General features: G+C 31.3%; 21 protein-coding genes, 1 long non-coding RNA gene and 1 pseudogene across 26 annotated transcripts in view; 11 read left to right on the top strand and 12 right to left on the bottom strand.

Annotated features, from left to right (window-relative positions):
* The window catches only part of LOC115881011, a 16,249-nt gene extending 8,586 nt beyond the window's left edge, over positions 1-7,663 (bottom strand). The window contains exons 1-6 of the mRNA XM_030898362.1: positions 7,347-7,663; positions 6,874-7,214; positions 5,106-5,310; positions 3,542-3,715; positions 2,097-2,344; positions 1-398 (exon numbers count right to left, since the gene is read on the bottom strand). The exon at positions 1-398 is cut by the window's left edge and continues 420 nt beyond it. Of these exons, the coding sequence (XP_030754222.1) occupies positions 1-398; positions 2,097-2,344; positions 3,542-3,715; positions 5,106-5,310; positions 6,874-7,021 (1,173 nt within the window). The 5' untranslated portion in view covers positions 7,022-7,214; positions 7,347-7,663. The remainder of the gene's footprint in view (positions 399-2,096; positions 2,345-3,541; positions 3,716-5,105; positions 5,311-6,873; positions 7,215-7,346) is intronic.
* A 20,514-nt stretch (positions 7,664-28,177) lies between these two features.
* LOC115880988 (tax1-binding protein 1-like) lies at positions 28,178-29,393 on the top strand. Of its 2 annotated transcripts, none has more exons than XM_030898337.1 (3): positions 28,178-28,315; positions 28,387-28,585; positions 28,648-29,393. In XM_030898337.1, the coding sequence occupies exons 1-3, from the start codon at positions 28,280-28,282 to the stop codon at positions 29,199-29,201; spliced, it is 789 nt and encodes a 262-aa protein (XP_030754197.1). In that variant the 5' UTR covers positions 28,178-28,279; the 3' UTR covers positions 29,202-29,393. The 2 variants fall into 2 exon arrangements, with proteins under 2 accessions (XP_030754197.1, XP_030754196.1); XM_030898336.1 differs by having other exon boundaries at positions 28,178-28,321.
* Positions 29,394-33,673: 4,280 nt separating this feature from the next.
* LOC115880987 (deoxynucleoside kinase-like) lies at positions 33,674-58,153 on the top strand. Its single transcript, XM_030898335.1, has 8 exons — positions 33,674-33,683; positions 42,574-42,581; positions 50,862-51,171; positions 51,227-51,396; positions 51,457-51,593; positions 57,109-57,247; positions 57,807-57,898; positions 57,960-58,153. The coding sequence occupies exons 3-8, from the start codon at positions 50,941-50,943 to the stop codon at positions 58,037-58,039; spliced, it is 849 nt and encodes a 282-aa protein (XP_030754195.1). The 5' UTR covers positions 33,674-33,683; positions 42,574-42,581; positions 50,862-50,940; the 3' UTR covers positions 58,040-58,153.
* LOC115880986 (enoyl-CoA hydratase, mitochondrial) lies at positions 34,140-44,918 on the top strand. The gene is made up of 4 exons (XM_030898334.1): positions 34,140-34,395; positions 37,887-38,209; positions 40,800-40,968; positions 44,539-44,918. The coding sequence occupies exons 1-4, from the start codon at positions 34,287-34,289 to the stop codon at positions 44,826-44,828; spliced, it is 891 nt and encodes a 296-aa protein (XP_030754194.1). The 5' UTR covers positions 34,140-34,286; the 3' UTR covers positions 44,829-44,918.
* On the bottom strand, positions 45,432-50,431 carry LOC115880990 (platelet-activating factor acetylhydrolase-like). Its single transcript, XM_030898338.1, is given in 9 exon segments — positions 45,432-45,886; positions 48,993-49,111; positions 49,114-49,165; positions 49,218-49,364; positions 49,402-49,575; positions 49,668-49,831; positions 49,892-50,002; positions 50,141-50,241; positions 50,389-50,431. Coding segments are annotated over 8 exon segments (1,080 nt in total). The 5' UTR covers positions 50,225-50,241; positions 50,389-50,431; the 3' UTR covers positions 45,432-45,657.
* Positions 58,154-58,493: 340 nt separating the features above from the next.
* Positions 58,494-60,087, bottom strand: LOC115881074. Its single transcript, XM_030898438.1, has 2 exons — positions 59,522-60,087; positions 58,494-59,266 (listed from the first exon to the last, which is right to left on the bottom strand). Exons 1-2 carry the CDS (start codon positions 59,975-59,977, stop codon positions 58,895-58,897), a joined length of 828 nt encoding a protein of 275 aa, XP_030754298.1. The 5' UTR covers positions 59,978-60,087; the 3' UTR covers positions 58,494-58,894.
* An 83-nt stretch (positions 60,088-60,170) lies between these two features.
* LOC115881044 (meiotic nuclear division protein 1 homolog) lies at positions 60,171-62,450 on the top strand. The gene is made up of 6 exons (XM_030898405.1): positions 60,171-60,276; positions 61,516-61,618; positions 61,671-61,807; positions 61,873-61,978; positions 62,034-62,180; positions 62,236-62,450. The coding sequence occupies exons 2-6, from the start codon at positions 61,532-61,534 to the stop codon at positions 62,368-62,370; spliced, it is 612 nt and encodes a 203-aa protein (XP_030754265.1). The 5' UTR covers positions 60,171-60,276; positions 61,516-61,531; the 3' UTR covers positions 62,371-62,450.
* On the bottom strand, positions 60,268-62,515 carry LOC115881045 (zinc finger HIT domain-containing protein 1). The gene is made up of 3 exons (XM_030898406.1): positions 62,438-62,515; positions 60,725-61,227; positions 60,268-60,661 (listed from the first exon to the last, which is right to left on the bottom strand). Exons 2-3 carry the CDS (start codon positions 60,957-60,959, stop codon positions 60,408-60,410), a joined length of 489 nt encoding a protein of 162 aa, XP_030754266.1. The 5' UTR covers positions 60,960-61,227; positions 62,438-62,515; the 3' UTR covers positions 60,268-60,407.
* A 114-nt stretch (positions 62,516-62,629) lies between these two features.
* Positions 62,630-63,417, top strand: LOC115881049 (ras-related protein Rab-6A-like). The gene is made up of 2 exons (XM_030898411.1): positions 62,630-63,048; positions 63,103-63,417. Exons 1-2 carry the CDS (start codon positions 62,662-62,664, stop codon positions 63,343-63,345), a joined length of 630 nt encoding a protein of 209 aa, XP_030754271.1. The 5' UTR covers positions 62,630-62,661; the 3' UTR covers positions 63,346-63,417.
* On the bottom strand, positions 63,357-64,452 carry LOC115881048 (NFU1 iron-sulfur cluster scaffold homolog, mitochondrial-like). The gene is made up of 4 exons (XM_030898410.1): positions 64,313-64,452; positions 63,888-64,258; positions 63,746-63,832; positions 63,357-63,682 (listed from the first exon to the last, which is right to left on the bottom strand). Exons 1-4 carry the CDS (start codon positions 64,384-64,386, stop codon positions 63,447-63,449), a joined length of 768 nt encoding a protein of 255 aa, XP_030754270.1. The 5' UTR covers positions 64,387-64,452; the 3' UTR covers positions 63,357-63,446.
* Positions 64,453-64,524: 72 nt separating this feature from the next.
* Positions 64,525-65,542, bottom strand: LOC115881056 (survival of motor neuron-related-splicing factor 30). The gene has a single exon (XM_030898416.1). It carries the CDS (start codon positions 65,386-65,388, stop codon positions 64,648-64,650), a length of 741 nt encoding a protein of 246 aa, XP_030754276.1. The 5' UTR covers positions 65,389-65,542; the 3' UTR covers positions 64,525-64,647.
* A 3,126-nt stretch (positions 65,543-68,668) lies between these two features.
* LOC115881033 (eukaryotic translation initiation factor 4E-binding protein 2) lies at positions 68,669-75,967 on the top strand. The gene is made up of 2 exons (XM_030898390.1): positions 68,669-68,978; positions 75,698-75,967. Exons 1-2 carry the CDS (start codon positions 68,837-68,839, stop codon positions 75,931-75,933), a joined length of 378 nt encoding a protein of 125 aa, XP_030754250.1. The 5' UTR covers positions 68,669-68,836; the 3' UTR covers positions 75,934-75,967.
* Positions 75,968-76,771: 804 nt separating this feature from the next.
* Positions 76,772-79,102, bottom strand: LOC115881021 (glyceraldehyde-3-phosphate dehydrogenase 2-like). The gene is made up of 6 exons (XM_030898376.1): positions 78,966-79,102; positions 78,756-78,906; positions 78,559-78,677; positions 77,971-78,153; positions 77,326-77,558; positions 76,772-77,110 (listed from the first exon to the last, which is right to left on the bottom strand). Exons 1-6 carry the CDS (start codon positions 79,041-79,043, stop codon positions 76,834-76,836), a joined length of 1,041 nt encoding a protein of 346 aa, XP_030754236.1. The 5' UTR covers positions 79,044-79,102; the 3' UTR covers positions 76,772-76,833.
* A 156-nt stretch (positions 79,103-79,258) lies between these two features.
* On the top strand, positions 79,259-80,311 carry LOC115881067. The gene is made up of 3 exons (XM_030898427.1): positions 79,259-79,472; positions 79,662-79,897; positions 79,949-80,311. Exons 1-3 carry the CDS (start codon positions 79,446-79,448, stop codon positions 80,169-80,171), a joined length of 486 nt encoding a protein of 161 aa, XP_030754287.1. The 5' UTR covers positions 79,259-79,445; the 3' UTR covers positions 80,172-80,311.
* Positions 80,312-81,233: 922 nt separating this feature from the next.
* Positions 81,234-83,968, bottom strand: LOC115881065 (zinc finger protein 425-like). The gene is made up of 2 exons (XM_030898424.1): positions 83,765-83,968; positions 81,234-83,708 (listed from the first exon to the last, which is right to left on the bottom strand). The coding sequence occupies exons 1-2, from the start codon at positions 83,885-83,887 to the stop codon at positions 82,629-82,631; spliced, it is 1,203 nt and encodes a 400-aa protein (XP_030754284.1). The 5' UTR covers positions 83,888-83,968; the 3' UTR covers positions 81,234-82,628.
* A 119-nt stretch (positions 83,969-84,087) lies between these two features.
* LOC115881066 (heparan sulfate glucosamine 3-O-sulfotransferase 3A1) lies at positions 84,088-89,745 on the top strand. 2 transcript variants are annotated; one of them, XM_030898426.1, is made up of 5 exons: positions 84,088-84,523; positions 84,629-84,785; positions 84,845-85,013; positions 85,109-85,376; positions 86,861-89,745. In XM_030898426.1, the coding sequence occupies exons 2-5, from the start codon at positions 84,663-84,665 to the stop codon at positions 87,336-87,338; spliced, it is 1,038 nt and encodes a 345-aa protein (XP_030754286.1). In that variant the 5' UTR covers positions 84,088-84,523; positions 84,629-84,662; the 3' UTR covers positions 87,339-89,745. The 2 variants fall into 2 exon arrangements, with proteins under 2 accessions (XP_030754286.1, XP_030754285.1); XM_030898425.1 differs by having other exon boundaries at positions 84,626-84,785.
* A 17-nt stretch (positions 89,746-89,762) lies between these two features.
* On the bottom strand, positions 89,763-94,015 carry LOC115881064. Of its 2 annotated transcripts, XR_004049976.1 has the most exons (6): positions 93,776-94,015; positions 93,257-93,706; positions 90,721-90,882; positions 90,521-90,668; positions 90,019-90,461; positions 89,763-89,892 (listed from the first exon to the last, which is right to left on the bottom strand). XR_004049976.1 is itself a non-coding variant. In XM_030898423.1 (5 exons), exons 1-5 carry the CDS (start codon positions 90,944-90,946, stop codon positions 89,781-89,783), a joined length of 876 nt encoding a protein of 291 aa, XP_030754283.1. In that variant the 5' UTR covers positions 90,947-90,967; the 3' UTR covers positions 89,763-89,780. The 2 variants fall into 2 exon arrangements, 1 of the variants encoding a protein (XP_030754283.1); XM_030898423.1 differs by lacking the exons at positions 93,257-93,706; positions 93,776-94,015 and adding an exon at positions 90,936-90,967.
* Positions 91,158-93,205, top strand: LOC115881063 (ribosomal L1 domain-containing protein 1-like). The gene is made up of 3 exons (XM_030898422.1): positions 91,158-92,352; positions 92,410-92,571; positions 92,841-93,205. Exons 1-3 carry the CDS (start codon positions 91,221-91,223, stop codon positions 93,152-93,154), a joined length of 1,608 nt encoding a protein of 535 aa, XP_030754282.1. The 5' UTR covers positions 91,158-91,220; the 3' UTR covers positions 93,155-93,205.
* A 9,489-nt stretch (positions 94,016-103,504) lies between the features above and the next one.
* Positions 103,505-105,874, top strand: LOC115881052. The gene is made up of 2 exons (XR_004049973.1): positions 103,505-103,902; positions 105,516-105,874. It is a non-coding gene; the product is annotated as an uncharacterized LOC115881052 (long non-coding RNA).
* Positions 105,875-111,484: 5,610 nt separating this feature from the next.
* Positions 111,485-113,016, top strand: LOC115881022 (annotated as a pseudogene).
* Positions 113,017-115,095: 2,079 nt separating this feature from the next.
* LOC115880999 (calcium/calmodulin-dependent protein kinase type 1-like) lies at positions 115,096-122,017 on the bottom strand. The gene is made up of 4 exons (XM_030898347.1): positions 121,609-122,017; positions 120,567-121,039; positions 119,094-119,191; positions 115,096-117,897 (listed from the first exon to the last, which is right to left on the bottom strand). Exons 1-4 carry the CDS (start codon positions 121,967-121,969, stop codon positions 117,711-117,713), a joined length of 1,119 nt encoding a protein of 372 aa, XP_030754207.1. The 5' UTR covers positions 121,970-122,017; the 3' UTR covers positions 115,096-117,710.
* LOC115881000 (ankyrin repeat domain-containing protein 40-like) lies at positions 122,015-124,132 on the bottom strand. Its single transcript, XM_030898349.1, has 3 exons — positions 123,945-124,132; positions 123,541-123,857; positions 122,015-122,351 (listed from the first exon to the last, which is right to left on the bottom strand). Exons 1-3 carry the CDS (start codon positions 124,061-124,063, stop codon positions 122,047-122,049), a joined length of 741 nt encoding a protein of 246 aa, XP_030754209.1. The 5' UTR covers positions 124,064-124,132; the 3' UTR covers positions 122,015-122,046.
* Positions 124,133-124,451: 319 nt separating this feature from the next.
* LOC115881034 (cilia- and flagella-associated protein 57) lies at positions 124,452-139,302 on the bottom strand. 2 transcript variants are annotated; one of them, XM_030898391.1, is made up of 18 exons: positions 138,986-139,302; positions 138,541-138,817; positions 136,524-136,789; positions 134,817-134,953; positions 134,561-134,712; positions 132,601-132,775; positions 131,899-132,221; positions 130,181-130,401; positions 129,906-130,077; positions 128,328-128,645; positions 127,814-127,956; positions 127,469-127,610; positions 127,156-127,336; positions 126,810-127,033; positions 126,344-126,631; positions 125,116-125,244; positions 124,720-124,959; positions 124,452-124,661 (listed from the first exon to the last, which is right to left on the bottom strand). In XM_030898391.1, the coding sequence occupies exons 1-18, from the start codon at positions 139,195-139,197 to the stop codon at positions 124,527-124,529; spliced, it is 3,735 nt and encodes a 1,244-aa protein (XP_030754251.1). In that variant the 5' UTR covers positions 139,198-139,302; the 3' UTR covers positions 124,452-124,526. The 2 variants fall into 2 exon arrangements, with proteins under 2 accessions (XP_030754251.1, XP_030754252.1); XM_030898392.1 differs by having other exon boundaries at positions 139,000-139,115.
* Between the last annotated feature and the right edge of the window lie 464 nt (positions 139,303-139,766).

Here is a 139,766-nt window from a genome sequence, read left to right as displayed (position 1 = left end):
CTGGCCTAATCCCAGCTCGAAGTTACTATCCAGAAACCCGGATCCTCCCGAGGACAAAATAGGATCCTCTTCCAGATTTATAACCGGATTTAACAGTTCTTCATCGTCCGATTTGCTTCTCCAGTCGTTCCGATCTCGGGAGTACACTGTGTACTGGCTGGAACTGGAACTATTAGATGAGTCGGAGCGTTCCAGAGATTCCTTTTTCCTGGCGATGCGCGCGTAGTTTTGTCTCGTGTGAGAGTAGGACGAGGATAGAGAGTTTTTGCGTTCGTTGTATATGGATTTGGAGGTGGTACTGCTCGGTTTGGGTATGGAAAGGTTCTGGATGACCTTGGGCCTGGTGCGGTGTTTGTCCTTGAGCGCGATCTCTTCGCTTTCCGATTGGTTGCCTTCGTCTAAATGGGTTAAAAAGGGATAAAAATAGTTTATTGTTTTAAAAATAAAAAAAAATTGTGTGTGCACTATACTAAGGGCTGGCAAAGGTTAGTCTTGGGTCGAGATTTCCGTATGTAAGAAGAGTACAATGCCTTTATAATGTACTGAACAAAGAGAGAACAGTAAACACGTTGCCAAACGTACGAATTAAACCGAGAAACTGCGCACATTGCTAAGAGACGTGGAAGGGGATATAGCAGATTTGTCGCAGTCCACCGGTCGACCCAATCAGTACCTCTGTCAGTACTTAAAGTTCTAGGGAAAGGTGTACATCATGCGTTCAGCTTCACAATTTAATTACGCCTCGCGATACTTTGTTTGTTTATTTATTAACGAATCGTTGTAACTTTCCCTTTAGTTTGAAAATTTTTAAGTGCAAGTTAGAAACACTTAAAAAAAAATCAGTGGAATGGGCTCTTTCACAAAAAATAAAATACCCAATTCAAGGACAAAATCTGAAATAGAAGACTATCTTCAGTATATTTATCAAAAAAAAGTAGTTCCATGACATTGAATAATTTTTATAGGCCCTCAAAATTGCTTTAATTTGAAAAAATTTTAAAGTGCCAATTGATGACGTATGAAAAATACGCCCAATCACATTGCAGAACCGTGCTCGTGCGCCAGCCAACAACTGGCAACATTGCGATTTGATTTGACCAGCACCACCTCAACTCAAGGCTAATCAACATGATATGGGCAAGGCAAATATGGCGGCGAAGGCAGCGCATTATTAAATTGTTTACCTCTAACCTGAAAAGCCGTTTGATAGAGAGTTATCCCGTGGTCTAAAAGGAATTTTTAAGAATGTCAATTATAAACTTGTGTATAGTGCTAATAATAAATTACAACAATTATTAGGTAATCCAAAGGATAAAACACCTCCACTAGAAAGGTCAGGTATTTATGAAATTTCTTGTAAAGATTGTAATCAGAAATATGTTGGGCAAACTTATTTATTTTTTACTTTTTAGTTAATATTGATCTTCTCAATATTAACTAGATTTAAAGAACATTTAGCTCAGATAAGATATGGTAGACCGGATAAATCTTGCGTTGCCGAACATATTGTTGATAAAGAACATTGTATAGATCTTAATAATTTAAAATTAATTAAACAAGTCTCAAATTACGGGCAATTAGATGCATATGAAACCATCAGAATTAATAAATGTAAAGATAGTATGAACAGAGTCAATGGTCCAATTCCTTCAAGTTCTTTGTTCCTTCTACTCTAGTGGCGGAAATTAACTGTTACGCTCAGTGGGCTCTGACTCGGTTGGCTAGATTTTGCCACGCCCACTCGGTACCTACTGGGCGAGTATATAAACGCTCAACTTGTAGATTGTACTTTAGTTTATAATCATCTGCTGATGATGCTAACATGGTTGGCGAAACGCGCCTCCAGTGTAAAAGTAAAAGTGTTTTGGTGTATTGTGGTGATTTAGTGTAATTTTATTTTGCTGTGTAACACCAAAGGTTCCAACCCTCAACTGTAAAATGAGTTTTTCTATCGACTACTAAGGTGTAGCTACTAAAAAAATGTACCAATCTCTATTTGAAATAGATGAAGTATCTTCAAAAAATAACAAAAAAATTTTAATTTTTTCTAAACATGTAATAAATGAATTTAAAAGATATTGCAAAGATTACCTTACCTGATCTTTCAAATATGGTCAAATCCATATTATCAATGATGCCAGAGGCGCAATCCTCCAGAAACTTGTAGGAAATACACTTCTTCCCTTCTTCCACCATGAAAAACTTGTCAAATGAATCATCTTTGTCGATTTCGGAGGTGCAAGCCTCGTCTTTTCTGGTCCTGCTCTTCCTTTTTTCGTTCAGATCCTCCATCTTTTTACGAATCATCGCCAATTTGGTGCACATCTGAGTGTCCTCCACCAATCTACAATAAATCGAGCTAAAAAATACTAAATAATCGAACGGTTCTGACAAAAATAACGAAAGAAAAACTATTTTTATGTTGTTTTAAAGTTGGTAACAAATGAAAATATATTTTTTATTTCTTCAAAAAAGTCCTATTACGCCAAGTGCACTCGAAGAAAATCTACAAAATAAAATAGTATATTTCTTCCAGTGGTCGGAAGCAAAAAAATGTAAAAAAGATGAACAAAGAGAAAAAAAATCTGTTGATTTTTTATTTGTTACCGTTCTGTTAATTTTAACATAACATCAACGGTATTTATGCAACAAATTGTAAGTTTTGGATTCGTTGAAGGACTATTAGAGCTACAATTTAAAAATATTTTTACAAGATACAGAGTGTCCCAAATAAATAAAAAATATCAAAGTTGTATTTTTTTCAAAACAGATCACCTTGTATATTATTACATTTTTAGTTTCTACGATTAAAATAAAGGTTGATTTGATTAAGGTTTATCGCACTTAAATCTTACCGTTTTTGAAATATTTTCAGTTGTGTGAAATTGCAGTAAAAATTTTAAGGTTTCATTTCTCCAAGGGTATCAAAGTTTTTAATATTAAAAATTTACTGAAGTTTATTTACTGATCAGTTATTGTGTTGCAATAATAAAAATAATACTACCTCATACAGAGTGTCTAAAAATTTATTTTAAATAATTTCTAGCTGTAAACGACAATAACTTGTTTAATTTAAATGGAACATCCTGTATATTTTAGGAGAATCAGATGCACAATTTAATTGTCTATCAAATTGTATTATACCATTTTTATCTATCCTTTCAAGTTTTCTTAGAAAATGCATTTTCTTATAATTTAGACCTCATTTATTAATATACCCATGGAATATTGACATTTTAGATTGTTTTTAAAAACAACAAATGTACAAAATGTACAGGTGCTAAAAACGATAATATTACTAGCCAATTTCTATTGAAAAAGAAAACTATTTAAATCTTTATAAAACCTTGTAGGTTAGATAGTCTGGTAGTATAATTTTTATAATTGCAACACTGGTATTACTGTTGGTCTCTGTAGGATTAACACAGCAGTGTTTACAAAAATTACTATTTTATGTTGTAGATTTTTTTACAGCGGCGAAATACCCAGATGTTTTTCTATTTGAAGATAATCCAAGTGTCTGAAAAGTGTATACTCTTACCTTTGAAAGGTCTCCAAAGTGTCCTTCTTGGAGGACTTTGACGGAGGAGATATGGTACTCTCGCTGTAGGGCGAGTACGATCCGTCTTCGTTTTCTATTACGCGCAGCAGGTTTATTATGTCGCCCTCTTTGAACACCAACACAGACACTTTAGACCCAGAAGTCACTTCATCTCTATAAGATGATAATAATTTAGATTAAACCGTACAGAAATATTCAGTATAGTAATTTAACGTGTTAAAATCAAAGTAGGTCTCACATTGGAGACTCTCCACTGCCACCCCTATTGTGATTAAGTTACTGAAATCAAATTTTATTTCACCCTCATTACCCATTTGCAGAGAAGTTAAGCGTTACATTATAGTTTACATATTTTTACAGACCCTCTACATTCAATTTATAATCTTGTAACCCTACATTTAATATAGTTAAAAGTAATATATATATATATATATATATATATATATATATATATATATATATATATATATATATATATATATCAGATCATATTTCAGATTAAGAACTGTCAGATCAGATTAAGAACTGATATTGTATTAACTGGCTTGTAACTAATACAAGGACAAAAGTAACTTTGAGACAGATATCAGTCAAACTGATATAGCAATATCAGATTAAGAATTGATATTGTATTAACGCTTGTAACTAATACAAGGACAAATGTAACTTTGACACAGATATCAGTCAAACTGATATAGCAATATCAGATTAAGAATTGATATTGTATTAACGCTTGTAACTAATACAAGGACAAATGTAACTTTGAGACAGATATCAGTCAAACTGATATAACAATATCAGATTAAGAACTGATATTGTATTAACTGGCTTGTAACTAATACAAGGACAAACATAACTTTGAGACAGATATCAGTCAAACTGATATAGCAATATCAGATTAAGAACTGATATTGTATTAACTGGCTTGTAACTATACAAGGACAAACATAACTTTGAGACAGATATCAGTCAAACTGATATAGCAATATCAGATTAAGAACTGAGATTGTATTAACTGGCTTGTAACTAATACAAGGACAAACATAACTTTGAGACAGATATCAGTCATACTGATATAGCAATATCAGATATATATCACCTTGTAACTAATATTGCATCTAATAGACACTGACTGGTTTATATCTACCACATGTTCTTTATTTTCAGCCTGTTCTCAGAGTAGCCTGAAGCCAATTAAACTGATATAGCAATTACACTGATTAAAAACTGATATTGTGCGAACTGGCTTGAAACTAATACAAGGACAAATATAACTCTAAGGCACATATCAGTCACACTGAGATAACAATAACAAGTAAAGCACATTATAACTGATATTGCATGAAATAGACACTTTATTTTAGGCCTGTTCTCAGAATAGACATATACCAATTAAACTGATATAGCTATATCAGATATTGCACATGTAACTACTACAAGAAAACATATAATAACAGTAAATTAGACAATCTTATATAGCAATATCAGTTTGCTGACTGATATAGATACTCCATAACAATAATAATTTGTGATCAATACATACGCGCTGTTCTCCAAAAGCTCTCTGAGCTCCTTCAACAGATAGTGATCGCAGGACACCGATAGTCTCCTGGTGGATATGGGGCCCCCTCTCATGGAAGCAACCAAAGTCAAAGTGGATCCATTGATAATACCCGAATCGCATAGTCTGATAGTGTCTTTCAGTTCCGTAGACCGAAAGATGAGGTTCTGCTGATAGATTGGTATCCCTGGGAAAAGAAAAATAGAACAAATATTGTTAACTTTAAATTTTAAGAATTTTGCAAATTCTGATATAAAAACTGCCTGAAAAAAAGACTGATAATATTTTGATAATCTAGTATTGGCTTTATCATTATTATAGACCACAAACAAAAATAAGCATATAACAACAAAAATAATAGTTTCACAAAAACACGATATAAACATTAGTCACAGTGTTTGTGACTAAACAAAACATGTTTAAACAAATTAAAATATATCTGATAACGCACAGAAAAACAAAAATTAAACCTAAAATAGCCTCATACTAAATAATCCAATTAATAAAAATCAATAATTCTGTAATTCACATAGCCAAATTTTTTTTAACTTTTATCAAATTTTTAATTATCTTTGAATTATTTAGAAAACAAAAACTTAACTGGATATCTTCTTATCTTATAATATAAAATAATATCTAGTCTACTAAAATTAATCTTCAAAAGGACACCTAAATATTTTTAAAATAAATTTTCCATTGCTTCAGAATATTCAGAATGAAAAAAAAATACACACATACAAAAATATTTTACTAACATACATTTTAAAGGTGATATGAGTCACAGGGTCATAAACAAATATATAAACATTCTAAATAATTTCTGATAGACATAAAAATTAATAGTTCTACAAGGTTATACATATGAAAAATTCGCGGAAATATTTTTATGAAGCAAAATTTACTGTAAAAAATTATCTTTTCATGGATTTAAATCCTCAAACTATCAAAATGTATTAATTTAATCATGAATACTTACATAAACACATAAATTAATAATTGCATATGAAATTCTCTAAATACCTTATTAAAAAAATGGTTAAAACAACTCGCTGAATCATGTGTTGTTTTGTTCATAAGATATAAATAAAAATTTGCATAGTACTAAAATAGTAACAAATGTATTACTTGGTGGTATCTAATATACCCACACTAAATCATGAAATAGGATCAACAAGAACATATAAAAACACTAGAATATACAACTAAGAATAGATAAAATTGATTTGTTTGTTAAGACTAAAAAATATGCACTTGAGCCTTTATGAGCATAAAATGATCACAGAATCATAACAAATAATTAAGAATCCTGTGTCCTAGTAGTCAAACAAATAAAAACACTAATAGGTATAAAACACACAACAAAAGCTGTAGGTTAGAGCAACTTAGTGAATCATAGATTGTTTTGTTTATGATATAAATAAAAATTGCATAACATTAAAATAGTAACGAATGTATTATTATTACTTGTCCAATCTAATATACCCACTAAATCCTGAAATAGGACCAAAAAGAATGTATAAAAACAAACAATGCTACAATAACAACTAATCTACAGTAACTACTCTAAGAATAGAGGAATTTGTTTTGTTTGTTTAGACTAAAAAATACGCATATACATATTGTGCATATGCATTAAGCACAAGGTAGTCCCTGAAATCATGCCAAATAATTAAAAATCCTCGTTAAACAACAAATAAGACCTCTAAACACTAAAACACTACGAAATCGACTTCTAAGAACGTGCACCTACCTTCAACCCTGTAAATTTTCTTCTTGATGTCGGCCACCGTCTCGTTGGACGACACTTTGATATCGAAGGTAGTGCCCAACAGTGTTTTGATCTGAATTTCCATGTTGGGCTCGTCGAAACACTCGGAAAATCCGTCGTCGTCCGACATTTTTGGGCCTGTTTTGTGTGTCCTTTTTTTTTCCTTCTCTTCTCGCTAAACAATCCTGACAGTTGACATATATCCAATTAAAGGCTGGACTTCTAACAACACCTGGACCTTCTTACACCTGGCGAACGGTGAAAAACCGACGATTTTCCAACATTTAAGGGCGAAAATGTATCGGCTCCAGATCACACGAAATCTAGAAAATAAATTTGACGTTTCAGCTATCAACACGTTGCGTGCTGCGAACGAAAATCTCGAAAGTGACGCGATCAAACCAAACACCCTTTTTTTTCGCAAATAAATCGATTAAGCTCACAAATTTACTTACCATTGGGAAGGAGGAGATTCACCGTGAATACACGATCATGAGAAGGTTTTTCTGTAATCACGCACACGGGCAGAGGAAACTTATGCAAGCGCTTGATGCCAACAGAAAAAAATCGAGGCGAGAATGGTTCGGGCTATTTTTAGCCGAAAGGAAACGGCGCCTCGCGGCGACCAGCACTAAAAGATGACGCAAATTCGGGCAATGTTTTGAAAATACGCGAATCCGGTCAAATCAACCCTCGGCACATCGAAAAAATCACTATTGGTGCGATTCACTTTTCCACAACCCACATCGGATTTGGAAAAGAATCACTTTGAATGACGTTGTTGACGGATGCTTGACAACGTATCCATAGATTATCCAGAAAGAGGGGCGTATGCAAAGGGAGTGTCTATTGGTACGCTAAGGATAAATTAATAAATTAACCGTTTGGTTTAAAAATAACTTTGAAAAATAAGGAATTAAAAAATAATTATAATTAATTAGTGGTTAATTACCAACAATAATAGTTAAATCAATGGTAAAGGCCGTGGTAGAGGTGTGGACCCGGTGAACCTTGGAGCCGGTGGCTGCAGGGGGGTGACAGTGAAATAGGAAAATTGGAAACAGTCATTAGTGTCATTCCTGTCATTCTCCTCACGACAAGTATGGCCGCCTAGACAAGGACAGCATTGTTTTTGTCTAACTATTGTCTAACTTCACAGTTTAGAATGTTTAGAATTGACAGATTTCAGTTTCAGAGACAACTTCAGATTTGTTCTAGAACAAATTCGAAAATATTCGACTTTTAATTCATTCCGTTTAGTTTCGTTTTGGAAGTTCAATTTAATATTTCGGCTGAAATTTATAAATATAATGGTAATAAAGTATATAAAAATATATATTACATGAAGAATCCTAAAAAAACGACGTTTCTGTAGTAGAAGGTATGTCCCATGTATATGAAAAATAGGTAGTAAATAAACACTGTTTTTTTTTTTTAGATGCAAGAAAATGGTGTTTTTCTGAAAATGGAAGCAATTTACAGCAAGGTAAGATCATTTTAACTATAGCCAACATTAGTTATCTCCAGTATGTGCGATTTATTGTCAATAATGAAATTATTGAACTGATAATCTGATTATGTTATCCAACTAAAAGTCTCTTTTTGCTTCTTTTTGATTTATAAGCCAGGCCTCTTTGGGAATAATGGACGCTTTTTTAAACAGTATTTTTATATTTTATACCTATTGATATTTTTACATTGTTAATTTTAGTATAAAAAAAATTGTTTTTCTGTTTTCAGGTTTTTGTATAAGGCTCCCGTTTTCATGTTCGTGTGTCCGTTTTCTGTCCTTGAAGTCTGCGAACACGTGTGTTTATTTACAAATTACTGTAAGTCATGCTTATACCTTAACTAATTTACGTTAAAAGTACATATAATTAACTAATTGGTATTGAAACAATACAATCCTCTATATTTTTATATTTATTTAGCCACGTTGTTCCATATTTCAAATAAATATATGTGAATAAATAATTTTTGGTTTTATTTATGAAAAGTAAAAATACAAAATACATTTGAACTGAAATGAGGACCCGCCATTGAATAACCGGAAACGGAAATGAAAATTAAGCCATCATGTCCTTATCATGTCAACCTGTCAATTGGAAAATTAGTTCTCCAGACGACAACGAAGGCTTTCGGTGGCGTATCGTGTTTCCACGATTTAACACAGAGTTGACACTTCTTTCTAGTTAATTATTTTATGGGTGGCTGCTCTTAAAGGGATTATTTGCTGCAAATAGTGCAAATAGTATGTTGCCAGATTATTTTGGAATTATTTTCAGTTGAAAACAAATTATGTTTTGTTCAATGCTATCAATATAAATATATTATTTACGATATTATATTATTATTTCAATTAAACAGAAATAAAACTTTAGATTGACGCTACGTTTAAACAATGCTTTATTAAAAACTGGGAAAATTAAAGTGTGTCCAAGTTTCTTCTTGTTTTGGAATTTTTAAATGCTGTAGTTCCATATCAGGTTCATACTAAGTTTTATAACATTCTACTAAAATTGTAGAATCAGCAACATTAATATATAGTTACCTTGTTTAATTCTGCTTATACATAGTGCAGTAATTTTCCTTCTACATTAAGATATTTATATCCTTACACCTAATTTATATGATTTTCTTAGCATATCTAAAATATAAAAATATATGATTTATTATGCAATTATTGAGATATCTGAACAGTTATTTTCCACACCACAAAGCATAATATGTAGTATTAAGGCATAAAAATAATATAAAAAAAATATCTTAATAACAATGCAATATGCTCAAAATTCAACTTTCACCATATTGTCAAGATTTTATTTTTGCATTACAGGAAACAAGAAAGTACAGTAAATTAAGAAAAGAATAATCATAAATATACCAATATCATATACGTATATATCAATATACCAAGTACATGATATTAAATACAGGTATTTCTACGACATAAACCACCATCTCCCTTCTAAAGAGTAAAAGATAAAACATAAAGATTTTTTTTTAGATTTTTAACACCCTGAAGATCAGACAAGGAGCACTTTAGACCCTATGTTTATATGAGCTTTTTTTTCTTAAAAATACATGAGCAATTATACTCTGTATTTTTTTTAGACTATATGTGAAAAGCATTCTGTTTACACATAGTGCTCGAAGCTTTCATCGAACAAATTTTGTATCGAAGAGGCAACAAATTCTTATTTACTCTTGTGTTGTTTTGGGGGTTGGAAATTGTTAAAAATCTACAAAAACATAATTAGTAGGGCACAGAATCTTGTTAAATGTGTTTTTTTTATTGATTTCAAGGCTAAATTAGTGAAATAAATGTAAATATCTTGTAGTTATATATTCTTGTTTTGGGACTTGAAAATTGATAAAAACAACTACAAATACATAATTTGTACAGCACAGATTCATGTTAAATAAGGTTTTTTATTGATTTCATAGCAGAATTGGTGAAATAAATGCAAAAAATCTTGGCCATTACATTGACTAAGAAAATGTCTTGTACAAGTTATAAATAGGGGTATTACTGCCTTGTTTTATAATTTATCGATGTAATAAGTATCTATTTAACTAAATATGACATTATTTCGGAAAATATCGAACAACTAAGTTATACTAATTGAAAATTCTGAAGGCTACCGAACCGCCACCATATTTTTGAATTTTATTTCAATTCAGATGGGTTTAATAGGTCTGAAACTGCTTAATTAACTATATTTAATGATAATTTATGATTCCATAACTATTGTAAAGCTTCAAAATCTTTTTTAAGGCAAAAATCTATTTTTTATGATATTAACAATTAGGGACATTGGGGTAATTAAAATGCGATATCTATGTGAATTTTGCTTTATTCGTTTATTGTTTGGTGTCATTTTATTCGGAAAACACGTAGCTGCATTTCCCTAATAGTGGTTTTGTCTCCAATGTAGCATTATATTGTTAAATTTTCATTTAAACTTGAAATTTAGGTCGTAAAATTACATAATTTTTCATCGGTAAAACAAAAGAAAAGGCCGAGTTGGCGCTCCCTCTAGCGTCAAAAATCAGAAACCGAGCGCCAAAACTGAATATTATTGGTCGTTTCGGTTGATCTACGTCATTTCTGGACGGACCGTTGACGGTAAAACATCTATGTCGGTTGCGTCTCCAGAATTTTTAGGAAAAAGTGCCTTTTCCTTGTATATTGTGCTCGGAAATCATGTGTAGTGCATAGGTGGACCCCTAGAGAGGGTAAGTTCGACCATTTTCCTATGAATTTCTCGATATTTTTCGAAAAATCCGACCATCTAAACGCGGCCGGTAGAAGCGCAAGATCAACAAAAAAAAGTCAAAGCCACCTTTATTTTGTTAAACTTTCCGTTTCTTTCTGTTTGCTTTTTTATACTTTCTGTTGCTATAAATAGATCTTTTTTATGGTTGTACCAAGTTGTACTGTATTAAAATAAATCATTTTCAGACTTAAATAGTTTGATGAATATAGTATTTTAGAAATAAAAACCTTATATAAGTGAATAACTTATAGTCAATCAATTTTCTGAAGAATATTTCTAATAGTAGTGCATTTGATATGGTTTTTCTAAAGATATTATATAATAGAAGAATACTTATGTAATAAAATCCTTTATAGAATAATCTAAATAGAATTTAGGAACCTGTAAAACATAGAAAAATTACATCTGCCTGTATTTATATGTATAGTATAGAATAAGATGATCTATTTGAAATTCTGTATATAGAAAATTATATATGAACTATGTACCTAACTAAATGATATTTTGTCTTGTTTCAGATTATGCCAGAAATTATCCAGGGTTGCGGATATCCAAGGACCACGCTGCCAGTAAAGAAGGAGATGACGAACAACACACCAACATAGCAACAGATCTTCAAGTCGCAAAGAAACCAGGCTGCCTTTGGATGGAATGGGCCAAGGATCGGTATGGGTCTGGACACGTCATATAGTTCAGGTCGTACCTGAGCTCGGGCGCTGTATCCAGACGTGCTGCACTCCGGGAGTGAATGTGCGCCTTTACACATTTTGCTCGGTACAATCGCGGGTAGGGCCCAGCTGGACTCGAGAGATGGTAAGTACGACCATTTTCCTATGAATTTCCTGATATTTTTCGACAAATCGGACCCTCTTAAAGCGGCTGGCTTGAAACCAATTCTACTGGCTGAATGTAACGTCATTTCTTTTCCGATTGGTCGAAATTTTATCGGGTAATGTATAAAAGTTTTGCTTTTTTATAATTTCTGCTTGCTATAAAAAGATGTTAATTTGTTGTGGATTGACAGTTTTCTAAATTTGATGTTTTTATGGTTGTACAGGATATCTATGTATTAAAATAAATAATTTTTAGACTTGGATACCTTGATGTATATGGTATTTTAGAAATAAAAGCCTTATATAAGTGAATATATAGTAATCACTCAATTTTCTGAAGAATACTTCTAATAGTAGTGCATTTGATATGGTTTTTCTTAAAGATATTATGTAATAGGGGAATACTTATGTATTACGACATCTTTTATAAAATAATCTAAATAAAGTTTAGAAAGCTGTAAAACACAGAATTGCATCTTCCTGTAGCTGCTTTAATTAGTGAAATATTTAATGAAGAATAACTAGTGAAATTTATATTGATAATCAGCTGATTTTTTTCTTGAAACTGATCTAAACCCTAAAAATTAAAATACTGGTTCCTTGTTTTTTAAGTTTGTGAAATATTTCTCTATAGTCTATGTTATTAATTGTGCATTGATTATTTTTTTCTAAATATATTGGCATTCATTTTATAAAAGCACTTGTTAGATGTTGTTTCTTTTACAAAAGATGCATTTAAATAAAATAACATTTAGAAAATTAATATAGGTAGTTTATTGTTATTTATAGTTTTTCTGAAGCTAGTAAATTTTGCTTGCTAATTCATTGATTTTATTTATTTCTTAGAGACTATATTTGCTTGGGGTTGATAAACTATAATATCTTTTTGTTGCTTCTGGCAAGATTTTCAAATAGTTTACTGATATTTTATTAACTTTTCACCCACTACTAATCTCTACAGAAATATGTATATATTTTTATTTTCTTTTTTTAATATTTGCGAAGAAATTTTTAAGGAATGTTTTTAGCTGTTTTTTTTTAATGATGGAACTTAATTGTAATATTTTATTTATACTCTGTTACACTCTGTCTCTATGATTTTTATCTGTTGTATCTATCTATATTTATTTTTTAAATACTTTTTTTAAATAGCTATTGAAATTTTTTGGTAACAATTTTTTTATTACCTATAGAAATATAGGGTGAACCAAAATTATAATATAATTCACCCACTCTTTCTAAAGCAGACTAAGATTTTCAAATATTTAATGATTATTTTAGTATTTCTTGGCCCATTACTAATTTCTACAGAAATATATTTTATATATTTTTGTTTTCTTTTTTGGACATTTGGTATAGAAATTTTCAAGAAAAACTATTAGCTGTTTTCAGTGATATAATTTCATTAGATTTTCCTAAAATAATGCTACTTTCCATGCTACCTACTTTATTGTAATTTTATTTTTATTATACGATTTCTTAATGACATCTACATAATATATTTTTTTATTAAATGGTTATTTAAATTTCTTGGTAACAATTTTTATTAGCATTCATAGGATCATAGGTATATAGGGTGAACCAAAATCACAATAGATATTATTCACTTCTTTTTTCAAAAACAGATCACAGGAAGATTTTGAAATATTTTACTGGTGTTTTATTAATTTTTTGTATTCACTACTAATCTTTACAGAAATATGTGTATATTTATTGTTTTTTTATACTATTTGTATATACATTTTTAAGAAAAAATATTAGCTGATTTCAATGATATCATTACATAGGATTTTTTTAAAATAGTGCTATATACTTTATTGTAAATTTAAATTTTTTATACTTCGTTCTTTTTAGCTTATATCTATATTTATTTTTGAAATTATTTTTAATTAAATAATTTTTTTAATTTCTTGGTTAAATTTTTTTTGGAACTCAAAAATTACAATATTATTCACCTACTTTTTCAAAAACAGCTCACACTATGAAAAGTTAATTTTTATAGTCAAATCACATTTTTCTGAATTAATAATTTTTTTTTTGGTTGTATACAGTATACAGGGGGTTCACGCAGCCTCTTAACTTATAATATTTTACTATATTTTTTTTACAACCAATTTGTAAATAAATATTTTTCTAATGTATATATCAGTCACTTTGGAAACTTTTTTCTCTATAAACATTTTTTCTCTGTCACATAGAGTAGTTAAAAGTTAATAAGACCTACACTCTTTAACGCCCTGTATAACTGAGGTGTTTTATTGAAGCGCGAATATTCTGTATATTTATTTTACATTTTTAGTTTTACATATATGTATTTTTTATTTTAACTTTCAATAACTCCAGTCGTTGATTATTACTCAAGATTATATATTATTAAAAACCAGAGGGTTGTTTGGGGTCTTTTTGTAAGTTTTTTTCTTTTTTTTCAGATCGCAATCGAATGGGGACACACAATTGTAATTACCAAACTACACTTACTTTACCCATGCAGACGGCTCATGGAATGCTATCACGTGAAAATCCATCAACGCTCCCAGCTAGTAAGCGTGCGGTTTAATGTCTCTACTATCAGGCTCTAAAGACATGACCGCTGAGTTCGTGTTAGATTAATCCGTCGTTTTACTTAGTCTGGGTTCAATGTCACAAGTGTCACTCTTTTTCTCTAACGCAAATAAAACTCTATAAGAAATGTTTATAGACTTTTATCCATGAAAACAGAGATTTTCATCTCTACACTTGAAAGTATAATTATTAAATTAAATTATTGTCACTTTAACAGAATGAAGTGTAATAAATGCCAGTACTTTTTAGTGCTAGTATTTTAATATAATAAACACGAGTACTTTTTAGTGCTCGTATTTTTCTAAAATCGATAGACACCAAAAAGCAGCGTTGCGGGGTGGTTGCGATGCAATCTGTGGGCTGTGGGGACTGTCGCGAGGGGCCAGTCTCGGAGGCCTGGGACTGTTTCGCCCTGATCTGTTCTCATATTATTACAGCCCCGGTAACAGGCCGGGGTTCCCAGGTGCTCGTTGCGTTGTAGTTTGCCAGTGGGTATGTTATTCGACCGCTCCATTACCGGGCGTAAGCTTATATCATGCTATGCAGGCTATCCCATGGGGCCGGGTTGTTGTCCTAAACGTAAAGGGTGTCTGGGGAGTGGGGCTCAGCTCAATTAGAGGACTAGGAGGCTTGTAAAGGGGTGCAGTGGGTTGGGATCATCTGGCACTCTTGGACCGGAAAGGGCAGGAAAACGCTGGTCCTTGAGTGGTGGGAATGTGGCAGAAGACGTTACGTTAAATTGTCCGATCGGAACGTCATAAAACTATGTGGTTATTCTCAGCCTCCGATGTCGTACTAGCGCCTTGCTAGTTAACCACCAATATAAAGCTTTTACTAGTAGAAGTCTTTATATTTTTACTTTTCCTCTCCAAACTGAAAAACGCAGGCATATAAACTTGTTTTCCGGGTTGCCTCGTTACTCGAAAAATACAAACCGTTGTCGAATGGTTTTTCTCGACGACACCGTCAAATTCTTAATCTGATTCTTTTTGAGCTGGGTCGCCCTGTAGCCCGGTGATTTTTGGTCTGGCCAGGGTTCCAAGGAACAAATGTCCTCAGGAATGGAGGATCAAGCTGGTATCGGAGGGTCGAGGCTTGGCCAAGATTCCGTAAAGGTTCGAATTGACTGGAACAACACCCGCCGTGCCTTTGGGTCTCTCCGGTGTTTTGGTCTGTCCATTTAAACGGTTTATGAAGGTTCTATTTGTTGGAGATATGACCGTTAAGACCTATTTTTTCTAAAACTCTAACGGCATATGTGCCAGGAAATCGGATCTTCAATAAACCACTCATTTTGCTAAGTATTATTGTAACAAAAATTCATGTTTTTTATTTTTATCAAGTCTCTGTAGTGCTGAATGGGGTGTGCTAAGGTAAGGGAGGTACACATATCTTTTCTTATTTTTCTGTTTAGTGCTAGTCTGGTCTCTAACGTTGAATCGAGAGTGCTAAGGCAATGGAGATTCCAAGTCTTTCATTGTTCTAGTGTTTTCTTTTTAGCGTTGTTTGGGATTAGGTTCGCTCTAAAAATTCTAAAGAATATAATTTTTTACTTTCTGCAATTTTAAACTAACTTTAATCACCCTATTCTAGTCTCTGTAATGTTGAATCGAGAGTGCTAAGGCAGTGGAGATTCCAAGTCTTTCACTGTTCTAGTGTTTTCTTTTTAGCGTTATTTGGGATTAGATTCTCGCTCATAAAAATTGAGCTCACAGCCTTTCTTATTTTAGCGTTTCCTGCTTAGTGTTATTTGAGACTATATTCTTTCTAAAAATTTAAAACGATGCTATTCTAGTCTCAGTGATGTTGGATGGAGGGTGCTACGACAATAGAGGTTTACAGCCTTTCTTGTTTTAGGTCTTCTTTCTGGCGTCAATGGGATTATAATAGATTCTCTCTCTTAAAAACTAAAATAAAAAGCATAATTTTTGTTTAAAATAATCTTTTTTACATGGTCTCTTGTGAATGGATGATACAATTACGATCGAAGAGTAACAGCCTTCTTGTTTTAGTATTCCCGTTCATGTATAAATTAAGTAAATTCATTCTCTGATTTAAACTGTTTTATTCTCTATATTTTTATATAATTTCAAATCAAACTTATAATAATTGTTATTTAGTTTACTGGTCTTTGAGATGAATGAATTGATAATGCTAAAGTAGTGCCGGTTCCAGTCTGGCGTTATTTTAGGGTTTTCTTTTCACTGTTGTAAGAGATTGGAATAAGGGACCATTTCTTTTTTAAATTTTGCTCTGCCCCATTAAATGTTTCTCTGCTCTATCGCTGTATCTAAACTATTTTGGACAACTCTATCTTTTCTAAACTAATTTTTCCTAATAATCTCCTGTCAAAGCGATAGAGCTTTTTCAAAATATAAAATTTACCCTGCGATGGACAGCCAGCACTGAGGGGGAGGGACATACTTTTTGACGTCTAATCGGAATGGTGGGATGGGCCGTAGTCCAGCATATTCAGCCTAGTGTCAGTGTTAGTGAGGTAAGTCTGAACACACGCCTGTCCAGTTCTTTTCCATAAATCTAATTCAGAAATATTTCTATCTTTCCAGAACTATGATCGTGTACGCAGCGCGTGTTGTTTTGTGAATTTAGTCGGTCTGTGTTAGATGTCCTGCTACCAAAATGTATTTCCAGGTTCTGTCGATCCTGATGACGCGTTAACTGGGACTCCCCCGGGGACCGTCCGTTGTCCCTGAGGGACCAGGGGCGTCCTTCTGCCCCCGCAGTGTGACGACGCTGCTTTTTACGCCATGTGGCAGGAATCGCCAGTAAAAGAATGTGGAATGGAGGTAAGTTGAATTTATTTGGACTTTCTGGACTTGGGCATGTTTACCGATCTTCTTTTTATCGTTGTTTCAGTATGCAGATGAAAAAGAAATATAGAAGAACCATTTCTAAAGCATAGTTATAACGGTCGCGTCGGTTCGTGGTTCTGGAGCTGTTCTAAGGCTTTTCACAGCATTTTAAGGTCACACTTTTTATTTGCGTTCATACTTTCTCTGATTCGAATCATATAATCGTTTTCATTTCTTGTCGTTTGTTAAAATCACAAGAAATAATATCTTTATTTTTTTCGAGGTGTCATTTCTCAAAATAATTTAAATCTAATTTGACTTTTACTCCGTTATGTTTAATTTTCACAAACTTTAATGGAATATGTGCCAGGAAATCGGATCTACAATGATCTCTTTTTTTTCAAGTCTTATTATAATAAAAATTATTGTTTTTTATATTTTTATCTAGTCTCGGTAGTGTTGAATCGAGAGTGCTAAGATAATTAAGGTTTACAGCCTTTCTTATTTTAGTGTTTTCTGTTTAATGTTATTTGGGATTAGATTCTTTCTAAAATTCTAAATGATATAATTTTTATTTTCTGTAATTTTAAACTAAATTTCAAACAATAATCAGTCTATTCCAGTCTCTGTAATAGTTTTTTGTAGGGCACTGCCATAGGATTAAATCTTATTTTTTCTATCGTCATTTTACTATTTTTTTAATTATTCCCTAATTTCATTTACATTTAAAAAAAAAACTTGTGAAGTATCATGTTTCTTAATAAACTTGTACGTTTATACTAAAACCATTCAAAATATTTTTAATTTTGTTCATGTTTAATATAATAAAATTTAAATTTGATAATTTTCAAATAATGTATTTTGCACACCATTAATTGTATTTTCGAGTAAAGTAAATTCTCATTCAAAATAAAATTAACTCATATTTTCCTCATTTATTATTATTCAATCTTTAGAGTTCTCTATACAGATTTATCTCGTTAAAGACACCTTAAATCTTTCTTGTTACCTATAGTAGTAAATCTATAATTTTTGTGGCCTTGAGATGTCCGATGTGCAAGGTCTCAGTCGTAGTACCTTCTTCACTAACTGTTGCCTTAAGGTACTCTTGTCCTTAAGGCTGTTTCGAGGAGGCACGACGATTGGTGCAGGTCTGGAACGAAGATTTTCTGGAAAAGGACAGTAGGATGGAGAGCATGGAACGAGATAAAATCAGGTATGTTATAAGATTTATTTCTTTTTTTATTATTTTCAACTAACGTATTTTTTCTGTTGTTTCAGGTTAGTGAGCGTATATTTGTTGTACAAGGGATGCACATCGTGGGGAGTGCTGTGCAAAAAACGTAAGTTTTTTTTAAATTTTTGCTGGTTTATTTGGTTGTTCGTTTATTTTCCCGGAGATGGCGTGAGCGCGGTCCTGCAGGAGCTAAAGTCACCTGTGGGGCCCCTCACAGAAGCGAAGCAGAGTGTCGAGTCGACCTCTACCGGGGCTAAAGTCCCCTGTATGAGCGTCCTCACAGAAGCACGTTGGGTTGAGCTCCGCAGGGGCTAACGTCCTCTGTGGAGTCTCCTCACAGAAGCAAAGAACATGCTTTCCTCTCGAAAGCAGCAGAGGTCCATTGAGTTGTTTTGTCTATCGGTCTTTTTATTGGGTTGTTATGTCTATCGATTTTTTCTTGAGAATGTATTTGATGTTCTTATAGCTCTGTTCATATTATCTAGGTCAAATTAAAATCTCAAAAATCTATAACAGTTATTTTTATTTTCTTAAATTAAACGTGTAGGTTTAGGTGATTTTCTTTAACTTCTTAATTTTTTTAATTCACTTTTATTTAATTATTACTATTTTAGAGTAAACGCATGTCAATATCTAGCATTTCGATAACTAAATGTTTAATACAAATAGTCTAAATTTTCTAAATTCATTTTTATATTTTCAATTCAAGTTCAGATATAATGCTAGGGCCCAGAAAAGAGGAATCAAGTTTTATAAGTTGTGTAGTAGAGATTTTTATGACTTTCTAGGTCACCATTAGTATTAGTATTTTCTGTAATTTTAAACTAAATTTAATAGAATAATCATCATATTCTAGTCTGTGTAATGTTGAATCGAGGGTGCTAAGATAATAGGGATTCCAAGTCTTTTATTGTTTTAGTGTTTTCTTTTTAACGTTATTTGGGATTAGATTCTCTCTGATTTGAACTATTTAAAAAAAACGTTTATTAACTATAATTAATATCATTATCCATATTATCTTAGTCAAATTGAAATCTAGAGAATGTCTAACAGATATTTTTATTTTCTTAAATTAACGTGTAGGTATAGGTAACTCTCTATAACTTTCTAATTTTTTAACTCATTTTCTTTTACTTATTACTACTTTAGAGTAAACGCATGCCAATATCTAAGCATTTCAATAACTAAATTTTCAGTACATATAGTCTAAATGTTTTAAACTTATTTTTGTATTTTCAAATCAAGTTCAGGTTGATTCTAGGGCCTAGAAAAAAGGAATCGAGTTTTTTAGTAGTGCAGTAGAAATTTTTAGGACTTTCTCTGAGGTCATCATTAGTTCAAGTTTAAATTTTTGAGGTCCAAAACTTAAAAGGATCGTATCTAAGTCTGGTTTATTTTCTCACAAGAGTAGGTCTTGGCGCTCTACAAAGGCTGATAGAGCCTCTATGAGCTTCCAGTTTGAGTCGACATCTTCAGATGATTTTTGTAGGGTTCTTGTGTCTTATAGGTTCGCGCTGGTTGAAGATATACTTTATTTGAAGCTGTATACAACAGGTGAGAGTCATGTCGGAGCCAAATTGAGGTCCACACAATCTCTATGTATATGATAGTCTTTTTTTTGTTACTATTTTTTACAGGTATTGATATGAGCCTTAGAGGGAACCACAGAAGCCAGTTTGAGTCGATGCCTGCAGAATATTTTTCGGGGTTCTTGTGTTTTATAGGTTCACATGGGTTGAAGTTCCACTACGTTTGAAGCAAGAATGGGAATATAATGATCCATAAGTACGAGGTTTCCCCGGAACTACTGCAGCCTACTTGATTCAACGCCTTTAGAAGATTATTGTATGGTTCTTCTTGTATCTTATAGATTTACGTTGATTGAACATCTACTTTGTTTGAAGCTGTAAGCAACAGGTTAGAGAGTCATGTCGAAGCCAAATTGAAGTCTACACAATTTCTATGTATATGATACTCTTTGTTGCTCCTATTTTTTTACGCCAGTAGTTCAAGATGCTCTAGTACTATCAGTCTTTGTATGAGTCTCTAAGAATCTCCAACAGTGTTATTTTGAGTAGATATCGTTAGGGTCATCTGAATGTCTTACAGGTTCACATTGGTTCAGTGTTTCAATAATTTTTTCAGCTCCAAGCTCTTCAGGGACTAACGTTCTCTGTATGAGCTGCATTGTAGGGATTGTGGATTGGTTGTTGCGTATCCTTTTTTTCAGGGCGCTATATGTGGAATTTTTGGGAGGGTAGTGTTGAGTGCTGTGAAGATATCAGACAGATTTTGAGTATGAAAAAAAATTATTGAGTGTAACAAATATACAGGGTGTGTCAAAACAACTGCGAAAAACTTCAGGGGGTGATTCCTTGTTCAAAATAAAGGGTAGTTTGCTTTATAAACGTTGGGTCAAAAGTCAACCATTAGGGAGATATCGCGGTACAAAGATGGCGGAAAAATAATGTTTTTATTTTTTATCTTGAAAACGAAAAGAGATAGACTCATGAAATTTTACGGAAGCATTACTGTTATGAAAACACACTTTCTGGTAATTTTTTCACTTTTTTAAAATGAGTGGAAGGGGTTGAAATAAACTACCCCTATCATTCTTGTTAATTAAATTTAAAGAAAAATCTTATCAAACACATGCAAAAAAAAATAATTTTGATAGTTTAGTTTATTTAGAAACTTTTTTATCTCTTGTGTTTTTTTGATAAAACTCACCGATTTGAAATTAAAAAATAAAATGTAAAGCATTACATGTCAGGACAAAAAACATTTTTAGATAAAGAATCTAGTGGGCAGCTATAATTTTTTTAGGAAAAAATCTAGTCAGCCGCTGTCACTTTTTAGGATGTTCCTAATATTGTTTTATTTGACATTACCCTACTGCAATACGTTATTATCTAGATTATTATTATTATCATTATTATCACTAGATTCTTAATCTAAAAATATTTTCAGTCCTGACATGTAATGCTTTACATTTTATTTTTTAATTTCAAATCGGTGAGTTTTATTAAAAAATACAAGAGATAAAAACGTTTCTAAACAAACTAAACTATCCAAATTAATTTTTTTGCATGTGTTTGATAAGATTTTTCTTTAAATTTCGTTAACAAGAATGATAGGGGTAGTTTATTTCAACCCACTCATTTTAAAAAAGTGAAAAAATTACCAGAAAGTGTGTTTTCATAACAGTAATGCTTCCATAAAATTTCATTAGTCTATCTCTTTTCGTTTTCAAGATAAAAAATAAGAACATTATTTTTCCGCCATCTTTGTACCGCGATATCTCCCTAATGGTTGACTTTTGACCCAACGTTTATGAAGCAAACTACCCTTTATTTTGAACAAGGAATCACCGCCTGAAGTTTTTCGCATTTGTTTTGAAACACCCTGTATAGTGATATATACTACAGGTAAGACAGGGAGACGTGGTATCCCCAAAGCTGTTTACAGCAACACTAGAAGAAATCTTCCGTCAACTGGACTGGACCAAAAAAGGATTAAAAATAGATGGGGAATATCTTAACAATCTAAGATTCGCTGATGACATAGTCCTAATTATTGCCAATAGTCCTGAAGAACTACAAGCCCAAATTAACGAACTAAATACAGCCAGCAGTCAAATAGGTCTCAAAATTAATGTATCTTCTACAAGCAAAAACTAAAGTAATGTACAACGAACTATATAGTGACAGAAAAGGCATTCTAATAAATAGCAAAACACTAGAAATAGTAGAAGATATTTGAGACAACTAATACAGAGCTCGGGATCTCTACCACCAGAAATCAACAGAATTAACTACTACTACTTATGGAAGAAACTCTATCATATTCAAATCCAGAATGCCTCTTTATCTAAAGAAGAAAACATTCGACCAATGTGTGCTACCAGTCATGACCTAGGCATCAGGCGAAACCTGGAAAATTAAAACGGACATTATAAGGAAACTGCAGGCCGCACAACGCTCAATGGAACGAAATATGTTGGGAATAACCAAGAAAGACCGTAAAAGAATAGAGTGGATACAACAAAAGACCCTCAAAAGTCAAATCCCTCAAGTGGCAATAGGCTGGATACCTGGCAAGAAAGACGGACAACAGATGGGCTAGAAAAATTACAGTATGGTACCCACAAGGAATTAAGAGACCAACAAGACCATGATATTAGGAAATTAACAGGGATAACTTGAGCTCGCATAGACAACAATTTGCCCAACTATAAAGAGATTATCTAAATATGTGACACCATAGTGTTTGTCGAACAATCTGTTGATGACATAGATTTAGGAAGAACAGATATCACATTTTGCATTTTAACCCGATCAAACAATCGGAGGTTGACTACGTACTGTAAAAACCAACTGAGATAGAGAAGGTGACATTGCCACTTAGTTTGATTTGCAGAAAAGGTGACTTTAAAACCTTCACCGGATATCAATAAATCTCAATTTCTTAATTAAATTAATAATTTATTTTTAAAGAAGCATACGTAATAATATGTTATTAACCAGAGGATATATGCGTTACTATTAAAGGACATGTTTACTGTTTAATGTGCTGAAACGTCTAGAACTATTGGCAACCTCGCTGCTAGTCTTTCAGAATGAAATGAGCCGTCCGTCCCACCACCCCTCGCGACGGCCCTGGGTCCGTTATAGCGTACTACGTTTAGCTTACGGTGTGTTTGAAGTCGGAATCAAGTCCAAAGTGAACTTTTCAGTGTTTTTCAGTAGTTTTTGCTTTTATTTAACGTACTTTTGAATCTGCGAATTTTCAATATGGTACGACAGTGTCAAATGTGTGGAAAAATAAGCTCAAATTACCCGAATTTGTCTTTTCACAGGTGGGTATTGTTTCCGCCGCCCCGTAATCGCCGTACATAGGCGTCCCACAAGGGAGCCTCTCACAATTAAAATAATTTCTAATTATATTTGTTGAATTTTGAGCTATTATAACAAGAACGTAGTAGCCGGTAATTGAATTATAATTCGTCTCAATTACTACTTAACTGTTGTAGATCATAACAAATTTGAATATAAACGTTGCATTTGAAACTTTATTATAAGCCAGAAAGTGACATTTTTTTTCTTAAAATTGCGTCATATTTTGGTCATTATATACGATATTCTAAAAGAATTTTGCTCAACATATAAACAAAGGTGTTTACCCGCCCTTTTTTACATTTTATTGCATTATTATATCTGCCCCTTCGGCCTCGTTTAAACAATTTTTTACCACCGTACAAATACCTCTTCCTAGAGTTATTTGTACGGTGTGTTTACCTTTTTTTTAGAATCGCGACGAACTGTAAATAATTCTTAGGCTACTAGTTTTATACATACCTATACACAGAGTGACCCAGGCCTCCAAAAAAGCTTTTTACCTATTACGTTTTAGGTTTGCAATTTTTATTTCAATTTTTTACATAAGATGGGGGCCATTGTAACGCACATTTCAAAATATTTTTGTCAACATACAGGGTGATTCTCGGGGTGATTTAAACGGCAATACATATGCTTAATACAGTTCATGAAGGTTGGGACATTTAACTAAAATTTGATTGTCTGATGAAGCTACCTTTAAAAGTAATGGATTTGTAAATAAACGTAATATTCATTATTATGCGACAGAAATCCCATACTGTAGCACACAGATTTGATACTTTTAATGATAAATGCCTTCTATTAAGAGACTAAAAGGTAATTGCCTCGTATCAGAGCCATCATAATACAAGAAGAAGGCCGAAAGTCAAATCTTGTCTTATATTTTCAAAAAAACACAATTTTCTCATTAAATATTGATTTTAGGTATAGGAAGTTATTAATAATACAAGATTAAACAACTATTACATAGTACTTTACAGGAAGCTATCGATTGCGAACTAACTAAATCGTTACTAATTACTAATTTTAAAAAGTTCTTTTTAAGATCAAAAAAGGAAAAACTAAAACCTAAATTATCATTTGAGATTTAAACGGGAAGTTCTAAATAATGTTGCCTATTCTAAACAAGAAAAATTTATTTATAAGTTTTATAACATCTCTAATTAAATTTGGACGAAAATAATATTTCTGTTTGCTGTAGGTAATTTTCTCAGGGAAAATACGTAAATAAAAATGACTTTTTAAGTCAAAAAAAGTCAAAAGGACAAGTTATTCCAAAAAAGGACTGTCCTTTTCAAAAAAGGACAGGTGGCAACCCTAGGTATTTCTGGAATGGAAATTTAATGGCAAATCTACAACTTTAGTTTGAAAATATGTTCCGGCCACCTATGTTTACAAAAATGTCTAAAATGTGCTTTACCATTGCCTGCATATTCTGAAAAAAAAATTGAAAGAAAAGTCACCAACCACAAACCTAATATAGAACTGTTTCGGAAGCCTGAGTCACCCTGTAAATATTCAAAAGTAACTGAAAGTTTATATAGAATTAACTGAAAGTTTAAATTGAAAATTGATGTTGGAGCGATTTTTGAAAACTACCTACTAACGTTTCAACATAAGTATATGTGGGATATTAATTATATTATTATATTAGACCTTATAACAAAACTCATCTGACGAAAAAGTGTTAATGTAGTATATTAATATGGAGTAAACATTTTACTAATTACTTTACTTTTACTTTACTAATGAAATTCGTTCCAAAAAACGATACGCCACTGGCCATTAGAACAATCCAAATGCGCCTAGTTGCCGGGGTCGGAAATTTTAGACTTCTCTATCTCTTCTGTCCTTGTTTGACACATTGGAATGTTTGATACACTACCAACGAGTATTTATGAATGAGATGTTCGGTCTATATTTATAATGTCTTTGGTTGATGATGGCTATAGGTAAGAAAGTATCTTCTTACAGCTTCATAATTTTCTAGATTTTTAAATATGTTTTTTTTTTTATTTTTTAGATAAAATCATCTGCATCCAAACTGAAGTGTACAAATAAAATATATTGGATGTCCAAGTAAGAAATTTGATGAAAAAAAAACGTATAAATATGTGGCAGATATTTTGGTAAACCATAATATTTAGTATTATAAAACAAAATTCTAGTTTATAATTTTATTTGTATTTTTATAGTCATTATATCAATACTAATACTTTTTTCTTTTTTGTATCAAACTTCTAGGGAATATTTATGGGAAATCTGAATCGAATAATATCTTCCTTCACCATAAAGTCAAGAAAATTTTGGAAAATGGAAAAAAGAAATAAAAATGGGCATGGATAGGAGTAGAAGATAAAATTTTAAGATATTAGAAGCAGCTGCCAAATTATTTTGGTTTTTGAAATAGCTACTCGCTACGGTGAGAACAACAATTATTACTTTATATTATTTTTTAACCTCTTTTTGTTACCTTTTCTTAAGATTTTGTATGAGTATATTATTAAACTCTTCGAAAAACTAATGTTTATTTAATATTTCAGGTTAAAACTATGTTGGATGTTCCTTCTTGGCAAGAATTTGAAGATGTGAAGGCAGTTGTGAAGCGATGGACTTACAAAAAATAGGTAAGCATTTCGTTAACTTATCTTGTATCTTCTAAACTCTCTAGTTTCTCTAATATATTATTTATTGATATTGTTCTTTGTATTTTAGATCAATTTTTTTTTGGAAATGTACATTAAAACAGGGAAAAATCAAAGATATAGAGTTGATAATGGACGACACAAAAGTGGCAGACTGTTGTAAAATCTGGTATCACAGGAAATATACAGTAAGTTGCGACTATAAGCACTATAATTATTTTAATAGATCATGTGTGCATAGAGCAATAAATTTATATTTTATGTCGAAATAAAGGAATCATATATTTTCTTTTACCTGTTATTTTTTCAAAGGTTTTAAAAACGCAGTAAAAAAATTTTAATTTAATAAATAAAAAAAAGGATTAATTTTGTAATATAAACGCTAATCCATGCAATACAATTTTTAGTTGATATTAATGATTGATATTATTGTCCAAAAAGACTTAAAATACTTTTTTTACATTTTAAAATTATAACAGAGTATACAGGGTGCTTCAAAAGAGTGTTACGAATATAACACAGGTTTTTTTTTAAATGCCACACTCTATTTTTTATTTTATTTTTAGATTCTGCGTAAAATTCCATAACTTTTTTATATATAATGTTATATACCTAATATTAATAATATGTTTTGTAATAATTAAATTTGTTTAAATAAATATTTGATTGTAGTGTGGTAAAAAATTGTCAGTGATGCCATTGTTTCTGAAGATGGACAACTAAAATTTGGTAGGAGAATTTTATATAGAGATATAGAAAGTACATCGTACATGTATATTATTTCGTATATTTTTCATTTTATTGATTTTATGGAAAGCACTGTTCATTAAAATGTTGTATCCTATATTATAGGGCTTGTTTCTCTCTACAATTTCTTGTTTCACAATGTACGGTTTGTGCCCAGGAAGTGTTTATAGTTTCATAGTTGTCGATTTTCGAAAGAAATCAGTACATGTATATTATTTCGTATATTTTTCATTTTATTGATTTTATGGAAAGCACTGTTCATTAAAAAATGTTGTATCCTATGTTATAGGGCTTGTTTCTCTCTACAATTTCTTGTTTCACAATGTACGGTTTGTGCCCAGGAAGGGTTTATAGTTTCATAGTTGTCGATTTTCGAAAGAAATCAGTACATGTATATTATTTCGTATATTTTTCATTTTATTGATTTTATGGAAAGCACTGTTCATTAAAATGTTGTATCCTATATTATAGGGCTTGTTTCTCTCCACAATTTCTCTCTACAATTTCCTGCCTCACAATGTACTGTTTGTGTCAGGGAAGGGATCATAGTTTCATAGTTTTCGAAAGAAATCCTAAATCCTATATCATAGGGCTTGTTTCTCTCTACAATTTCCTTTTATTTCTATTTAATTTTATTGACTATGATAATACATAATAAATGTTCCCGTGTTGTGCGAAATATTAAAATAATAATATAAATTTTTCTATGTTATTAATAATAGGTATAATGAGCACTGAAAACAAAAACAATGTTTTTTTCTACTGAAAATAATTCCGAAATAACCTGCAATCTGGCAACATGGTCGATGTGCGCATGCGTAGTATCCGTGTCTATATGCAGCAAAAACTCGTTTCAAGGTCAGCCACCGGATCCACATTTTACCTTTAAACAAATATTTTTAATTGAAATTATAATTCTAGTTCCATTGAAATTATAATTTTACTTCCATTGAAATTATAATTTTACTTCCATATCCTATGTATATACAGGGTGTTCTTAAACTTCTTTAAGTTAGGGTGAGAATTAAGCAGAGATAACTAAAGACTCGCATAGACAACAAGAGGCTAATGATAGTGATAATAAATTATTGTTATTAATACGAAATTATTTATCTTGTAATAGTTGTAAAAAAAGTTGTGTTCTATTTTGGTTGAAAATGTTCCTCATGAAAAGTTTTATAAAACCGGACAATTAAGTTATTTTATTCGTCCGTTTAGCGGACAACTAGACACTTCGAAAAATGTTTGACATTTACGACAAATGTCACAAGTCACAAGTTATTTTTCTATGGTCATGGTGTCAGAAGAAAGGAAGATTTTCCAGAAAACATAAATATTTTTAAAAACTTATCAAAAATATAATAGTGGAAATAATGGACGAAGAAAACGCAAACTCTACAATCTATGCAGTATGTGTACGTGCGGAAGCCTTTAAAATTCCTATTACATAATCAGAAGTTTTATAATGAAAGGTTTTTAGGTTGAATTCTTGTCTGTCCTGGATCAATACTCAATCAGCGACGATTTACATTGTGAATTCAAGTTCAACGATTATATTCCCCAAGACGGAGACAGAATTACCCTCTTTAAATTCGGCTGGAATGACGCAAAGGACTATTTACTTTTCGAATGGGTTCCTTTTGGTTTAAAGGAGACACGATATTTTGTTACGTTTCCTAGTAAGATTACGACGTTTTCTGAAACTTTTTTCGAAAATTTTAACGTTTTTAACGTATTTCAGAAGACGTTTTGCCTAAAAACCAGCTACAACTCTATCAAATTTGTTATATAAATGGCGAGAACGAAGTTATGGGTGCTAGTACCCCGTTTCAGTTCAATGCAGAACCTTCGGAGGTAAAACAGGATTCAAAACCAACTAATTTTGATGTAACAGATTCCAAAATAAGTACAAATAAAGACCAGGAGCTTTCATTATTAAAAGAAGAAAATATAATGTTAAAAGACACATTAAAAGCCCTGATTTCGAAGAGATTGATAAAAAATTACGATCAGGAAATAGCAGAGGTCAAAGAATTAACAGAGAGTCTGAAAAAGATGCTGTTAGATCATGAAAAAGAAATAGATAGTCTGAAAAGTAAGATAAGACAAGGTGGTGAAGAATTTAGGAAACTGTATTTGGAGAAAGTTAAAGTCGAGAGAAAGTATGAAAAACTAAGAAATAAAACAATAAAAGAAGAAAGAAATAAAACCATAGAGAGTAATGATAAATTGTCTTTTGATCTTGGCGATTTGCCATCGTTGCCACCGTTTGATATAAAACATGTAATAAGTTGAAAAGAAAGATTTAAAAATTGTTGTGTGTGGATTATTTGTATATATTGATGTTTTTTTGGTTCTATCTCTGTGTGCAATTTTATTTATTGTGTTTAAAAAAAAGATAATATACTAATTATTGTGAATATTTCATTCTAGTTTCCTAATATTATATTTATTTAAGTCAATTCAATAAAGGCGAAATTTAAAGTAGTTTTTAAGTTTTTTTTTCTTTGTAAAAATAGAAAGTACAACCCTACATTTAAATGTCTGATAAGAATAAGTACTATTTTATCATTTTTAAAATAATTATTCTATAAAATATGACTTTGCCAATTATCTATAACTATAATCACACTATAATACTTTTTTAAATAGTTTTTTTACACAATGGATTTAAAACTGTTCATTTTGTTTAGTTTCCTTTACTTTATCCATGTCGAACCTAAACCTAGACGACATATAAATGGTTTATTTAAACACCAAAAACATGATCCAATCAAAAAAAACGATGGTAAGTATTTTAAATTTTCCTAAAAGTAGTCACTGCATATTTTCTTTAATATTTTAGCATTTGCTCCTTTACTAAAACGCTTAGAAGACCTCTCTAAACTTTCATCGGACTTAATAACTGGAGACTATGTAAAAAGTATCGTAGATTGTCTAGATATTGTACTTACATTAAATATAAACGTATTTCTAAGGTTCGTTTTGAAAATTGTTCGGCGTTTTCTACTTTTGATACACCCTGTATTTTTCGTAGTGTTAAAAACATCGAAATATATGATAAAAACAATTTCTAGAGTTTTCTAGGTGTAAATTATGAAGAATTTTATGTAAATATAACTCTGGAATGGCTTATTAAAAATTTTATTATATTCTATAAAAATTCCAAATGATTTTTTTATTTTTGCAACTTTGTAAACTGTATTTCCACACATATGCGTGGTAATAAAACAATTAGTTGTTTTATTATTTAACTAGCGTGTCCCAGCGACTTCGTTCGCGTCGAATTAATCATTTGTAATGGTAATGATAAAGCCAAGCAAGAATTTCCATTAACATACAAACATACAAACTGGATAAAATTTTCTCACATTTATGTATGTCAGCATGAGAAAAAACAATATGGCGATATTATTATATAACTTGGTAATATTTGAGGGGTAGTTTCATCTCGTTGGAATTTGACTTTCGAAAAATCCGTTTGCCAAAAATAAGCTTTTTACGTCAAGCAGTTTCAGCAGAATCGTGGTTAAGAAATTACCCAACTTTTTGGAACACCCTGTATGATTTTCTAAAAAATTTCAAAATATGTAAAAAAAACAAATAAATTATGCTTGTCCAAGCGTTTTCCTGAAAGACTAACCGTTTTTTAAATAACAAATATTGTAATATTTGAGGGGCGTTTTCACCCTCTTGGAATTTGAGATTCGAGAAACCCCTCCTTATCGAACCTCTACACCCCACAGTCAATCCGTTTGACAAAAATCACCTTTAAACGTCAAGCAGTTTAGGCAGAATCGTGATTACTCAATGGTCATATTTTATGAAACACCCTGTATAAATTTATCAAAAATCTTAAAATATGTAAAACAACAAAATAAAATATACGAGTTTTTCCGAAAAACTCACCCGTTTTTAAATAAAAGATATTTTAATATTTGAGGGATAGTTTCACCCCCTTAGAATCCGAGTTTCGAAAAATTCCTTCTTATCGAACCTCTACACCCTAAAGTCAATTTGTTTTCCAAAAATCAGCTTTTTACGTCAAGCGCTTTAAGCAGGATCGTGATTAATCACTGACCAGATTTTTCGAAACACCCTGTATACATTTTTAAAAAATCTTAAAATAAGTAAAAAAAAAACAAAATAAAATAATCGTGTTTAAGCGTTTTTTCGGATACTTGGCCGTTTTTAAATTAAACATATTGTAATATTTGAGGGGTGGTTTCACCCTCTTGGAACTGGAATTTCGAAAAATCCCTTCTTATCGAACCTCTACACCCTAGAATCAACCTGTATGCCAAAATTGAGCTTCTTACGTTGAGTGGTTTGAGCAGGATCGTGATTAATCAGTATATCAGTCACTTAAGGATTTTATACAGGTTGTTAATTTGTTTATTACTCGCGGCAAGAGCTTTATGGTTGAAATATGGCAACCTCGGCCCGCTCGTCGATAGACGACGCGACGGAACGAGTCGGCAGAAAACCCTATAAGTGCATGCGTTCTCAATAGGCAGTGTTGCCATTCTGTTCCCCTATAAGTAACTGTCCAGTTAACAACCTGTATATTAGTATAGATTATGCCAGTAATTTGATAAAAATTGATTAATAAGTTTCCCAGTTTTGAAATGAAACTAAACACAGGGTGACCAAAGAATGTATCATGGTCCACATTCTTGAACTTTTCAACAATAATCACGTAGGCCTGATTTTTCTTTTCCTGCCACTGGTTTTCTTTTGATTTTACATGGATTTTACTCGTCCATAAGCAAAGGAAACTCTCGTATACAGTGAAATCACTGGAAAACTCATGTGAACATTGCCGTAGGTCAGACATTAGGTATTTGTATTTGATTAGCTGACTAAATAAAATAAAACCAGACCACAAACAAGTCGTTTGTCGCCTCCAGATGCTAGTTTTAGCGGTGGTTTGGGAAGTGGGTACCATTGTTTTATGTATTGTGTAAACTACTGAAGAATTAGAACTTTTAGAGAGATACAACCAATAAATTTAGCAAAAACGAACAAATCCACCGATAATTACACCAAAAATTGTAAACCTTTTGCCTTTTGTAAACCAACCGCCAGCTATCGTTACTTGCTAACATTTTTTCCACCAGATGTCTCCCTCATTTTTGAATTTTGAATAGCGTGCGCGTGGACAAAAAATAACTTTAATAGTCTTCTTGCGCTCTGTTTCATTCGTAAATAATTACCACTTTCATAAAATTCAAAATTGTTGAAAAAAGTAACAAAAAACATTCCCAAGTTTATAACTCCAAGCATTTACAGGGTGAATTGCAAGCGTCGCCTCTCCGACCAGACGAATCTTAACAACCCCACCTGTAAACGAAGGTACCTGAGAATGCGGAATTTCGTGGTAGAATTGACCGGCGCCTCGTCATCATTAGACTACCTTGACAGACATCGTACGACTGCAAACAATTCCTAACAACAACTCAAGAGGGCTAAATTATGGGCTGGCCAGTTCCCATAACGTCGCATTCCTCAAGCGCCAGAAAGTTAGGATTAGAGTCTACATCGCACGCCGCGTCTGCGAATCCCAAATGATATTCTTTTGTTTTTTATATAAGTACTTATTTTATGTCGGGATTGAGCGGTGAGATATTAAAGCATGGATCGTTCCAAAGGTGTATTACTGGTTGCCTAAGTTTCAACTAATGATTTTTGCAATTAATTTGCTAAACAAAGGTAAATTATTGCTTCTGTATACTTTAAATAAAAGCTAAAATATATAATAAGATGATTTTAAAATATTTCCTAAGGTATTTTATACGAAATATATTATTTTTTGGAAATTTTAGAAAATTTTATCGAACTGATATGTCAATTACTCATGTGGAAGATGGCGGCCAGTTGGCGGGAAATCGAATATCGTTCCAGAACCAGAAAGAACAAGAAAAGGTATAAAACCGTTTTATTAAATAATATATACCCGTTATAATATTGCAAAATGTTAACTATATATTTCCTTTTCAGTGTGTTCAGCTTCAGATAATACTAAAACATTAACCAAGTACTATAAACAATGTCCATTGCATTACAAAGTTCCAAGTCGAACTTAGAACTATGCAGTGCCAAAATTCAAGATATAATATGTAGAATAATTAAAAGAAAACCATACAAATATTCCTAAAAATGTGGTTAAAAATTGACACTACATGCCTAATTTGTGAGATATCATAAGCTTGTACGACCTGTGCAAAACAAAGGTACGTTCAAACTGATCAGGAATCAAAAAGTAGTTTTACAATCAAGAAACCTATGTAAAATAAATAGGTAGTTCTCATGGCAAATTGTTTTGAATTAATTTTAAAACTCTTTGAACATAATCAAGGTTTTTACGAGAATTACTTGGTATTGCACAAACTCAGAAGGATTCCCTAGTCTTTGAGGAAACGGCACTGATTTCTCCAGCTGGCTTGACCCATTTGACTGTGTTATAGGATAAAATTGTAAGCCCCAGTCTTCACCAGAGAAAATTCACACTCTGAATCTCAACGGAGGCTGACTATCCTTGGACCTAATTTTCTCAAAATAACATTCAAGAAATTCCAAAGGTATAATGTAAGGTAATACATTTGAATAGTATATATTGGGATAAAATTGTAAGCAGTGAATTTTTTTTCAGGGTTCTATTTAGAATTTAATTTAAAATAAATAAAACTATTAATGATTTCAGTAATTATCTTGCGCATTCGCCATTTTCTCGAAATCAAGGAAATCATATTGGAATTAGTTAAATCATTTAAAACAGTTCAAAATAATATATAGCTATAAGGAAACAGTTAACTTTTTAAGTTAAACCACGTATAAGATATCGTGTGTAATTAAATAGTCTAAGAATAAAATAAAAGAGAATCATGGCATTGTATTTATTGTAACAAGAACTAGTTAGTTACACAGCCATTTGTAAAGTTATATTGATATTATGCTTGTAATAATGAAGCAATTATTTGCTTTATTAGTTTATTATGCCAGAAATTTGATAAAAATTGAGTAAAATTTAAATTTCACAATTTTAAACCAAGATTACCCTTAACAAACGAAATCTACAGTCTACCAAAGAAACTTTGTTAATAAAATAATGAAGATTTTCTTTTTGAATAAAAAAAAGTCTATAAATAAGCTTTAGAAGGTAACTAAAAATTAATTTTAAAATTAAAGTAAATTATACCGGCCCAACAAATTCGTAGATCGTAAAAAAACAATAGAGACAAGACGATGAATGAGAAGGACGACTGTACTGATAACTTGCCGAACTTTGAACCGGTTTGTTAATGAAAAATACACATAATAATCGCTTTTCAGTGTTATTTTGATTTAAGACACTAGCTAGACTGAATAGAATAATTTAAAATGGCACTGAGATCATTTGGCAAAGTTTTTGCATCAAAAACATCGTTCAAATTGGTAGAAAATGCATTAAAATTACAGAATGTGAGGTTATTTTCGTCGCCTGCAGGGGGTAAGTTGGTTCTATTTAATTTTTAATCAGTTTTCGAGTGCTTTTAAACTATTTTTGTTGTGAAAGATAATGAATTTCCTTGAATTTATTAAAAGGAAAATAAATTCAAGTGACATTGGATTTTTTTGACCTTAGACTATTAAAGTTTATAGATGCATAGTTAGGTGGGCATGTTGAAGCCAACATTATACGAATAAATAAATATACGTTTTAGAATCATTTTTATAGATAAAATTTGAGTTTTTTCATGACAAGATTATTATAAATATAAGTAGATTAAATTTAAAAATTTTGAATAAATCAATATACAGGGTTGTCCGAACTGTATTCCGGAAACTTCGGCAGCATATTCTGCAGATTAAAATAAGTAAAAAAGTTCGTATAAATGTATGTCCTAAAATGCTGAGTTTCGGAGATAAAAATGCTACAGGGTGGAGAAGTTTCATTTTTATTTCGATTTTCTCCAAATAATTTATGAAGTAACGTCAATATTTGGATGAAAAGTGGTTTCTGGGAGTTTTTTGACATGAGAATTTTGATTTTGATGTCAATATGACTCCTCCTTGTAGAGGGCGCCACCTACATATTTTTTAACTGGTTTGAAGTGTAATAACTTTTCGTCCATACCTGTATAAAACAACTGAGTAAAAAAATATACATTTACGACTTTTTTACATAAAAAAGGTCTCTTGGTAAAAATCGCTACAAGTAAAGGTTCTCGAGATATTTGGAATTGAAATTATCAATACCTATCATCATTTATACAGGGTGTCCCAGAAATAAGTGCAAATATTTTAACTGGTAGTATAGTTCAACCCCAGAAACACGCCTATGAGGTTTTTTTTGCGAAAAAAAAAATGTTGAAAATTTAAAATTTTTCATAACATTTTCCGGGAAATTTGAAAAAACTTTTTAGTGCCACTTGTTTATTCACCTGAGATTTCCCTACGGTGTATCTAAACCTTGCAGTGTTGCAACCTTCTATGTTATCCACATTCTACATAGTTCGGCGGAACATAGTTCTACATTTATAAATTCATAAACAAATTTCTACTCAAAAAATTAGGAATGTTAAATTTAATCTTTTATCAGTGCTCATTATTAATAATTATAGAAAAAAAAACACATTAATTATTTTTAGTACTTTCAATGAAAACTTAACAAAACCCACCGAAAATTAACTAAAACATTACGTTTATGACGTTTACGAAAATCTTCGTTATGCTGCAAAATAACTTTATTTTGGAATAAATTTAATAAAATGATTCATATTATTCACAATCAGGTCACAAAAAGAAATTCCTAAAATGTTTATCGTACTTTAGAATTCAATTCAAGAAATTTAGAAAACAGCCCAACGAATAATTGATTCATTTTTGTTTTGTTTGTTTTCTTTCATGTGTCTCTGTTTTATTTGAACCACTGTTTTACAAAACACCTTGAAAAGCGTACATTACTTTGAATACCTTTCTGAATGAATAAATGTTGAGAATTATTGTCTCTTATCGCCACTTTACGAACTACTTTCAATCTAAGAAAATACATGTTTCACTCAACAATTATTGACAACGTATTTTGTTTTTTCGCTATTTTTTCGATCTATTTCGACAATTCCATCGACCGCCTAACCGGTCGTTCTTCTCTGGCCTAACCGTCAGCCAAGAACCGCCGCGTGTGAACTGGTCCTTTGAGTCGCCGGTCGCCGCGCCGTCGTGGCGGGCTTGCGTCAGACGACGATGTTAAGCAACGTTGCCGTAGTTACAACAATTTCAAATTCAAGACATTCGAAGCAATCAAATTCGTATTAAATTTTAAAAATAAAACAGAGAAACATGAAAGGAAATAAACAAAACAAAAATGAATTGATTATTCGTCGGGCTGTTTTCGATGTATTGAATTCTGAATTACGATAAACATTTTAGAAATTTCTTTTTTGTGCCCTTATCAATAACCAATTCATTTGTGTTTTGTTTGTTTCTGTTTAATATTTTTGTTATATTTCACAACTCCATCCATAGGTTTAGAAGGATACAACTCAGGAAAAACACCGGTTACTTTTACAACGTGTATTTCTTCACAAACATTCTTTTGCGTCATTATTTTTCGCTGTCTTAAATTTGAGGTTAGGTTACATTCTTCTTTTTCGGAAAACATGGGCGCCTTCTGCCGCAGGCAGTTAGCCAACACATTAAACATTAAAAATAACTAAGTCTAGACAGTTTCCTTTCATGTTTTTCTGTTTTATTTTTAAAATTTAATAAGAATTTGATTGCTTCGAGTGTCTTGAATTTGAAATTGTTGAAACTACGGCAACCTCGCATGACGCAAGCTCGACACGGCGGCGCGACAAAGAAGTAGTTACCAGTGATGGCAGTGATGCGCCGCTCTCTTGGCCGGCGGCCGACGCGACAATTGGGCTGTCGATGGAATTGTTGAAATACATAGAAAAAATAGCGAAAAAACAAAATACGTATTTAAAATTGTTGAGTGAAACATGTATTTTCTTAGATTGAAAGTAGTTCGGAAAGTGGCGGTAACGAAAGAGACAATAATTCTCAACATTTATTCATTCAGAAAGGTATTCAAAGTAATGTGTGCTTTTCAAGGTGTTTTGTAAATCAGTGATTCAAATTGTGATGAGGCCTATATGAAAATAATGTGTTAAAAATGGGGACTGTTATTTTAGTAGTTATTATAATAACTACAGCATGTACAAGTAAAGCAGTACAGTGAAGTGTATTTTAGTTAAGTGTATATCGAAAAAGAGAACTGTCACAGTTACATCGATCTGTCATAAGTATCTTTTTTAATGTTGGGTAAGTTTTTTAATTTAACTTTTTTAACACATTTTTTAACACATTATTAAACATTTAACTTTTAATTTATTTTATGTAATAATATCACAATCTTAAAAATGTAATGCATCTCTGCAAACTCCTCAGGTGTCGTGATTTTATTACTTACTTTTAACATATACTTTCTTGTCCCTATGGCAACACAGTGCGTCGAATTAACTGAAATCCGGGTTTGATCCGGGTAATTGGATGTAGTTGGCGATATCTGCCGGCGGTTCTCAAAATGTTGCGATTATTTTTTTAAATTTTCAAAGTTAAATAACTCGGTTATTTTCGATATGTTTATTTTGACCAGATCTACCACCCCTTAAAATATCTGCACTCATTTCTGGGACACCCTGTATAAATTAAACATAAAGACTAAATAGTTATTAGACCGAAATCATAAATTTTAAATATTTTTTTGCCGAAAGTTCAACAGAAACTGTTTAATCGTTATTTTTTCGCAGAAAAATTTATGATTAATTTAAAAAAAATAAAAATTATTTCAGTCAAATAGCTATACTCAACGTGTGCTTAATTTTGTCAATAAAGACATGTATTGACTATTTCCGTTCTAAATATCTTGAGAACTTTTTTGTTTAATTTTTTTAGCCGAATCTGAAACACCCTGTATAAAAGTAATTTTTATTCTAGACAGTTTCGAATTTATCAAAACCAGTACAGCCGGCGCCAAGAACAACGTAGGGATTATACAACTGAACCGCCCCAAAGCACTGAACGCCCTGTGTAACGGTTTGATGCTGGAAGTGGCCAAGGCACTGGACAGCTTCGAAAATGACACAAGCATAGGCGCCATTGTTATAACTGGCAGCGAGAAGGCTTTTGCCGCAGGTGCCGACATCAAGGAGATGCAAAACAACGACTACGCCCAGTGTATACGCAGCAATTTCCTGGAGCACTGGAACAGGGTCAGCAAAACTGCCAAGCCGGTCATCGCAGCTGTCAACGGATACGCCGTAAGATATAAAAGAATACATATATAACGACCACATATACAGGGTGTTTCAAAACAAATGCGAAAAACTTCAGGGGGTGATTCCTTGTTCAAAATAAAGGGTAGTTTGCTTCATAAACGTTGGGTCAAAAATCAACCATTAGGGAGATATCGCGGTACAAAGATGGCGGAAAAATAATGTTCTTTTTTTTTACAGTTGAGGGTTGGAACCTTTGGTGTTAAACAGCAAAATAAAAACACTAAATCACCACAATACACCAAAACACTTTTACTTTTACACTGGACGCGCGTTTCGCTAACCATGTTATTAGTTTATAATCATCTGCTGATGATGCTAACATGGTTAGCGAAACACGCGTCCAGTGTAAAAGTAAAAGTGTTTTGGTGTATTGTGGTGATTTAGTGTTTTTATTTTGCTTATTTTTTATCTTGAAAACCAAACGAGATAGACTAATGAAATTTTATGGAAGCATTACTGTTATGAAAACACACTTTCTGGTAATTTTTTCACTTTTTTAAAACGAGTGGAAGGGGTTGAAATAAACTACCCCTATCATTCTTGTTCACGAAATTTAAAGAAAAATCTTATTAAACACATGCAAAAAAATTAATTTGGATAGTTTAGTTTGTTTAGAAACTTTTTTAGCTCTTGTATTTTTTTTATAAAACTCACCGATTTGAAATTAAAAAATAAAATGTAAAGCATTACATGTCAGGACTAAAAATATTTTTAGATTAAGAATCTAGTGATAATAATGATAATAATAATAATCTAGATAATAACGTATTGCAGTAGGGTAATGGTCAAATAAAACAATATTAGAAACATCCTAAAAGTGACAGCGGCCGACTAGATTTTTCCTAAAAAAATTACAGCTGCCCACTAGATTCTTTATCTAAAAATGTTTTTGTCCTGACATGTAATGCTTTACATTTTATTTTTAATTTCAAATCGGTGAGCTTTATCAAAAAAACACAAGAGATAAAAAAGTTTCTAAATAAACTAAACTATCAAAATTATTTTTTTTGCATGTGTTTGATAAGATTTTTCTTTAAATTTCATTAACAAGAATGATAGGGGTAGTTTATTTCAACCCCTTCCACTCATTTTAAAAAAGTGAAAAAATTACCAGAAAGTGTGTTTTTATAACAGTAATGCTTCCGTAAAATTTCATTAGTCTATCTCTTTTCGTTCTCAAGATAAAAAATAAAAACATTATTTTTCCGCCATCTTTGTACCGCGATATCTCCCTAATGGTTGACTTTTGACCCAACGTTTATAAAGCAAACTACCCTTTATTTTGAACAAGGAATCACCCCCTGAAGTTTTACGCATTTGTTTTGAAACACCCTGTATACTTTAGTCATTGATATACACATATTGGTTATCTTAAATCTGTGGTACTGACTTTTAATGTGTCAGAGATGATAGAGATACCCTAAAGCGTGCCCTTTAGTTCTCTATTACACTATAAAATTTCTATGTCAAAGATCTTTTATAGAAGATACTAGCGTGTACCCGCGACTTCGTTCGCGTCGAATTAATCATTTGTAATGGTGATGATAAAGCAAAGCAAGAATTTCCATTAACATACAAACTGGATAAAATTTTCCCACATTTATGTCAGCATGAGAAAAAACAGTATAGCGATATTATTATATAACTTGGTAATATTTGAGGGGTAGTTTCATCTCGTTGGAATTTGACTTGCGAAAAATCCGTTTGCCAAAAATAAGCTTTTTACGTCAAGCAGTTTAAGCAGAGTCGTGGTTAATCAATTACCCAACTTTTTAGAACACCCTGTATGATTTTTTAAAAAATTTCAAAATATGTAAAGAAAAAAATAAATTATGCGTGTCCAAGCGTTTTCCCGAAAGACTAACCGTTATTTAAATAAAAAATATTCACCCCTTTAGAATTCGTGTTTCGAAAAATCCCTTCTTATTGAACCTCTACACCCTAAAGTCAATCCGTTTTCCAAAAATCAGCTTTTTACGTCAAGCGCTTTAAGCAGGATCGTGATTAATCAATGACCAGATTTTTCGAAACACCCTGTATACATTTTTAAAAAATCTTAAAATATGTAAAAAACGAAATGAAATATACGTGTTTAAGTGTTTTTTCGGAAACTTGACCGTTTTTTACATAAAAAATATTGTAATAATTGAGGGGTGGTTTCACCCCCTTGGAACTGGAATTTCGAAAAATCCCTTCTTATCGAACCTCTACACCCTAGTGTCAACCTGTATGCCAAAATTGAGCTTCTTACGTTGAGTGGTTTGAGCAGGATCGTGATTAATCAGTGAGTCAGTCACTTAAGGATTTTATATATTAGTACAGATTTGATGAAAAATTTGACAGTGTAATATGGGTGATTTCATAAAATATTGTATATTAACAATGTCAAATTCTTTATCAAATATCTTTATAAAAGATCTTTGACAAAGAAATTTGATAGTGTAATACTCGCCTAATATAAAAAAATTAGACATCTGTAAAACCATTGAAAGGTAAAACCAAAACATAAAAATAACCTTTTTTTTTCTCTCAATTTGATAAAGCAATTATAATTTAAGTTTTTGTTTTGTAGTTAGGTGGTGGATGCGAATTAGCCATGATGTGCGACATCATCTACGCGGGCGAAAACGCCAAGTTCGGCCAGCCAGAGATCCTCATTGGTACCATCCCCGGAGCGGGTGGTACTCAGAGACTACCCAGATACGTAGGAAAGTCAAAAGCCATGGAAATAGTGCTTACAGGTCAGGATAACATTAATAAATATCATATTATGATGCTTAACTTTTGAAACAAACATTTTTTAACGCCACTGATCAAAACCGTAAGTCGCGTCATCCATTTTGAAACTCCTTCGCGGTCTCACTAAGTTTCTTCTTGTAGTCTTTTCTTAGTTTTTTTTACAATACTTCATACTAGGGATGGGGTAACTATAGATTTATCGATACCTCGTCACCTATGTATCAATGTATTGATAGCACTGATAGCAGTTCCGTTAGTATCGGTTATTGATAACTATCGATATATTAATACATACAGGGTGGTCCGACCTGTATTCCGGAAACTTCGGCAGTATATTCTGCATAGAAAAATAAGTAAAAAAGTTCGTATAAATGTATGTCCTAAAATGCTTACTTTCTAAGATAGAGGGTGTAGAAATTTTATTTTTATTTCGATTTTTTTCAAATAATTTCTGAAGTAGCGTCCATGTTTGGATGAAAATTGGTATCTGGGAGTTTTTTGGCATGAGAAATTTGATTTTGATGTCAATTTGACTCCTATTTGCAGGGGGCGCCACCTGCATGTGTTTTAGCTGTTTTGAAGGGTAATAACTTTTCGTCCGTACCTGTATAAAACTAATGAGTGAAAATATATACATTTTCGTAATTTTTTACGTAAAAAATATCTCTTGGTAAAAATCGCTACGAATAACCGTTATCAAGATATTTACAATGGAAATAGTTAATACATGTCATTATTGACTAAAAATAAACGTGTTGAGTAGATAGTTATTTGACTGAAATGATAAATATGGAAACTTTTTATTTTTTTTTTATTAATTATAAATTTTTCTTCAAATAAATGATGATAAAACAGTTTCTGTTGAGCTTTTGGAACAAAAACATTTCAAATTTATGATTTCAGTCTAATCACTATTTAGTCAACGTGTTTAATTTATGTCATTGTTAACAGGTATTGAAAATTTTAGTGATGGGTTGTTATTTAACACTCTGTTATTTTATAGCAATTATTTAGAAATAACATAACGGAACCGTTTTTAATTTTTTTTAAATAACAGATATAAAATAACAATACGTAGAGATCGACCGTTCGTGAAACGAAATCGGCGCTCTGCACCGCCTCGAAATTCAGTGTTGCTCGGAGCAATTCCAAAGAACTACTAGTATGGATGGAAAACATATTATTTCGACAACCATCGATACAGGCGGCGAGATACAACGGACAATGGAGTGGGGAATGCGCTACGGCACGGCGAACATAGCTGCATCGGTCGATGGTCGTGTTGGGCTTGCAACAGCTTAAAAATAATAGGATATAAAAGAAGCAGATATTTGGAACAGTTGCGGGCATAACGCCTGGCGGTCGAGATAACAGGAGTGGGAAAGGAACGTTGCTGCATCGGTCGATTGTCGATGGAGGCTCGCAACGGGTTGGAGAACAACGTATAGAAAATAAGCAGTGATTTTAGATACGTTGTTTTTCAACCTGTTACGAGCATAACAGAGCGGCGGTCGTGATAATCGGAGTGGGAAAGTAACGCTGCTGCATCGGTCGATTGTCGATGGAGGTTGGAAACAGGTTGGAGAATAACGCATCAGTTGTTTTAGATACATTGTTTTTCAACCTGTTACGAGCATAACGGGCGGAGGTCGAGATATTATGGCGCGAGTTATTAAGTTTCAATATTTAGGTATTTATTTATTCTGAAAAATTTTCAGAATAAATACCTGGTAGAGTAGAAATTCTCCTTTGCAAATTTAAGTGTAAAATAAATTCGAACTCTAGTGTGTAGTTGGTTTACTTATGAAGAATATACTACACATTTTCTTATATTGCTATTTTTTGACCGCAAACGGTAAAATTACAACTAAGAGCTTCTCGCCCGTCGAATGAGATGCACCCTGTACACTGCTACGCAATTCAGGATCTACGCGGATCGAGGGGCAGGGCGTAGGTAGATCGGAATGTATAGGTATAATAGACGAGTGGCGGCATTTTGGCTTTTTTTATATCGCAATTTGTAAACAGCGCTTATTTGTAAACAACCACCGTTTTTAGAGAGGTATTTTAGATAACAATCGATATTTAGAACTGTTTTGACACCCTGGAAATACTACCACAGAGCACGTCATTGATGCAACTTGCAACTGCGTTAATACTAGTGATGAGTGAAATATCGGTAACTGTGACTTTGTCACTGATATTCTATAATCACAGTCACGGCCTGTGACTGATTTGAAAATAAACGGTGACTTGCTAAAGCGTGACGATTACAGTTAATTGTGATTTCTCTGGCAACGAGAAAATACTTCACAGAGCGGGACGTCGCAGGTCGCGAACGCAGCTGCCGATGGCGCCGGTCGTGACTCAGTTCACAGTCACGAGTCACGACGTACGTCTCATAGGATAGATATCTGACAAAGCGATCTAAAGACAGTGACTGTTAGAAGTGATTTAATTTTTTATGTATTTTATATTTTATTACTATTTTCTATCACTACGAATCGGTTTGGTTCCTTTTTAGTTTAGCAGGTTTTTTTAAAGCCAAACATAAAGTTTTACCTTTATACTGTTTATTTTTTTTAGAAACTTCATTTTTTATATATTTCGTTTATTTTAATACAAAGGAAAATATTTGTTGTTTAATGTATTACTTATCTCGTGTTGTTAAGTTTTCGTTCGTTATGGGTATGAGCATATTGCATATTTTATTCTTTTCCCGTTGGTTTCTTTAAATAAAAAAATTGTTTTATTTTTATTTTTTAATATACCTTTTACCCACTGTTTAGTGTTTTCTATTTCAGCGGCCTTGGATAAAGGACAAATAAAAATTAGTATAACAACAACAGAATCGTATCATTCGTATCGTATCTTATATTTTAGCCGTGATTGTGCTTTCGGATTCATAATCATAAAGTCGCAGTCACAGTTAAGAGTCACAGATAATACAAAGTCGCTGTCACAGGTAAGCCTGTGAACAGAAAATCACGGTTTGGCTCATCACTAGTTAATACGCCTGGCAGTGACCGCCTCATACTCTTTCAGATATTTAGCAATAAAATAAAGAAACCTGTTATTTTGAAGCTGTTATTTTAAGCTGTTTTTTATAAATAACTATAACAGTTTCGACTGTTATCTAAAAATAACAGTTTTGCCCATCACTAGATAATTTTGATTCCAAATATGTCGAGGACCATTATTCGTAGCGATTTTTACCAAGACACCTTTATTACGTAGAAAACGCCGCAAATGTATATATTTTTTAATCACACACAAACCAGTTAAAAAATATGTCGGTGGCGCCCCTACAAGTAGGAGTCATATTGACATTAAAATCAAATTTCTCCGGAAGTTTCCGGAATACAGTTCAGACCACCCTGTATATCGAAATTTATTTTGGTGGGTATAATTTAATATACATTTTTTAAAACCTGAATATTATATACAAATTTCAAAATTATTATAAAAATAATATTTCTATCGTTAGTTATCAATATATCGATAACAATCGATAGGTAAAATCCATTATACCTTTATACCTTATTCTTGCTAACAATAATTAATTTCTTTAGGTTGCCAAGTGCCAGCTGTCGAGGCAGAAAAAATGGGCCTGGTTGCCAAAGTGTTCCCTGTTGAGAAATTGCTGGACGAATCAGTTAAACTGGGAGAGAAAATCGCCAGCAATTCGCAGCTAATAACGAAATTGTGCAAGGAATCGGTAAACACAGCGTTCGAGACAACCTTGGCTGAAGGTTTACATTTTGAAAAACGAACGTTCCATGGAACCTTCGCCACAAAGGACAGATTGGAAGGGATGACAGCCTTTGTGGAAAAGAGACCACCCAATTTTACTAACGAATGATTTTATCTGTTCAAATTTATATACACGTTATTATATACACTTTAAAATAAAATGGATAATTTTTGTAAAAAAATATAAAGTAAAAATATTCATTGTTTTTCTTAAGAACTTTGAAATATCAGGCTCAAAAACCCGGAGTTAATTTATGCAACTAAAATTACACAAAATCCTAATGATTTAATAATTTTTATTGTTGCAACGTTTAGTAAATAAATAGAAAAACTTGTGTACAATATTTAATTTTTTACAAACTTAAATACGCCTAGAGAAATTAACTTAGGAAATTAAGCATTAAAATTATTGTTACTGCATTTTGACAAAATCGTAAATATTTCAAAAAAGGTAAGATTAAAGTGCGGTAAACCGTAATCAAATTAACCTTTATTTTAATCAAAGAAACTTAAAATGTAACAATATAATGGTGTTTTGGTTACTTAAATACCACTTTGATATTTTTTTATTTATTTGGGACACTCTGTACCTTTTGAAAATAATTTTAACTATCCTATCACTCACAATTTCTAAAAATTCAATCATTTTTCTACAGTACTCCGTGTCAAATGAGGTGAACAGTGAATAACCCTGTATATCAAACAAATAAAATTGAAAAACAATAATATATTTATTTGCCATCCCATGCCACTTTTCAGTAAAAAAATACAAAACAAATACAAAAATTATTACAGATAAAAAACCATACAATCGAAAAAAAATCGGTGTCAGAGTTGGCTTGGAAATGAATTTTTATATGTAGAATTATACGGGTTTTTTAACGATTCGTCATTCCGGAGTCAACTTGAAGCTGTTTCTTTTCGGTCATACGGTATATTTAAGCCCAAGGTTTAGTTAATCCTTCTTCAACATTTACTGCTTCTTTTTCTAACAATTGTTCACACTCTGTAACGTCATTAGGAAAATTAATATGTTTATTTAAAAATGTGAATATCAATGAATTGTTGATTCTTAATGCGACCAAAGGATCTAACTTTTTCATAAACCAATTCAACCAATAACCAATCAGAAGCACTGAATCTGTCTGATTTTCGTGCGTCGTATGTCTAAAAAAGAATATTATATACATCACCCTGTATATCTATATTATTGGTATAGTCTATAAAATGAATAACTTTGAATTTTGACCGTTATTTTCACCAACATGGCAAATACAAAATCCCTCTGTCAAAAAAGTTACTGATATTCTTTAAATTGAGTGCCTGAACTAGCCTGAACGAATCAGATAGGTAACTCTTTTTACTTTCGTGAAATAGAAAAGGAAAATAATAAAACAAGTGACAATTCTTCCTCTTCTTGCAAAAATCAACACGAAATGTCATAATTGACAAAAGTAAAATGTCATCAGCTTTTGACATTTCTAAATATTAGCCCAATGCCGTCTCTATTAGAACAGCCACGGAGCGAGATTTATGACGTCACGATAGTTAGATAATACGGATTAATAAATATGTTGGAGAATACATGGAAACATAATTATTCCTCGTATTTTGGTTTGTATTTTAAAAATGATATAGTTTACATGAAACATACATAATATACAGTTAATAAATACAATATAATATATACCTATTTATTGTAATAAATACTTTGTCTAATAAACATGAACCATACAAATGCAGCAAATGTTTTACAATATACAAATAATGAATAGGTGGTACATAAGATAATGGGTAAAATGTAAAATATATTTTAAATTTTGAGGTTCGAAAATCGATCTAATTTAACAAAAAGATTCAATATCTACTAATAGTGATGTATTATTATTTGCATTCATAATAGCTATTTATGTATTATAATGTTTCTACTGCATGTTAATAGGACGAATATAAACTGTTTGCGGATATGGCGTTAGCCGAGTTTTAAATAATTATTCTTCCAAAAAACTATCTACGTTGACTATGAAAACTATCTACATGTCACGCTTTACTTCATGGAGTACGATTTCAGTCATATTTGCAAATTTTCCATATTTGTATGAAATTATAATGTATCTGAAAAAAGTATGGCTTAATATAATTCATATATATATAGTATATATATATATATATATATATATATATATATATATATATATATATATATATATATATATATATATATATATATATATATATATATATATAATAATAAAATAATATTTTCTATGCCTTTAGCTGTGGCATAGTTCTTCACCGATACGGCAAACTTCTTCTATATCAGGCGATGTAGTAAAGTGTCCGGTGACAAATTCATCAACAATTTTAAAATGTTCCAAAAAATCCAGAACATATTTGCTAATAAGGCCAAAGAAATCGTGTTGGATTTACTGTATATGAAGTCTCGATATTTTTACCAGAAAGAATATGATGTTTTTAATGAATGGAAAAATCAAAAATAGCGTAAAAAAATTTGTAAAAAAATGAAGATGTAAAAAAAGAAATTATTTTGCGTCGTAAAGTAAGTACCAAGGTCCTATTTAAACAACCGGTTTAAAATATTCTTATAATTTGAGCAGTCCGACAAACATTCAAACCATCGTTGACGGATTTGGTCGAAATATTCCATGCACCGACACTTTTAATGTCGTAAAGATAGATAGTTATATTGACAAATCGGTGAAACCAGGAATTCGGTTGGTTAAGAGCCTAAAAAGTCCTAAGGTTTTGTCCATAAAAGAGATCAATGATTTTTTGGCCACGGCTAGTGATGAAACTTTTTACTTACTAGGTTCGAGTTTGCGATAATGATTTTAAAATATATAGATAAAGGCAAGAAAATATTCCATTATAATTTACATTTTAGCTGTAAGCTTTTGTTCATTTCCTATGTTTGAGCATGCCAGAAAAACGCTCTGTACCATCTTTGAGTGCAAGAGATCATAGAAATAACAGCTGCCGACACTTTACTACATGCGGATACAAAAGATAATATCAGAAGAGTTGTTTGCCGGTGGTGAGAACCAGGGAACGTTGTCAATCCAGTTGATGTTGTATAGAAAATATGCTTGTCTTAGGCCAAAAATACAAAGCTAAAAAGAAAATTGTTATGCTTATTAATATACACACTAAAGCTGTAACAACCGGTTTTGTTCATTTCATATATTTGAGCGGGCCGAAAACGCTCTTTACCATCTTTTGACGGAGATGCACTAATATCTCACCGACACTTTACTACATCGTCTGCAGATATAGAAGAAGTTTTGCTTGCCGTATCGGTGAGAACCAGCCCCTGGACAGCCCACCTGATGAAGGGTTTAGGCCCAGAAGCCGGTTGTGGGAGTGTAGCTAGGTACCCCTTACGACAAACAAAACAATTTTGATATTTACTTTTTATTTTTTTAATTTTTCTCTACTTTCGATTTTATGTGAAATTAGAAAAATTTACAATAAAGGCAAGAAAATATTATTTATTAATATACACTAAAGCTGTAAGAATTTTGTTCATTTCATATATATTTGAGCGGGCCGAAAAACGAAACTTTACCATCTTTTGACATGGAGATGCACTAATATCTCACCGACACTTTCAATATCTACTAATAGTGATGTATTATTATTTGCATTCATAAAATTTATTTATATATTATAATGTTTACTGCAATTAATAAACTAATATAAACTTGTCAAAATATGACCACATATTTTTTTTAAATTATTATTCTTAACACAAAAACTATCTACATTGACTATGAAAACTATCTACATGACATCGTACTATGGAGTACGATTTCAGTCATATTGTAAAACATTGGCTGCATTTGTATGGTTCACAGTTTATCTGCCAAAGTATTTATTAATATAATCAGGTATATATATATATATATATATATATATATATATATATATATATATATATATATATATATATATATATATATATATATTTATTTATTAACTGTATATTATGTATATTTCATGTAAACTATATCATTATTAAAATACAAACCAACAAATCGAGGAATAACTATGTTTTCCATGTATTCTACAACATAGTTATTAATCTGTAGTATCTAACTAGTGTGACGTCATAAATCTCGTTCCTAGGCTGTTCTATTAGAGACGGCATTGCGTCAGCATGGCCGCAAGTTGCTAACCTAATAAAATTAACACTAGAAAAGCCCGCGGAAACTGTCAAATTCAAAGTTATTCGTTTTACAGACTATATTATTACTTTATGGTGTACATGTTCCTAACACAATCGGAACTAAGTAGTTTGGACATGGCATCAACATTTGCAGCTATATGAAATGTTTGCGTATTAATAAATAACAAGGGTTGCGTTATTTTTCTTCTAAATTTTCGTTCTTTACCGGGAACATCCAGGGATCCAGTAAAACACCAACCCTAAAAGAGAATTATTAAAAAAACGTTTATTTTATTAATAAAAATAATGTACTTGAATTCTGATCTTTTTGATAAAGTATACAAAGCTGTAGCACCACCGAATGAGTGCCCCATCATACACAGTCCTTCCAAATCCACATTTCCCGCCAAATCGTCTAATTTAAACTGGTAATTCTTGTTTTTGCGACGGTGTATGGTCCAGGATATTTTCAGGGAACGATATTGCGCTCGAGGTTTTTTAAAAGTGCAAAACTCGCTCGCATTCGCTGAATCTAGCTTTTATTTGTTCGTACCGAACGTTGTGATGTTCTTTTCCTAGTTTTATGTGCTTGAATTCGATGGTTTTCTTGAAATCGCGCTCTGCGTCTGATTTATTTTCGTAATAATATGTATTTGATGCGGAATTGTCCCTGAAAAAATTATATATAGGCAACCAGACATACATATGGAAATATTTTTAAAAATAACTTATTTAAAATTTAAAAACATCGTTATATTCTACCTATGCTCTAAAGCTACAACCAAAAACCCTCTGGAAGCCAATTCACAACAGATATTCGTATAAAGAAACCTATTTCCACCTAATCCATGAGATAGAACTATACATTTTAATTTTTTTATTTCTAATAATTCTCGCCCCGTATATCGCTGGTATTTTTGTTTTAGCTAAAAGAATAGAAATATTCTTATTAAAAACACTTAATATTATTTGATTTAGTACTATACCTGACCACCAAAAACTAATTTCATAATGAAAGGATACAACATGAGAACTTTAGATATTCCTTTCAGGTAGCTTTCATCCAGTAACCAGTTTTTCCATCGATTTGGGCTTTGCTAAAATTTATTTGAAAGAAATATAGCGATAAAACCGTTTAAATATTCAAATTTGGTAAAATAATTTTTTTCGGCAACCAAACATACAGGAATTCAAATTCAAAAAGAAAATATTAATATTTTTGGGAAAATACGTACTTCTTGATCTGAACTTTCGTCTGAAGGATAATACAATCTAAAAATAGGATTTTCCCTTTCATAGGATGTTAATACATCGATCATACCTGGTACAAAAGGGCCTAAATAAAAAAAAAATATATATATAATAAAATTTATAACAACTTGACTAAGCCCAAATTATGTGCTATACTGTTGAAAATAATTCAAATAATCAATCTAATATCAAAATAATAGGAGAATTAGGCCTAAGTTATTTTAGTTTTTACAATTTTCCAAAGATGCGATTAAAAATTGTTTGCTTTATTTATGGCGGGAAATTATTGTTTACGTCACTGTTATCCTTCTAGAAGAATTTTTTCTTGTTATGATAAATAATCCAAATATCTTCAATAAATTGTTGAATTCAAGAGTCTAGGTTCGGTGGTACTCGGTAGCCATTTCTACAACTTTTATAATATATTTCACAGATATTTCACTTCGGCAACGAAAATATAATTGTCCGTGTCCATTTTAGTTCAATTAAATTAATAATAACAAAATAAATAACGAGTATTATAGTTTTATTTACAACATTCACAGCCCAAACAACAATATAACCTATTAAAAACGGTAATGCGCACGCTTACGATGAAGTTATCGTTACGTCTTACGGCAACTATGAATGGCTTTCCTTGCGTCTTAAGTCTTACGGCTAACGATACGGCTTACGTCTTACGGCTACGGAACTCTGAATCCAGCATAAAACTTAAATGTTTTAAATTAACTTTTGCAGAGTTTTGAGCCAAAAAAATAATTTTAAGTGGACTAAACTAAGTGAAATGGAAGGAGTTATTACAACTATAAGCGGTCTGAAAAGACCTGCGGCTGCTGCAGTATCCTCTCCGAATAAAAGAACGAATTTTGTTGGTATTTCTCCATTGAAAGAACTAACAAATATAAAAACCCCTACAGATAGACCCTTTAGGGTATCGATAGAAGGGAATATAGGGGCAGGAAAGTCGACATTAATTGAGTATTTCAAGAATATGGAGGGAATTGAGACACATCCAGTAAAAAATTTTGAAATTTGTTAGAAAAATTGTGATTTTGTGTTAAAAATTTTAGGAACCGATTGCTTGGTGGCGTAATCTCGAGGGCCACAACTTACTCGAGCTTCTCTACTCAGATATACACGAATGGCTGAAAGTTTTCCAGAGTTACGTACAGTTTACCAGGTTACAAACGCAAACAGCCCCTCCGAAAGACAGCTCTGTGAGGGTGCAGATGTACGAAAGGTATTTTAAGTTACTGTAACCTCAGAATTCGGTGTTTTAAGACGGTTTTTTCTATCGTAGATCGATACAGAACAATAGATTTTGTTTTATGGAACAGGCTTACACTAACGGTTACCTTCATTCGGCCGATTATGAAGTCCTGGACGCTTGGTATAAGTGGATTAGGGCTAACGTGGATATTAGTTTAGATTTGATTGGTAAGTTTCATATACAGGGTGGCCCATTAATGTGAGAAAGTGCAATAATATCTTCCATTACTTATTTACTGAAAATTTAGTTAGAAACAGTATATCCGAAAAGTGGTTTTTAACAGTAAATTCGGCTTTATTAATACTTAGCTATATTTTCTTAAATACCAAAGATAACAGAATAAATCTGCAAAGGAAAAATCACATTATCTTTTACAGGGGGTATTTTTTATGGCTCGCAAATTCGTAATATTTTTAAGAGTGTCATATCTCTATTTTTTTAAATGCAACACCCTGTATATTATTTTTCTTTCAGATGCAGAATTGAAAAATTAAAATTTTATTTGTAATATTTTAGAGAATTTGCGTAAGATATTATGGAAATAAAACAACTAAATTTTTCAAAACCCTGTTTAATACTGCTCATAAACAAATATACAATGTTGTCAGGCTTACTTATATTTACACGTCACATTTACAATTAGCATTTGTTATAATGCTAGAAGATTACATCACACTTTCCTCCTACAAAAAAAAACTAATTATACATTAAACGCTGCACTGGTTTCACTAAACGTTTAGGCCGATTTTCACTGAAATCAGAATTATTTTTTTCAACTTTATTAGGAGATGTTAAGTCCACAATCGAATTTTCTTGGGAAATTCCCTCATTATGACTTACGCCTTGTTCATCAATTAATTCTTTAGAAATAGCTGATTCATTAATAAAAAATTTCTTTATCTGATTTAAATGACGCTTCCAAATAATGTCATTTAATGTAGGAATTTTTACCAAGTACATACATACATTTTCCTATTTTTTTTATTCAAGGTATTTCAACATTTTTAACGGTTTCGCAGATATTCGTGGTATTATACAATACGATCGAAAAAAAAAGGCGTCAGCGATGGCTTCGACATAAAGATCGCTGTCATTTTGTATGTTAAATTATACGGGCGTGGCTAACGTCATATTCAAGGCCTGACTGTCATGACAGTTCTACCCATGGTACAAAGAATACAAGGTATGATCGATAGCGGCTCCAATTTCGTTCAGTTCGCGCATACCACCTGTGACGTCACTAGGAAAATAATTGAATAAATAAAAAATAAAGAAAGTTGACAGGAGATCTGCATTTTTTGGGGTTATGGTTAAGAATTGTTTATTTTTCAGTTCTAAAAATATATTTAAAAATAATTATCTATTAACATGGATTTGGACGATAATAATAGGTAAGAATACTAAATTTATTTCTATATTTGGTATAAAATTGTTTATTAGGTTTTTAGTTTGCGATGTTTATGGTAAATAATTTTCATGTTCATTGCCTCTGAATTCACATGAGGACAGAGATGAGGATATCTATGGAAAAGTAACCACAAGAGGAATTGTTACATCATTTAAAAATGTTGGGAAGTTGAAGTTTCCATCGAAAAGTAGAAAATGTCAATGCAGATGAATGTATTGTAATTGTGATAGAAGTAATTCCAAGGGTGAAGTCTATTATAATTAGTGACCTGTGCTTCTTTTTATATGTAGATGTTTCAGGTTTTGAGAATAAATCAGTTGAACGAAACCCAAAATTTAGAGGAAGTATTTGCATACCCAGAATATACCATCAAGGATTATATAGCTCAAATTTCCTTTAATGGTAGGCAATTATTCAATGCAAATTAACTTTTTAAGTGACTGAAATATTAAATAGTTTACAATATGGTATATCACTAAACATATATTACTTTTAGGTACAATTAGTGCCCGATACATTTCAAAAAGTAGAATATCATGTTATATTAAATGAGGTGTTGTACCAACAATCAATTTATATTAATACCGGAGATTAAAAAATAACAGAATAAATAGTTCTTTTTTTTATACTACAAAAATAAACTAGAATACAACAGTATTTAAAAAATAAATAAAAAGTTATGTCCCGGCCGAGATTCGAACTCCGGTCTCTCGCTCCTAGCCCGACTCCTTACGCACTGCTCCACAGTAACTTGCTTAGCGATAATTCAATGACGGTATATAAACAGATATTCGTGGTATTATACAATACGATCGAAAAAAAGGCGTCAGCGATGGCTTTGACATAAAGATCGCTGTCATTTTGTATGTTAAATTATACGGGCGTGGCTAACGTCATATTCAAAGGCTTTGACTGTCATGAGAGTTCTACCGAAGTGGTCGAGAATTAGTAGTCGTAAACAAACCAATTGTTTTCATTAGTTTCGCAACAAATCTGTGTTTTTTACGCGTTTCTATGCTAATAAAATTATACTAAATAATTTTGAGTGTGCTCTGAGTGAATAGTGAACTATCTAGATCCGATTCATAACATCGTACCCGCGAAAAAAAACATACTTTCGGTAAAAATTATTGAACACCGGCGATGCGGGCTGTGTCCGGGCTAGGAAAAAGTTGGGGAATTTATATAAAAACATAATTAATAGCGTTAGTGTTAGTGTATAGTGTTAAACCAACGTAAGTTACGTGTATTTTTAGGTAAAACAGTTTTCGTTTCTGTATTTTTTCTTTGTGAAATAAAAAATGCCGCGACATTGTTCTGTGCCTGTGCCTTGTAGCAGCAATTATAATAAGTACTCAGGATCTGTCTACATTCTCTTTCCCAACAATATTAACTATAACTAGGTCACGTCCAAAACCTACAGAAGATGCTGTGCCTACAATTTTTCCAAATCAACCCTCTTATATGACTGCATGTTCCCAAACATCCCGATGAACGAAAACAAGATTTGGAAATTCAGGATGAAATAAATATTGAAAATTATTGTTATTATTATGAAATGACAATATATTTTAAAGAAATTAAATGAATTGTACTTTATTTCAGTATTTTATATAAAAAAAATGATATCTTTATCTTTTTATTTAAGATATATGGAGATGGTTACTTGATGAACATTGAACTAACAAATTACTTAATGATAATAGTTAATTCTACCTGATATCCACATTTTTTAGGCAAATTTTTACAATTATTTTTAATTAAACGTTAAAATGTATTCTGCCCTTATCATATACAATACATTTTCTTAACTTGTCGATAAAGTATAGTTTTCATTTTTATTTGGAAACTTTATCACAAGGTATATTATTAGTAGCCGCTAAATACTCGCTAACGCAATTTTAGGACATGCTTTTTATTATCTGGATTTTATTCTGTTCATCTTATGCTGTTGTTTATTTCATATTAATATTCGTGTTTTAGATCTAAATTTTAATGCTATTCAATTACTGTAACGCGATAAAAAGTTAATGTTATTTTTTAATACCTTTGTGTATAATATTTTTCATATTTATATCTGGCAAAACTATCAATAAATACTATTATTTATGCAAAAACTATATGCAGTACCATATGGCACAATACAAAAGCCCGACTATTGCGTGACGTCACAAATCGATGTCTCTGGCCTGTATCTCATGTTGGTTATGATACGGGGAATGTCTATCGTCATTTCCAAGCCAACTGGATGCCGTGAAATTACATATTTATAGATATGGCTCTTTCAAAAGGTAATATACTAGACAAAAATCATTAAGTGGCTTTGATAAAATTTACTCTTAATTTACTGTTAAAAATGTTCATTTTTAATTCTGCATCTAATAAAGAAATAATATACAGGGTGTCCCATTTAAAAAAAAAAAACGAAGAAAAATTATTTTGTATTTTAGAATGTTTAGTGTAGAATTTTGAACACCCTGTATGATTTAAGATTACGATATTTATGGCAAAGTAGGCACAAACCAACTGCAGTAAATACCTAGTGTAGTTTTGATTTCGGGACATTTCTTGTATTTTTAATAATTTCTTTAAAAAGGCCGAATTTTTTTTTTATTTATTACTTTTTGTGTTCGGTATGTTCTTTTTTGTCCATATATTGTTCTATTTGTAATTTTAATGACGTAATTTTTTTTTTGAATTGTATGATGCTTAGTTAGATCTTTTATTATTTGTATATTTTTTGTGCTTTTGTTTGTCTTTTAAATACTTTGTCGATAAAGCTATTTTAGCTTTTTGTACAATAAAGCGTTATTTTTTATTAATATCTCTGAAACTGTCAAAAAATATTTAGTAATATCAAAGAGTAGATAAGACAAGAGACGACAGTTCGCGCGGTACCTTTCATGTTTGAGTGGTGGGGAGAGTGACCTCGTCTCCCTTGTCCCTTTAAATTTTCGTAATTTTTTCGCGGGAAATTTGAAATAGACTATTATTAAAACTTGCCTGTATAGCTTAATTGCTGTATAGGTAAAGAAATAAATAGAAACGAAAAAAAATGAGTTTTCTAAATATTATATAAAATAAATTATAATTAGAAACATATTTGTCGGGGAATAAAGATAATAAAAGCAATATTTTGTATATCGTTGGCAAACAAGATAAACTGACCAAGTCGATTTGTAAGAAACGTTTTATTTACGTGTATTTTTTTACATATGGACTTGAACAAGTGTAAAATCACAATGTGGAGTTTATGTACAAAAAAATAGAGTTGCTCAATTTTTTTGGAAAAATATATTACAAGCTTCTAACCATGTCTTCGATCTGTGGATTACATTTAGTTTATTACATTTAGTTTAATAACATAATTATATAGTATATTTCTATAAAAATACTTTTCAGGATCCTTTGGAAAAGAGTGAAATATTATGTTTGTCGAAGAATAAGACCTATTTTTGCAGTCTTTATAAGCACACACATTGCCACCATCTCGTCTTTTCCTACTACTCGTGTCCTGTTCAGTATTCATATTTAACAATATTTACAAATTAGTACGCAACAAAAACGATACTAAAATTAAACCTTAAAAACTCTCAAAACGATAATATATCGAAAAACTCTGAAAACACACTTTAAAAAAGCGAAAATGCCAGAAAACAACTAATCAAATTTGTTTATGTTTAAGCCTGATTAGCACAGCTGATTAAAGCGATTAGCGTCCTAAAATCATAGGATAGATTAGATAAAATACGCCGTTGTCAGATTTTCAGATTTTATCTGTTTATCTTTGAAATCGATCAACTTTAGTCATTCTGTTTCTTTGATATTATCAGTACATTGCGAAAAAAGAACCTAAACCAACCTAAACTAAAAATTTACATATCCGTATTAACATACGGTACTTATATCCTTCTTATATTATTAATTTATTTTCAGAAAATCGTGTTTATTTTTCAAAGAAATATACTTGACAACAGACAAAATGGGACTTGATGGGACCTTTAAATTTTAATATATCTGCGTCTCTCTCGCGAAATTCGACTTCTTTGTTCACTGTCGTCTCTTGTCTTATCTACTCTTTGGTAATATTTTAGGATTGTGTAAAGTGATCAGAAAGTAGGCCAAAAATATAACATACAGGGTGTTTCATTTAAAAAAAAGCTGAAATATATCCTAGTACATACTTTAAGTTTTTATTGTAGGAGCTCCAGATGCAAAACGCTCTGTTGCAGGACCCTGTATGAAAGGTATAATTTTGTGCTAATTTTTTTTAGTGTACCTTCGAAGTACACCCGAAGTGGTTCATGAAAGAGTTAAATCAAGAGGTAGACCCGAGGAATCAGGGCTGTCTTTGGAATATTTGCAACAGCTGCACGACAGTCATGAGAAATGGTTGATGACAGATGATGAAAGGTTAGTATAGGTTTTCCACAGAGCCATGGAAGATTTCGAAAAAAATGACAGTAAATACAACTTAACAAGTATAGCTAGAGACGTGAGAAATATAAAATAAGAGACGCCCCTCGATGCGCAGTGGACAGCACACAAATTTGCTTTAATCAGATTTTTCGTAGCATAACTGCATCTCTCTTCCGCCGAATGCGTTCTCTCTCTATCGTGTACGCGACCGTGCTATCCCCAAGTACAGTTTGACAAATATAGGAAGAGTCCTATATTTGTCAAACTGTACCTTACAATCGAAAAAAATCGGCATCATGGACGGCTGTGGAATGACAGTCGCTGGTAATTTTCGCGAGGCAGTAAGCACCGAGGCAGTAATCTCTAAGGCAGTAAGCACCATTAGAAAAACAAAGAAGAGTACGGGCTAAGTAAATGACGTCTTAGAGCTTGACCTCGTTAAAATTAACATCGATTGTTGTTTCCCAGCCGTCTTGACGCCGTTTTTTTTTTCGATTGTATGGTATTAACTCAAATCTGTTAATAAATTCTAATATATTTTGGTGTTATTTAGGTTTAACACGATACCAGTTCTTGTATTGGACGCTGATAAAACTTTGAGCGAAATTTACGAACAGTACAAGAAAAATGAAGAAAAAATTCTTGGTTTGTTATCATTTTATATATTTTTTTGAAAATTAAAAATTTATCTCATTTGTCTTTTTAGGATATGACAAAAAAGGTACGAAAGCGCCCGTCGAAAAAGGAGAAAAAGAAAAAATTAAAAAAGTTTTAAATCTATCATAGAATATTGTACTATTGCTAGTTTTTTTTTATACACTACATAGTCAAAGAAGCTTAGCTTTAATTTTTATAAAATTTTAAAACATTTTTTCTAAAAAAATGTGGGTATTTTTTATCTAAGTATTAAATAATTAATTTATATAAAAAAATTGTTTTATTTTTTACCGTGTGATCGAAAAAAAAACAGTGTTAAAGACGGCTGGGAATGGTAATCGATGACCATTTTGGCGAGGTCAAGCCCTAGACGCCATCTACTTGGCCCGTATTCTGCCGGTATTGTCTTGATTATGATTTGTACATCTAGTAAAAATTATTTTTAAATGGTTTAAAATTTTAGAAAAAGATTTACGATTTAATAAAAATATAATTTACGTAAAACACAGGCAACCAGTAAAACAGGTAATAATTTCTTGGAGTTTGGTAACAAAATATTTATTTTTTACATAAAACTAATTTATCGATAATACCACATTTTAATCATAAGACAATATATACATTTTAAGCTTACTTATGGAACACCTTTTATTGTTTGATTTTTTGAAAAAATATATTTATTCTCTATACATAACAACATCAAAAACAATAACTCTATAAATGTCTATATAAAAAGTAAAAAAAAATAATTCAACAACAAAATATATCAGTTTCAGTCAAATATTAATAACTTCGTACTCTAAGATCAAGTAATAAATTCCTTAAATTTAAAAAAAATAGTCAAATTCAGTACATGTTTTATCAAAGAAATCAATAAAATCTCTAGGAAAAAAAATATAAATTTAAATCTAAATACCAACTCAAAATATTCTGGTAACACCCACAAAAAAAACCTCAAAAAATACTGCAAAATTCCCGTTTTGGCTATTTTTTACCCTTTTTTGAAGGTTTGAGATCTTGTACATTTGGCTCGCCGTGTACAATCCTGCTATGAATACTTAATGTTCCCATTTCCGCTGTAAAAAGAACATCCATTATCAGTTTCTCAGCTAAAACCAGTTTATCCTTGGATAAGCCCTTTAATTTGTTTACAATATATTTTCCAGTTATAATCAAGTCTTCGTTGCAGTCTAGTTGTTCAGTCTTTGCGCTCTCTTCTTGTTTATTCTTATTTTTTTCAGTCAAACTTTGTATTGTCTTAGTTTTAACTTCTGTAGAATCAGCTTTTTGGGACAGTCTACTTGAGGAACTTTGTTTTGAAAGGAGTTTCGAAGTAGATAAAACATCACAACTATCCTAAAACAATATTAATATACAGTGTGATACAATATGGAGCTTTTTTAAACAATGGTTCACCTTGTATAGCAAAATAAAACATTAATTCACTGCAACATCAAAATACTTAACTTGTAACAATGTTTCAGTGTTAAAAGTAAGATGCTTTGGTGTGTATTGTGCCGAATTAGTATTTTATTTTGCTGTTGTAACACCAAAGGTTCAAACCTGTAACTATATAATCACCCTGTATAGCTTTTTATGTATTATATTTACCTCTTGAGCCAAATTACAGTCACTATCCTCATTTGATCTATAAGTTTGCTCTTTTTGATCAGAGATAAATGATAGTGGATCATAATGTAATAATTCCGGAGTATAGACATTGCCGGTTGATTCTTGTGGCTTCTTCGGCTTTTTTACATTATCCAGTTCATTCTGTAAAGCTAGGCGAAGATTACTAATCTTTCTTTTTATGATCTCCATTGTGGTATTGGGATCGTCAGTTAAGTACAGTCCTGACAGAGTTTTATAAACAACTTCATTCAATATCTCGTCTGCACAACTTGGATTATTCGTTTGAATCACTAAATTTCGAACTGACGCCAGACTTTCTCTGTAAACTTCGGTAAAATTTTCGCTCAGGCTTTTGAAAAGTTTCTCTTTGTCGTACGGACACAAACAGCAAGTTTCCGGCCTATCTGTTGGGCCCTCTTCGTCCTGATCACACATTAAATCTAGAAAATACCTTTTTCTGTTAATAAAAAGAAAACTTTATAGTTTTTTTTCTAGCTTTTTTTCAGTTTAAATTTGCCGGTTACATCACAGGTGGTTTCTGTTTATAAAATAATATAGCCACAGAACAGCTAAAAATGATATTAGATTAAATTAATTCTCTTCTGTGGTCCTGTGGTCCTTTTTTTTTATCTTCTGTGGATAAAATTCTGTTAAATTTTTGTTTGGAAGTTGAATTTTTCATTAAACATAAAAGGAAAAGATAATTATTAAATTAAAAACAATACTAGAAAAAAGTAAGTTTATTGTTACATACATATTTTAATATAATCAATCACATTTATCAAGATTACCATAATGATATATAAAAGATTGCGCCACCATAAAAATTTATCAAAAATTTGAAAAATTTACGCAAAAAATGTTTTTAACCAGCCCATTTGAGACACCTCGTATCCATATGAGTCTCCATACACCTGATACTGCAATATCTAGTTCCACAAGACAGACAATTGTACTGACCCAGGAATCCACAAACGGCACAAAAATGTCTCGATGGTAACTGAGACTCCCCACATTGAATATCCATGTAGGAAGGCCGTTGTTTTGCTTCTGATTCGGCCCTATCCTCGTCCACTAGCTGTTGGAAATTTTTACGGTACTTAAATTGGTAGTAGTCGACTAAAAACACCAGAAAAAGAAGTTTAGATAGATGAAAGAAATGAACTGGAAAAATGTAATTACCTGATCTTTCTTTTCTTTTGGTTCTGGAACTCCTTTGCTCCAGATTATCCTCGAATTTAGGCACTTTTTTACTCATCACCAAGTCGGCATGGGGATCATCGTGATAGTTATCAGACTCTAGCATTTCCATCACTTTTCTTTGCCTGCGTTTACGCTGACTCTCATCAATAATTCTACGTTTATCATTCTCTTTAATTCTGTTGGAACCCCGTAGGGTTCCTTTAGAAATTGTCATGTTGCCGGGTTTTTTAAAAGAAATCTTGATTTTTTTTGTTACTTTTTTTAAAAGTAACTAACTTGATTGGTGTCTGTTGGTTTAGTTTCCTTTATCAGCCAATGGAAAACTGATCTGGTCCATCAAATCGTCGATTTTCGCTTGTAGAGTGTCCAAAATATCCGCAGAGATGAACAGGTGGTTTTCGTCCAAGTCTTGGATGATAAATTTCCTTCCAAGCTTCAATGTCTCGTCTAAATGCAACAAGAACTGTTTCATAGCATTGTCACTGGAATAAATACAAAAAAAACCGTAAAAAATACAAAAAAAACCGTAAAAAATATTAAAAAAATTGAATATTTTTATTGTGCGGAACCTTAGACCATTTTACACATAGATACGTTTTTTTTTGTTTAGGTTCTGTAACTAACATAACTCTTGTTTATTTAAACGATTTAAACATTGGCAAATCACTTTAAAACTGTTGTAAATCGCTGGTGTTTTACTAGATAACAGTGCCCTGTTGCCAAATCATTTATAATTAAAGCGGACTGAACAAAAACTCGAATATTTTCAGATTAACAGAATAAAAAATGGCGAAAAAAGGCCTCAGCGTCGAAGAGAAAAAAGGTCGAATGTTGGAATTGTTCTATGAAACAGGAGAATGTTACCAAATAAAGGTACAGGTCGTATTTTTTATATAATTCTCTATATTGCTTGATATTTTTTTAGGAGCTTGAAAAGGTTGCCCCTAAACTAAAAGGTATTGTCGTTAATTCTGTAAAAGATATCGTTGAAAAGTTGGTTGACGATGGACTGGTTGATACAGACAAAATTGGAACATCTGTATACTTTTGGGCATTTCCCAGGTACAGTAAAACATCAAAATTAATTTTAGAATGAGAAATCTACACTTTATTTATATATTCTTCAGTAAAGCTACTAAAAACAAAAGTAAGAACCTCAATGATTTGATAAAAGAACAGAAAAAAGTAACAGAGACCCTAGAGGCACTTGAAAAATCTGTCGAGGCGTCCAAAGTATATGAAAAAATGTTATTTATGTCTGAAATATTTGATATATTTCTATTTTCAGAACACAAAAACCGATGAAGATGAACTAGCTAAAATATTAGCAGAGATAAAAGCTATGGAAAAAGAAATAGACACAGCAAAGAAAAAACTAAATGCGTATAAAGAAAATGGTTCGAAAAAAGTAAAAGCCATGGCCAAAAAAACGGCGGTAATCGTTTAAAATCGGGCTTAATTATATGTAATCTTATTTATGATGTTTTTAGGAGCTTAAAGATGCTGCAAATCGCTGGACAGATAATATTTTTGCTATTAAATCATGGTGTAAAAAGAAATTCCCAGTAGAGGACAAAGATATCGACAAACAGTTTGGTATACCTGACGATTTTGATTATATATAAGCATATATCTTGTTTCTAGTTATTACATTTATTATTATACTTTTTTGATAAATAAAAATAAACTTACCATCGGACAAGAACTCCTTTCATAACATTTACCATCTTGATTGTTAAAAAATCGAATTTTTGACGTTTGGAAAAGTTTTCCTTAACCTAACAAATTCTTCTTTTTTTTTTGTTAGGCCTGTAAGCACGCCTTAAATATGCAAAGGGGAGAAAAAGCCCTGGTTAATTTAAGAAGATTTGCGCCAAAAATTTGAATTTTAAAATCTTTGACAAAACGATCAAAAAATGATTAATTTAACTGGAAAAGCGTCAAGTTCGCAAATTAAAAAGTACAAACTAGTGTTTTTGGGAGAACAGAGCGTGGGAAAAACGTCCATGATAACGCGTTTCATGTACGACAGCTTCGATACAAACTATCAGGCGACTATAGGTATAGATTTTCTTTCAAAAACAATTTATTTGCACGATAAGACTGTGAGATTACAATTATGGGACACCGCCGGTCAGGAGAGGTTTAGATCTTTAATACCTTCGTATATTAGAGATTCTCACGTAGCTGTTATAGTATACGACATAACAAATTATAGTTCTTTTGAACAAACTACCAGATGGATTGAAGACGTTAGAAATGAGAGGGGAAATAAGGTTTTAATAATTTTAGTAGGAAATAAGGTATAAAATCGTTTAAAATACAACATATTTAGTAGTAAAAGAATTATTTTTAAGGTGGATTTAGAAAGTTTAAGAAAAGTACCTTCAGATGCAGCCGACAAACTAGCTAAAGAACTGAACCTGGTATTTTTAGAGACCAGTGCTAAATGTGGCTACAATATCAAACAGTTATTTCGTAGAATTTCGGATTCCTTACCCGATTTAGATCCGGAATTAGGAGAAGAAATTCTACAAGAAGTGTCCTTGCAGAAACAGGACACACCTGTTGAGTCTGAGAAAACATATTGTCTTTGTTAAAAAGAATCATACCAAAATATAATTATTGTATTGCTTAATTTTATTCAAATAATAATTATCACAAGGTCTTGCTTATAACGTCTGTCCTTTTAAGTACGTAATTATGTTTTTTCTGATTTTTCTTTCTGTTTTTCTTCGAATTCCTCAAAAACCTTCTCTGTTACCACATCGGACTTGTCCATTACTTGTTCTACGGCCACCACTTCAGGGATATAGAACTGTAACATGTTCTGAACCCCGTTTTTGAGCGTCACAACAGAACTGGGGCAACTGGAACACGAACCTTGCATTTTTAATTTAACTATACCATCCTCGTAACCCATAAAGACTATATCACCTGAACAAACATTAAATAAATGTGTTTAAGAAGGTATATTTTAATTTATGATCAATGACATACCTCCATCTTCTTGAACAGTTGGCCTGATTCTAGTATCAAGAAGTTCTTTAATCATTTGTACAATTTCATCATCATCGTCATTTATCTCTTAAAAAAAAAGCAAAAAAAACGTATTTTCATAATACAGAACATTACAACTTACCTGTATCAGTATTTGGTTTTGCCTCAGTCAAAACAGGCAAGTTGCTAGCAAAGAAATCCATAATTGTAGCAAAAATTTCAGGTTTAATCACTTTCCATTCCACGTCTTCTTCAGCACGGGTGATTGTTATAAAATCGGGCCCCAAAAACACGCTTTTAACGCCATCAATTCGAAACAGAAGCTTTCCTAAAGGTGAGCAATACGCATCTTGTGCTCGAGGAAAGTCTATGGTTTGACCTGGATCCAAAACCTTTACCCCTGGAAGGAATTTGAGACTGTTGGGATTTGGGGTTTCCTGCGTTTGTACAAACATATTTAGGATGCTTGTCGTCGAGATTGAAGGAGCCCCATGGTTAAAACTGTTTGGTAAACTAAAAATTACGTTAGGTAGACTCGAAATATTATTTAATAGAAAAATCAAGTACTTTGGTGTAGAATTAGGTAGAGCTGGACCGGTTTTCGAGAGACTGCCCAGTAATTTTGTAAAACTACGCCACATTTTGGAAAATATAAATATTTTTTAAAAATCAAAACAAAAATCTGAGGTTAGGTTTCAACTAAGGATGGCGGCGAGATATCGATATTTTAAATATATCGATATCTTTTTAATTTAATGAACAAATGGAAACAAAAAGCCTTAAAATATTAATACAAACTTCTTTATTACAATAATATAACTTTTATACACAATATCAAGTTAATTTGATACTTAAATTAATTCTAATCCTTTCAAAATAGTTTTTTTCACATAAATTTAAAGTTATGTTCCTTTTCTCCATTTCTCAGCTGTAGTAAATTCAGTCATAGGCTTTCCACTGATTCCGCAAGTGCCAATTCCAACTCTTCCATTCACTGAGTCCGGAGAGGCAAATATACTTTTATTTGTTAATCCACTCTTCTTAGTTTTGACCGCCTTGTTTGCAAAAGCTAACCATTTCTTTTTTTCTACTTCCCTTTCTTCTTCGAGCTCCTTAAATCTTTGTTGTTTCTTCAGTTTTTTCTTTTTTAAGTATTCTTTGTTTACTTTGCTTTTTTTGAATTTTTCTGCTTCAGTTAATGTCCGTTTTTGCCCAGTGAATTCTTTGAGTTCTGATAAAAGACATATACCTCTGTTTTTGTAAGTTTCGAATGTAACGTTAACTTGACCTGTGGAGTTGATCGCGTCGATTTTAGCCTCATAGTACTGTCCATCTTCGCTCCATTTCGCCATGCACACGTCCCCTATTCTCCATATCTTCTTGTTTTTGTTCTGTGCAACAAACTCTTCGACAGCCAATAGTGACCTGGTTATTTCGTCGTCCTCGTCGACTATTCTTACGGGTGCGGTGTATTCTGGCAGGTTAGCGGCTTCCTCGGCTTTGTTTTTCAGATCCAAACTCAAATCGATCACTTCTTCGAGATCGATTTTGAGTTTTTTCAGTTCTTCGTTCTGCGGATCTGAGACCAAGGCTGCCTCCACTTGCTGCAGCTGGAGCTGGTAGTTTTGTAATTCGTCAGACATTATTTAAGGCGATTTTATCGTAATACGTATAATAGAAATTACCTGATGCCTCGAAATCAATTCAATTTGCTAAATTTACTAGATTTCCAAATAAAGTTGTTCTGCGAATGAAATCGATCAAATTTTTATTTTGATGTTTGACAAAAATGTGACAAATGACAGTTATTCTTCTTCTTTTTTGATATTGTGGCTTCAATATATAGAGAGCTACAGATTAGTGAATTTAAATGTATATTGAGTTGCATATCTATTTTATATACACTGAGAAAAAGTAATTTATATTTATAAAAAACCATTTTGATTTGCGTCGATAAATCCAGAGGCAAAACCGTTAAACCTAGAAGCACGAACTTTTGCAAAAAGTTTGCGCTTCTAGGTTTCAAGGCTATTTTTCGAAAGTAGTGAAATTAGGGCTAAAATTTTGTATACAATTTTGTATTAGGTTCTATCTTAAGTAATCCATTAAAAAATGTGTATTGGAACAAAAAATATTCAAAACATAGAGTAGAAAAGTAAACTAAATTAATTTTTCTTAATTCTGTTGCTTTAAAAACAATTTTTTGCTATTTTTTTGCTTTACCTGAAGGGTATAGTACTTTTCTAGAGAGGTCAATTTCTGTAATACAGAAGTAATAAACAATAAATACGTAATAGGTGTATTGTTGATATTTATATTAATGTTAATGAATGTAATTATCCAGACATGTATATGGAGGCATTTTATGTGACTCATGTACTTATATAGTTGTTGTTACTTTATATATTAGGTATCTAATATAAATTAAAGGTTTATAAACATATTTTAAAGGATTTTTATAATAATTTTCTGAGAATAAATAAATTGCGTTATAAATATACCTAGATACGTATTTATTTTTTATTCGCGACTTTTTAAGTAAAATATTAATTACATTCAAGACGTATAATTGCAAATAGTAAATAATGTTTTTATCTATGAGAGTTGTGGTGTGATTCAAACAAAATAAACGTAAACAATTCAAACACACCTCCAAGGTTTTCGCAATACATAAGTAGGTAAATATTTTTGATTGGTTTTAAAGGTAATAAACAAATATTATTTAATCGCAGTTTTATCGATATAGGCTTAAAATGAGAAATTTTTACAAAAATTTCATCATAAAATTGATAAAAATTTATGATAAAAATCGATTTAGTTTGTAAAAAAATTGAGTGTGCGCTATGTGCGCATATTTGAAGTAAAACTTCCTCATACTTTCATCTGCCTGTCTGTACAGGTGGATGACACTTCTTATGGGAGAACTGGAAATGGTTGAAAACTTGACTACAAGCGATTTTCTAGGAATCTTCCTTACCGATAAATTATTGACAAGAGTGACAGATAAAACCTTGACATTCTTTCAGTATAACTGTTCATCTCTTTTTCTTTCTAAAGTGTGCGTTGAAAGGAGACAAAAACAATTTTTTGCAACCCATAAATTGCTATTCGAACACCACTTTTCTCCTTGTCGGGTCGTTGACGTTGACTTGTCGCCATTTTATTTCTTTCGTTTACCCGCTGCAGTTTGCTTTGTAAATTGAATACATAAATTATTTAGGCAAATATAGGTTTTTGATAAAACTCCTTGGACTAACGTGTAGGTAAGTGTTGATAAATAAGTTTTTTTCATCTTAACATGCTCGTTGTCATTCTCCTGATTTAGGTGACAGAAAAGGATCATCAAATGAAATTGAATTTTATATTTTTTCATCCCAGGACCGATAATAAAATATATATTTTATGGATACCTTCCTAAATATCAATGGTGATCTTTTTTCTTTCCACTTAGGATATTGAAATTATTATATACTGTAGTCGTGTTTGGCATTATGCTCTTAGAAATATAGGTAAACAAAGAAGAACAGATATAAAGCATCCCAGAGGAAAAGAGAGGCAATACCTGTACTCTCTCTCTGATATTTGTGAAAGTTACGGCAAAGTATTGTTGTAAATGTCATCTTTTTAATCGACCTGAAAACTTCGAGCAAAATGATGACACTTTCAACAATACCCTCACAGATATCAGAGACGATACAGGTTTTTCCTCACTTTTCCCCTGGAATACTTTTAATTTATTATTCTTTGTTTATCTAGATTTCTCAGAGCACTATGAACGAACTCAGCTTGTATGTTTGAAATAATCGTCCAGTTGGCCTCAAAATGATGATCGATGACATTTCCTATATAATTTTACTTTCAAAATTATGATATATATCGTCATTTCTAAGCCATCTATGACGCCATTTTTTTCAGTTTTGTTATAATTAATTTTGTCTCTTGATCTACTTGTAACATTATTTTTAATTTTATTAATTTATTGTGGTGAAATTAATTTCTGTTGTATATTTGATATTGATATTGAACATATTTTTAAAAAATGGTGTATTTTTTGTGTTTTTATCTATGTCATAATTAAAAATAAATGTAGAATTAAAATTTTTTATTTTTTTAAACTTTCCGCCATGCGTGACAATCTAGTCCGTAGTTCCTACAAGCGAAATTGGGGGCGCTAGTAGCAGTAGACTTGTCAACAGTGTCAAATTTAAACGTCAATTTCACTTTCCAATATTTAGCAAGGCGCTCGCACTTCTCCTTGTGTATGTGTTTTGTGTGTCTGTATGTCTGGGGACTTCATTCATTTCATCATTGTAAAACAATAAAATAAAATATACGTGTTTAAGAGTTTTTCCGAAAAACTCACCGGTTTTTAAATAAAAAATATTTTAATATATGAGGGATAGTTTCACCCCCTTAGAATTCGAGTTTCGAAAAATCCCTTCTTATCGAACCTCTACACCCTAAAGTCAATCTGTTTTCCAAAAATCAGCTTTTTACGTTAAGCGCTTTAAGCAGGATCGTGATTAATCAATTACCAGATTTTTCGAAACACCCTGTATACATTTTTTAAAAATCTTAAAATATGTAAAAAAACAAAATAAAAAATACGTGTTTAAATAAAAAATATTGTAATATTTGTGGGGTGGTTTCACCCTCTTGGAACTGGAATTTCGAAAAATCCCTTCTTATCGAACCTCTACGCCCTAGAATCAACCTGTATGCCAAAATTGAGCTTCTTACGTTGAGTGGTTTGAGCAGGATCGTGATTAATCAGTATGTCAGTCACTTAAGGATTTTATATATTAGTATAGACTATATATTATTAATATGTCTACTAATTTGAGAAGAAAACGTGTTTTTTTGTAAGAGAAATCCGACAACATCGCGTCTGGAATTGTGCGCGTTATTTTAATTTAAATTCGCGCTCGCCTCCGCGTTTTCTATCAGTACATTTTATGTGTGCTTAGCGTTCCGTTTATACCGGCAAACGATAATAAACAGTACTTCCAATCAGAATTCGAATCACCTGATAACTATTATTAGCCTATAAAGTTATTCTCTTAAAATTTTGTGATAAATAAAAGCAAGATTATGTCGGCTTCGCCTATGGCTAGACAAGTGGCTTCCACCCAAGCCATCCCTATTAGGAGGGTACTGCTAAATGATCCCTCGGAACTACCTAGTCACTATTCCCAAACACCTGGAGGAACACTGTTTTCTACGACACCAGGAGGTAAATTAGATATTAATATTGAACTTAGTCGTTATTTATTACACAGCGTGAGTCTTGAATCAGTGCAAATATTTTTAGTTCTCGTATTAAAGCAGTTATTAACTTATTATACAATTTTATTATTACAATTTTAGAATTGTAATAATAAAATATATATAAAATACATATTTTTTTTATATGATTGTTATTTTACAATTTTAGCGATTTTTAATAGTTTGTGAGTAGTAAACTTAAAAACAGAAACACGTCTATGTTTTTTTTGAAAATTCGGGATTTTTTTTTAATTTAATTAACATATAGGTAGTAAATTAGATTTAAAAGAAAGGAAACCTAGAAAAGATCCAGTGGTTCTCCAAATTTAACCAAAAACTATATTTTTTGAGATTTTTAATGTAAACAAACTCGGTTATTTTGGACTTATTTGAAAAAAAAGGATAAAGAGTTTAAAGTTAATAACTGCTTTAAATAGTATCTATAATTCGATTTTAAATATCTCTAATTTGACATCTGGTTATTTGTCTAGCTTCGCACTAGGTCAACGAATTCGACTATAAACAAGAACTTACGTAATGACAGCATAATGGAAAAATATGAGCGTGTTTACTCATTAACGAGTTATAAAAGTCAACAAAAACATGTTCAAAATTCTCTCGACCTTGTTATGCGATCATCATGATATATAGAGCCATATTTTTGTCGTGTGGATTTGTAGTCAACATAAATCACACTTAAACATAATATCGTTTGGGGAGTGTAAAAAAGTTGAGTTAATTTTTTTTCTGATATAAAGTTGATATAAAGTATTATTTTTAGAGAGTTTTAATTTGAATAATTCTCTCTCTAGCAACATTTAAACTAGAGAAAATCAGCTTTTTAATGTGTTAAATAAAGAAAAACATATATTTGAAAACTATCTAGAATATTAGAGTACAATCACAAATTACCTATAACAGATGCGAAACACGATTATGCGAAAGAACACCGAATTACGCGTTCAGATTTCTGTGACCTTCAGAAAGAGTTCATAGACAATCCGCATCAATGTATAGTTTGGGTGAAAATAATCTGCACCAATATGTTATCGAGGCATACAAAAAGGTCCACAGACTTCGAAACATACGAAAAATCAAGTCCATTTAGCGTGTGTCGCAATTTTCACACCTTAAAAAATTTAGTTTTTTATAGCTATAGCAACTGCAGCGACTATGAAAAAAGCTGTGTGATTTTCATAGAAAATAAGGGCACCTGTAATTCATTTGAGAATGTTATAAATCGCTAAAAGAAGTTTCAAATCTCTTGGATTTCTATTAATATTAAATAAATTTTATTAAAAATTGAACTAAAATTGTTAGTATCATTAAGAACAATTCAAATTCACAAATTGTATGAGTCAAATTCCCTCATTTAAGGTGAATATTAAAGTAAATATAAATACAGCTCATTCTAAGCTCTACTTATCTTTAAGAAAAATTTAAATCATTGTTGCAATTGGGCCTTAATGCCATTTCGAATGAACAATAGTATTAATAATGTACATTATAATAATAATAAATTTTATAATCATAGTGTGTATTAAAACTACTAAAACACTTTTAAATTGGTATTATATTAACAACTTCTGTTTTTAATCCAAAAAAAGTTACCAATTTTCTCAATCAAAATATTTGTGGTCCTGAAAAGGACCTTCGTTTTCCCATGTTCGTCAAGGTAGGTAATGGGTAAACGGTAAAAAAACAGGATAATGAAATTTAAAAATTACAAAATTGTTCAAAACGATCATAAAATCCCAAACTCCGCACATTGGATAACATATCAGGGTGACAGTGTCAAAGGCATTAAATATTTTCTGCCTTAACTGCTCCAAGTTTTGAATTTCTTCATGGCCGTAAATTTTAGATTGTATGTACCCCCATAAAAAGAAATCATTCACCGAGAAGTCAGGTGAAATTAAACGTCAGTCTAAACAAAACTGTCATTTTTGAAAACTTGTCAAAATTTGGACACACGCTAAATGGACTTGATTTTCCTATGTCTCGAAGTCTGTGGACTTTTCTGTATAATCTCACAGTAATTTAATAGATTGCTCATCATATTATATCAGCTCGTAGGAGATTAGGAAAAAAAAGATATTTATAGTATAAAAAATTAAATTATTTAACAAAATTTAATTAAAGATGTGACAAAATAGTTACATTTCTATTGGTTCTATCGGACTTTTTTCGACTATATAAATCTTTATTTTTTGTAAACTTTAATGCATAAAATATTTTCAATCTAATAAATAATTTAATGATGTAAATAAGAGGAAATTTCTCACATGGGTGGTGAAATTCTAGAGTTTTCATTATATCAAACAGCCTCTGAATGTTTTCTTCAGTGCAAAACTCATCAAAATTTAATATAAATAATTTTTTCCGCCTGTAAATAAAATGAACAAATTTTTCCACTTTCATGATCAAAGGCTTTTAAATGGGTAAATAATTTCGAGTTATCCAGAGATTCGGATTCTTTTGCAAATTTTAGACAAATATCACATTGATGTATTTGAAGACCCTTTTTAATGATGTAGTTAAACATAATTAAAGGCATTTTGAGTTGAAAACATTTCTCAGAGGCTGTTTGATATAATGAAAACTATAAAATTTGACATAGGTAATTAATCTGTTATAGGTAATTTGGTGGTACAATATAATTCCTGTAGTCTCTGTAGGTCACTTTTGGTCAACACAAATCAGAGGGTAATTAAGGGTAAAACAGAAGTTTACTGATTATTTTGTTTTTTATTTCTGATATTATACAGGGAGAGTCTTAAATAAATGCAAATATTTTTGGGGTAGTGTATTTCGACCCCAAAAACACCATGAGATTTTTTTCGCGAAATTTATTTTGGAATTTTTTAATGTTCTTTTGGTTTCTAGTTAAAACACACAATTTCTTGATAAGATGGCAACATAGGTGATGCAGTGGTTCTCAAAATTTAAGCAAAAATTTTTTTTTAAATTGTCAAAGTAAAATAACTCGGTTATTTCGGACTTGTTTGAAAAACGGTAAAGAGAAAATATGTTTCTTTTATCGAGATCTACCGGACCTGAAAATATTTGCACTTATTTAAGACCCACCCTGTATATTAACTGATAAAACGGTACCTTCTAGCGACAGTTAACTTCACATCAATCTTAATAATAATCGCGAATCGCTAATAACTTCGCGACAATCAACTTCAGTTAACTACTAATAATTAATTTAGAAACATCTAATTTAGGGAAAATGCTAGATCATAAAGACATCAAGACACGTACTTCCTGTCGATGACTTGAAGTCACCATAAATCAGAGTGTTTGATGAGATATTTTGCTAAGATAAAGAGAAAACTAAAAGTTTTCTTAAGAACTTAAAATTAATTATGATGTTCAAACAAAAATAAAACAGAGACCAACATTTTAATGAAAATTATACAATTTTTTTCTGTGAAATACGGCTAAAATACTCTATAAACGTGTTAAAAATGCTCGCAGGGTGTTATTGACCGTGAAAATGACAATAAAACAGAAGGTTATAAATAATTGTGAGTCGAGACTACTTATTCTATGCGTAATAACCCGAGAGGAAACGAAAAACAAATAACACATTTGAATTAAGATTCCAGACAAGTACTGCGCAATAGTTGTTTTAGATAATGTAATGTATATTATGCACGGTTACATACCCAACAGCAGTATACAGGGTGATATTCTCTAACTAGGAATTATTTCGGCAAATCAAAGATTTTTTTTAGGAATATACTCAGACACGTTGATTAGGATATTTTAAATTGTGCTTTGTTTATGTAAAAAATACACATAAATGTGTCCTGAATATGAGATAGGTATATATGATTATCATATTTTTTATGTCTATTCTTGAAAGGTAAAACGGAATTGGAAATGTTTATGCTTGATATTATTGCCAGGAATTTTAAGAATCACCCTGTATGTCTGTTGTTTTGAGGTAAACGACTGTGGTAATGTGGAAACCTTGAAAAAAATCGCGCTTTGATAAAATTATTTACATTTTTACACGCGCAGCTGTTTTTTGCACGTGGAGAGTTTACTGCTTTCTTAAAATAAAGAAAAATGTACTGGAAATTGAAAATTTGTTAAGAATAAGTTATTCTTTTCTCACTAAAATATATTAAAAACAAATTACTATGTTGGTACAATTTTAATATCGATTTGAATTAAACAAGTAGAGCGGGAAAACCTTAGGATTCTGTGTATTATTAGTTTCATATATTTAGGACATTTTTACTAATCATGTTTATTCATTAAGTATTTATTTTATTCAGACAATTTTTGTAATAACAAAGAGTTATATTTGTACTTATAGCTACCCAAAATACAATAAAAAAGACGTAATAAATTTTGATTATAATTATTAATCAAATTATCTTTATACAGAAAGAATAACAAAATAAATTAATTGATCATTATTATATAGAACAAAAAGTCGATATGAATTAACAGATAATCAATCTAAAAATTCGACCTAATTCTTTTCCTTGTTAACGATTAATTTTTTATTGATTATTCTTATTATAACCTTGACAATTATCAATTTTAATCTTTTTTAGTCACAATAAAATATGCTTCTTTGATTGTAACATTAATTACTTAAGATAAATCTATATCTTTCCGAAGGATTTGTACCAGTTTTGATTAAAAAAATCCGCTTATATCACGTATTAACAAGTAAGCGAAAGATTTTCGAGAAAATATATTATTTTGCTATATTTTGGAACCCACTTGCAACTTGCCAAAAGTAACTTTTGCTATTAATTTTCGAACTGTTTGTTGACCTGAATGTGCGTTTAAATTTAAATCGTAATTCTTTCAGGAATTTAAACAACATCTATACAAAATTGAATAATTTGAAAAAAAAAACAAGCAACAAAAATTTCGCACATTTTAGATATTTTTGCAAAAATACCACGATGTTTTTTTTTAGATTAAATATAGAGGTTTAACTATCTAAAAGGTCGATTATATATCGTTCAAGATCAAATAATTCGCTGGATTTAGCTGTCTATTTTTAAAATTTATGAAAATAAACACGTGTGGTTTGTAGGCATATGCAATATTTATTTACTTTTAATTTTTACATTACAAGGTGAGGAACACTTTTAAAATTTGGCTTTATAAAATTTGGATCAAAAACGTTTTATTATTTTATTAAATTAAAAAAATCGAAATACAGGACAGGGCAAAAAGTTATGAAAAATCCTTAGAACTCAGCGTAATGGCTGAATTATATTATAATTAACGTATTTTGTTTTTATGTAGATTAATAAGGATATTTTAAACAAGTTCAAAATAAAATATGTAAATAAACAAGTTTAATATTGAAAAATACGCATTTTATCTCGAAATTAGTTGTAAACAAAACGATAACAATAATTAATGCACTTTACAATAACCTTCGATTTGCGATATACCGGGTGCTTCTCGAAAAAGGCTCACCCAGATAACTTTTTTATTTTTTCAGATAAAAAAACGAGATTTGGTATTAGTATATGACATAAATTAGGATTGATTGACGTATTCAACTGATTTTAGTCACTTCCTGTTTCACCGGAAATGACTCCAATTTTTGATTTTTAAATGGTATCCTCGGTATATTTCTACTATATTCGATAGAAAATGCGACTCTGAGTATAATGATATATCATATGTCAACTTTAAAAAAACAACGTATTTTAAATTTCAATCTAGAGTGCCAAATATGGATCTATTAAAAACACTAATTTTTAATCAAAGAGCCTTGGATTGTTATTTGATCGTCTAATGTTCTTCGTGTTTTGTCCTGGCCTGTTAAAAAATGATCAAATTGTATTTTTAATCATATCTCAATTTTTTCAAATGGAACAAGGGTGGCTCATTAGCATATTTGGAAAAAGCATTTTTTATGAATAATGGAATAATTTGGTACCACACACTTGGTATTTCGAGTCAAATTGTCGTTATGAACCGCATGTTGCAATTTGAAATAAACCATATGCGAAAATTTCAAAAGTTGACATATGATATCAGGTCATTCTATTCAGAGTGTCATTTTCTATCGAATGAAGTAAAAAAATACCGAGGGTGCCGTTTAAAAATTAAAAGTTATAGTAATTTCCGGTGAAACAGGAAGTGACCAAAAGCAATTGAATACGTCAATAAATCTTAATTTATGTCATATATTAACATACCAAATCTCGTTTTTTATCTGAAAAATAAAGAAGTTATAGGGGTGAGCCACTTTTGAGACGCACCCGGTATAGCAAACAAATGTACTATAATTAAGAATTATTAAAATATGGAACAATAATAATAATAACTAACAATATTTTTTCGATAAGGAGTGACTAATACAATGCACATACATACATACATACATTAGTAATAAACAAAAAAAAATAATGACAATAAAAATACCAATTTTCAATATTTATTTTGCAAAAATTACGTACTTTGTTATTATTTAAAATAAATGTTAACAATATATTTACATTAAGCGATATTGATTAGAATTTAATTGTTGTTTACAAACAAAAACAATATTTACAAGAATTGATACTTTGTAATTAAAATTATAATCTTTTTTTATATTACAATTAAGGTCCAAAATAACGGTTTTTTCGTATAATTTTTTTATTAATTTTTACATTGCAATCAAACTAATTTTTATTTTTGTTGTTACAGGTACTAAGATTGTCTACGAAAGAAACTTCCTGCTCAACTTGAGGAACTCTCCCGTCTCTAGGACACCCCCCAAATGCGAAATTCCCGAAAATCTAGTCAAAGGTTCGGGAAGTCCGCCGAAAAAGTACCAGAGCGCGTCGATCAAGAGAAATAAGTACCCGCAGAGGACCAGGAACGACAGCTTCACTGCCAAGAACAGTTCTATCGATGACGACCAATTTCAAATGGATCTCTGATAAAGATAATAATTAATTTTTGATAAGAATAACTGTTCTAAATTTGAAAATGTTTTATATTGTTGATTTTATAAATAAGTAAATATTAATGCAATTGTTAATGACAAAAAAATGTGACAATTTAAATTAAATTGTATAAAATATATATTATGCTTTGTAAGCACTGTATATGAAAAAAACTTTTAAGTAAACTAATTTTTTAAAACACTTTGGTTTTATTTTTCCACATTTTTTTTAAAATAATTTTAATAAGTTTCTATATTCAAACTTTTAGCAGGAACATTTTTGAGACATAAAAAGAACTCAAAATTCTTATCTGTTTCATTAAAAATGTACCTATACATTTATTATTTAAAAAAATATAGATACCGTATGATCGAAAAAAACGGCGTCCAGTTGGCTTGGAAATGAACATCGTACATGACATACCCCATATAATTTTACATACAAAATGACAGCGATCTTTATTTCATAGCCGTCGCTGACGCCGGTTTTTTTTCGATCATATTGTACTTTTTAGTATGTTCCTGTTGCCTAAAGAAAAAATAAATAAATATGCTGGATAATGATGCATGAAGTTGCAACCATTGTACTGTGTTAAACACATCTAGTACGTATACCTGTGGCTCTAAAAAGTTTTTAAGATAAAAGAAATATTCACAGAGAAATAAGTAAATATAGAGGTTCCCTAAGATCAGTAAATGTCAGATAAAAGTTATATCCTTAAATTTTTTGCTGTTCATGCTCAAAATTTGAATTGTAAATGTAAACATTGACTAAGATTTTACAGTACCTCTATGTTAACTTATTTTTCTGAAGTTTACTAACACAACCCACGTAAAAAAATTGTTTTTATTTCCAAATACAATAAAATACCCGTATATAAACCAAAACTATATCTCACTTCAGACACACCTCCCTAGATATCACGTACTTCAGCAAGTCGTACAACCGATGCGCATACGCGTACTCCGCGTCGTACCACCCGAACAGCTTGACGGCATTCTTGCCCAATCCTAAGCCAGCTTTCGAGTCGAACACGCACGAATGCGGATCTCCGACGATGTCCGAACTAACCAAGTCTTCAACGCTATACCGGATCACACCTTTCATGTAACAATCCGCGGCCTCCTTTATTTTGGCAGCTACCAAATCGTAGCTGGCCGGTTTTCCTAAGCTATACAGCATCGAAAAAAAGAGAAAATAATATTACAGTGTTGCCAAATTGGAATTTTTGTCCTTAAATTTAGGGAAAATATATTTCTTTTTAAAACGAATTACGATTTTGTCCCATTACATTAACAAATAGCGAATTATAAAATTATTACAGTGTTGTCAAGTTGTGAAATTTTCCCTAAATTTAGGGAAAAATCAAATCACGTTTAAACTTACATGGCGGTTAAGTCTACGGCTCCTACACACGGTACGGGTATTTTAACGGCCGTAGATTCGACTTTGTCTTCGAGTTCGGGCATCACTCTGGACACGTAGCGGCCAGGAGCGGCCGATCCGACTGGTAGGAAATTGACGATGGCAGAACGACTTTCTCGACACACGGAACCGCCGTTGTCGTCCAGGATTTTGTCGCTGTTGGTCAGAGGAAGAATCGCAGTTGCCATGGCTTTCTGTATAGAAAAAAAAATGCTCCAATCAGGCGAACATTTGAAATATTTCAGGATAAATCATATTTTTTGTGCAATCTGGCAACATTGTGGGGTTTATTAGCATTGCGTAGTCTTTTTTCAGTCAAATTCAGATAATATTTCTCCCGTTATTATTAGTCATTAAAGTTCAAAATAATAAATCTAAGAAACTGATTAATTTATTAGCTCGATGAATGCCATATTTCAGAAGACTTCTGAATTTTTACACAGACTGGCAACGCTACATATTTTTATCATAATACATGATACAGTTTTATTCAAACCAGTGGTCCTCAAACTTTTTATGTAAAACACTTTGATGAAGGATTAAAAAATATATTTGCATACAGGATATGAGGGATAATGTTGTGTAAATAAAACAAAATGTACCTACTTCTACTTTGAAATTTTCGTGAACCACTCTCAACATGGCTGCTAAACAGTTTAAACTAGGAGATGACACAGATACAGTCTTCATATCCGGTTTGTAACACGTATGATTTACTCCCATAATGAATATTGGAATATCTGCATTTCCTGTTACTATTACTCTTTTAACGGACTCTCGCAGATGTTGCTGAAATTGATAAATGAAGCATTAATTCAAAAGGAAATTAAATCCCATATGATATCAATGAATATACAACCAATAATACATCGAATCCTAATGAAAAAGATATATGTTTTATTTTTTTTTATCAATATATTCTTAATATTAATAAAGATTTGAGTTTATTGTTTTATGTATATTTTGAATTATTTCTTTTAAATAACTGACTTTTGCCACTAAACTCTTATCATTTTTAGCATTTGATTATCTTTGATGTTAAGGCTTAAATTAAACGATATTAAAGAGCCAAAAATGGTAGGACTAGGTGTATTTTTAGTTGCATATCCTCCGTCTTTATTCAAAAATTCAAATAAAACGTTTTAATGCAAATAATAATAAAAATTAAGCAGATAAACAATTGTTTTTACTTACAGATGCAGAAGCACAAGATATATTTCTTCCTGTCGTATCAATTATGTATTCTACAGGGCAACCTTTATTCCAGGGAATTTTCGTTATGTTACTTTCATGTACAGCTTCTATTCTTTGGCCTGGAAGAAAATTCCAATAACAAAATGGATAAATCGTGATTTAATGATTTCTAAACTAATATACAAATACAAAATTACCGTTAAGTAAAATACAGTTATCCATTTCTATAATTTCCCTCTTAAATGATCCATAGAACGAGTCGTTTTTGAATAAATATCCCATGCATTGTGGTGATAAATTGGAATCGTTCACTATAGCGATTACAGGTGAATCAGAACCTGCAGTGCCCTAAAATTATATTCGAATTTTAAACTTAATTGGTTTTAATTAGTATTTTTGTACAGTACTTTGCCACATTGGTCCAAAGCTATTCGAACCAAAAGCCTTCCAATTCTTCCAAATCCATTTATTCCCACGTTTACCATAATTTTAATCTAATCTTTTGTGTTTTAAAACATATCAAATAGTGTCATGTATTGTCAGTGTCACGCAATATTTTATTTCTGTGTATTAAAAATTGTTTACAAAATGATAGATTACCCTGGCCAAGTAAAAAAATACTAAAGCCTGGAAATTTAAAAAGAAGAAGAACTGTCTGTCTTTCTCTATCACACAGCGACGCTCTCTCTTGCTCGTATTTGATCAATCTGTCAAATTTGACAGTAAACCGATTGAAAATCACACGTTTCTGTTTATGTACGAGCATTTTTCTGTTTATTTTGTCCGCACATCGTACGGGATATTTATAAAAGTATGAAAACATAAATAGAAAAACCCCGAGTCCGAGGATCAAAACAAAAACCCACATAAGTATCCGCGTAATTTTGATGGAGATCCAAGAAAATGAAACCGAGGTTTGTTGACATTTTTCTCCTGTTTTTATTACGTTTAAATTAAACCAATAACTTTTTTTTATTCGATCAATATTGTTACGTAAATTTTTATTTTTGAATATTAATTCGGTAAATTTAAAAATAGAAAAGGTTATTTTTAGTTTTTTGTTTATAATCGTGAATACACACTGTTTTGTTTGTGTACTATAGGTGCCTGCAACGAGTCTAAACAGATTAGATTCAGCTTTGAGCGAGTTAGGAATGTTAGCAGCTTCTACAAACTCGAGACAGGAGTATTTAACAGAGATTCGAACAAAGAACTATCTAAATATGCTAACAATAAACACCAGATATGTTAGTAACGTTTCTATAGGCTTCCAAGTACGACCTAGCACACCCCACGTGAGATACAAGCCTTATAACATCAATACAAAAGAGAGACATAGGTATATAAGGATTTTCAGTGTTTTAAAATATCTAAAATTGATTTTTTATAGGACTCGTTCAGAGAATAACGATGCTGAAACATCAAGCTTAGCTCAAAAACTAGTAGAAGACTGTATTACCGACTCGATAGCGGAGATATCTCAATTGAAGAAAGCCAAGTCTCTGGAGAGTGTGATAGCGGAAAGTGGGCAGAGTAAAGACTTATCAAATATCAGTTTCGGTGAACTAGAGCAAGTGTCCGATGGGGTGCAGAAGCTAAAAGTCGTAGAGTAATACACGGTATTTTTATATTATACTTTTGTCTGTTTATAAATGTGATGTTCGAAGAGAAGAAAATAATTGTACTGCAATTTTAGGTATTCTATTTTATTGTTGTAATATTTATATAAATAAAAACGATTTGTCTAGGAGTAGTTAAAATGTTTTGTTCTAAAGAGAAGTCCTAAAAAAAGATTGAAGAAACACCTCAACTATTTTTTTTCCAATAACAATAAATAAACCTTTGCAAAAACAAAATAAATTATAAAAAACCTAGTTTAACATTTGCCTCTTAAATCTATTAATCATACTACAAGATCGGAAAAAAGGTGTCACAGCAGCCTTTGAAATGGAAAAAAGGTTTTAGACACTCCAATCTCTATTGTACTTCTATAGCAAGTTTAAAATTCAATAAAAAAACGCGTCAAGGTAGTCTTTAAATTCTGTACTTGTATCTGGAAACTTCTTGGTTTTTTATTTTGATAAATTCAAGAAATTTTTACCAAAACGACATAAATTATAAAACTACTTCAATATTTTGACTCTTAAATCTATTAATCATACGATACAATCGAAAAAAAAACGCGTCACAGTAGTCTTTGAAAGGGAAAAAGGCTTCCAGACGCTCAAATATATTCTGTACTGGTACGTGGATACTTCTTACTTTTTTTTAGAAATTCTTATGTCAATATTTAATAAACAATCTGTAGGGGTGGTCAGTTTGATAGAAATTATCATCCTTTATCATTTTAAGAGTTACCATGACGGCTTTTTTTTCCGATCACATTGGTATTTCTTAAAAATAATTTATATATTATTTGTGCTTTATCAAGTGTCTTAATCGTACAATACGATAAAAAACGTGTCAAGGTAGTCTTTGACTCGGAAAAACGTTCCTACACACCAAAGAATTTATTCTGTATTGATGTCACAAACTTCTTGTTTTTTTATTTCGAGGTATTCCTATGTTAATATTTAATAAACAATATACAGGTGTTACATTGACAGAATTTATCATACATTCTCATTTTAAAAGCCACTATGACGCCGGTTTTTTTCGATCGCAGAAACTTCTTATTTTTTTAGAAATACGGATCAGTTTGAAATTATCATCAATTCTCATTTTAGAGCTACTACGACGCCGTTTTTTTTTCGATCCCATTCTACACATCACCACATCTACCCCATGCTTTATCAAGTGTCTTTTATCTATTAATAGTAAAATACGACCGAAAAAAAATGAGTCACGGTAGCCTTTGAAATGGAAACAAGTTCCCAGACATTTAAAAAACGACTCTGGGATCTTCTTGCTTTTTTATTTTGTAAAATTCATTATGTCAATATATAATAAACAATATACAGGTGTTACATTGACAGAATTTATCATACATTCTCATTTTAAAAGCCACTATGACGCCGGTTTTTTTCGATCGCAGAAACTTCTTATTTTTTTAGAAATACGGATCAGTTTGAAATGATCATCAATTCTCATTTTAGAGCTACTATGACGCCGTTTTTTTTCGATCACATTGTACACATCACACATCTACCCCATGCTTTATCAAGTATCTTTTATCTATTAATCGTAAAATACGACCGAAAAAAAAATGAGTCACGGTAGCCTTTGAAATGGAAACAGTTCCCAGACATTTAAAAAACGACTCTAGGATCTTCTTGCTTTTTTATTTTGTAAAATTCATTATGTCAATATATTAATAAACAATATACAGGGGCTACATTGACAGAAGTTATACATTTTAATTTTAAAAGCTACTATGACGCCGTTTTTTCGACCACAGAAACTTTTTTTAGAAATTCTTATTTAACAAACAATATATTAGAACTCAGTTTGATAGAAGTTCATCATCTATTTTCATTTTAAGACGCCTTTTTTTCTTAAAAATAAATTATATATTATTTTGAATATCTTCTTACAACCCCATGCTTTATCAAGTGTCTTAAATAAAATAATACGATCGAAAAACTTGTCACGGTAGTCTTTGAAATGGAAAAAAGTTCCCTGACAGTCAAAAATGTATGCTGGAAACTTCTTGCTTTTTTATTTTGAGATCTTTTTATGTCATTATTTAATAGGGGTGTATATACAGGAGTCTCATTGAGAGAAGTTATCATCCATTCTCATTTCGCAAGCCACTATGACACCGTTTTTTTTTTCGATCACATTAGTAGTTCTTCAAAATCATTTTTATTTTTTTGAATATCTACACCTTGCCTTATCAAGTGAAAAAAAAATCGCGCCACAATAACCTTTGAAATGGAAAATGTTCCCATATACTCAAAATATCTATTCTGTACTGTTGTGTAGAAACTTTGCTTTTATATTTTGAGAAATTCCTATGTGAAAACAGGGGCCAAACTATATACAGGGGTGACATTGTCAGAAGTGAACATACATTTCCACTTCAAAAGCAACTATGACGCCTGTTTTTTTTATTTTTTCAAAACTATACACTATGACATATTATTTTGGATATTTACACCGTGCTTAATCAAGTGATTTTTCAAGTTATGCTTATACTTAAACCCTTTTTGACACAACTTACAATGAAACCTACTATCGTCCACGTGAGTTCTTAAATGCGTCCTCAGATTTTTTCTGCTCTTGAACATTTTCATACAAATATCGCAAGAGAACTGTTTATCGTTCAAATGAGTCAACGAGTGATACTTTAAATTGTTATTATCGGCGAAGGACTTGCTGCACTGTGGAAAAGTACAAACAAACGGTTTTTCGTTGGTATGAATTCGAATATGTCTTGATAGTTTGCTGGGAACATCGAAATTCTTGTGACAAACGTGACACTGGAACTTGTTGGAATGGATTTTGTGGTGCTGGGTTAAATGGCACTTAACTGCAAAGGTTTTCGAGCATATTGAACAAGCATAGGGCCTGATTTTAGTGTGGTAAGCTATGTGGGCATTCAAGTTGCTTCTCCTCATGAAAGTTTTCTCACAATGCGGACAAGGGTACAGTTTAGAAGGTTTTAAATTATTTTTAGCCACACTCTGTGGTTTCAGGCTCTTTTTAATATCATCTATTGATAATATATTCTTTTGTTGGGACTGAATACCTTCCAAAAACTGGTTAGATGTTCCATCAGATACTTGAGATTGTTTTTTCTTTGTTACTGCATTATTTTCAGATTTTATAGAAAAACTTGCAAAATCATTATAATTGGGCATGTTTCCGTTAATATTTGTGCCATAATTCATCAAATTATTAGTGGAATAGTGTTGTAAAATCATTATAGAAGAATTTTCAGCAGTACTACTGTAACTTTGAAAATTTTCAAAACCTTGCTTGTTACTATTACTGACTATTACACTTTGCTGTTTCTGGATGAAGTTTTGTGCTGCGTTATTGTCACAAAGTAATCTATCGTTCAAACTTTGATGCCAGGGCTCCGTGTAGTAAATCGCATCAAATTTCATGTTTGTAGCGTAAACCAAGTCCAAAAAATTTGAAATCTCATTTAGCTTAGTACAGCACAAGCTGCAAATTTCTTTGGGTTTGAAATCATCCTTGTTTATCTAAAATATAGTATTTAACTTTAGTAAACTAAATAATAAGCTTTAAATTCTGTTACCTCAATGTTCAAACATTTCTTAATCTTTTGTTGTAAATTGTACGATGATTCTGATCCCAAAATGTTAAAACAGACATCGCCAATTTGGCCGCATAGCCGGCACAAATTTTTCACCCAAGGCATTTCGGAATTTTGTTTAAAAATGTAAAATTTTAATTTATTTTAATGTTTTTGTTTATAGAATTTTTGGGAAATTAACCTATAAAAAAATGACGTTGACATTGACAGTATGTATGTTTAGTTGCCTGACTATTAATACTTTTTTTATATTTACTTAAATATGCAACCAGTTATTCTTAGACATTAGACAACAAAAATAGTTTTTCTCTGAAAATAGAAAGATATTCCGTGAAGTGCTCCAGATAAACCTGAAAAAATGTCTCTTCAAATATTTACATAACTCTTTTCGCAATTAGGTGCGCAATTTATGCTGTAATACTGAAATTTTCGCAACGTCTATTTGAGCTGAGGTTAAAAATGTGCCAAAAATAAAATTCAATGCAAATCGCAGGCAAATCTCTACTTAATTTGTGCTTAATATGCAAACAAGACCGTAAAATGCGGGATTATGTTATTGTTTACAGTTGTCACGTTGTTTTGAAACGAAATATTTAGAAGTTTTTCCTGTGCGGAGTGTTAAATTTAGGATTATATAGCCTTTGAAGTGGAGAGAAAAAAAATAAAAGGAAAATATTCAAACAGTACATACAATGTTTATTTTTCTGCGAAATTAGCACTTTGCTTGAACAATTAGAACCGGTAAGTATCTCGTTTTGAATAAAATATGCAATTATGCCGCTCAACATATATTTAAATAATTAGTGGCAATTAAATTAAATTGGTTTTCGCTGTTTTTTTCAGCAGCACTGTCGAACGGAATGGTTCATCTGATTTGGACATGGAGTTTTCAGTCTCCAGGAAAATCATCGTTGCCCTAATTATTCTGGCAGCGATTTCCATTTACATAACTTTCACATTTAACTCTTGTCTGGTTTCGAACATATCAAATCGTGTCCCAAAGGTAAGCAAAGAATTAAATGTATTATAACATTATATTTCTTTTTATTTTGATACTTTTAGTGGCGGCGTACTTCTGTAGTGAACGAAATACCTCTAATTCATTATACCTCTTCTGTACGAGTTGTTTCACTTTTGGAAGGCAATGAGACAGACCTGTCTCCAAAATATAAGCTTTTCAAAGAGCAAGGTCTTAGACCGGAGAGACAATTACCAGAAGCATTAATAATTGGTAAGTTTTTCTGTCAAAAACAGAACTATAGTTATGTAAACTCTATTTGCGATAAATTAAAAGAATTTTAAAGATTTTTCATTGATTTTTTTTAGGTGTAAAAAAAGGTGGCACTAGAGCCCTTCTGGAATTCATCCGGATACATCCAGATGTGCGTGCCGCGGGCAGCGAAGTGCATTTCTTCGACAAGAACTACCACAAGGGGTTTCAGTGGTACAGGGAGCATATGCCCCCCACTTTGGAGGGGCAGCTGACCATAGAAAAGACGCCTTCGTACTTTATCACCAAGGAGGCCCCAAGGAGGGTTCATATGATGAATCTTTCTACCAAGTTGTTGGTGGTAGTGAGGGATCCAGTGACAAGGTAATATATACCTATATTAATATTTAATTTTATTATTATCCTGGAATTTTTGTATTAAAGTTTGAAGTTAAAATTTTTGGTGATCAAGTAGGCTTAGCATGTTGACAGAAGAAAAATAATTATTTTGTTTTTTGTTTTATTATACTATCTCCATAGCCTTCTGAGTTACAATTTTTTTTATTAAGTTCATCCTGTATAATTATTTTACAGGGTGAATCTCTCTCACTTTTTCTCAAAAAGCTTCATAACATGATTTTTTTATTTGATTTTTTTGTATAAAATTTATTGGCAATTTTATGGCAATTTTAATATTTTATTAGGTATATTAAATATACTGGGCGATTCAAATTTATTTTCAGATTTTTTATCAAGTAGGCTGGATATCACTTGATATGTTGACAGAAGAAACAAATTATGTGATTCCTTGTATTATCTATGGGCTTCTGAGTTATAAAATATTTGGTCTGGTTTATTCTGTATAATTATTATACAGGGTGAACAATTTTTCCCCCAAAGAGCTTCATAACTAGGGATGGGCGATAATGGATTTTACCTATCGATATATTTTAATTATCGATAGTTATCGAAAAATCATTCCATCCCTAATCGTATCTATTATAGTATAAAATGCAGTCTCATGAAATTTTACGGAAAACTTAAAATACTGTATGATCGAGAAAAAAAACGGCGTCAGCGATGGTGCGATGGCTATGAAATGAAGATCGGTGTCATTTTATATGTAAGATTATATGGGGAATGTCATCGATGTTCATTTCCAAGCCAACTGGACGCCGTTTTTTTCGATCATACGGTATAATATATAAACCTTATTTTATATAATAATTTTGAAATGATCAGCTAATATTCAGGTTTTTAAATGGATAAATAAAAATATACCAACTAAAGTAAATTTCGACATATCGATATATCAATATTTCGATAGTTATTCATAACAGATATTTATGGAAATGCTATTAGTACATCGATAGGTGAAGATATATCGATAACTATCGATATATCGAAAAAATGCCATCCCTATCCGTGACATCTACATATATAAAATGCTAATGTTTATCTGTGTCGTCTCTACTGAAGTAACGACTTGCTCTAGAAAGTTGATTTTTTTACTAAAAGATAGCTAATTGGCTCTTCTAAAAACTGTCGTCGCCGGATTTTTTGTTTTTCATTTAATTAAAAAAAAAGTATTTTTTTCCTGATGCGTGGCGGATGCGCCAGGCTTCAACTAGTGTTTTCTATAAAATACTTTAGCAATCAATATTTTTAGGCCAATATACTGGGTGATTTAAAACTTATTTTCGGTGTATAAATTTTTCGTTTTTTGTTTGCTATATCTTTGGAAGTATTCAGAATTTTTTAAATTTTAAAACATCATTTTATTGGACGTAAAAATGTGAAATATGCTGACAACTCACATAATAAAAAAATAGATTAGTGACTGTCTTAAAAAAATTATGTCAATTTAGGGCTATTTCCGACTACACTCAGGCCGTCTCGAAAAAACCCGACATGAAATCCTTCGAAAACCTGGTTTTCATCAACGGAACCGTAGGAAGCATAGTCGACACGTCCTGGGGCCCAATCAAACTAGGGCTGTACTACAAATACTTGACGCGCTGGCTCAAATTCTTCCCCCTCTCCCAACTGCTGTTCATCAGCGGCGAAAGACTTATTCAAGACCCAGCGATCGAGTTAAAAAGGGTTCAGGATTTCTTAGGTCTGAAAAAAGTCGTTACGGAGAAACATTTCTACTTTAATAGTACTAAGGGGTTCCCTTGTTTGTTTAAGAGCGAGGGCCACAGCGCGCCCCATTGTCTGGGCAAAACTAAGGGCCGGAGTCATCCCTACGTAGATCCTTTGGTTTTACAAAGGCTCAGGGATTTCTATAGGCCGTTCAATATGCGGTTCTACCAGATGACCGGTATTAATTTCGGTTGGCCGTGAATTTTGGCCAGTTATTATTTCGTAGGGATGTGTAAAAATATCGATTTTTTTTTGTAAAAAATCGATATTTAGAAAATAATAGTGGCCATATCGACATTTACTTGAAAATGTCGATATATTGAATATCGACATTTCTTCAAAAATATTTTAAATAACTATCGATATACCTACAGCAATATCGATATTTTGCGATTAAATTCCGGTAATTTCTTTGTTATTAAAAAGTTTTTTCTTATAGGATGAACATCTTATAAAGTTTAATATAATTAGAATTACAAATATAGTTCATTTCGGCCATTTATTATTTCGTAGGGATGTGTGAAAATATCGATATTTTTTAATTATCGATATTTTCAAAATTAAGGTAGCAATATCGATATTTACTTGAAAACGTACGAAATATCGCCATTTTTCGATATTACATAATATCGATATTTTAAATAACTGTCGATATAAAGCAATATCGATATTTTTTCGATAAAATCCCGGTAATTTCTTTGTTATTATAAAGTTTTTTTCTTATATAATGAATATATCTTATAAGGTTTAATATGATTAGAATTACAAATAAAGTTTATTTCGGCCCTTTATTATTTCGTAGGGATGTTCAAAATTATCACTTTGTTTCAATAAATATCGGTATTTTCAAAACTGTCATCAACAATTACTCTAAAATGTCGATATATTAAAATATCGATATTTTTTCGATAATATCCTTGTCTTATCCGTATTTCATTGTTTTTGGATAGTTTTTCTTCCAGATTGAGCATCTTTTAAGATTATAATTACAAATAAAATTAATTTTGGCCATTTCTTATTGGGTAGAGACGTTTAAATGTTTCGATATATTAAACTATCGATATGTCCTCCTAAAAACTTCGATAGGTATATTAAAATATCGCTATTTTTTGGCCACTTACTATATGTCATAGGGATATCGCTAAATATCGATATATTGAAACATCGATTCATGGGTCAGGTATTTTTTTAAATATGTCGATATATTGAAATACAAATATACATTTTTCAAAAATAAACTATCGATATATAGAATTACCCAATGACATTAGATCATTGAAAATATCGATATTTTGAATAATTTACTTTATTATTATTATTATTGATTGAATAATTTACTTAATTTATTATGTCAAATAACAGCTAAAAAATGGATATATCATAATATCGATATTCTTCCAAAAAATATATCAAAATATCGATAATTTTGCGCATAATCGGCTATATATCGATGTTTTTTATTACAATGGTCATATTATGTTTTGTAACCGTATTATTTGTATTGTTTTTTTATTGTTCTTTTTAGTATGGTTATCTTTTACTACTTAATAAGTTTAGAGTAACAGTGACGTCACGAGAGTAGAGTTGTAGGTATTTAATCTGAGGGTAAAGAATAAAGAAGACACAAATTATAGTTTGTGTATTGGATATATTCAATGTTATCAGCTTTGTCTTCTTTATTTTTTAGCTTTGTTTAGTTCACTTACAAAAAATAACATGGCAGTACTATAAAAATTAATTCCATACACCATTTTTTCCGATACTTGCCAAAAATAATGTAGAAAGAGTAATAGAAACAAAGAATACGAAGCTTTAATATACCTAAAAGTAGACTATATACTAATAGATATTTGTAGATATTTTCTATACACTGCTGTAAATATTTGTTTGTTTTTTTTTGGAAAATTTTCACTTTTTTTGGTTTGTTAAGTTTAAATTTTAGTCTAAAAAATTTGTGAAGTTTGGTTGTTTTATTTGTTAATTTTTTTGAATACGTGCATATAGTTTATTAGGTATATAATAATAATGTAGTTAGGTCTAAGAATTGCTCAAAAATAATATTATAGCGCATTTAAACATGTCCAAAGAATTCTCAGTGGTCAGTTAAGCTTTTCAACTTTACCAAATATATACAGAATATTTTTTCTTCCAGTACCTTTACCTAGTTTAGAGAGTTGCATAATGCCATATTATGTAGAATCCTCAGAGAGATAAGTAAACCTAGAAACGCTCCAACAGGAATATAAACTGGAATTTATATTCTTGAATATAAAATGAAATAATTTATAACCCCTCTAGATATACTTATTTCTCTGAAACAGATTCTCTATACGTTTTTATTTCTATGTTATTAATACAATTTTGATGCCATGTAGGTATTTATAACGCAGTACAAATTTTACACGAGTACTTAATACTTTTAAAAAGCCATTTTATAGATAAGTTTGTTGTTTTTAATGCTTGTTATTAATATACAGGGTGTCCTAGTCTTTTTCTAGAAGTATTAGGAATGTATACTTGCGTTTTAACATCCCTGTGTGTTACTTTATTAGTATTTTAGACCGTTTTCTTGTATTTTCTGATTTTTATAATTTTTAATAAAAGCAAAAAGCAATAAAAGTTTTTTGTAGTGTTTTATTTTTTTTATATTACAGGCGTTTCAGTGTTGGTAAATTTGTAGAATGATACGTCATCTGAACAAAGGGCGTAAATCTCTGGTTTATTCGAGAGTCCTATGGATTTACTGTCACCGTCCCTTAAAAAATGTATTGACAATTATTTATACCCTTTGATTTAAAAAAATAAGCATATAAAAGTCAATAGTAAAATCAATTGTTTTACTGGTTGCATACTATTAAAGATTCATAGTATTCACACTCACCAAATAATTATGTTAATAATTTCTTCATTTTTATTAGGTATATAGGCACAAAAATCAGGTACAACCTCAATGTTATTAGATATATTCCTCGGTGCTTTTTCTCTCATTTCCTTAAATATTTTCTCTATATATTCTTCTGCTTTAGAAGTTTCCCTAATTTTAGTATCACCCTGTGGGACTTCACCGTCATTAAGCTTCTTGGAACACGTTGCTTCTTCTTGTTCTAAATCTTCACTGTGTGATAGTTTTCTTTTCTTTGTATTCTCTCTATTCTTTTGATTCATTTTCTCTCTGTTTTCATACCTTATCACCTTGTATCCTAGGTTTGCTAGTTTTTTATAAACCCTGTATTTTACTAGATTCAAATTTGGTGTGGCCAGTAATATACCATAGCCATCCTGGATTGATAATGAAGAATTATTTAAAGTTACCTCAGCCCTATTCTACGAAAATAAATAAATTAATATTAACTCTACTGGGTTGTATTATTGTAAGAACTTACGGTTTCTAGTAAAAACAGTACTTCTTCTGGATACAAAAATATACCATCCCTGTTTTGGAAACCAAAGAATTTCAGTAAGTTTTTAACAACCTTATCTACCTTGCCTAGATTCTTTTCCGGGAGCCATATTACTGATGCTCGATTGCATCTACAGTTATAAATATAAAACTTTAGTTTACAAAGGAATTATTGTCTCAAACCTTCTCTCAACCCTTTTGTGGCTTAATACAGCTTTCAACTGATCCTGATATGAATTAATAAACGATTTATCTTCATCTGCTGTGGAAGAATAAAATAACTTTTGTGCTGGCAAGTTTACCTTTACCAAGGGATTCCTGTGATCATGAATGCACTGGGATGCCCTACAATATAAGTAGATTTAAAATAATATACCTTTAATATTGTATCTATTTACAATTCATTCATTATTAAAGAAATAAAATTGATAAAATCAATTAAAAAAATTACAAAAAGTTTGGTTAGTTCACGTTTCTTCTTCTTCTTTTTTTTTTAAATTATTTTAAAGGCCTAAGCTGCTAGGACATCCGGCCTATTAATTGTAATCTTCTTTCGCTTATTCTTGTGGCTATTGTTTGGGTGTCTTACTTATCAAGCCTTATTTATTTTCTAGGAAGAAGAATTAGTAGTTAACCTCACTATTTCAACGTGTACTTTTTAATTTGTTAATGCAAATTAAAAAATGGTTAAATTAACTAAAATTAAAGATAAGGGACTGAATTCATCAAAATTAAAGGATACAGGGCCATCAGATGTGAAGAAAAATTCTAAAGACCGACGTAAATCAATAGGATCTTTGATATCTTTAGATTCAAATGTGAACGTTAGTAAAGCAGATAGAAGAAAAACAATTTCTAGTTTAGATATTTTAACACCCTTAAAGAAGAAAAGGACTTTATCAGAGAGTGAAACTGTTAAAACGCCTTTAGTTTCATCAGGTATTAAGAAAAAGAAGTCTGATGCTGTTAAAATTGAAGCAGAACCAGTAAGCGTTAGTAAAAAAGTTAAGAGGAAGTCGAGTAACGTTGGATTAAAAGAAAAAAGTGAAAATACTGAAAATGTTGATGAAAAACACCCTAATATTAAAGTTTCCGATGTAGAAAATGCTCTAAAAGGTGTTATAAAGCTTGCAAAGAACAACCCAAAAACTCAAAATAACTTATTCAATGAAGACCTACCACTTTTTCTTCAAATCAACTCATTTAAGATTCCTAAAGCTAAAGGTAAAGTCAAGCAAGTGTTTCGAGTACCTCTAAAACATTCCGTTTTACCACCTGAAGCTGATATATGCCTGATAGTTCCCGATGTTAAAGGAATTAAAAACAAGAACCATGAAGAACATTTAGCACACTATGAAGAGTTGCTCAGTGCAAAAAATGTAACTGGAATTAAAAAAATTATGACTTTCCATGAATTTAGAACCGATTATGATACGTTTGAGTTAAAGAATCGACTAGTTGATTTATACGACATGTTTTTGGTGGATGGTAAAATCAGTGGAAAGGTTGTTCATAAAAGCGGAAGTATATTTTATCAAAGAAGGAAACTTCCAGCTGCTATAAAACTAGCTATACCTAAGTTACAGTCACATATTGAAAATGCATTGAAGAAAGTGTTCTTTCATATGAGTTTAAATGGTGATAGTAATTCTATACAAATAGGTCGAAGCCAAATGCCGAGAAATGAGTTAGTAGACAATGTTTACAGTGCTGTCGAGTTTCTAGAAAAGCAATTCCCGGGTGGTTTGGATAATATAAGGAGTTTAAACGTTTATACACATACAGGATCCAATATTCCTATCTATATATCTTTGAGTAAGTATTCTTGGGTATAGTCAATCAGATATTATGTATAAATTATTTATTTTTTAGAAAATCCCAATGATATTAAAATTGTAACGTTATCAAGTAGAAAACCAAAAGAATACAAGTCAGTAAATGATGAGTTAACTACACAATATGAAGCCAGTGTTACTGTTAGACCTGGAGGAAAAGTTATATTGAAGAGGCATAAAAATCAAATCAAAGATACAGGTAAGTTTAGATATACAGTTAATTATTTTTTTTAATATCATAGTCTTAGAGAAATAAGTATACTTATAGGAATTCTGAAATATTTTCCAACAAAACCATTAAGTTTGTAGTGACATTTTCAAATTCGATCATACTAAAATGGGCTGTGACAGTCAAAACTATAGCGACATAGCAGTTGATTATGAAACAACGTTGCTAAATATTTGGTCATTTATATTTACTTATATCTTTGATGTCATATTACTGAAATTTTAAATTCTTTTTTCCAGAAAAAGAAGAAATTGTTGATGATAGCAAAGAGAGTGAGCCTGTTGTTGAGACAGATTCAACACAACCAAAAGAAAAACAGCAAAAAAAGAAAAGAAAACTTCAAGCGCAAGATGATAGTATTAATGAAGAAAATACAGGTGATGTTACTATAAATGAAGGTTTGAAGAAGAAAATCAAGAAGGAAAAGTCACAAAATAAAGAAAAAAAATCTAAAGAAACTGTGTCTGACGAAGTAAAGCTTTCCAAAAACAGTTCTTTTGAGAAGAAAAGTGACAAAAAGAAAAAATTGAAAACAAAAAATAAAGCGCGTTGATTGTTACTGTTTTATATAAATTAATAAATGGTTTCTTATTATATTAGCGTTTCTAATGTCTTTAATTTGTAATTTGTTGTACAAATTTTAAAAGTAGCATACCATCGAAAAAATAGGTGTAGCAGTGGCCTTTGAGGGAAAAAGAAAATAGTTTCCTCATAGTCAACGTAGCGAGTAGCTATTTCAAAACCCAAAATAATTTCTTAAAATTTTATCTTCTACTCCTATCCATACCCATATATTTCTTTTTTCCATTTTCCAAGATTTTCTTGACTTTACGGTGAAGGAAGATATAATTGGATTCAGATTTCCGATAAATATTCCCTAGAAGTTTGATACAAAAAAGAAAAAAGTATTAGTATTGATATAATGACTATAAAAATATAATTATAAACTAGAATTTTGTCTTATAATAATAAACATTATGGTTTACCAAAATAACTCACAAATTTGCCTTTTTATATTTCTACGTTTTTTTTTTCATAAAATTTCTTACTTAGACATCCAATATATTTTATTTGTTCACTTCAGTTTCGATGCAGATGATTTTATCTAAAAAATAAAAAAAAACATATTTAAAAATTTAGAAAATTATGACGCTGTAAGAAGATACTGTCTTACCTGTAGTTATCATCAACAGATTGTTCAACAAACACTATAGTGTAGCCTCCCTCACATATTTAGATAATCTCTTTGTAGTTGGGCCCATTGTTGGCTATGCGAGCTAAAGTTATACTTACTAATTTCCTAATAATATCATGGTCTTCTTGGTCTCTTTATTCCTTGTGGGTACCATGCTGTAATTTTTCTGGTCCATATGTTATCCGTCCTTCTTGCCAGGTATCCTGCCTATTGCCACTTGAGGGATTTGACTTTTGAGGATCTTTTGTCGTATCCACTCTATTCTTTTATGGGCTCTCTTGGTTATTCCCAGTATATTTCGTTCCATTGAGCGTTGTGCGACCTGCAGTTTCCTTATAATGTCCGTTTTAATTTTCCAGGTTTCGCCTGTCTAGGCCATGACTGGTAGTACAGATTGGTCGAATGTTTTCTTCTTTAGATAAAGTGGCATTCTGGATTTGAATATGATTGAGTTTCTTCCATAAGTACTCCATGCTAACTTAATTCTTCTGTTGATTTCTGGTGGTAGAGATTCTCGAGCTCTGTATTAGTTGTCCCAAATATATTTAATCTTCTACTATTATTTAGTGTTGTGTCTATTTATTAGAATGTGTTTTCTATTAGTCTATTAGTTCGTTGTACATTATTTTAGTTTTTGCTTGTAGAAGATACATTAATTTTGAGACCTACTTGACTGCTGGCTGTATTTAGTTCGTTAATTTGGGCTTGTAGTTCTTCAGGGCTATTGGCAATTAGAACTATGTCATCAGCGAATCTTAGATTGTTAAGATATTCCCCATCTATTTTTAATCCTTTATTGATCCAGTCCAGTTGACGGAAGATTTTTTTCTAGTGTTGCTGTAAACAGCTTTGGGGATATCGCGGCACACTGTCTTACCTGTAGTGTATATACGATATATTTTTTACAATCAATATTTCTTATTTCACACTCAAAATCTGTCTGATATCTTCACAGCACTCAACACTACCCTCCCAAAAGTTCCACATATAGCGCCCTGAAAAAAAGGATATGCAACAACCAATCCACAATACCTACAGTGCAGCTCATACAGAGAACGTTAGTCCCTGAAGAGCTTGGAACTGAAAAAATTGAAACACAGCCTTAAGACAGTCAGAAAACCTTAAAGATATCTACTCAAAATAACCCTGCTGGAGATTCTTGGAGACTCATACAAAGATTGATAGTACTAGAGCATTTTGAACTACTGCTGTAAAAAAATAAGAACAACAAAAGAGTATCATATACATAGAAAGTGTGTAGACTTCAATTTGGGTTCGACATGACTCTCTAACCTGTTGCATACAGCTTCAAACAAAGTAGATGTTTCATCAATGTAAATTTATAAGATACAAGAAGAACCATACAGTAATCTTCTAAAGGCGTTGAATCAAGTAGGCTGCAGTAGTTCCTGGGAAGCCTCGTACTTATGGATTATCATATTCCCATTCTTGCTTCAAAAGTAGTAGAATTTCAACCCATGTGAACCTATGAAACACAAGAACCCCACAAAAATATTCTGCAAGCATCGACTCAAACTGGCTGCTGTGGTTCCCTCTAAGACTCATACCAATACCTGTAAAAAATAGTAACAAAAAAAGACTACCATATACATAGAGATTGTGTAGACCTCAATTTGGCTCCGACATGACTCTGGACTGTTGTATAGAGCGTCAAACAAAGTATATCTTCAACCAGCGCGAACCTATAAGACTCAAGAACCCTACAAAAATCATCTGAAAATGTCGACTCAAACTGGAAGTTCATAGTGGCTCTATCAGTCTTTGTAGAGCGCCAAGACCTACTCATGTAAGAAAATAAACCAGACTTAGATATGACCCTGATAAGTTTTGGACCTCCAAAATATAAACTTGAACTAATGATGACCTCAAAAAGTCCTAAAAATTTCTACTGCGCTACTAAAAAACTCGATTCCTTTTTTCTAGGCCCTATAGAATCATACCGGAACTTGAATTGAAAATACAAAAATAAGTTTAAAACATTTAGACTATTTGTATCAAAAATTTAGTTATTGAAATGCTTAGATATTGGCATGCATTTATTCTGAAGTAGTAAAAAGTAAAAGAAAGTGAGTTAAAAAATTAGGAAGTTATAGAGAGTTACCACCTACACCTACACGTTTAATTTAAGAAAATAAAAAAATCTGTTAGACATTCTCTATATTTCAATTTGACTAAGATAATATGAAGAATGATATTAATTATAGTTAATAAAAGTTTTTTTTGAAATAGTTTAAATCAGAGAGAATCTAATCCCAAATAACGTTAAAAAGAAAACACTAAAACAATAAAAGACTTGGAATCCACATTATCTTAGCATCCTCGATTCAACATTACAGAGACTAGAATAGGATGATTATTCTATTAAATTTTGTTTAAAATTACAGAAAATACTAATACTAATAGTGACCTAGTAACTCATAAAAATCTCTACTACACAACTTAAAAAACTTGGTTCCTCTTTTCTGGGACCTAGAATTATATCTGAGCTTGAATTGAAAATAGTTTATTAATTTTAGAAAATTTAGACTATTTTTGTATTAAACATTTAGTTATCGAAATGCTAGATATTGACATGCGTTTACTCTAAAATAGTAATAATTAAATAAAAGTGAGTTAAAAAAATTAAGAAGTAAAGAAAATTACCTACAACTACATGTTTAATTTAAGAAAATAAAAATAACTGTTAGAGATTTTCTAGATTTTAATTTGACTTAGATAATATGAACAGAGCTATAAGAACATCAAATACATTCTCAAGAAAAACCAATAAATATAACAACCCAATAAAAAGACCGATAGACATAACAACCCAATGGACCTCTGCTGCTTTCGAGAGGAAAGCATGTTCTTTGCTTCTGTGAGGAGACTCCGCAGAGGACGTTAGCCCCTGCGGAGCTCAACCCAACGTGCTTCTGTGAGGACGCTCATACAGGGGACTTTAGCCCCGGTAGAGGTCGACTCCACACTCTGCTTCGCTTCTGTGAGGGGCCCCACAGGTGACTTTAGCTCCTGCAGGACCGCGCTCACGCCATCTCCGGGAAAAGAAACGAACAACCAAATAAACCAGCAAAAATTTTAAAAAAAACTTACGTTTTTTGCACAGCACTCCCCACGATGTGCATCCCTTGTACAAAAAATATACGCTCACTAACCTGAAACAACAGAAAAAATACGCTAGTTGAAAATAATAAAAAAAGAAATAAATCTTATAACATACCTAATTTTATCTCGTTCCATGCTCTCCATCCTACTGTCCTTTTCCAGAAAATCTTCGTTCCAGACCTGCACCAATCGTCGTGCCTCCTCAGGAACAGCCTTAAGGACAAGAGTACCTTAAGGCAACAGTTAGTGAAGAAGGTACTACGACTGAGACCTTGCACATCGGACATCTCAAGGCCACAAAAATTATAGATTTACTACTATAGGTAACAAGAAAGATTTAAGGTGTCTTTAACGAGATAAATCTGTATAGAGAACTCTAAAGATTGAATAATAATAAATGAGGAAAATATGAGTTAATTTTATTTTCAACGAGAATTTGCTTTACTCGAAAATACAATTAATGATGTGCAAAATACATTATTTTAAAATTATCAAATTTAGGTTTTATTATATTAAACATGAATAAAATTAAAAATATTTTGAATGGTTTTGGTATAAACGTACAAGTTTATTAAGAAACATGATACCTCACAAGTTATTTTTTAATGTAAATGCAATTAGGAGAATAATTAAAAAAATAGTAAAATGATGATAGAAAAAAAAAGATTTAATCCTATGGAAGTGCCCTACAGAAAACTATTACAGAGACTGGAATAGAGTGATAACTGTTGGAAATTTAGTTTAAAATTACAGGAAATAAAAATTATATCCTTTAGAATTTTAGAAAGAATCTAATCCCAAATAACACTAAACAGAAAACACTAAAATAAGAAAGGCTGTGAACCTCAATTATCTTAGCACTCTCGATTCAACACTACCGAGACTAGATAAAAATATAAAAAACAATAATTCTTATTATAATAATACTTGAAAAAAAGAGATCATTGTAGATCCGATTTCCTGGCACATATTCCATTAAAGTTTGAACAAAAAAAAGTTTTTCGGTAAAAAATTAAATATAACAGAGTAAAAGTCAAATTAGATTTAAATTATTTTAAGAAATAGACACCTCGAAAAAAATAAAGATATTATTTCTTGTGATTTTAACAAACGACAAGAAATGCAAACGATTATATGATTCGAATCAGAGAAAGTATGAACGCAAATAAAAAGTGTGACCTTAAAATGCTGTGAAAAGCCTTAGAACAGCCCCAGAACCACGAACCGACGCGACCGTTATATCTATGCTTTAGAAATGGTTCTTCTACATTTCCTCTTCATCTGCATACTGAAACAACGATAAAAAGAAGATCAGTAAACATGCCAAGTCCAGAGAGTCCAAATAAATTCAACTCACCTCCATTCCACATTCTTTTACTGGCGATTCCTGCCACACGGCGTAAAAAGCAGTGTCGTCACACTGCGGGGGCAGAAGGACGCCCCTGGTCCCTCAGGAACTACGGACGGTCCTTGGGGAATCCCATTTAACGCGTCATCAGGATCGACAGAACCTGAAAATACTTTTTAGTAGCAGGACATCTAACACAGACCGACTAAATTCACAAAATAACACGCGCTGCGTACACGATCATAGTTCTGGAAAGATAGAAATATTTCTGAATTAGATTTATGGAAAAGAACTGGACAGGTGTGTGTTCAGACTTACCTCACAATCACTGACACTAGGCTGAATATGCTGGACTACGGCCCATCCCACCATTCCGATTAGACGTCCAGAAATATATGTCCCTCCCCCTCAGTGCTGGCTGTCCATCGCAGGGTAAATTTTATATTTTGAAAGAGCTCTATCGCTTTGACATGAGATTATTAGGAAAAATTATTTTAGAAAAAATAGAGTTGTCCAAAATAGTTTAGATACAGCGATAGAGCAGAGAAACATTTAATGGGGCAGAGCAAAATTTAAAAAAGAAATGGTCCCTTATTCCAATCTCTTACAACAGTGAAAAGAAAACCCTAAAATAACGCCAGACTGGAACCGGCACTACTTTAGCATTATCAATTCATTCATCTCAAAGACCAGTAAACTAAATAACAATTATTATAAGTTTGATTTGAAATTATATAAAAATATAGAGAATAAAACAGTTTAAATCAGAGAATGAATTTACTTAATTTATACATGAACGGGAATACTAAAACAAGAAGGCTGTTACTCTTCGATCGTAATTGTATCATCCATTCACAAGAGACCATGTAAAAAAGATTATTTTAAACAAAAATTATGTTTTTTATTTTAGTTTTTAAGAGAGAGAATCTATTATAATCCCATTGACGCCAGAAAGAAGACCTAAAACAAGAAAGGCTGTAAACCTCTATTGTCGTAGCACCCTCCATCCAACATCACTGAGACTAGAATAGCATTGTTATAAATTTTTAGAAAGAATATAGTCTCAAATAACACTAAGCAGGAAACGCTAAAATAAGAAAGGCGGTGAGCTCAATTTTTATGAGCGAGAATCTAATCCCAAATAACGCTAAAAAGAAAACACTAGAACAGTGAAAGACTTGGAATCTCCACTGCCTTAGCACTCTCGATTCAACATTACAGAGACTAGAATAGGGCGATTAAAGTTAGTTTAAAATTGCAGAAAGTAAAAAATTATATTCTTTAGAATTTTTAGAGCGAACCTAATCCCAAACAACGCTAAAAAGAAAACACTAGAACAATGAAAGACTTGGAATCTCCATTGCCTTAGCACTCTCGATTCAACGTTAGAGACCAGACTAGCACTAAACAGAAAAATAAGAAAAGATATGTGTACCTCCGTTACATTAGCACTCACCCATTCAGCACTACCGAGACTTGATAAAAATAAAAAACATGAATTTTTGTTACAATAATACTTAGCAAAATGAGTGGTTTATTGAAGATCCGATTTCCTGGCACATATGCCGTTAGAATTTTAGAAAAAATAGGTTTTAACGGTCATATCTCCAACAAATAGAACCTTCATAAACCGTTTAAATGGACAGACCAAAACACCGGAGAGACCCAAAGGCACGGCGGGTGTTGTTCCAGTCAATTCGAACCTTTACGGAATCTTGGCCAAGCCTCGACCCTCCGATACCAGCTTGATCCTCCATTCCTGAGGACATTTGTTCCTTGGAACCCTGGCCAGACCAAAAATCACCGGGCTACAGGGCGACCCAGCTCAAAAAGAATCAGATTAAGAATTTGACGGTGTCGTCGAGAAAAACCATTCGACAACGGTTTGTATTTTTCGAGTAACGAGGCAACCCGGAAAACAAGTTTATATGCCTGCGTTTTTCCAGTTTCGAGAGGAAAAGTAAAAATATAAAGACTTCTACTAGTAAAAGCTTTATATTGGTGGTTAACTAGCAAGGCGCTAGTACGACATCGGAGGCTGAGAATAACCACATAGTTTTATGACGTTCCGATCGGACAATTTAACGTAACGTCTTCTGCCACATTCCCACCACTCAAGGACCAGCGTTTTCCTGCCTTTTCCGGTCCAAGAGTGCCAGATGATCCCAACCCACTGCACCCCTTTACGAGCCTCCTAGTCCTCTAATTGAGCTGAGCCCCACTCCCCAGACACCCTTTACGTTTAGGACAACAACCCGGCCCCATGGGATAGCCTGCATAGCATGTTATAAGCTTACGCCCGGTAATGGAGCGGTCGAATAACATACCCACTGGCAGACTACAACGCAACGAGCACCTGGGAACCCCGGCCTGTTACCGGGGCTGTAATAATATGCGAACGAATCCAGGGCGAAACAATCCCAGGCCTCCGAGACTGGCCCCTCGCGACAGTCCCCACAGCCCACAGATTGCATCGCAACCACCCCGCAACGCTGCTTTTTTTGTGTCTATCGATTTGAAAAAAACGAGCACTAAAAAGTACTCGTATTTATTATAGTAAAATATACTAGCACTAAAAAGTACTGGCATTTATTAGATACTTCATGTGAAAGATTCTTTTAAAGTGACATTAATTTAATTTAATTATACTTTCAAATGTAGAGATGAAAATCTCTGTTTTCATGGAAGTCTATAAACATTTCTTATAGAGTTTTATTTGCGTTAGAGAAAAATAGTGACACTTGTGATATTGAACCCAGACTAGGTAAAACGACGGATTAATCTAACACGAACTCAGCGGTCATGTCTTTAGAGCCTGATAGTAGAGACATTAAACCGCACGCTTACTAGCTGGGAGCGTTGATGGATTTTCACGTGATAGCATTCCATGAGCCGTCTGCATGGGTAAGAGTAAGTGTAGTTTGGTAATTACAATTATGTGTCCCCATTCGATTGCGATCTGAAAAAAAAGAAAAAAACTTACAAAAAGACCCCAAACAACCCTCTGGTTTTTAATAATATATAATCTTGAGTAATAATCAACGATTGGAGTTATTGAAAGTTAAAATAAAAAATACATATATGTAAAACTAAAAATGTAAAATAAATATACAGAATATTCGCGCTTCAATAAAACACCTCAGTTATACAGGGCGTTAAAGAGTGTAGGTCTTATTAACTTTTAACTACTCTATGTGACAGAGAAAAAATGTTTATAGAGAAAAAAGTTTCCAAATTGACTGATATATAGGGTTGTTCTTTACCACATACGACACGTAGTATTGTAGCTAAACGATTAGATTTTTACAAATTGTAAGTTTTGGGTTCGTTGAAGGACTATTAGAGCTACAATTTAAAAATATTTTTACAAGATACAGAGTGTCCCAAATAAATAAAAAATATCAAAGTTGTATTTTTTTAAATGGAACACCCTGTATATTATTACATTTTTAGTTTCTACGATTAAAATAAAGATAAATTTGATTAAGGTTTTTTACACTTAAACCTTACCGTGTTTGAAATATTTTCAATTTTGTGAAATGGCAGTCAAAATTTTAAGGCTTCATTTCTCCAAGGGTATCAAAGTTTTTAATAGTAAATATTTACTGAAGTTTACTTATTGATCAGTTATTGTGTTGCAATAATAAAAATTATACTACCTTATACAGAGTATCTAAAATTTTATTTTAACTAATTACTAGCTTTAAACAGCAATAACTTGTTTAATTTAAATGGAACATCCTGTATATTTTATGAGAATCAGATACACAATTTAATTGTCTATCAAATTGTATTATACCATTTTTTACCTATCTCCGTAAGTTTCCGTAAAAAACGCATTTTCTTGTAATTTAGAACTCATTTATCAATATACCCATGGAATACTGACATTTTAGATTATTTTTAAAGAGTACAGGTTTTAATATTGTCGATATAGTTTGTTGATTTCATTAAAAAATAAAAAAAAAACTGTTTAAATATTTGTTAAAGAGGACCAATTAATATGTTAGATTGACTGTTTGCGTTGATTAATAATAATTGCTCCAAATACTAAAAAACTGAATTTTGTGTGTGTATTAGACAGTGGGGTAAAAACTAACACCTTAAAAATGATATTTCATTTTTTGACAAATGCTTATTTATAACAACAGTAACATTCATTTTCATAACTTATTATATTGACTTCTGACTCAAATCCACATTTATTTAGAATAATTTATTAACGAACATAATTAAGTATGTAATTAATTAGTATTTGGGCGGAAATGATGATGGTATATTTAATTAATGGTATACTCTTTTATAAAGATTTAAATAATTTTCTTTTTGCATACAAATGGGCTAGTAATATTATCATTTTGCTAAAAACGATAATATTACTAGTCTGTACATTTTGTAGATTTGTTGCTTTAAAATCAATCCAAAATGTCAATATTCCATGGGTATATTAATAAATGAGGTCTAAATTATAAGAAAATGCATTTTCTACGAAAACTTGAAGGGATAGATAAAAAGTGGTATAATACAATTTGATAGACAATTAAATTGTGAATCTGATTCTCATAAAATATACAGAGTGTTCCGTTTAAATTAAACAAGTTATTGCCGTTTAAAGCTAGAAATAATTTAAAATAAATTTTTAGACACTCTGTATGAGATAGTATTATTTTTATTGTTGCAACACAATAACTGATCCATAATTAAACTTTGGTAGATATTTGGTATTAAAAACTTTGATACCCTTGGAGAAATGAAGCGTTAAAATTTTTACTGCAATTTCACAAAATTGAAAATATTTCAAAAACGGTAAGGTTTAAGTGTAATAAACCTTAATCAAATTTACCTTTATTTTAATCGTAGAAACTAAAAATGTAATAATATACAGGGTGTTCCGTATAAAAAAATACAACTTTGATATTTTTTATTTATTTGGGACACTCTGTATCTTGTAAAAATATTTTTAAATTGTAGCTCTAATAGTCCTTCAACGAACTCAAAACTTACAATTTGTAAAAATCTAATCATTTAGTTACAATCATAGACTTAGAATAAAATATAGACTACACTATTTACATTTAAGCGCGGTCCAATATTAATTTTTGTAAACATGTTTACTCCTGGGTGCAGCTGACCTCGGCCGTCTGAGTCTTTCGCCTCCAGCCTATGTTGTCACGTCTAAAATATTATTAATATTTTTTTTGTTGTTATACACATATATTAAGATATTAAAACTGTATTTTAATAAAGTAGTGTTTAATAGTAGAAAGATGTATTAAATAGTCCCTATACTACTAAATTATAAGTCGGAGACTATTTAAAAATGACAAATTCTTTACAATTTGGCAACACCCATCAATCGCCGGGTCGCCTGTTCATTCTTTATTCTCTCGTAGTAGAGCCATAGTAGAGTAAAGCACGTGTCGTAAAACCTTGTTGTCACAGTTTCTCCATGGCTATTTTATTGTTTTTATTGGATGTTTTGATTTTGTATTTTTTGGATTCGATTTTCTTAGTGTGTAGTGTCGGTTTAGTGTTTATTTTGATTACTTTTTATTTAAAAACTATAAAACATGGTTCGTCAGTGCCAAATTTGTAAGAAATTGGACTATTTAAGTCCTGGAACAACATTCCACAGGTAAGTCAAATTTACTATTTTGGCGTCAGTGGCGTTGTAGAAAGGCGCTTATTTAGATAATAATTTAGTAAATTATAAACCCTGGAAAATCTGTATTTTTTATATTTATCATTTACGTAAAGGTTCTTACTAACCTCGTTATTAATATAACGAGTAGATACATTATTAAGTACATAAGAAGTAGACACATTATTTTCTTGGGCATTGGTTAATTTAATGCTTTTTTTTATGAAAAATGTGTTTCTTTTTATTCTAAAACCATCCTTAGAATCTAAAATAACATACAGGAATTCCAGAATGATATTCCATTATGAAACAACAATTTTTAAGGCTTATTATAAACTATAAACAATCGAGAAAGTCGAAAAAATTACAAGCTACCAAACATTTTAAAATACCAAACATTCCTTATTTTTTTTCAAGACTAAAATATTTTACAAACATTACTTTTTCCCTATAGTTTCACATCAGGTATAGAAATAACTACGTTTTTATGATAGGGTCACCATTATGATAACAAAAATGACGAACAATGGTCCAGAAATGTAAACAAGTACATATTTTTTGTAAATATTTTTCTTACCGCTTGCATTTTTGTCCATTATTATTTCACAAATTATACAGGGTTATGTAAACCAGGTAGATATTTCGTTTTTTTTATATTAAACAAAGATAAAATAAATATGCCATTTTAAAATTTATCCAGTACTTACCTAGAGTTTTTTCTTTTTTTTTCTCGACTGTTAATCTATTATTAATTTGTAATACCGTATGATCGAAAAAAACGGCGTCCAGTTGGCTTGGAAAAAACCATCGATACATACTCCATATAATTTTACATATAAAATGACAGCGATCTTCATTTCATAGCCATCGCTGACGCCGTTTTTTTTCGATTATAAGGTATAATTTTCATTTTTTCTTTTATAATGTAATATCACTTAAGTAATATCACATATAATCTGAAGATAGTTTTAGAATTAACCAAAACGTAAATCTTTAATAAAACAATCTGTTATTATTTGCCATATATGTATGTATCCAAGAAAATAATTTACATATTATTATTATATGTTTTACTGTTTTTTATCTTTATTTGAAACTCAGAAATGTTGCATTGGCTTTCTAAAAAAATGAACTTGTAAGTTTTTAAAATGCTTCGTTTCGGAGATACAGGGTGTAGAAGTTTCATTTTTATTTCGATTTTTTTCCAAATAATTTCTGAAGTGACGTCAATATTTGGACGAAAATTGGCGTTTGGGAGTTTTTTGACATGAAAAATTAGATTTAGATGTCAATTTGACTTTTACTAATAGGGGGCGCCACCTACATATTTTTTAAGTTATTTGAAGAGTAATACTTTTTGTCTGTATCTATATAAAACTACTGAGAAAAATTTACATTTCCAACGTTTTTTACTTAATAAGGTCTCTTGTTGACACTCGCCACAAGTATAGTTCTCAAGATATTTGGAAACGAATTAATCAATACATTCTTCATAAATTATTTGGAAAAAAGCGAAATAAAAATGAAATTTCTACACTCTGTATCTCTGAAACGAAGCATTTTAGGACATAAATTTATACTATTTTTTTTACTGATTTTATTTGCAGATTATGCTGCCAAAGTTTCCTGAATACAATTCCGACCACTCTGTATATCAAGATATCCCCCATTACGTACTAGTTTTTCTTAATAATTTTCTATACATTTTCCAACGCCAAGATGTACCAAGCGCATACAAATACATCAAGCTTCAAACAAGCTTGCACGTTGACAGTAATACCTACAGTAATATTGTATTATATTAATGTAATATTTTTGAACCAATGTTCAATATTACTGTAGTAATACTGTTTATACTCATGCCTTTTATATTTGTTTGAATTTGGTGCATATTTCCATTGAATAAAGTATAGTCACCATTACCATTATTATACTTACTCTATAATAAAGACAGTAACGAGTTAAATAAATGTAGTTTTCATTTTATTCACTTCCTAAAAGCTTGCTTTAATGGAACAGATTCCTGTTTTTTCTAATTTACATAATAAGACATCACTTTTACCGGAAAAAAAAATTAAACAATTATAAAGTTTTTTCTCTTTCTGTTCTATTATATCTATAGAATAGATCCTGTTTTGATTAATATTAGAGTTGTAAATGTTTGACTAAAATTAATATTTTATTAAATTAATAATTTATCATCAATTTCAAAAATTAAATAATTTCGATTATTAAAATTTCTTCTATAACACGTACTTTATTATTTTTATCGTTTTTAGACTCTAAGACGTATTTTTTTTCTAAGTCCTAAACTTTGCTTTATATTAAACTATTTTCTTTATCCTAAATCTTAATAATATAAAAAAGTTTAAATACGATATATTTTTAATTGAATTATAGCTTCATTAAAATTAAAAAAAAAATTAAAAAAAATACCCGCCTATGATACGGAGAGTGCAGGTGCACTGAAGAAACAAAAGACAGTGTTGCGTTGGGCGGCAGAGCCGTCAGGAAACGACCGTTACGACGGAGACAGCCTATCTATCGCTCGTGTCGCACTCGTTAGAGCCAAAAACAATAACACAACAATAACAAGACGTTGTCTGTCCGCATCTTCCAGCTATTTATGAATGAGATGCTCAGTCTATATTTTATTCTAAGTCTATGGTTACAATACTCCGTATGTGGTAAACAACCTTGTATATATTAGAAAAATATGTATTTACAAATTGGTTGTAAAAAAAATATAGTAAAATATTATAAGTTAAGTAGCTGCGTGAACCCCCTGTATACAACCAAATAATTATTCTCAATTTAGAAAAATGTGATTTGACTATAAAAGAATTAACTTTTCCTAGTGTGAGCTGTTTTTGAAAAAGTGGGTGATTAATATTGTAATTTTGGTTGAGACTATACACCTATGAGTTCGAAAAAAAATTTTGACCATGAAATTAAAAAAATTATTTAATTAAAAATAATTTCAAAAATAAATATAAGTAAGCCAAAAACGTAGTATAAAAAAATTTAAATTACAATAAAGTAGCACTAGTTTAAAAAAATCCTATGAAATTTTCATTGTAATCAGCTAATATTTTTTCTTAAAAATGTATATACAAAAATACAAATATTATAAAAAAAACAATAAATATACACATATTTCTATAGAGATTAGTGAATACGAAAAAATAATAAAACACCAGTAAAATATTTCAAAATCTTCGTGTGATCTGTTTTTGAAAAAGGAAGTGAATAATATATGTATATTGTGATTTTGGCTCACCCTATATACCAATGATCCTATGAATGCTAATAAAAATTGTTACCAAGAAATTTAAATAACTATTTAATAAAAAAATACTTAAAAAATATATTATGTAGATGTCATTAGGAAATTGTATAATAAAAATAAAATTACAATAAAGTAGCCTGGAAAGTAGCATTATTTTAGGAAAATCTAATGAAATTATATCACTGAAAACAGCTAATAGTTTTTCTTAAAAATTTCTATACCAAATGTCCAAAAAAGAAAACAAAAATATATAGGTAAAAAATATTTCTGTAGAAATTAGTAATGGATGAAGAAATACTAAAATATCATTAAATATTTGAAAATCTTAGTGTGTCTGTTTTAGAAAGAGTGGGTGAATAATATTATAATTTTGGTTCACACTATAGGTATATCTATAGGTATAAAAATTTCTTCGCAAATATTAAAAAAAAGAAAATAAAAATATATACATATTTCTGTAGAGATTAGTAGTGGGCGAAAAGTTAATAAAATATTTGAAAATCTTGCCAGAAGCAACAAAAAGATATTATAGTTTATCACCCCAAGCACATAGTCTCCAAGAAATAAATAAAATTAATGAATTACCTTATTACCAAGCAAAATTTACTAGCTTCAGAAAAACTATAAAATAATAATAAACTACCTATATTAATTTTGTAAATGTTATTTTGTTTAAATGCATCTTTTGTAAAAGAAACAACATCTAATCTAATACATCTAACAAGTGCTTTTATAAAATGATTGATGTGCATTGATGATTTTATCAATGCACAATTAATAACATTAGACTATAGAGAAATATTTCACAAACTTAAAAAACAAGGAACCAGTATTTTAATTTTTAGGGTTTAAATCAGTTTCAAGAAAAAAATCAGCTGATTATCAATATAAATTTCACTAGTTATTCTTCATTAAATATTTCACTAATTAAAGCAGCTACAGGCAGATGCAATTCTGTGTTTTACAGCTTTCTAAACTTTATTTAGATTATTTTATAAAAAATGTAATACATAAGTATTCCCCTATTATATAATAAGGATAATATCTTTAAGAAAAACCATATCAAATGTGAGTGATTTTTATATATTCACTTATATAAAGGTTTTTATTTCTAAAATACTATATATACATCAAGGTATCTTAAGTCTAAAAATTATTTATTTTAAAACATAGATATCCTGTACAACGATAAAAAAATAAAATTTAGAAAACTGTCAATCCACAACAAATTACATTTTTTTATAGCAAGCAGAAATTATAAAAAAAGGCAAAACTTTTTACACTGCCCGATAAAATTTCGACCAATCGGAAAAGAAATGACGTTACATTCAGCCAATAGAATTGCTTTCAAGCCAGCCTCTTTAAGAGGGTCCGATTTGTCGAAAAATATCAGGAAATTCATAGGAAAATGGTCGTACTTACCATCACTCGAGTCCAGCTGGGCCCTACCCGCGATTGTACCGAGCAAAATGTGTAAAGGCGCACATTCACTCCCGGAGTGCAGCACGTCTGGATACAGCGCCCGAGCTCAGGTACGACCTGAGCTATATGACGTGTCCAGACCCATACCGATCCTTGGTCCATTCCATCCAAAGGCAGCCTGGTTTCTTTACGACTTGAAGATCTGTTGCTGTGTTGGTGTGTTGTTCGTCATCTCCTTCTTCACTGGCAGCGTAGTCCTTGGATATCCGTAACCCTGGATAATTTCTGGCATAATCTGAAACAAGACAAAATATCATTTAGTTAGGTACATAGTTCATATATAATTTTCTATATACATAATTTCAAATAGATCACCTTATTCTATACTATACATATAAATACAGGCAGATGTAATTTTTCTGTGTTTTACAGGTTCCTAAACTCTATTTAGATTATTCTATAAAGGATTTTATTACATAAGTATTCTTCTATTATATAATATCTTTAGAAAAACCATATCAAATGCACTACTATTACAAATATTCTTCAGAAAATTGAATGCCTATAAGTTATTCACTTATATAAGGTTTTTATTTCTAAAATACTATATTCATCAAACTATTTAAGTCTGAAAATGATTTATTTTAATACAGTACAACTTGGTACAACCATAAAAAAGATCTATTTATAGCAACAGAAAGTATAAAAAAGCAAACAGAAAGAAACGGAAAGTTTAACAAAATAAAGGTGGCTTTGACTTTTTTTGTTGATCTTGCGCTTCTACCGGCCGCGTTTAGATGGTCGGATTTTTCGAAAAATATCGGAAATTCGTAGGAAAATGGTCGAACTTACCCTCTCTAGGAGTCCAGCTATGCACTACACATGATTTCCGAGCACAATATACAAGGAAAAGGCACTTTTTCCTAAAAATTCTGGAGACGCAACCGACATAGATGTTTTATCGTCAACGGTCCGTCCAGAAATGACGTAGATCGACCGAAACGACCAATAATATTCAGTTTTGGCGCTCGGTTTCTGATTTTTGACGCTAGAGGGAGCGCCAACGCGCGATTTTCTTCTGTTTTGCCCATGGAAAATTATGTAATTTTATGACCTAAATTTCAAGTTTAAATGAAAATTTAGCAATATAACGCTACATTGAACACAAAACTACTACCAGGGAAATGTAGCTACGTGTTTTCCGAATAAAATGACACCAAACAATAAACGAATAAAGCAAAATTCACATAGATATCGCATTTTAATTACCCCAATGTCCCTAATTGTTAATATCATAAAAAATAGATTTTTGCATTAAAAAAAGCTTTTGAAGCTTTAAAATACCTAAGGGATTATAGATTATCATTAAATATAGTTAATTAAGCAGTTTCAGACCTAATAAACCCATATAAATTAAAATAAAATTCAAAAATATGGTGTCGGTCCGGTAGCCTTCAGAATCTTCAATTAATATAACTTTGTTGTTCGATATTTTCCGAAATAATGTAATATTTAGTTAAATAGAGACTTATTACATCTATAAATTATAAAACAAGGTAGTAATACCCCTATTTATAACTTCTATAAGACATTTTCTTAGTCAATGTAATGGCCAAGATTTTTTGCTATTATTTCACCAATTTTGCTATGAAATCAATAAAAAACCTCATTTAACATGATTCTGTGCTGTACAAATAATGTATTTGTAGTTTTTATCAATTTCCAAGCCCCAAAACAAGAATATATACTTCTACAAGATATTTACTTTTATTTCACTAATTTTGCCTCGAAATCGATAAAAAACCCATTTAACAAGATTCTGTGGCCTACTAATTATGTTTTTGTAGATTTTTAACAATTTCCAACTCCCAAAACAACACAAGAGTAAACAAGAATTTGTTGCCTCTTTGATACAAAATTTGTTCGATGAAAGCTTCAAGCACTATGTGTAAACAGGATGTTTTCTACATATTATAGTCTAAAAAAATACAGGGTATGATTGCTAATGTATTTTTAAGAAAAAAAAGCTCATATAAACATAGGATCTAAAGTGCTCCCTGTCTGATCTTCAGGGTGTTAAAAATCTAAAAAAAAATATATCTTTATGTTTTATCTTTTATTCTTTAGAAGGGAAATGGTGGTTTATTTCGTAGAAATACCAGTATTTAATATCCTGTACTTGGTATATGGATATATATGTATATGATATTGGTATATTTATGATTATTCTTTTCTTAATTTACTCTAAATTTTAAATTTCTTGTTTCCTGTAAGCCTTGTCTGTAAGTAATGCCACAGACTACCTAGTTTAGTTTGTGACGGTACTTACTATTAAAGAACATCGAGAAGAGCCTTAGGAATGATTTATGAACAAATAATACACAATAAAATCATTTTTTCTAACTAAAATTTGCCGGCTTTTTTTTTGGTTAAAATTGCAAAAAGTGTAAAATTTAAATAATAGATGGGTCTGATTAAAAACTTTTTGGGAGTTCATAAAAGTAGATTTCTACAATTTAATTAATTTTAAAAATTAGGAGTACAACTATTTTCGGATAGATGTCAAAGCAGTCGATTTTTTACAGAACCCTATCCAAATAACAGATTTCTGTAATTTATAAATACGTGGTACTGCCATTCTTCGCTAGATGTCACGACACGCCCTGTTTTTACAGAAATCTTCTTTGTTAGCGACTGATGGCGTCACTTCACAATATAGTTACAAAAACCGCCACCATGATTAATTTAGCGCTACGATCGCCTATTCTTCTTTTACAAATCTTCGTGGCTAATATTTAGGCAGGCAAGGGTAGTGTTTTACTTATAACGCCCTATTCTTTCGGAAGAAGAAGAATTACAAAGTAACCCCACTATTTTAACTTCAATTTTAACGTGTATTTTGATTTTTTCACTAAAAAGATTACAATGATTATATTAAGAGAAAAAAGGCAGACTACTGAAAAAGTTGATGAGAAATACCCTAATATTAAAGTTACTGACATAGAAAATGCTCTAAAAGGTGTTATAAAGCTTGCAAAGAACAACCCAAAGACTGAAAATAACTTATACAATGAAGACCTACCACTTTTTCTTCAAATCAACTCATTTAAGATTCCTAAAGCTAAAGGTAAAGTCAAATAAGTCTTTCGAGTACCTCTAAAGCATTGCATCTTACCACCTGAAGCTGATATCTGCCTCATAGTTCCTGATGTTAAAGGAATGAAAAACAAGGACCACGAAGAACATTTAGCACACTATGAAGAGTTACTCAGAGCAAAAAATGTGACTGGAATTAGAAAAATTATGACTTTTCATGAATTTAGAACCGATTATGATACATTTGAGTTAAAGAATCGTAGTTGATTTATATGACGTTTTTGGTGGATGGTAAAATCAGTGGAAAGGTTGTTCATAAAAGTGGAAGTATATTTTACCAAAGAAGGAAACTTCCAGCTGCTATAAAATTAGTTATACCTAAGTTACAGTCACACATAGAAAGTACTTTGAAGAAAGTCTTCTTTCAAATGGGTTTAAATGGCGATAGTAACTCTATACAAATAGGTCGAAGCCAAATGCCAACAAATGAGTTAATAGAGAATGTTTACAGTGCTGTGGAGTTTTTAGAAAAACATTTCCCAGGTGGTTTAGATAATATTAAGAGTTTAAACGTTTATAAGCACACAGGGTCCAGTATACCTATCTATATATCTTTAAGTAAGTATTGTTTAACATTAATTTATTTAAGTATTATGTATAAATTATTTATTTTTTAGAAAATCCCAATGATATTAAAGTTGTAACGTTATCAAGTAGAAAACTAAAAGAATACAAGTCAGTAAATGATGAGCTAACTACACAATACAATGCCAGTGTTACTGTTAGGCCTGGAGGAAAAGTTATATTGAAACGGCATAAAAACAGCAAACATAAAGATTCAGGTATGTTGATAATCTCACAGAGAATTCAATAAACTTTAGAGAAACTCTAAAATAATTTTCAACAACTCCATCAAGTTGATATTGTGTCTTTTTCAAATATAATCCTGGAATGGACTACAATGCTTGTGAAATGAAGTGTAATTAACTACAAATGTTGATATCCTTGAAGTATTACTGAAACTTTGCTTTTTTTACTTTTTCAGGAAACAAAGATAACAAAGAGACTGAGCTTGTTGAAACGGATTCGACACCACCAAAAGAAATACAACAAAAAAATAAAAGAAAACTTCAAACACCAGCTGATACTAAAGAAGAAAATACAAGTGATGTTACTAATAGCGAAGGTCCCAAAAGGAAAATCAAGAAAGAAAACTCACAGAAAGGAGCGAAAATGTTAAAGTTTCCAAAAAAAGTTTATTTGAGAAGAAAGGTGACAAAAAGAAGAAACTAAAAACAAAAATTAACGTACGCTGATTGTTACTATATTTTATGTAATAAATGGTTTCTTTGAAAATTTTCCTTTTTTTTTTGTTATCTCTTTTGCACAAATTTTACAAAAACCATCGAAAAAAAAAAAATGGCGTAACAGTAGTCTTTGACAATAAAAAAATCTATATTCAATTGAAGAACAAAATAAAATAGTTCCTCGCCCATCAGCCATTTCCACTAGCGTTTTTTTTTAAATTTGTTTTGCACAAATTTAGAAAAACAGATTTTAGATTGAAAAAAAAAGGCGTAACAGTAGCCTTTGACAATAGAAAATTCAATATTCGATTGAAAAACACAGTAAAATAGTATCATCATACGTCAGTCGTTCTCACTCACGTAATAAAATCCATTTTTCTGGTAATGAATAATAAAAAAAATTGAAATAAAAAAGCCACTCTGACGCTGTTTTTTCGATCATACAGTATTACTTTTAACGAAAAAAGGTATAGTCACTCCCATAGAAAAAACACACAGAATCAACTGATTTTAAACTGTGTATATTTCATTTTTTTAAATAGCCTGAACACGACCAAATACAGTTCAAAATTAAAAAATGCACACACCCCTCTTATAGAAAGCGTACATATTTTACACGTATTTCGATTAAATATGAATTTTATTTTTTCCCAATAACGAAAAAAACAACAATAAAATAAGTACACACTAAACACTAAAACCTAAATTAAAAATAGATAGTATTTTGGCTAAAATTTCCGTAAAAAAATAAAAACACTTTCGGAGATTCACTAAAATCACATCGTTATTCCTTTTTAAAAGGAACAACGTCATTCGATAAATATTGATATATACCTTGATATAACGATTAAAAATTAAATTAATAATCATAGTTTAATATATACAGGGTGGTCCAATTTTTAAAATAAATAATTTACTTAAAATTGTAACTATAAGATTAACTAGTAACTTTTTCTATAAACCTTTATCTTGTTATAAAAACTGACCACCCTGTATAAATCGTTTCCAAGTAATTCCACATAAAACATTCAATTTTTTCCATATATGATATATCAAAAATCCCATTTTACGATGTTACAAAATCACGCACGTTAAAATTTAATATATTTTTTTATATCGTTCCTATTATATGTAGGTACCTTGCTTTTTTAAAATAAAATAAACCTAATCAATAATATGTGTATAAACATAAATATAACAATAACAAACGTCAACATATTTTATCAAAAAATAAAAGAAATTCCTGGAATGTGTTTTCGAGTATTTTAAGTTTTTTTAGTACAATTTATTTTTATACTTTTTAAAAATTGCACATTGCCTAAAGGCGTCCATACGCTTCGGTTATTTCGCACGGTTAAAACCGAGCAAAATACCCGAAGTGTATGGGCGCCTTTAATCGTTAATTTTATAGAGAGAGGAATGATAGAAACCAAGAAAATAAGTACAATAAACTTTGCGAAATACTTTTAGAGGAATGCAAAGATCTGAAATAGTCAGTATAGAGAGTTTTTTAAGGAACATATTGTCGAACAATTAAGCCTTATATTATATTAGTTTCATGTTTCTCACTTATCATCTAAGTCGTATTCGATCATAGACCAGTTGAATAACGTGAACAAATTTATAAACAGCAAAAAAATCTACTGGGTGGTCCACTTTTAGTAGTATAACTTTAAACAGTCGATAGAAAAACTTATTTTAAGTAGAACATTCCATATCAAACTGGAATCAAAAATGATTCTTACTCAATCTTTTTAAACATCCTGTATGTATTAAAAATGCTGATAAACTTTTATTTTTAAAATAAGTTTTTTATCGACTTTAAACAGAATAATAGAAGATATGAAAAAAGATAATGTCTTTCAGATGTTGGCGACATGGTTAAATATAAATAAAGGTATCCACGTTATTTTCAAATGATCTAGAAATATTTTTTTGGCCCAGCAAAATTGCCGAACGTAGCGCTGTATAATTATATGTATATGTGTATCATTAGGTTAATTTAATTTTTTACAGTAAACACAACCTTCATATTCATAACAAATAATGTCACGATATGAATAATTTTCTTCGTAATTTTTTTGTAAATCCATCCATACAAAATAATTCAAGCCTTGTTCACATTATGTGGTTGCTTTTATAAGTACATTAACACATATACAGAAGAAATAAGTTGCAGAAGTTATGATATTTTTTGAAAAGAAAATTCCTTAAAATGAAGGAAAAAAGAGAAAAAAAAACGCAGCAAAGTGCTATCTATCTATATTACTAAGCGTTGTTGCCAAATATTAATTCCTAAAATTTCTTTCTAATATTACTGAGACGAGTTCCCATATTATATTAAGAAGCTACAAAAAAAATAAAGTTTCCTATATGTTCTCGCTACTTAAACTATACAGGACGCAATATATTTATTCTATTTTAGTTTGAAACTATATAAGGCACGTAGAAATGTCAGACTGACATGTTTTCCTTCAAACCAAAACTAATATACTTTTAGTTTAAAAATATCTTAATGTTTCACTATATCGTTGCAAAGAAAAGAAATAAGTTGAATATTAACAAGAGTCTGAAAAAATGTAGAGTAATCTAAGAAGGCCTTGAGATGAAATAACGTATGTCTATTCTTATTTCGGTCGGTGAAATAACAAATAACAATCTAAAAAATACATAAAATCTGTTGTATAGCATGGTTAGAAAGACTCCACTGGATATGCAACCAATAATACACTTAATACTAACTATAGCCCCTATGTTTTCTTTAAATAAAGCCTATTTTGGGTCAAAAATAATCAGATTTTTAATGGAAAGAAAATATGACACTTTTATATAAAATAGGGACAAACAAACGTATTGTATCTCATAGCCACCTAGGATTACAATACATTTTAGACATTTATTTAATCATTTGCTGCGTTTTTTCGTTTCTACGGATACTTGTGTGGATTTGTACAAAATCTAAGCTCATATGCAACACCCAAAACTCACACACTTAAGAAAAAACATTCAGATCATTCATCATAATAGAGAAAGCTACCTAAGTGATATTTCTTTAGTTTAGACAAATTATTTTACGAAATAGCGATAGACCATCAATAACAAATAGATATTTTACAAATTACAGACAAGTCTCGATGTTTGTATATTTATATGGCCTATATTTTATTTATTTATCTTCACTTTTTTATGTTAAAGGGAGTACAAGTCCAGGTTAAACATAGGCCCGTAGTCTTGTTTCTAGAATATTTTTTCGTTTTTCAATTTTGTTTTTTTTTCCTGTATTTTTTAGTTCCTATCTAAACTATATTAAATAACATGAAAAATGTTCATGTATAGAACGTTTTTAAACAGATATAAATACAGGGTGGTTCACTTTTTAGTAGCGGGATTTATTTTTTAAAGTTTTATGGTACTGAAACCGCACAACTCCGGCACTGGTTGTCTGTACTGTGATATTATATATAAATTTTTAACTTTCTATCAACTATTAAAATTCTGCAACTAAAAATCGGACCACCCTGTATAAAAAGAACAATACTAGGTCCCAATAAACGTTGTCTCGATTTGTATAAAAAATAAACTAAACGAGCTCAATGGAAAAACCCACTGATTTTCTAATTCTTGTAAAGATTCATATTTATAAGTACTGTGAAATGATACTAACATTTCTAAATAAATAAAAAAACTCTTTGTAACAACATTTTTTGAAATAATAATGCAATAATCCAATAGAATTTTTCGTATCTCCTTTTTATATGTATATGTTTTTTTTTATAGGCCTTAGTAGGAGCAAAGATAAATTTTATGTATATATACAGAAAAAAAAAGTGTATCATAGAAAGTACACCTCTCAAATGGTATTCTCTCGTTGTCAATTTATATAGAAATTCTGGATTGCCGTAGTATTTGAAAATTTCAGAAAACACCAGTAATTTTGTTAGATCTAATAAAAATTTGAGCGACTTGGCAACATGACTCAATAATCTGTCAAAAATATCGGCGGTTCCCAAACCGTACAAAAATTTTTGTCACTTATATGCAACCCACAATACGCTAAACAAATGGTAGATTGGTGTTATTGCATTCTAGACCTTATGCCAACTATACTTATGGTTGACTAAAAAACTAATATGCGCAAGTTTTTAAAAGTATCATTAGGACTTCATGTAATGTTGGTTGCATATTTTGTAACGTTACACTTATCTGAAGTATCAATGATCGACAATAATAATGCAGACATTTTAATAGTTTTAAACATAACCAAAATCTATATAAATCGAACTTTATTAAGAAAAATACCATATGATGCACGCTATTGTGTCATTATAGAACAAACATACGCAAAGCTATTTAATTTATTTATAATTAGTAATATCTAATTTTCTTTGCAAGCTTTTGAACCATCTTCCGAAATAATCTTTCTCTTGAGAGATACCAGAAAAATCAAAAACTAATTTATATAGAATAAAACCCTTAGAATATCATTTACGCTTCAAAAAGAGTAAACAGTCTTCAAACAATGACATTTGACGTACTTTACGTGCTTTAAACGTCAAACAGATGTCACAGTACACTATAACCTAGCACACTGTAATAAAAAATGTTTTTTGATTACAACGTGGTATCTCCAAGCCCGTTCTTTACCTTGTAGCGTTATTTTTTCGTTTCAAGTATGATACAGGTTATGTTCATTGTCTTCCCGAAGAAGATGCGCTGCTACCCCTCGACTGTTCGCCGCTGGTCGCCCCCGAACTGCCCCCCGAGGCCGGCGGTTGAGGCGAGGGGCTTTTTTGGCCCCCTTGACTGCCTCCGCTGCTCAGGGCCATTCGTTGCATCTGCCTGATAACGGCGGTAGCGTGGTACGCTTGGCGCCATCTAGGAAAAACGTTTAAAAAGTCTTTTTTTTACTCTTATATAAGTATAACTATCGTGAAAATAAAGATATGAGACGAATATTTATGACGTCACAAAAGTAGTCATAGTGATATATTGTTTTTATATGAAATGTATTAATGTTAATTGATAACTTTATGTGAACATACGATCGAAAAAAAAACGGCGTCAGAGACGGCTGGGGAATGACAATCGATGGAAATTTTGACGAGGTCAAGCCTTAGACGTCTCTGACGCTGTTTTTTTCAATCATACAATATATATATTTACATTAATTATGTTTAATGTGTGTAATTATGTTTTTTAATGTTTGTTATTAATTTTCTGTGCCATAAAAATTAATAATAAATCAAAACTGATGTACATTGTTTCAATTTAAAAAAGAAAAATAAGACAATTTAAGAAAAAAATTAAACAGTAATTTTTACTTCAATCATTTCATTTCCCGGTGGTTGCGCAAATCTGTTTAAATTCAAGTTTTATGCAAATAAACAGTCAGCAAAAAGAAGAAAAAAAAAATATATTAATGAATTATTATTACCGCAACCTCCGTAAAGTATAGGCCCGATACAATGATTTATTACGTCATAGAAGTAGTCAGAGTTACTGCATAATGGTATATGTTTAGAAATGCTATACTCGTATATGAAAATATAAAATGTTTCTTCTATCTTTACAGGAATGATGATGGTTTTGTATTTTTTGTTTGTGTTTTAAAATTATTATGTCGATTTTCTGTGATGTATACTTTTTTCTATGTATAAGAATTAACTATGTATATTTTTTAATTTGTTAGCTTATAGAACATTTTTTTGTCTTGCTGTAAAATTGCGAAGATATAAAAATTCTTTCTCAAGATATTTTCATCAAATAAAATTTAAACCTAAATTGTTTTCACAATAATTACTTGTATATAAATGTGTATAATGATTAACTTTGTGTAATTTTAAATATAATGTGGTTTATGAAATATTTTATCTTTTTTGTGTGTATTTCATGTTTTATTGTATCTTAATGCTGTCAACACAACTATGCAACTATGGGTGGTTAAATGTAAGAATAACATTTTTTGTTAAATTTCGCCACCCTTGTTGCATGCTGTGTAATATATGTAATGTTACACATCTTTTTCTTCAATAAAGACGATTATTATTATTATTATTATATAACTAACTTACTTGGATTTTGCAAAATTCTTCTTAAGCTGTTCGGAAACGGTTCCGTGGATATTCTTGCTAGAAGCTTCGTTGCCTGATATCCAGGGATGTGCTAACGCCTGAAATAAAATCATTGACATATTATACATGCAACTGAAGCATACTGTCAAGGTGTATGTGGCGCCATCTGTCGGAGAAACGAGCGAGACATTTTTTGTTGAAGCGCCATCTCTTAATCAAGTCGACAAGTAAGCGAATCAGACAACAGAATTTACTGGTAGATGGTAGAAAGTTACCGATAATTTTAGAACGTTCCAGAAACACTCACCACAGCTATATAAAAGCAGGCCGGCAGTTGGGACAGTTTGAAGTTTGATAATACCGCGTTTTAAATTGTGAATTAATTGACGAAGGTGCCAGAACCGTTAGAGTAATAGTAGTTGCATAAATTGTGTTGTAAATAGTATAAGTTGTGTGTACAGAGTGAGAAAAATAAATTCGTTAAGTATTTTATCGTGAGTTTAAATTAGTGGACCCACGGAATCCATAACAATACTAAAAAAAAGTATGTAATAATATCTCCAAGCCAGATCAAAAATATGACACTACAGCAGTTTTGTCCCAAAAACCCTAACGGGTATAGGGTAAAAGGTAAAAAAAGTAGAAGGTAAAAGACCAAAAACTGGTATAGGGTAAAGGGATCAAAAGGTATAGGGTAAAAACTACTGGCTGCCGGTAGACTACTGCGGTTCACTACTGCGCATCACATCTGTACAGTGTATCCCAATTTCGTGTGTTAGTAAACGTTAGTAACGTATGTTACTTCCGATAGACTACTGCGGTTCACTATTGCGCATCACATCTGTACAGGGTATCCCATTTTCATGTGGTTTATAGGATTTCTTTATGAGTAGAGATACAATGATGCGATTTTTACATTACTTTGGCTACTTTTTTATGAAACTAAATATGCTACACATAGGTTTGTCCTAGCCTCCTTAGTTCCTAAAATACAGAACGAATTTGTGATGCGCAGTAGAGAACAGATGTTGAAAACAGATATGATGCGCAGTAGTGAACGTAACGATTACCGGCAGCCAGAGGGTCGGCACTTTGGTCAGGAGAGCATAGCAAAAGATATTAAAGAAACAGCTTTCTTAAAATTCTCTCTCGAAAACGTTGCTAGCTCTGAGACTATAAGTAAAACAGCGAAATCGTTATTGAAATAAAAATATAAAATGACACAAATATATAACAATCACAAGTAAATCGTATATCCGATGAACGGAGGCATGAAAATGTAATAAATTTAAAAACTGCGTAATTTTCTAACCAATCGAAATCTTTAAATTCGACGAATAAAATTAATATCGTATCATCGTATCGTCGGACATCAAGCATAACACGTTGACACAGATCTCAAAAGGACAAGTGATTAGAGAATTTAGTACTAATCTCACAGAAATAAGTAAACATAGAGGAGCTATTACTCACCTGTTTACAACTGTATCTCTTCTCCACATTCACGCAAATCAAATTCATGATAAAATCCTTAGCCGAATCGCTAATTTCGTCCCAATAAGGCGAATCGAACTCAAATTCCCCCTTCAAAATCTGAGCGAACAAGTTAACATCGTTCTCGTCATAGAACGGCGGGTAGCCACAGAGCAGGATATAGGAAATCACCCCTATGCTCCACACATCTATGGCTTTCCCGTAGGGCTTTTGCGCCAGTACTTCCGGGGCCACGTAGCCGGGAGTACCGCACGCAGTGGCCATGATGCCGCCGTCCTCCATCTTGGACAGGCCGAAGTCGCTGATCATGATCTTGCTGTCCTTGTCCGGGCTGTAGTAGAGGAGGTTCTCGGGCTTGAGGTCGCGGTGGACGACGCCTTGCTGGTGCATGTAGTCGACGGCTTCCAGGACTTGCCGGATCAAGTGGGCCGCGTCCTTTTCGGTGTAGGAACCTTTAATATATAATATTTTTCTTGCAATCTTTGTTTGTCTTTGTTTATGATTAAATTATATTTATTTCATTTTTTTTGTATTCATGTTGACGCCGTTTTGTCTTTTTATGATTTAGTTGGCAATAAAGAATATTATTATTATTTCTAATAACATAATACCACAGATTAGGTATACTATATGTATACAGATAAAAATCTTATCCTCAATAAAAACTGCAAAAAAGTCAGTGGCGTACACATTTTTAACCAACAATAATTATTTTGAATAATGTGTCCCTTGGGACGCCACCGGACTTTTATTAAGCCCCTTATGGCCAAAAATAAAATTAATTCCAAGAAAATTCGGCTAGAGTGTTTTTAATTACAATTTTTTTTAAATTAAAACTCTAACATCCTGTATCTTTAAAACCATGCATTTCCGGACCCATGTTTATAGGAACTTTTTTTCATATTTTTTAATGAGGAATAATAAACGACATCTAGGGGTGAATACAAAACAAAAAAATCATCGCTTATCTTTTCGCAAGCTACTATGACACCGTTTTTTTTCGATTTTTAACAGTGCTTACCTTTTTCGACAATTCGATCGAACAACTCCCCTCCTGTCACCAATTCCATTATCAAATAAACTTTATTTTTATCCTCAAAAGTCTCCAACAGTTGGACAATGTTCGAGTGCTTCAGCTTCCTCAAAATCATAATCTCGTTCTCCAGCGAGTCCTCCTTACCTTTCAGCGCTTTTTTATCGATAATTTTCACCGCAAACAACTGCCCCGGCTTCTCCTTGCTCTCAGCTAACCTAACCTCAGAAAAAGCACCCGTTCCCAGCATCTCTTTAAGGTGGTACTTTTCCTCGAGAAGGTTTTTTTCGTTGGTGTCCTTACCACCATTCTTGCTCTTCGATTTCTTGTCCTTACCAAACAACGGCATTTTTAAAGTTTTTTTTAACACTTCATTTAAGTCAATACACACTAATAAGCACGAAAAAATCGTTTATTACATTAAATTTAGTACAAAATGGTTTGGTTTTTGCAACTACTGATGCTCTGATAGCAATTTGTACTTTTTTCAGTACCGACGTCACGCAGTACGACTTCTAGGGCTTGGAAATCGGTTAATCTTCGCACATCATTATCTTTTCTCAGTCTGGTATCGGGTAGTTTTCTGATTCGTTCCACTTGAGCCTCAGAAATGTACAATTCTTCGCAGCAGGTCTTCAGAAGGGTTTCGTAGGTTAGTTTCCACTTGGGAATTTCAATTTCAATAAAATCTGGGTCGGGAGAACCCTGAATTCTCACTTTTAGAACCAATTCTACAAAATAAAACCATTTTTTATCAAAATAAAATATCTTAAATTACCATAAATCTATTTATAGGAGTAAACCAGTGTTTAAGAAAAGCTCTCTATTAGTTTACCTGTTCCAATGAAATACAGGGTGTTTAAATTGAAATAATAGAGAAAAGTATATTATCTAGTTTTTACCCACCCTGTATGTAGAAGGCTAATGTGCTGTAGTATAGTCTCTATATTAAAATAATAAAAAATAATTTTATTCAGGGTTTTTAAAAAAAACATGTGCCATCTTTCGGCCTCCTTGATGAGATAAACGCAATTTTGTAAATCACAATTAATAAAATTAATAAATTACATATTTTACCTAATTTATTATTAAAAAATATTACTATTAGTATTAGTTATTATTACTATTAGTCCATCCTACAGCAATTTCAAATAAAAAAATAATGGTATTTAGGATAATTACAAAAAAACTAATTTTAAAAAGTTTTAACATCCTGTAACTCTAAAACTATGCATTTCAATACCCACGTTTATACAAACTTTTTTTCATATTTTTTGATGAGGAATCAATGAGTGCCTATTTAAAACTTTTGCAAGTTAATAAATTTCAGATAGTTAAACCTGATATAGATGGAGCTTTCTTGAAACACTGGGCCACCCTGTATCATTCTAATTATAATTAATTTTACTGTTAATAAAAATGTGAAATTTACAAATTACATAATACAGTTTTTTTAACCACACATGTATGATTCTAACAATTAGAACTACTCGGAACAAAAATCCACTCACAAATGTAAATATTGGGTTTTCAACAACAAAAGTTTAAGTTGTTAAAAGAGCGGAATATATTTAAAATCGTTACAGTAAACACACTTTAAGGTCAACCCAATTATCTAAAAAAAGTGAAATACTATTTCTAGACACCAACATATGCACAGGTGTATTTTTAATAGGTATGCTAAATTAAATTGTCCAATATTGTTTGTTGTAGCAAAGAAAATGTTGATATAATGATTGAAATTTGTTTTTTTGGTTATTTAATTTAAAAAAATTGAGATACAGAAGTTCTCTTGAATAAAATAAATCTTTAAATGACATTTTCACAGAGACACCTTACAAATTAACCTTTTACATGTAATTTATTTAAACCAAATCTAAATATTAACAGTGAGAACTTAAAAGAAAGTTTGAAACTGACCTTCGTTAGATGCCGTAGGTAAAACCGTCCTTTGCATACCAAAAAACTCGCTCTGTTTAATTTTAACCGGTGCCACATCAACCTGAGCATTCAACGGGGCATTTCTAAGGTAATTCGGTACAAACTTATATGCTGCCGGGTCCCCAATCTTTGGAGTAGTACTTCGACCACCTAGTAGTTCGTTAATGTTCCTATAAGTACAAATATCAGTGCAGGTCTCGTTGTTGAAATTCCTCAGGCTTTTATCGGCCCCATTACGCAGCAACACGTTCACGATTCGTTCGTTGCCCCTTTTGCAGGCCCAGTGCAATGCCGTCCTTTAAAGATATTCAGATAATAATAATATTGTTGGGTAGGAGAGAAAAAGTGAGGTTAGGTGGGTCCTAGTAGTGGGACATATTTACCAGCCGTTCACAGGGTTTTGGGAGTTCACGTCCACGTTTTGGGACAGGAGCGTTTCGACAGCTTCGAGATCACCGACACATGATGCTTCGCGGAGTTTTTCCTCTAAAATATTGGCCATTTTATCTCAAAAAAGCGATGCATATTGCAAGAACAGCGGACATTGCAAATCGCAATTTTTATTTGACAGCTGACAATTCGATTACGAAATGGTAATCATAGAATATTTTAATTAAATAATCATAATTAACTATACTAAATTACCAAGAATTGTTGTTGTAATTCCATTTCTACAGTTCAAAGAAAAAATAATGCAAACTGTTTTTAAATAATGCAAGAATTTCTGTTTTTCATAAATAATGTTTTAAAGTTATGCAACTCAAAATACATATACATTATCAAAATATATACAAGAAAATTTTTAAATAGCGACCTACGTCCATCTACGTCACAAGAACAGCGAGAACAGCAATATGACGTCATCAAAAATTAGTATAAAAGGAATTAAATAGAGTTTTATTATTTATTTGACATTTAAATATAAACTAAACAATAAAATATGTAAAAAATAACTTTGTACAATTTCAGAAGTGTTCTGATTCGTCAACTGGGGGTTCTATTTTTGGACTTGATAAACACTCATTCTCCATGGCTGCTGCTATTTTGTTTGTTAATCTCTCGTTTTCCTCGGTTAGGGCTTCAATACCTTTCTTATTTTGCTACAAGATTATTCGTATTTCAACAAAAACTATACGTTAAAAAATTAATAAAATTTACATTGATTATTTCCTTGTATTTGTTATGGATATCTTCCTTAGTTGATATGGCCAAATTGACTTTCTTTTGTGCCATTTTAGGCGAGATGTACGACATGCCTATGATAGAGTTTAATTTCTTGTTTTGATTTGTTTCAACTTGCAAATTTTTCCTTAATTGATTGGTTTCGACCAGTAAGGTAGCGTTTTCGTCCACCAAACGTATTTTGTCGTAACTCAGTGTACTTGTATTCTTGGTTGCCTACAAAAGTAATTATATGTAAGTAAGTGTGTGTAAGTAATATTATGCAACCAGATATACATATTTATACTGCCATCTATGAATCAATAGCAAAACTAATCGTTAATCTGTTTAAAACAGGTCTCTCAAAAGCGATAAATAGAAAAATTAACGTACTTGAGCGTGCAACGTTGCAACCGTTCTCTCCAAAAAGTCCCTCTGCCTGAGGAATTCGCTCTTGGCCTCCGTGTCCTCGGCCTGGCTCACTTCGAAGTCCTTGTCCGCGTTGTACTTGTGGTACATTTCCTGCAAGAACAATGGGAGAATAAACGGCGCGTTTGGGATAGTTTGCATTGTCGCAAGGAATTGTTTGAAATGTTTTCCGATATTGTCGGTATCGAAACTATTTAGACTATTTTGTCGTCGCGTTGAGAGTTATGGTGTGGAATTTTAGAAAAACAACGTTTATTGTGGGACGATTCTGTGTAAATGTCAATGAAATTTATGTTTTAGATTGTTTTCATATTTTAGCGATACTCTTTTTTTAGTAATATGCTCTTCAATGAGGTATTTTTGTCCAGCTATAAAATATGCGGACAATGGGCGCACTTTTTAAAAATATATTTTATAGGTATACATTGTAGTGTGGCTCAAATATATTTATACACCAAAGTTGTAGTGTTTTAAATATAGTGCTGTATATTTTTTGCTCTGATAAAATATTTTAGGATCGTTCATTTGAAATTATGGAGAAAATCATTAATACAAATTAATATTTATTTTGTTTTAAAAAACTATACAGCTCTGGCGTAAAAATATATTTGAAACACCTTGTATATGTATAAAAAATATTAAAATATGCGCCACAATTTCCTGTATATTTCACAAAAAAAAATCTTGTAATTAAAAAACTCAAATACAAAACCTGAAATGAAGCTTTTTCAACTATAGGTCACCCTGTATATACAGTAATGTTTTAAATTTATAATATACAGGATGTAAATGAATACCGATATAGAAATTTTGCAATTTTTAAACTTTTTACACTTTTGACTCAAAACAATAACAAAGTAGCAAAACCCACTTTTTGAACGTTCGGTAGATCACTGGGACACTTTGGGATCAACTTTGCCATACGGAACACAAATGTCCAAAAGACAAAAATTTCCGTAACATTACTCTTGACTCAGAGTGATAAAAACACATTTACAAAGTCCAAAAATTCACTTTTACCACTTTTTCTATTGCAAGAACGTTCTGTAGATTACTGAGTATATGCCGAAAAACTCTAACATTGCTACACAGAACGCAAATATCGAAAAGATAAATACTTTCATAATTTCCACTATAATACTCTTGACTCAGAGTGATAAAAAATACATTTTCGAAGCCTAAATAAACTCACCTTTACTACTTTTTGCAACGCTGGAACGTTCTGTATAAATCCACTGGCATGGTGGATGTCCATCCTGATGGCCTGCAACGCTTTTTTCATCACCCTGTTCCTCTCCACTTCTTTCCTGACCTCGTTAGCTGAAGCTGCCAGCTTGGCTCTGCCCTCGGACAACTGGGTGTCCAAATTCAAGATCACCTTTTGCAAGTTCTCCAATTCGCGAACCATTTCGGTAATCTGGGTCGATTGTTCCTGAATGGTTCTTTCTCTCGGTTCAATTTGAGATTTCAATTCTTTTATCTAGAAAAAAAAATCGTTAAGTTGGAGAAAATTTTACCGAACTGACAACGCCGCATAAAAACGCGCGAGCATTGAACGATGTAGACGAGTAATGGCCAGGAACATTTATGAAGCTAAGATATATTTCCATTACCAGTGGACCGAGAATTATTATATACAGTGTGATGGCAAAATATACCTTAAAATCCAGTATGAATTTGAACTTCTCCAATTCCTGATTCTTGCCTTTCAACGTGAAAATTCGTTTTTCTTTTTCTTCGATCGTATTGTCTCTTTCGCTGATCTCTTTCTTGATATCGAGAATGTTTTGCTTCAGGGAACTTATGATATTTTTGAATTTGACGTGATCGTTCTCCAGCACGTAGATTTGGTGCTTAAAGTCGTCCGATTCCTTTTGTGTAGCTGTAGAAAAAGATTTTTGTTAAATGGAACAATTTTGAATACAATAAAAAGTAAACAAGATATTCTTATATAGAGGCATCAAAAAGACTACTAGAAAATATACTTTCTAGACTATACTTTACCTAAAAGTTTTTTCTTGAGTCCTGCAGCCTCTCCTCTGAGTCTAACATTCAGATCTTGTTCTTCCTTGATTTCGTTCTCATGGGAAGTCTTCAATTCGTAGATTTCCCTGTCACAGTCATCCTCAATTTGCTGCTTTATCAGTTCATGTTCTTTGATCAATTTGGCAACTTTTTCTTTTAACTATACATCAAAAAATATATTTTAGCAAATATACATGTTGATTCTGTAATAGTTGCTATTGATTATTGAAGTTATTGAAGAGAGAAACTCATTAAGTGGAATTTGAGTGAAACCAAATCACTTTGAACTCACTTCTTCGATCATATCTTCTTTTTGTTTGATAACTTCCAGATACTCGGTGTTAATCTGATCTTCCGATTCTGATTTTTGTTTCTTCAGTGCGTCGTATCGCTGTTCTTCTTCTTTAAGCATGCCGTTCATTTTTTCTTCATATCTTTATACACAAAAAATCAAAAATCAAATCCCATAATTTATTTATTTTCAAATCATACTCAAGATGAAATGCCACAGTACTAACTTTAACAATATGAATACTTATGTGTTTTAACAAAAAAAAAAATATGTATCAAATAAAAATTGTTGATTTTTCATATACAGGATGTTTTATAAAATAAGAGGTAAAATATTCCTAAATACCTCATAAACTTCTTGTACTCTAGAATAAGTTTTTCGTTGTAGCTGGCTTCAAGTTTTTGTACGAACAACTCGTGATCAGATTTCATCTTCATTATTTGGCTGTTGATGTTGTTGATTTCCTGGATATGATCACCCTCCATTTGCTATAAACAAAAAAAAAACAAATTTATTAAGAGTAAACTAATAAATCGATACAACATTGTACGTGCAAAAATTTATATTTTGTCTATTACATTGAGAAATATTACAGGATTAAATATAATTTCATAACTAAATATTAACAAAAAATAGTTATTTTAAAATAAAAACAATACATAGCTAGTCTTAATTTCATATGCTTTTTTGGTTGATCTAAAGTTAGCCTTTAATTTGAACGATGTTATGCTTTCAAGCATTTTTGATTGCACTATATCTTAATAAAAAAAATCAATACTAAAATTTTTTCCATCAGAAACATTGATATATTCAACATATTTTAATTTAAAACACTATTTAACGCAGTATATTGAATTACCTCGTTTTTAATCTTCAATTCTTCGATGGCATGACAATACTCAGAATGAATATCTCTCATCTTGAGAGAATGCAGTGCGTCATTCTGTCTCATCTGATACGAGTGTTCGGTCTCCAATTCTTTCAATCTGAGTTGCAAATTTTTGATTTGCCCCATCTTGTCTTCCAGGATCTCCCTGGATATCAGGATTTCCTGCGACGTGGATATTTCCTTGTCCAGTTTGACGGCCTTGTCTTCCGCGTTCTGCACCTTCCAGAAGCACAAACTGCCATCCGTGGCCCCGCTGATGACGAAACGATCATCGTAGGTCATGCACATCTAGAAGATATGGAGATTAATAAGTCTAATGGCAAAATTTAATTACCTATACTAATTACTAATATATAAAATCCTTAAGTTACTGACTCACTGATTAATCACGATCCTGCTCAAACCACTCAACGTAAGAAGCTCAATTCTGGCATACAGATTGATTCTAGGGTGTAGAGGTTCGATAAGAAGGGATTTTTCGAAATTCCAGTTCCAAGGGGGTGAAACTACCCCTCAAATATTACAATATTTTTTATTTATAAAACGGTCAAGCTTCCGAAAAAACGCTTAAACAAATATATTTTATTTTGTTTTTTACATATTTTAAGATTTTTAAAAATGTATACAGGGTGTTTCGAAAAATCTGGTCATTGATTAATCACGATCCTGCTTAAAGCGCTTGACGTAAAAAGCTGATTTCTGGAAAACGGATTGACTTTAGGGTGGAAAGGTTCGATAAGAAGGGATTTTTCGAAACTCGAATTCTAAGGGGGTGAAATCACCCCTCAAATATTAAAATATTTTTTATTTAAAAACCGGTGAGTTTTTCGGAAATACTCTTAAACACGTATATTTTATTTTGTTGTTTTACATATTTTAAGATTTTTTAAAAAATTATACAGGGTGTTACATAAAATATGACCTGCTTAAACTGCTTGACGTAAAAAGCTTATTTTTGGCAAACGGACTTTTCGAAAGTCAAATTCCAACGAGATGAAATTACCCCTCAAATATTACCAAGTTATATAATAATATCGCTATATTGTTTTTTCTCATGCTGGCATAAGCGTGAGAAAATTTTATCTAGTTTATATGTTAATGGAAATTCTTGCTTTGCTTTATCATCACCATTACAAATGTATGCTATAAGAACATTATTTTATTTTTGAAATTTTCTATAACTTTACTATTTTTATATCTAGTTTAGCTTCACCCTGTATATACCAAGCAATATAGCTCATAATAGCTCCCAGAAAGACCGTAAAAGAATAGAGTGGATACAACAAAAGACCCAGGTAATACATGTCATCCACAGGATCAAATCCCTCAAGTGGCAATGGGTAGGATACCTGGCAAGAAGGACTGACAAACAGATGGATCACAAAAATTGCAACTCTAGTGTTAAAATACAGAGGGTGTATTTTAATAAATCTCCCAAAACCACATGAAAAAAAAACAATCTACTCTTGAATTAAAATGACAGACAAGAGCTGTCAATGCCGAATTCTTTCGCTGGACAAGCTATATCTACACCTACAGGATACTTACCACAGATATTGCAGATTTGTGCATGGCAAATTCCAGGTATTCTGCCTTTTCCAGAAGAGGTATTCTGACGCTAAAAACGGATCCTCCATTTCCACTGACGAAGAGCATGTTGTCCAGCTGGGACAGTACCAAAGCGTTCAGTCCGCTTCCCGGAGGGACCAGTACCACATCTCTAAAAAACATAAAAAAATGGGCGGTTTATTCGCCACCTTAAATATTGACATGTGATTAAGGAACAAAAACTCTTTAAAACAAAGTAAATTTTAATTTTAGACCTGTTTATGTTGGAATTGACCAGTTCCCTGATATGTCCATCGTTCCCGACAGCGTACACCTCTTTTCCCGACTGGGTAATGATCACTCCGGTGAAGGGGTTCGATTTGATGAAATTTTCGGACAGCCTGGTAGATTCTATGACGTCCCAAAGGTAGACTGCGCCCTCGGTACCGCAGGACGTCATGTAACGGTCGTCCAGGCTCCAAGAAATTGCTGTAATCTAAAGATGCAAATAGTTAAAAAATTATAGCATGAATAAAAAGACTAAAAAAGACTGTAATCTAAAAATGGAAATAATACAAAAATATAGTGTTTATTTTCACTCTAAAAGTGATTAAAATTTTTGAATAAAAAGAGAGTCTATTACTATTCTTATATTTATAAACAAAATATGTTATCATGGAGACTGTAATAAAAAAGAAGAATGAAATTATTGGGCAAACCTACGGTAAGATTTAAGTTGTCATATTTTAGTCATGTTTCATGGCTAATCTTACTGTAGGTTTGCCCAATAATTTCATTCTTCTATCTTATATTTATACTTACATTAAAGGAAGAGATGTCATGGTAACCACTAAAATATAATTTGTCAGATTTGTTCAACATTTAACTTAAATTATTTTTTTAAGTTTTTTGAAATTTTAAAATATAATTTAATATCGGCACCTTCACCATTTTGTCCAGACATTTTTGTTATATAAATTTTCATAATAATTTTTCGTAGTTAGTTTGTGGTTCCTGTGTTGTGTTATTTTCATGTTATAGTATAGTAGTAACAATAAGCAGTCATTAATTACGTAATATATGTTACGAGTAATAAATTAAACTGTTTTTAATAAAGCTGTTTTTATTAAATTAATAACTGGTGGTTCGAACTGTATTCTGGAAACTTCCTCAGCATATTCTGTAAATAAAAATAAGTAAAAAAGTTCGTATAAATGTATGTACTAAAATGCTTAGTTTCGGAGATACAGGGTGTAGAACTTCCATTTTTATTTCGATTTTTTCGAAATAATTTATGAAGTAACGTAAATATTTGGATGAAAATTGGTGAATGGGAGTTTTTTGACATGAGAAATTTGTTTTTGTTGTCAATCTGGCTCCTACTTGTAGATGGCGCCACCTACATATTTTTTAACTGTTTAAAAAAGTAATAACTTTTAGTCCGCACCTGTATAAAACCACTGAGTAAAAAAATATCCATTTACGACATTTTTTACGCAAAAAGGTTTCTTGGGAAAAATCGCTACGAATAATGGTTCTCCAGACATTTGGAATCGAAATTATCAATACCTACTAGTCATCATTGATATAAAATTAAACATGTTAACTAAATAGTTATTACACTGAAATCATAAATTTGAAATGTTTTTGTGCCAAAAGTCAACAGAAACTGTTTTATCATCATTTCTTCGCAGAAAAATTTATGATTAATTTAAGATTTCAGTCAAATAACTATCTACTCATGTAGGTGGCGCCCCCTATAAATAAAAAAAAAACTGCCAGACACCTATTTTAATCCAAGTATTGACGTTACTTCAGAAATTATCTGGAAAAAATAGAAATGAAAACGAAACTTCTACACGCTGTATCTCCGAAACTAAGTAAGCATTTTAGAAAATACATTTATACGAACTTTTTTACTTATTTTTATTTGCAGGATATGCTGCCGAAGTTTCCGGAATACAGTCCGGACCACCCTGTATACTAAACTTACCCTGCCGTTGTGTCCTTTCAGCATGTACATAATATTGAACGTGATACTGGAATAAACCTGAATGACGTTTCCATTGGTCGCTGCGAACAGGTGGCCCAAACTGCTAAACTCCGACAGTTTGCAGTTCCTGATGCCGAACTCCTTCGACGTGATCACGTCGTCGATCATGATCGTCATGTAGCGCAGCTTGTCCGAGAACCCCACCACGCAGTACAGTCCTGTCGGATGCAGGGCCACCGAATAAATATCGTCCTCGAAGTTTTGTACTAACTCTAGATCGTCTGTTTCGTAGTTCCATATCTTGAGCGATCGATCTTTTACACCTTGAAGTAGAAAATATAACTTAAACCTACAAAAAATTACTTACACGTTAAATTATTTTTTTTTGCACTAGGAATGTATTATAATATCGATATTTTTAATATCGATATACTTGAAACTATCGATACTTTCAAAAATCATATATTAAATACCATAAAAATTAATTAAAAATGTTTCGTTTAATAAATATCAGTTTATTAAATTGTTATCTGTACTAGGAATGTACTAAAATATCGAGATTTTTAATATCGATATACCTGAAACTATCGATACTTTCGATACGGGTGATTTAAAAACCATAAAAATTATTGATTTTACTTGATAAAATGTTTGGTTTAATAGATAATACTTTAATTTCCTGTTAAGCCTTTATTTGTTTACCTGCAGTGATACAGAGCGGTTTCCATCTGCATATGGACATTCCTCCTATCGCTCCCAAGTGTAAAGGGTGTCCGTACTCCTCCATCAATATTTCGGAAGTTGTGGAACTGTCTTGTTGCAACCACAGTCGTACTTGGTAGATTTGCGCCTCATTGCAAGTTGCAATAAGTCGATCCTAGGATAGGAAAAATCACGTCATTAAAGTAACCGAATGACAGTAGAAAACAGAATCCAAAATAGTACATTATAGTACTTGTACTAACTACAGAAAAATATTACTTAATAGACCATAAGTCGACTTTATAGGATAAAAAGAATCTTTTACTTTGAGAAACATTAGTCTCTGTTGCATTAATATCGATTTTTATTTTGAATCAATACCAAATCAATACTTTCTGAGTCGATATAGAATATCGCTACTATTAGAAATATCGTGTATTCCTAAATTTTATATCGGCTAAATTCCTAAAGAGAAACATGATCTTGACAAAATGGTGAAGGTAAATATATCTTTAAAAAGACGCATTTATGTACTCAAAATAATGGCAGATTTTTTGAACATTTTCTAAAATAACTTAAAGTGTATGTAGTGATATTATTTTTTTAAGTTTTAGTTTGTGTAATGTAAATTGTAAACAACCGTTTAATAATACAGGGTGTCTCAGAAATAAGTGCAAGTATTTTAAGGGCTGATAGATCTAGATAAAAGAAACATATTTTCTCTTTATCGTTTTTCAAATAAGTCCAAAATAACGGAGTTATTTTACTTTGAAAATTTCCAAAAAAATGATTTTTTGCTACAATTTTGAGAAACACTGGATCTTTTCTGGATTTTCTTTCTTGTAAATTTAATCTAATACCTATGTTGCCATATTACCAAGAAATTATGTTTTTTAACTAAAAAGTAAAAGAATTTCCAAATTTTTCAAAAAATTGCGAATTTTCAAAATCTTTATTTCGCGAAAAAAACTCATAGGCGTTTTTTTGGGGTTGAAATATACTACCAGTTAAAATGCCAACTAAGAGAAATTAGTCAAAAACAATAAGAATTGGTTATAACTCAATAATTTTTCGAAAAAAAAAACATATTATAGCTTATATCGCTGAAAAGCTTAAAAAATGGCGCTTTTTATGAAGTCATGGCCAACTATGGTTTCTATTTAAAAAACATATGATTGTGTTATATTATGTCAAAAATGACAGGCTTTAGAAAAAATCGGAGAACACAAACTCATTTTTCACAAACTCACACAGTTTCATTGTTTATCTACCACTTTTATCCGAAAACTTTTTGTTTAAAATAGATTATAATGGAATTAGGGACAATTTTTAAAATAGCCAAAATTTGTTTTTTTCGAAATACCTATCTAGTATGCTATGAACTTTTTAAAAAATCTGTAAGGCGCATATTTATGACCCCAAAAAATTAACCGACTCCAATACTTTTAATATATATATATATATATATAATATATACCGTATGATCGAGAAAAAACGGCGTCAACGATGGCTATGAAATGAAGATCGCTGTCATTTTATATGTAAATTTATATGGGAAATGTCATTGATCGTCATTTCTCAGCCAACTGGACGCCGTTTTTTTTCGATCATACGGTATTAATATATATAATATATTAAAACAGTTTTTATCCCTTTAATGCAAGATTTGCAAACCATATTAAAAATCACTAATCAGTAAATTTTTAAAATTATTTCAATTTAACAAGTAACTGTGTTTCTCATACCAAAAGCACAGTCAAAAGCTTCTTCAAATTATCTGGTAATTATTATTGGCGTGTGTATTTATTTAAATTTTCTTTAAATTTAAAAGTATAAACTTTGGTATAAATTAATATCGCGCATTCACCATTTTGTCCAGATATTTTGGTTCAATAAAATTAATATTTTAATATGTCATAATTTTATTTACTACCTGTTATTTAAAAATTAAAAACAATACCTGTGCCTCGTTAACTTTTATGGAACACACAGTATTTTTAACTTCTCTCGGCCCGGTATCGTATTCCCTATAAACAGTTTTATCCGGAATTTTGAAAACGCATCTTTTTCGAAACTTGTGCGGAGACTCCCTTTCGTACAAGTGAATCTTTCCTACAATAAATTATTTGTAAGTTTCCGGAAAGACTCGGAAAAGCAGTGTCCCAAATAAGTGTCCTTGAAGACACTGTTACACATGATTAAAAAGATATATTAACCGTTCATAAATCCAAATGCAAAGCCTCTGGGAAAATTCACTATTGATCTGATTTCGTAGTTTTCTTCTTCGTCATCGTTGTATCGCATACTATCAGAGGAGTTGGTCTTCATTGTGGTTTCGGAAGAAGGATCAAGCCTAAATAAAGAAAGAATAATATAGAAACCAAAAAAATATGTTTCAAAAAAAATATTTGGGATATACAAGGTCCGGCAATAGTTAAGTGCAATTTTGTTTAAGTATGTACTAGGATGTATTTCAAGAAAATATTTTAACTTGTATAGGGTGACTCAAAAAAGAGCCAGTGGATCGGGATGATTTTTTTAAAAGGAACAACCTGTATATTATTGCATTTTTGGCTTCCTTTTAGATCACTTTACTTAATCCTCAGATATGAGTATATAATTTTATAATTCTTTTTTTTCGATCATTTCAGAGATTTTAATAAATAAATAAAAAAATATATTTTTCGGGCTTTCTTAAAAAAATTATTAAAAATACAAGAACTGTCCTGAAATCAAAACTATATTAGGTATATACTTTAGATGGTCTGTACTTACTTTGCTATAAATAGGGTAATCGTAAATCATACAGAATGTTCAAAATTTTACGCCAAACTTTCTAAAATATAAAATAATTTTTCTTCGTTTTTTTTAAACGGAACACCCTGTATATAATTTTTTTCAATAGATGGAGAATTAAAAAATGATCATTTTATGTATTTAGAGTATTTCAAAATTTTTAACGGTTATAATATACAGGGTGGGCCACCAAAAACTTTCAATGGCTATAATTTTTAAAACAAAAAAGATACCACAAAAATAAAAAATACCGTTTCTATAATATCGAGGGGGAATACATATGACGCATTTTTTGAACCACCTCGACCTACCCCTTTGGCGGCACCCCTACTCACTTGAAAATCTTAAATGGCGACACCCCACTTGTGGCGCCTTTTTGGAAAGCCCATGAAAAATGCTAAACGATGATCATAAAGTTTTTAGGGTGAAATTGAAAAACTACCCCTTACACGAAAAATTAGGTGGACATTAATGAAAAAAGTGATTTCTTCAGCACAAGTTACAAATTGGGACCCAGCTAAATGAGGCAAATGAGGTATTTTTCAAACCACCCCGACCCACCCCTAGGTGCCACCACCTCACATCTAATCTCAAGATAGCGATATCCCACTTGTAGACTTTTTCCTGTGGGGTTACACTAAATCCATAGTCTACAAGACACACATGATAAAAATTGAGCTCCAGACACCGATATTAGTTTTCGTCTATCTATCTCCTATAGAAAAGGGTGTTTTCCTTTAAAAGCGTCCAATTTGATCCACCCTGTGCACACTTTAGGTTTACACTTTTCAAAAAACAACAAAGTTCCCAATTTTATTATTCTAGGAGTTAGAGATGCCCGACGCACTATTGCCGGACCCTGTATATAGGTGTTCTGGTGTACCATAATAAAACTTAGTATTTTTTTAAACTTACTTTTTTGCAGCCTTTTTGTTCCTAATGTATGCAATAATTAAATAAAAAGAAATCAACATTATACATTATATTTTAAAATTCCTATATCTCTTGTTTTAAAAAAAATATCCAAGAAAACTATTTCATATTTTTTTATTTATCTAGTAGAATATTAACACAGATAACATATCATCTGTGATATTACGATATGTCATTATAAAAAAAACACTCACTCTTCTTTGATTTTCATATTGATGATGGGCATGTCGGCTGCATGAAAAATTGCCCTGATCTCACCAGTTTCCAGAATCAGTATTTTGCCTCTGCTGCTTCCAACTATGATCCTGTCCTGACTGAGCCAGCAACAACTCGTGTACACGACTTGATCGAACTTGCTGTAACCGAACTGTCTCCAGGTGAAGTCAGTACAGCCCAGACACCGCAAGACCGAGTCTCCAACAACCACTAGTTGATTGCCATCACCCGGATTACAAGCAATCTACAAAAAAGTCTTTAATATACAGGGTGGTCCGAATTGTATTCCGGACACTTCAGCAGCATATTCTGTAAATAAAAATAAGTAAAAAAGTTCGTGTAAATGTATGTCCTAAAATGCTTAGTTTCGTAGATACAGGGTGTAGAAGTTTTATTTTTATTTCGCTTTTTTCTAAATAATTTCTGAAGTAACATCAATATTTGGCTGAAAATTGGCGACTGGGAGTTTTTTGACATGATAAATTTGATTTCGATGTCAATATGTCTCCTACTTGTAGAGTGCGCCACCTACATATTTTTTAACTGGTTTGAAGAGTACCTAATAACTTTTCTTCCGTACCTGTATAAAACTACCGAGTAAAAAATATACATTTACGATGGTTTTCACGTAAAAAAGGTTTCTTGGTAAAAATCGCTACGAGTAAAGCCCCATACTCACACTTCGCTCCTTCGTCCCTTCCTCGCGTTACTTCGTCCCTTCGCTTCCTTCCTTCGTCCATTCGATGCTTGGAAATTAGTCGATTATGCAACAACACACCACAAAATATTTTTAATATAGCTACGAAATATCTAGTAACCTCTAAAATTTTTATTATAAAACGGCAATTCTTTGTCGTGTCAAAAATAAAAATTGAATTTTAATAATATAATTTTTTTTAATAAATCCGAATATTTCAGTATCACAAGTACAAGATACTCGTATATCAGTATGAATCTACAAGGCGAGTCAACAATAGAGTAAAGTTTATTATGCCATTTATATCGAAACTATGAAATATGACATACTAATTAAACGTTGATGTCAATCCCCATTTCTTCAGATATTTCTGCAAAGGCATCATGCACACCGTGCCATGGCCGTGAATCACTGTATTTTAGAAAGTAAGAGTGTTAGGACATATCGGTATGTAAACATCTTTAGTTTCATAAAAAAGTAACATCGTAATGTGAAAACCGCATCTTTGTAGCTCGACTCATAAACGGGAAACCCTGCAAAACACACGAAAATGGGACACCCTGTACAAACGTACTGCCAAATCAAGAAATCTACGAATGAAATCCAAGATCGATTTATATATTTTATATATTTTAATATTTTTTTGTGTTCGTGATAATTCCTTTGTTACTTCGTCCAAAAACCGACATACGGGGAAGGAGCGTTTCGAGGAAGTAAACGGACGAAGGAGCGTTTTGACGAAGGAACGAAGGAAGACACAGTCGCATAAAATCGACATTTCCCATAGTAAATATAAGATTTTTGGACGAAGGGACGCGACGAAGGAAGGAAGTGAAGTAGCGAAGTGTGAGTATGGGGCTTAATGGTTCTCGAGATTTTTGGAATCGAAATTATCAAATACCGGTCATCATTGACATAAATTAAACATGTTGACTGAATAGTAATTAGACTGAAATCATAAATTTTAAATATTTTTGTGCCAAAAGTTCAAACACATGTAGGTGGCGCCCTCTACAAATAGAAGTCATATTAACATCAAAATCAAATTTCTCATGCCAAAAAACTCCCAGACGCCAATTTTCATCCAAATATTGACGTTAATTCAAAAATTATTTGGAAAATATCGAAATAAAAACGATACTTCTGCACCCTGTATCTCGAAAACTAAACATTTTAGAACATACATTTATACGAACTTTTTACTTATTTTTATCGGCAGAATATGCAGCTGAAGTTTCTGAAATACAGTTCGGATCACCCTGTATAAATAGATTTATTGCACAAAAAAAATTGCTGACTTGTCTGACTGTTCCTGTATTATTAGCATTATTGGCTCTGGCAAAACTTTCGAGTCTACCCTTGTCGCACTTAAACGAGTACAAGCTCCAATCGGGCTCCCCCGTTACACAAATCAAGTTTTTGGAATTGTAGGTAAAGTCCACAGCTACGTATCTGTTTGCTATGATGTCCTTGTCCATTGGAAGGGTCAGTGTTCTTTTTTTCCTGAAAGTGTCGGGACACCATAGCGTAGCTATGGGATATTTCTCGGTTGTCTCTACAACAGCAATCAGTTTTCTGAAAAAAAAACAAGATTTTTGTCTACCAGAACAATAACGTTTGTTTAAAAGTGTTCACTTTCAAGAGCTCGTATTTTGTGTTATATTTTATGTAAAATTTTTGTATATTTTTTATTGACACAGTTTTACTAAAATGGGTCTTAAAACACACAATTTAGGGACTTACTTATCGGGACTTACTGCTAAGTGAGTGAGTTTTTTCCCCTTTTCACTCAATTTGATGAATTTCTGCTTTTTCAAGTGAATATTGTGAAGGGTCACTACCGACCCTACAGGGTAAACTACTTCATCGTCAGACAGGAAGTGGACGTTGTTTTTAATGCTGGTTTCTAGACCAAGAACCACGTGTGGCTGAAGTGTAGGCAACGAAAGAGTCATTTTTGTTAAAGTTACTTAGTTCAAAACTATTTAGTTTTTCTAGTTTTGTTTACATTGACCCTCAAATTGAAACAATACGTCAAAGTATACGAGACAGTTTCGGAATTTTTGGTTTGATCAATATTAAAAGTCATGTATTGTCTCTATAGAAACTGAGGTTTAGGAATGTACAGGGTGGTCGAAATTGGTCTGTTTTAACAGGGAAAACCTATTTCCTGACTAGATAGAGCAAAACCGACGTAGATGTCATGGGCTCGATTTCTGAGACAGGTTTAATGGCATAAACCGCCTGTTGATATTTTCACTGCCAACTGAGATACGGGGTCTTTTTCATTTTTTCACCATTTTGAAAATTGCCCATAACTTTTTTATTTTGCGGAATAATAAAATTCTGTAAAGACGTTCTTAAGGCACTTTTTTAAGCACAATCCAGTGGCGTAGTGAGTTTTTTTCTATGCTTGCTCTTTTTGTCAGAAATAATAAAAGATATAATTTTTAAATGGAAATCATAGTTGGCTATGAACTTAAAAAAATGCTGACGTTTAACCATTTCGAACGATTTAAAGTTA

This window comes from Sitophilus oryzae, unplaced genomic scaffold (assembly GCF_002938485.1).
Source record: "Sitophilus oryzae breed Bouriz unplaced genomic scaffold, Soryzae_2.0 scaffold_1693_pilon_pilon, whole genome shotgun sequence".
NCBI lineage: Eukaryota > Metazoa > Arthropoda > Insecta > Coleoptera > Curculionidae > Sitophilus > Sitophilus oryzae.
The sequence above is the reverse complement of the archived record's forward strand: the minus strand, read 5'-3'. Positions and strand labels throughout refer to the sequence as shown.

Coding starts and splice junctions, on each gene's coding strand:
- LOC115881048 (XM_030898410.1), bottom strand. CDS start 64,386: ATGTGGCGTAGTTTTACAAAATTACTGGGCAGTCTCTCGAAAACCGGT. Junction 64,259..64,312: donor CTACCTAATTCTACACCAAA/GTACTTGATTTT, acceptor CGTAATTTTTAG/TTTACCAAACAGTTTTAACC. Junction 63,683..63,745: donor AACTGTTCAAGAAGATGGAG/GTATGTCATTGA, acceptor ATGTTTGTTCAG/GTGATATAGTCTTTATGGGT.
- LOC115881000 (XM_030898349.1), bottom strand. CDS start 124,063: ATGGCCAATATTTTAGAGGAAAAACTCCGCGAAGCATCATGTGTCGGT. Junction 123,858..123,944: donor CAAAACCCTGTGAACGGCTG/GTAAATATGTCC, acceptor ATATCTTTAAAG/GACGGCATTGCACTGGGCCT. Junction 122,352..123,540: donor ACCTACGGCATCTAACGAAG/GTCAGTTTCAAA, acceptor TTTATTTTGTAG/AATTGGTTCTAAAAGTGAGA.
- LOC115881064 (XM_030898423.1), bottom strand. Junction 90,669..90,720: donor CACAAAAGGGTTGAGAGAAG/GTTTGAGACAAT, acceptor TTATAACTGTAG/ATGCAATCGAGCATCAGTAA. Junction 90,462..90,520: donor TACTGTTTTTACTAGAAACC/GTAAGTTCTTAC, acceptor TTATTTTCGTAG/AATAGGGCTGAGGTAACTTT.
- LOC115881063 (XM_030898422.1), top strand. CDS start 91,221: ATGGTTAAATTAACTAAAATTAAAGATAAGGGACTGAATTCATCAAAA. Junction 92,353..92,409: donor TCCTATCTATATATCTTTGA/GTAAGTATTCTT, acceptor TTTATTTTTTAG/AAAATCCCAATGATATTAAA. Junction 92,572..92,840: donor AAATCAAATCAAAGATACAG/GTAAGTTTAGAT, acceptor TCTTTTTTCCAG/AAAAAGAAGAAATTGTTGAT.
- LOC115881049 (XM_030898411.1), top strand. CDS start 62,662: ATGATTAATTTAACTGGAAAAGCGTCAAGTTCGCAAATTAAAAAGTAC. Junction 63,049..63,102: donor TAATTTTAGTAGGAAATAAG/GTATAAAATCGT, acceptor ATTATTTTTAAG/GTGGATTTAGAAAGTTTAAG.
- LOC115881045 (XM_030898406.1), bottom strand. CDS start 60,959: ATGACAATTTCTAAAGGAACCCTACGGGGTTCCAACAGAATTAAAGAG. Junction 60,662..60,724: donor CAAAAGAAAAGAAAGATCAG/GTAATTACATTT, acceptor TGGTGTTTTTAG/TCGACTACTACCAATTTAAG.
- LOC115880987 (XM_030898335.1), top strand. CDS start 50,941: ATGGAAGGAGTTATTACAACTATAAGCGGTCTGAAAAGACCTGCGGCT. Junction 51,397..51,456: donor AGGGTGCAGATGTACGAAAG/GTATTTTAAGTT, acceptor TTTCTATCGTAG/ATCGATACAGAACAATAGAT. Junction 51,594..57,108: donor TATTAGTTTAGATTTGATTG/GTAAGTTTCATA, acceptor AATTTTTTTTAG/TGTACCTTCGAAGTACACCC.
- LOC115880986 (XM_030898334.1), top strand. CDS start 34,287: ATGGCACTGAGATCATTTGGCAAAGTTTTTGCATCAAAAACATCGTTC. Junction 34,396..37,886: donor ATTTTCGTCGCCTGCAGGGG/GTAAGTTGGTTC, acceptor TTTTTATTCTAG/ACAGTTTCGAATTTATCAAA. Junction 38,210..40,799: donor CAGCTGTCAACGGATACGCC/GTAAGATATAAA, acceptor TTTGTTTTGTAG/TTAGGTGGTGGATGCGAATT.
- LOC115881033 (XM_030898390.1), top strand. CDS start 68,837: ATGTCGGCTTCGCCTATGGCTAGACAAGTGGCTTCCACCCAAGCCATC. Junction 68,979..75,697: donor GTTTTCTACGACACCAGGAG/GTAAATTAGATA, acceptor TTGTTGTTACAG/GTACTAAGATTGTCTACGAA.
- LOC115881074 (XM_030898438.1), bottom strand. CDS start 59,977: ATGTGTGATCAGGACGAAGAGGGCCCAACAGATAGGCCGGAAACTTGC. Junction 59,267..59,521: donor ACTGTAATTTGGCTCAAGAG/GTAAATATAATA, acceptor ATATTGTTTTAG/GATAGTTGTGATGTTTTATC.
- LOC115881056 (XM_030898416.1), bottom strand. CDS start 65,388: ATGTCTGACGAATTACAAAACTACCAGCTCCAGCTGCAGCAAGTGGAG.
- LOC115880999 (XM_030898347.1), bottom strand. CDS start 121,969: ATGCCGTTGTTTGGTAAGGACAAGAAATCGAAGAGCAAGAATGGTGGT. Junction 121,040..121,608: donor CGATCGAATTGTCGAAAAAG/GTAAGCACTGTT, acceptor TATATATTAAAG/GTTCCTACACCGAAAAGGAC. Junction 119,192..120,566: donor AGAGATACAGTTGTAAACAG/GTGAGTAATAGC, acceptor ATTTTATTTCAG/GCGTTAGCACATCCCTGGAT.
- LOC115881067 (XM_030898427.1), top strand. CDS start 79,446: ATGGAGATCCAAGAAAATGAAACCGAG. Junction 79,473..79,661: donor TCCAAGAAAATGAAACCGAG/GTTTGTTGACAT, acceptor TGTGTACTATAG/GTGCCTGCAACGAGTCTAAA. Junction 79,898..79,948: donor AATACAAAAGAGAGACATAG/GTATATAAGGAT, acceptor GATTTTTTATAG/GACTCGTTCAGAGAATAACG.
- LOC115881034 (XM_030898391.1), bottom strand. CDS start 139,197: ATGACTCTTTCGTTGCCTACACTTCAGCCACACGTGGTTCTTGGTCTA. Junction 127,957..128,327: donor AATTGAAGATTAAAAACGAG/GTAATTCAATAT, acceptor TTTTGTTTATAG/CAAATGGAGGGTGATCATAT. Junction 125,245..126,343: donor CGTTGCAAAAAGTAGTAAAG/GTGAGTTTATTT, acceptor TTGTTCTTGCAG/GAAATGTACCACAAGTACAA.
- LOC115880988 (XM_030898336.1), top strand. CDS start 28,280: ATGGACGAAGAAAACGCAAACTCTACAATCTATGCAGTATGT. Junction 28,322..28,386: donor CTACAATCTATGCAGTATGT/GTACGTGCGGAA, acceptor AAAGGTTTTTAG/GTTGAATTCTTGTCTGTCCT. Junction 28,586..28,647: donor ATATTTTGTTACGTTTCCTA/GTAAGATTACGA, acceptor AACGTATTTCAG/AAGACGTTTTGCCTAAAAAC.
- LOC115881065 (XM_030898424.1), bottom strand. CDS start 83,887: ATGCCTTGGGTGAAAAATTTGTGCCGGCTATGCGGCCAAATTGGCGAT. Junction 83,709..83,764: donor AGAAATGTTTGAACATTGAG/GTAACAGAATTT, acceptor ACTATATTTTAG/ATAAACAAGGATGATTTCAA.
- LOC115881021 (XM_030898376.1), bottom strand. CDS start 79,043: ATGGTAAACGTGGGAATAAATGGATTTGGAAGAATTGGAAGGCTTTTG. Junction 78,154..78,558: donor TATCTTGTGCTTCTGCATCT/GTAAGTAAAAAC, acceptor TATCAATTTCAG/CAACATCTGCGAGAGTCCGT. Junction 77,559..77,970: donor ACGAAAATTTCAAAGTAGAA/GTAGGTACATTT, acceptor TTTTCTATACAG/AAAGCCATGGCAACTGCGAT.
- LOC115881066 (XM_030898426.1), top strand. CDS start 84,663: ATGGAGTTTTCAGTCTCCAGGAAAATCATCGTTGCCCTAATTATTCTG. Junction 84,786..84,844: donor TATCAAATCGTGTCCCAAAG/GTAAGCAAAGAA, acceptor TGATACTTTTAG/TGGCGGCGTACTTCTGTAGT. Junction 85,377..86,860: donor GTGAGGGATCCAGTGACAAG/GTAATATATACC, acceptor ATGTCAATTTAG/GGCTATTTCCGACTACACTC.
- LOC115881044 (XM_030898405.1), top strand. CDS start 61,532: ATGGCGAAAAAAGGCCTCAGCGTCGAAGAGAAAAAAGGTCGAATGTTG. Junction 61,979..62,033: donor AATCTGTCGAGGCGTCCAAA/GTATATGAAAAA, acceptor TTCTATTTTCAG/AACACAAAAACCGATGAAGA. Junction 62,181..62,235: donor CCATGGCCAAAAAAACGGCG/GTAATCGTTTAA, acceptor TGATGTTTTTAG/GAGCTTAAAGATGCTGCAAA.